At 40.6% G+C, this 144,179-nt stretch overlaps 1 protein-coding gene and 1 long non-coding RNA gene across 5 annotated transcripts; one reads left to right on the plus strand and one right to left on the minus strand.

Annotated features, from left to right (window-relative positions):
• Positions 1-3,299: 3,299 nt before the first annotated feature.
• On the minus strand, positions 3,300-111,481 carry CHRM2 (cholinergic receptor muscarinic 2). Of its 4 annotated transcripts, none has more exons than XM_075755737.1 (3): positions 110,374-111,481; positions 10,593-12,028; positions 3,300-7,305 (listed from the first exon to the last, which is right to left on the minus strand). In XM_075755737.1, exons 2-3 carry the CDS (start codon positions 11,987-11,989, stop codon positions 7,284-7,286), a joined length of 1,419 nt encoding a protein of 472 aa, XP_075611852.1. In that variant the 5' UTR covers positions 11,990-12,028; positions 110,374-111,481; the 3' UTR covers positions 3,300-7,283. The 4 variants fall into 4 exon arrangements, with proteins under 4 accessions (XP_075611852.1, XP_075611855.1, XP_075611861.1 ...); XM_075755740.1 differs by lacking the exon at positions 110,374-111,481 and adding an exon at positions 109,046-109,977; XM_075755746.1 differs by having other exon boundaries at positions 3,300-12,028; positions 110,374-111,480.
• On the plus strand, positions 35,474-47,279 carry LOC142602262 (uncharacterized). Its single transcript, XR_012835933.1, has 2 exons — positions 35,474-35,731; positions 47,208-47,279. It is a non-coding gene; the product is annotated as an uncharacterized LOC142602262 (long non-coding RNA).
• Positions 111,482-144,179: the final 32,698 nt, after the last annotated feature.

A 144,179-nucleotide genomic window follows, 5' to 3' on the forward strand; every position in this document is an offset into this window, starting at 1 on the left:
TGAAATGTCTTATTTATATTTCATATAGAACATCAATTATTTTAATAACCGAGCCTGTATACACTGAATTCTGCTCTCATCTTTATCTGTTGGCTACTGGCAGGAAAGCTGAAGCCTAACTCTCCTGTTGTAACATGTGCAGTCACTGGCAGTAGCTTAGCCCTTGTTACCCAAAATCACAGCCTGGCCAGACGACCCAGGAGTATCTTAAATTGTGCCAAAGAATGTGACTTTTACAGAGGGAAGTTCTTGCTCCTTTGGGCTGCTGGCATTTCGTAGTCTTCCCATCTGTAAGGGGAGCTGAGCTATATCTTCTGTGCTGGAGGGATTTAACTGCTTTGACATTGCTCCCTATTCTTTTTTAGGCTGGAGTTTTAGCAGGAAGAATTTCACGATGCCATAGATTCATTGTACCCATTCTCCCAGAAAATGATTTGGTGCAGCTGCCACCAGTAATGCTTCCATTTGGGAATACTGCTCCTGTGCCATATGGATCCAATCACCCCTGCTCAGCCCTGCTCCTGAGCATTTTCAACTGCAGGCAAAAATCACAGTAACGATTATGGTGGGAGTCAAGGAAAGCCTTTGGTCTCTAAACTTAAATGAATTGACTCAAGGGCTTTTTGAGACATTCCTCCTTCCCTCCTTCCCTCCTACATTTCTTCATATTTTTAAGCCATAGGCTTTGCTTTCATAGTGATTTATTCAGCACCTTTAGCAAGCTGTTAATGAGAGAGTGAAATCTGGAGAGCTAGCTGAGACACTTCAGAGACAGGAGAGGAAGAAAGGGACGGGGGAACGAGAAAGGAGCACAGGAGGGAAGGAGGGAGGGGGGGAAAGATGGAACAGTGATTGAGGGCAGAAGGAAAGGGGTATTTTTGTCTCCATTTCTTTGATATCATTCTCGCTGGTTTTATTATTCTCCCTGGTTCTTTGTGTTGGTAGAAATGAAGGTGGCAAGCTCCATTGAGAAGAAGGCAGCAAAGTCAATTTCCTAGCGCTGCCAAGTAGGTTCCCATGTGTGGATGGTGCATACAATGGTTGGCAAAAGGCCAGAAACAGAGTTAATGGATTTACAAAATAGCAGCATTTCTCTGTATTGATTTTCTCAGGGTGTTTCCAGAACTCAGGGAGAAGTAGGTAGTTACACTTAACAATTTTTTCTCCTAATAAAAGCCCTCAGAGGGAAGCACTTAATAAAGACACTTCTGGTCTGTGGAATATTGTCTGAAGATGTCTTTCCAGTGGGAAGAGGGTGAAAATTATTAGATATTACATTAACTGTAAATACTACTAGCTGTACGTGGAGGTTGAGGTGGCAATTTTTTATTGTGCTTGAGTGTGAGTCTACTCTTTTAAAGAAAAAATATAACCTTATTCACAGCCCAGGGGTGAAACTATGAGTTTGAGTGAAGGTCTTAGGCAGGAAGGTGAGTAGTTTGGCACCAACCATGTCCCTTTCCCCCTATGTGATTAACTCTGGCAACAAAATTTTCAAAACATGTATGTCAGTGAAATGTGCCTAAACCTTCTCTGGGAAGACAAACAAAAGTTTAGCATCAGTGCTCTGAATTTACAGGTACCCTTAGTCGTAGGCTTGCTGTAATAGTAAGTGAACTTAAATACACATACAAATAAAAAAATGTGCATGCTGGAAAACCAGGTTTTTTGGAGACTGCTTTCCAAAACACAGAGCAGAGGATTAAGTCTTGGCCTGCCATGCTGTGTTTCAAAGAGGATTGGCAACTCCACCCATTTGGAAGTTAACCCTCATATTTGCAGAAACCTCTTCCATCTGTTAAAACTCTCCCCATTGGCATCTTGAGGCCTCCCTGAAGCCATATGTTGGCAATTATAGGATGGTATAGTGTGTATGAGAGAGAATTATTTGGACTGTAGTGGTATACTGACAATTTGAGTTATGCATATGGTCTGTGATGTGATGGTTAGCGTAGCGAGGTCTGAAAGCGGTAATCTGTTCTTTGAAGGGAAGAGATAAATCAGAAATAAGTAGACTGCGGCTTGGGAAAAAAGAGTTCAGGTACCTATTTGTGTCTTTGCTGTGATCTTGACAAGTGTCTTTTGACCATGAGGATCTGCCTGTAAAAGAGATGTAATAGTCTTTTCTCACCTTACAGCTTATCTGTAGAGTATAGACTTTGCAGAGTGCAAGGGACTTAAATACTGGGCAAGCAAAGGAATATATTCAAAGATGTAAATTTATCTGATTGTTTTGAGAAAAAGGAAGATGAAAAAGTGATTTTTCTGGTTTTCATAGTGGAGAGCTTATGGACAGGAAGGTGATGAAATGGCTGAAGGTGAGCTTGGACTGAAGAAACAACAGAGAAAATGGCAGTGGTGGGAAGCCTTAGACAGAGAGGACAAAGATAAGTGTAAAGTCCTGAAAAGCTGGAAACAGTGAAAATGCTCAAATACTAACAAAGGAAAAATTTAGAAAGAAGAAGTCAATATAGACCACCTTATAGAAATGAATTCTTTCCATTCTGGAGCGGCTGGGCTGAAGTATCCTGATCCTGGCAGAGCTGATGCACCCATGATGCCCAAGAGACCCACTCTTCAATCACCTCATCAAATTGCTAGACTGACTGTGCACCAAAAGCCAGATTTACCTGGGCAGGAATGGTCCTCAGTCACTACCACTGGCTTCCTCGGCTGCATCTGAGCGCTGTCGGCTCCTGAAGTGGGGGTGAGACAGTATCCTGAGACCCTTAGGAGCTGGAGATATGCAGCCTGTGTTCCTTATTCCTACTCCCAGATGCTTTCTAGCCATGCCATCCAGCTAGGTTTGCATTAAGGCAGAGGGAGCTCAAAATACATTTGGTTATTAGTTTTGAGATCTCCCCTCCATAATCAACTATAAATTTCTTTTGCTTTGATACAACAGGATGGCTACAAAAATGTCTTACCTATTCCCTTTTAACGCTAGGATGACAGAAATATATGGAGGAATGTCTTATTGGAGGCCCTCATCAGATTGCTGAATTTGCAGTTAAAGGTGAAATCTTCTGAAGGAAGCAGAGTCACCAGAGGAGGGGAACTGAGGGAGGAACAAAGCCGCGAGTGAGACAAGGACAAGTAAAGTGGTACTCCAAACCTCTCTTGAACTTCATACTTGCCAAGAAGGCCAGGGAAAAAAAAGCTAGAATTTTTCTCTTAATTACTACAGACAGTTTCACAACCCTGTGGCTACTGTAGGGAAACTATTTTTCTCCACTTATTATCCCAGTTTCACATTTCACAGGGTAGTTCACTCAGTAAAAAGAAAAAATAAACAGAGATACCACATACAAAAACATTTTTATTATTATTATAATTTGCTGTTTAATGCAATTCTTTAACTAGGAATACAACTCAGCAGAAGTACATACACATATATGGCATGTAATTTTAGCTATTTCAAACCCTCATCATCTCAGTCCTTCATGAGTTGTTTTGGTGAAGCATGTTCTTCCTCCGTTCTGCATAATGTATTTGAATGTTGCTGAATAACACAGACATTTTTCTTCCAAATGGAGCACAACATTACATCCAAATTCCCAGTTAATATGACTTTATCAAACTTTGCTTTCACTGTATGAATGCTGTGTATAATATGTATATATCTATACAGCATATATAAATATATATCTATAATGTATATGTAATCAAGTGGGTCAGCTTTACACAGCTAACCATAAACTTGTGCTTATCTTATTTATATGAGATCAAATGTACGGCATCAAGAATTTGACCAGTAACCGACTTGTAAGATCCTCAGTTCCCAGTCTTACCGTAAGATTTTGGATATCACATACACATAAAGCATTCCCTTCTTCCTTGAAGTAGTATTTTGTTTTGAAGAAAAGATTGCAGTTGTTTTTTTTATATAAATGAATAACAGGTTTTCCATACCCTTAAGTTAAAAAAAGTCTCAAGAAGAGATGAGGTTCTTCCTCGTACATAGAGCTTGAAGAGTAATTGGACATTCATTGTAGATATATTTACATTATAACCTTATCTGGATAGTATTACACCTAATGTATTAGTTTTTTTTTATACAGTCAAGATATGGTGTTGGTCATGTTAAAACACACTATCTAAAGGTATTTACAAACTGCGAGTCTCTAACTTACCAACCACCTATGCAAAGTGTCACCAGAATTAAGAGATAAGATATAAGAAGGTCTGTTTATTGGCAACCATGGCTCTCTCACAAGAGTTTATTATTATTGTTACTACCACTACTACCATAATGTGCTTCAGAGAAGGGCCATCTTTAGGGTAGAGGTGTAGAGACAGAGCCTCCAGTGGGGGCAGAAATTTCCCCCCCTCCCCATAGCCTACATGAGCTGAGTGGAGCAGAAAAGCAATCCGACCATGATCTGCCTGTCCCTTTGCAAGTCAGGGCATGCCAAGCGTGTCCCTCTGTGCTTTCTTCAGTGCTGTCAGGTGAGACAGTCCAAATGTTAAGGGCCCAGTGAAATCCTTCCTTCCAAAGGCCACCGTGACATGGACTGTGATCATACTGCCTCACGTACCACCCACAGCCGCTTCGCCCAGAGAGTCAGAGCACTTTGGGGCATTGCAAAGAAAACGGTTTCCGTGTGCTTCTTGGCAAGTATGATCAAAAAAACACGCAAACAAAACAAAACCCAACAGAAAAAAGAAACTCACCATAAAAAGATGAAAAAGAGTAGCTACATAATTGCACTTTTCAGGTTATGCAGAGCTTTGGAAGGTGAAAAGACACCAGAATTTATTTCCCTTGATTTGGTTAATACCGGAAGAAAATGCGTATCACAAATCTACCCGGTATCCTGAAATATGAGGCCTGGGAGGACTGATACACTCGTGTAACCCTCAAGTTCCACAACGTAGCCAAAGAGGCCATAGCAAAGGGACGGAAGTGAAAATATAGGAGAAATAATTGCATTGGTTGTGGTAAATGATTCATGTCCAACTCAGCCTTGCTATAATTACATTCTTAGGCTTGGTATCTCAGTGAATACTCTGATAGTAAGCATGGGAATAAAAGGGGATTCAAGGGAAGGGATGGCTGCCTTACTATTGCACAGGGCATAAAATTAATCCGTGCATGTTTCTGTGTGATATTCCGCTATAAGAACATTCACTCTTTGCCATTATCCACCCTTGTTTATAATATGGAAATGAAAAAACTGGAGAAGAATAGAATTGATTTGGCTTTGTTTCACGTGAGGGTTTTTTTTACTTCCAATTTAAAACCCATGCAGAAAGAATTTATGGAACTTCTCATTCCACATGGTAGTTTGGACTTCAGTGGAGGAGATTTGCATGGTAGGAAAGGCAGTATTTTTGGTGGGATTAAAGAGTTCAAATACCAGCATTCACAGTGCCTGAAAGGCAAGAGAAACTGCACACCTGTAGCTGAAACACAAGCGACAGCTTCTTAAAGTGAGGAAGGAGGAAAGTTTTTTTGTCAAGACTGTGACAAAAGAGGGAAGACAAGCAGAGAAACGAGAAAAGAAGCCACAGCAAATTAAGGACCATCTATCAGCTTCTTTCAGGGAAAGATTTTCTATAAATTAAAAAAAAAAAAAAAAAAAGAAAAAGATTTCTTAGAAGTCTAGAGCTTTTCCTGATATACAGGAACAATAAAAGCATACTGTATAGAAATCACGGCCCTAGCAAGTGTCTCTAGACATGTTATATAAAACATGTGTAGAACCAGGGATGAAAAAAAGCTTGTCAAAAAAGCTTGCCTCTTTTTAGCTTCTCAATCTCTATCACTTGCACTGCTGTCAGCTGAGAGTACAGAGCCATCTAGGATCCTGGAGATCTTAAAAAATATTAAAGAATATTAGATGCCAAACACACTACCTCTCAGCGAACACCCCTCACCCACAGGACCAGAGTTTGGTTTTTGGCTATCTCTTTCCTAAGCGTTTGGCTTCTCACGAGAAACAACCTAGTTTGTCAAAAAATAAAGATCTGTAGGAACTACTGTAAGGGGAGAGAGGGAAAACAAATACCAGCAGCACTCTTTCTGTCCCCCAGCTGCATCACGCCAGTTTCGTGGTGTGAAGTGGCTGTGAGGATGCTTTACCTATTTGGTACTGCAAGGCTGGTACCAGCAACGGTTTTAGGTAACAGAAGCAGCAAGGAGAGCTGCTGGTAGTTGAGGTGAAAAATGCAAAGTGTGCTGCCGTCTCAGAACCGCAGAAGAAACCAGGAGCCATATCCACCAGCAGCACTGGGGCAGCCATCGCATCCGTAGGGATGAAGAACAGGGATCAAAATTAATCAAAAATGGGGAAGGGGCCAGTGAGCTTACTAGCAAGCCTCACTGCAAAGCAGACACATGGACATGTTCAAATCCATCAGGAGACGAAAAAAAACCATGAAATGACCATCGCCTCCTGCCCCTGCCCCTGCTGGGATGACCAGAAGCAGCTGGGACACCCCGTGGGTTTCCTCACTGGTGTGTGGGCTGTTCTCACATTTGCTAAAGACACCTCCTCTTGTCAATATGTTTTCCTCCACCAGAAAAATATAACAGAGGACTGATAGATTTAGCACTTTCTTTTGTCCCCTTTATGCTTTGTGGATGCCAGACAACTAATCCCTGGGGTTTAATTGAACACTCCCATCCCCATGAGCATTTGTGAGGCAAAAAAGAAAGCAAGCACTAGAAAATAGATTTTTCAACATTACCTCAGCATGTTTCTTTCTTTCTCTCATTCATTCTTTTTTTTTTTCTTTTTCTTTTTTAACCACAGATGTCTTTAATACTCAGAAAAGGTGCCAGTTGGATTGACGTATCTTCAGGCTGTTGTCCTCTCCCTGAAGAGTGAAGGAAGGTCTGGCCTTTGACAGTACAAGTTGCTCCCCACAGGCTGCCGTCGTGACAGATCCTGCTGCAGCAGGGCTACTGTCAAGGTTGGGCCTTTTCAGTTTTAGCCTGTTTCTTGAAATAATTAAGAGGAAGAAAAAGAGAGGGCAAGAAGTGCTAGCTGCAGCTTTTTGTTGTTTTTTGTTGTTTGCTTTTTTTTTTCCCCCCTCTCATGAGTCACCTGCACAGTTTGCTCACTTTCTGTGTGAAACAGAAGTGGCCAGTGCAGCACATGGTGTGGACGTGCCGCTGGGATCCTCTGGCCAAGCCCAAGGTGAAGACGTGGCGGCACCAGCAGCAGGGCCACCTGGGGCCTTGGGGGCGACGGGGCACAGGTGACAGCCAGAGAAGCCGGAGGAGGTACCCAGGGAGTGCTGCTCTTCAAGACCGGCATCTACATCTCGCAGAACTATCACTCAGAAGGGAAGTGAAACCTGGTGAACGTGGTTTGGGACACAAAGGAAAGACATGAGAACTCAAAAGATGTTCAAAAGAATAAATTATCATGCGGGTCTGAAAGATTATCCCACTTTTTGCCTTACTGAGGCACAACCAGTTGAAGGTTCCCAGTATCTCAGGGCAAGGCTCTGCCTCCTCTCTGCCTCCGGGAGGGGGTAGACAGTGTCGTGAGGAAGTGTTGGGTCTGCACCTCCCACCAGCTGCCAGTGAGTGCAACATGGACACAATCCCATGCAATATCTTGAATGTTAGATGATTATTTTCCATGTATATAAACCATCTTGGTGTGTGTGTTTGCATGCCTGTGTGTACATGAGTAGGTGCATTATGTCACATATTTGTACCTTGTTTAATTGGCTGCAAATATGGAAGTACAATGGAGATATATTTTCATTGAACTGGTACAAGGTGGAAATACGTAGGATTGTATGTCCTGCAAGCCTTTTAAATATAGTAAAACACAAACCAAAGCATTTTGTCCTTTAGGATCAAAAGCAGCGGTGGTGCTAGGGAAAAGTGCTAGAAAGTTTCAAACTGAAGGTCTTTCTTTCTTTCTTTCTTTCTTTCTTTCTTTCTTTCTTTCTTTCTTTCTATTTGTTTGTTTCATGAATGCTGTCCCCCAAATATTTTTTTCTACATGGTATTTTGAGTGTCATCACATCACATAAAAATACAATATGAAAAAATATAATTTTAATCTATATCTTCCACTTCTTAACCTGTAGAATTGTCCTTAGCTGTTAGAGGAATTAATAATTAACGAACAAGTGACAACTTCAAAGGTCAGAATAAAGGATTTGCACACCTGCTGGAAAACTGGAGTTAAAAGATTAAATAAGAATATACAAACCATTATTTCCCAATTTGAGTATCTGTATTATTGATGCCCACAGCACTTGCTGAAAGAAAGAAGCAAATGTGTTTCTTTTATGAAACTTTTCTAAAGAAGTAAGATTTAGAAAATTAACAGATTTCATATTTACTTTGATTTTTATCTGGATTATTTAACATTGTAAGAGAATAAATGGCCTAGAAATGATCATGTAAGTCTTTCCTTTGACCTGTCAAGATAAGCCTAGTGAATGTAGTTTTGAAAGACAAGCAGCACTCAGTTTTGCAAGCCTTATCATTGAGTTATTCTTCCTTACAATCAGGAAGATGAAAATAGTGATAGTAAATATGACTCAAGGCAAGTGAGGATTGCAAAATTAGCTCCTTGGTGGCATGGAGACACTTAGATATATTAGGATGAAATCACTAGGGATATAAAATCAATGAATGCATATTAAGACACATTAATCCTGAGTTTAATGTGGCCTTAATTTACTGCAGTTTAATCCTCCTCATTTTCACTTTCTGCTAGGAACTTGTACTTTGAAACATGAAAATTGTCATATTACCAAAGTGTTTGACACTGTGTTCCAATAAGCTTGTCAAATGTAAAACTTAAGTCTGCAAGATTAATTTCCCTGTAATCTTAAAGGTTGCTATTTTGAAGTGCGTTTTGGAAGACTAATACAGAATGACTTAGTGCCCTATTTGGTAGGTGGCTTTCACTCCAGAAGACAGTCTCCCAGGACACTGTTTAAGCAGCAAACTACTTTTTTGGGTAACAAAATCTGTAGGTGTACCTTCACTAGTGCCTGGAAGTTAGAGTTACTAAGAAAGAGGTAACTAGTATATGCATAACTCGCAGACAATTGCTGTTTTCAGTAATCTGATACACTTTGTCCTATCCACACAGTGCTCAGTTGTGCTACAATAAATATCAGCTATTGAAAGAGTAAATTCTTTGCCAGGCAGAAAGAATCTGAATTTGAGCTGGTGTGGAGTAGCAGATAATATTTGGACTTTACCCCTGCCAGCTCCCCACCCAGACTATTTCAGTATCTGTTTTTGTGTAATCATTATTTTCCTCTCTGCTTTTTTATAGTGTTCCCTTGGCTCACAGTGCAAATATTGCTCCCAGCTGGTGCAAAAGGCAATGTAGCCAATATCTTTTCCACAAAGTAAACATCTTGTCCAGGATACACCTAGGAAGGCCCTTGGTTTCACACTAAGGGGTTAGGCAGAGCTTGATCCATGTGGGCATGTCAGTCCATCTTATTCTTTTCTTCAATAAATGAATGTGAATCATCTTTTGACTGGTCAAGAGCGCAGTCATCTAATACTATCCATTCTGTGGAGCTTAGCATACCTCTTCATCTATACACCCAGCTTAAAAGGATGTAACCTCCGTTTTCCTAGTAATAATCTTGTTTCTATTCTTCAGCTGAGGCCCTTTGTTTGGCCACCATGGTGGCTGAGTGGCTGAGATCTTTGAATTTACAATTTCTTCAGATATTCAATCTTCGTGCCCTGGACAAGTAAGGTACAAAAGGAAGAAAAGGCTGATGGAGGTAAAAGACAAATCCACGGGTGGATGTTATATGACCAACAAAGTGAACAAAATTGTCTTAAAAGCTTTGGTTTACATAGATGCTGAAACAGTCTTGGGATGTAGCAATCTGGAAAAGACCAACTTTTTTCACTTTTATCTTGACATGATGAAGGAATCACAGAACAAGAGCCCCTAGAAGGGGACAAGTAGCAGACTTTGAATGATACACAGGTTAGGCAATGGTTACGTGTTGAGCATAAGCACACTTTCAGAACTGATGCAGTTTTGGAAATGGTAGTGTCATAAACAACATAAAATAACTTTCATCATGATTTACCTAACATTAAGGTTCTTACATGACAGTGACAAAAAAACTGTAGACAACTTTGAGCTTTAGAAACCTTCTACCATGATTCATTTGGATTATGTAAGGATCTTCCCAATGCTTATGCCTCTTCCACAGTTATTGTTAAAATTAACTTTTTTCCCCCTAGATGAAGACATATTAAACAGATACAGGGAAAAAAAAAAAGGAACAAGTATTTTACACAGAGTGACAAAAAAATCGTAGACTCTAAAGCCCTTCTGCAAAATACTCTCAAAAAGCAAGGAACTGTGCCTCCAGTCCACATACTTGAATAACTCCTCAAACATCTCCATGTCCTCAGGATTTATTTTCAACAATTAAAAAAATGTTTTTAAGTGTAGTTCTCAGGGGTGGAGCTGATGCCCCATGTCAGTATTTCCACTAACATCCTGGATTGCACATTCCATAGAAGAGCATAAAGTGCTATGGCATTGTTGTTTGGTTTTTTTTAATTTAATTTGGAACATCTTCACCCTTTCCATTATTATTTTTATTATTAGTAGTAGTATTTTTACCTTGTAGCTCCTATATTCTTGTAATGACACATAAGAAGGTGCTTAAAGGTCTTCTTGAAAGTAGCATTGCAGAGCGCATAACAAGCAGGGTTGATGGTGCTGTTGATATAACAGAGCCAATAACCTATGGTCCATACAGTGCCGGGGATGCAGGATGTGCAGAAGCTATTGATGAGCACCATCACATTGTAGGGGGTCCAGGTGATGATGAAGGCCAGAAGAATGGCCAAAATAGTCCTTGTCACTTTTTTCTCTCTAGAAGGAGGTGGTTTCTTTTTGGCTGGCTGCTTTGTCATCTTGACAATTTTCCGGGCTACGCTATTCTGCTTCTCCTCCCCATTGGTGCCTACTATCTCCACAGTAGTGTTGGTGGGGGCACAGCAGTCACCCTTTTGGGACTTGGTGACTATCCTGATGCATGTCAGCTTGGAGTTCTCCACTTTGAGATGGTCTTGGGAGGCAGAAGCCTGTCTAGCATCTTTGGCAGCTTCATCCTCTTTTATGTTGGAAGCAACCACGCTGACAGAGGTGGAGTCATTTGAGCTCTCCTTCTCCTCCCCTTGAACACAGTTCTCTGTCACAGTCTCTCCAGTGGTTTTTCCATTCTGAATTTTGCTGTGCTCCAACCCATCCCCACTGGTTGGGATGTTGTTATTGTTTGGTTTCACTATTTTACCTTGGACAAGGCTGGGGGAAGCTGTATCTTGGTTTTGGGCAGCTTCCTTTTTCCCTTTCTTTATTCGACTCTTACTGGCTCGAGAGATTTGCCAGTAAAGGACAGTCATGATGATAACAGGCAAATAGAAGGCTGCAATGGCAGTGCCAAAAGTGACAGCAGCGTTGGAAAAAAACTGGATGTAGCAATCCCCGTCTGGGACAGTCCTTCCTCCCACAATGAACTGCCAGAAGAGAATTGCAGGGGCCCACAGGATGAAGGACAGCACCCACGCAGCTGCGATCATCATGCCTGCCATCTTAGTGGTCCGCTTTACAGGATATGTCAGAGGCTTGGTGACACAAAAGTATCTGTCAAAGCTGATAATGAGGAGGTTCATTACAGAGGCATTGCTGACCACATAGTCAAGAGCCAGCCAGAGGTCGCACACCACAGGCCCTAAGGGCCAGTAGCCTATCACAGTGTAGAGGGTATACAGGTTCATAGAAAAGATGCCGATGATCAAGTCAGCGCAGGCCAAGCTGAACAGGAAATAGTTGTTGACAGTCTGTAGGTGCCTGTTGACTTTGATTGATACCATAACCAGGATGTTCCCAATTATGGTGACTAGACTGAGAGACCCTGCTACCAGGACGATGAAGACCACTTCAACAGTTTTATAGGGGCTGTCCAGAGCCATCACATTTTCAGTGGAAGAGTTTATGTACGTTGAGTTATTCATTTCTGTTCTGCTAACAAGATACCCAATTATTACTTAAGCCTGCAGAGGAAAGAAAACAAAACAGATAGTGTCATGACATTAGTCTCTTTGCCTTTAGGAAATGGATCCCAGAAAAAATACTTGGAAAAAGTTTAAAGGTAGAAAATATGTGCAGAAGGACTAGTCAGCTTTGGCTAATGAAAACACCTTGCAACATATAATATCCTCTTAGGAATAATATACCAATAGGATACCTCTAAATATGTGACAAAGACACAACATTTGAATCCAGATCTAGATTTTTAAGTTCTCAGATGCATTTTTCTCTTTGTCCTGTCATAAAACCAATAATGACTTGAAAATTTTGGAACTGGATCTGCGTATTAATTTCTTTCCTACTAACAAAACAGTCCACTTTTCTTATTTCAAGCCCTATCAAAAAAAAAAAAAAAAAAAAAAAAAAGAAAAAAAGAAAAATCCAATCCTAAGGGTATGCCATTCTTATAACCTGAGGTGAAGATGTGATTTACCAGGAGCCAGATCACATGAAGGTGACTTGTTTCCATCTTTCTTTTGTGTCCCACCTGGGTATGCTTCTGTGAAGTTTATGGAATATGTTTGTGTCATGTTTCCCTCTAATTTTCTTACACTGCAGTTACTCTTTTTGTCAACACTTCAAAGATTTTGGCACTGCATCAAACTAAAGTTAGTCTGCCAATAAACAAAAAATAGTAGGTCTGTTGAGGTCAATAGAATTAGTAAACTCACCTCAGTTGAGCATCTGACTATCTAGTTAGATGTGTACAATAATTATTTTTTTTCCATTTTGGTGAGATTAAAGTGATATTTTACATCCTCTTGACTATTTGTACCTGGAAAAAGGGGGGTTTTGTCTGGATTTTTTTTAACATGATGAGGTTATCCCTTGACATTTGCTTGCTTGTACTTTCCTCAGTTTCTTTCAAATCAAAATGTTTTTAATCTGTATCACATAAAGCTATGACAAAAAGGTATGAAATGGATATCAGGGTAATGATAAAGAAAGAAATAGATAAAAATAATTTCTGTTACACACAGCAATTCTATTGTGCCATGTATAGCCTACCGGCAGTACTCAATAAATAGTAATTAAACTACTAGCAATATACATTTGATAGAAGACCAAGAAAACAGCACATACTTTTGCCTTAAGGATATATGCTATCCTTTTGTGCATCCCCTGGAAGTCAATAGAATGCACTGGAATTGTACAGCCAGTCTCCGAGAGCTCATTATTTATGAGCTGTGCTCAAGGGATTATTGAGGCATGAAGGCCAGATGTGACAGAGAAGTTAGGTTTTTTTCTAATTGGAATATTCTCCTTTTTTCCCCACCTGTAAGGCATCACTTCTTTAAGCCAGAGCTTCTAAAATCTGGGGTGCAATCAAAGGAAGACAAAAAATTCAGTTATGCTTGGTTCCTCCATACATCAGAGATTAAGGAATCCTTCTCCGGCCCTTGTGACTAACCTGCTGATGCACAGAAACACACAATCCATGTCACTTAAACAGAGCAGTGCATTTTCACTGTCACTTCATCACTGCATATTTTCTTTCAGATGCAAAAGGAAGAAGATGATGCAAAAAGTCAGCACAACAGCAAAAACCCTTCTGACCTCTAAGGAAAAATAAGCAAGCCTGTCTCTATGGAAAAGTCAGAATGCTATACCAGGGTAAAGGTTTTCTGTCTGAGGCAACTTTGTAATTTATATTTAAAGAAATATAACTGGCAGAAGGTGGGGCTCATGCATTTGCCTTTGCTTTTAGAAACAGCTAAGATTTGTTTGCCAATTCCATGTTGAAGTGAACACATGGATAAATAGAGGAACATAAGGCTAGACAGACTTTTTTGCCTACTGTCTATTCACGGGTACATCCCTAAAATCCTTGGGATCGGGTTCAAGAGAACAAAACTGTGAGGAGGAATGCTTTAATTAAATATGTGTTTTGTATAGTAAGAGTAGGCTGAGGGGAATATAACAGAATTTATACTCTGCAAAAAATAGACAGGAGAATAGCCCAGACATTTTTAATATATAGGACTGTCATTTCAGCAGTTCACTGTGTGCTTTTCACCCAAAGCCTCACAGCTGAGCAGCTGGCTATCCAGTTAGATGTGTAAGATATCAATTTTTTGGGACAAGCTAAGAACCTCTCCCAGGCGGAGTTATTTATGAACATTCTTGACAGAATGCATTTTTGATGAAAAGACAAAATAACTCACAGAGATGTATTGATTTAAAAAAAAAAAAAAAAATCAGCTGAAAGAGTTTGTGATCCAGGGCTCTGCAGCTACCTCTGGTGACAGAGAGTGAGAGGCGGAGCAAGAAGGGAAGAAAGTGAGAGAGGATCGGAGCTAAAAAAATTATGCTTTATGATAAGAAAACAGATGTTTATCTACAATTTAATTTTGACAAAATTTTTAGAGGTTATGTTTTCATTCCACTGAAGGACTAAAATTGATTTTAAAACCTTAAAACTTGTTGTGAAACCAAATTACCACCTACCAGCTAACTTGATTCCTAAGTCTTTTCAGCTGATTTTTTTTACCCACTTCCAGTGGAAATATTGGTAATTCAGTATAAATTCCCTTGATTTTATTATCTCTGGTACAAGGAGCCAGATGAGATCTAAAAGCTAATTTTACTTGTTAGGAATAGGATTTCTCTGTGTTCTTTTGAATGGAAACAAAGCAGAGGAGTCCCTTTCCCTGTGATCTCTCTTTGCACAAAACTTTCCTGCCAGGGGAAGCCTGGTAATTTTGGAATGAAAATTACATTGACCGTTACGACTTGCTTAGGTATGGAGAACCATACCTGCTATCACTTACTCCAGTGAAGTCTTCCTTTGCTTGCATCAGTATGATTGTAAAGTGAACCAGATGTTGCTGTGTTGTTGATGAGAAGGTGTAGGGCTGGAGAAACATTTGATGTCAACGGACATATATCATTGCTGCTGATACTGCTACCATTACGTGAGCAGAGACAGGGGTATGCATGCTTCCTAATCCAAGACCCCCTGAAATCTGCTGGACTCTTTCCTGCTGGCTCCAGTGGGATTTGAATCAGGCCCATAGTGAGGTTGCTGTTTCTTATTGTGGCCATTCGCTCCCTTGGTACAGGACTGCCTGTGGACTACTTTTGTTTTTGTCATGCCACGGAGCCCATCTCTCCTGTTGGAGAGGCAGTTGTTATGGGAACAGATGTTATTCATCAGCCAGACCTACAGGGCAGAGGCATTTTAAGGTAATATGAACTCCCGTTATGAGAAGTACCAGATCTTATTCTTGAACAAACAGAGCTCTCCTCTGCAAGCCCATGGGTGTTTGTGTGAGTTGCACAATATGGCACTGACTCCCGTGGGCTACCATAATTTATCTTTGTATACTAAGTGCATTCTTGCTCAACAGACAATATCCAGAAAAGGCAAGAAATTTCTCTTGTGACCTGAAAACCAACCAAGTTAATTTTCTGAAATATATTTTAAAATATATATATGACTTTGTGGAATGCAAACACCATAATCACTGTATGGAAAATGTCCAAAGCCAAGAAATCCGCATATAAAATAATTCATTGTTTGATATTTGATATGTAGTTGGGAAACATTTCCAGTGCAGTAGTTTCTTCCCTCTACAGAATTCATAGTGCTGAAAATGATTCCCTTCCCTTCTCTTGACTAGACAAGAGTTTGGGGCAGAACTAGGGGATTTAGTGGGCTATATGTTACGTACACTTTTGGCCTGGTGTGATGCCAGGTCTTTCTGCAGTAAGTAGTAGACAGGCAGAAGCAGGGCATGAGTGGGTTGACCTGGCCCCCATAATGACTCCCAAGGAGAAATGTAGTCCAGGCTGGCACAGGCTGGAGTAAACCTTCACAGAGCATGCTGACAGCCATGGTCTGCTTTGCTTTCCTTCGTTTACCTCCCTAGCAGTTGCTTGTAACAGCGAAAGAGAGGTGTGATGGGTGAAGTCTGTAAGCTGGGTCATTGTGAAAGGGAACTGTGGTGAGTGTGAGGAAGCAAAATGATGCCACTGAGAGTGTTCATCCTATTCCATTGCAGACCATGATGAGGAGGCCTGCAGAAACAGGAGGGCAAAGAGAAGGGACAAAGACTGCATGTCACCCTTAGGATCATGATCCTCAAACAGGAGGTACTTAGGTATTACATGCTGCTGACTGTGCTTTCCACTTGCCCTGACAGGATCCCGTCCCTTTGGTGCAGATGAATCTTGTAGCAATCATTGTAATTTTAAATTTAGGATATATCTCCAACATCTGTCACAAGGCAGACTGTGGAAATGTTGTGTATATTGAAAGAAAAAAAAAAAGGCTGATAAGCCATGCCTGTCAAAGTTTGTTAGACAAATTCTTCCTCTGTATTGTGCATATTCCCAAGTTAAATATGGTAAGGATTTAATGGCTTCTTTGAATCTTCTGAAACCATATAAAGGTCAAGACATGAAAGAGAAACAAACGATTTGTACCTGAAAGTTATATTTGTGATTTAAATGGGATTACCCAGGAACCTATGTGCATTGCTACTCTGAGCACTTTTCAGCATTCAACTCTCAAACAAAAGTAAAACATGCTTTTTTAACTTCTCCTCTTTGATCCAGTTCCTCTCCAGTCCAAATCTATGTAAAATGGATTTGATTTTTGCTGTAGCAATAATAGTTTTTTTTTTTTTTTTCCCCTGAACTGATTTAGATCCTGAACTGCACTGGTTTTGTTTCAAAATTCCTTCCTGGCACCATTTAAAGCGTGTGTGTGTGTGTGTGTGTGTAGGGGGGGGGCGGGGGAGAGGGAAACAAAACCCCTAAGCCCATGACAAATATACTAGGCATGTTAGAATTTATTACAGACTTTAAGAGAGATTAGAGATTTAGTCTGGGCTTTTGGTAAAAAATACATTTCAGAAAATTCCTAAATATCAGAAGCCTAAAGTCTTCACCACATGGGTTACCTTTTGCAATCCATTTGAAACTAGAAACATCTTTGCAAAGTGTTACTGCCTTGGTGTGGTCCATTCTTCTCATTTTCATGCACTTTTGTTTTTCTTAATCAACACATGTCCTACAAAAAAAAAGATATTCTGTGGGCCTATCTGGATCTACTTTCCCCCATTTCATCATGAAGGGTACCTACGGGCAAAATAAATCATTTCTGCACATATCTTGAAATAACAAGTAGATCAGAGTTGTACAGCATTAATAAAAGCACACTAACTGTGCCACTAACAACAATTGAAATAAAGCAAAAATGAAAATACTCCCCCTAAAACAGCTGGGAACTGTACATGAGTAGGTGGTAGTGCTGGCATCAGCACTGCTGTTTTAGTGCTATTGTTAGGGTCTGAGGATTTGTACAGCTATTAACTACATCTTGCTCACTGCTGTTCTAGTACTCTAAAATTGGTAAATATAGTGCCATGAGCCCAATTGGTTTGTATTCAAAATCACAGAATCATAGAATCATTTAGGTTGGAAAAGACCTTTAAGATCGTCGATCCAGCTGTCCATCTAACATTTCCAAGTCCACCACTAAACCATGTCCCTAAGTGCCACGTCTACGCATGTTTTAAATACCTCCATGGATGGTGACTCAACCACTTCCCTGGGCAGCCTGTTCCAATGCTTGACAACCCTTTCAGTGAAGAAATTTTTCCTAATATCCAATCTAAACCTCCCCTGGTGCAACTTGAGACCATTTCCTCTTGTCCTATCGCTTGTTACTTGGGAGAAGAGACCAACACCCACCTGGCTACAACCTCCTTTGAGGCAGTTGTAGAGAACAATAAGGTCTCCCCTCAGCCTCCTCTTCTCCAGGCTAAACAACCCCAGTTCCCTCAGCCGCTCCTCATAAGACTTGTGCTGCAGTCCCTTGACCAGGTTTGTTGCCCTTCTTTGGACACGCTCCAGCACCTCAATGTCCTTCTTGTAGTGAGGGGCCCAGAGCTGAACACAGTACCCGAGGTGCAGCCTCACCAGTGCCGAGTACAGGGGGATGATCACTTCCCTAGTCCTGCTGGCCACACTATTCCTGATACAAAAACACACAAGGAAAAGTATAGGTAGTATAGACAAAAAAAAAAAAAAAAAAAAGCCATAATCTCTCTAGTTTCAGGAAATAACAAAAAGGAAGAAGTTTTTCCCCAAAATCTGGATAATTATGTATTTCTACTTTACTGGTACTATTCTTGTTACTGTTACTATTGTTATGCTGATAGTCACTCACTGGTAGTAGGGCACTTAAACTGTTATCTTTCTGTAAGGATAGTTTTGGCTGCAGAGATGTCTTTGTTTTTCAGGAGCAGTGTAATCAAGAGAGAATTTGCATTTGGTCTTTGGGAAGCTGACATCATTCCAAGTTAAATTCTGCATCGTAATTCATTGAGAAACCTGAAAAATATGCTTAATATGCATGGGTTTATCTAACTGGTTTTGATCCACAAAAAGGGATTTTTACCTCCTGGACTAGAAGAGATAACTTCACTCATGTGCCTCTTTATTCTTGCTAGGGTTGTATATAAAGAAACCTTGGTCCCAGACCAGTGAGCAAATAGCCAAGTCCCTCGGTGATTATATGACAAGGCTTTTCTCTGCACGCTGGTGGAACTGTATGATATGGCTGCCTGTATGTAAAAGTAACTGAATACAATGGTCCATATCATTCCTCGAGTCCTACCTGCAATCTTGCACACCTCAGCTTATCAGAGGTGCTTACATGCTGGAGGGAATTTGCAGAAAGGCAATTGAAAAAGCAGAGTGTTTCACTACTACATTTCAAGCAAAGTAAATAGTTCAGGGCAGTTCCACTGTGGAAAGTTAGAATAGAATAGCAATTTTTTTCCTTTTTCAAGTAAGCTGTGAAGTGTGCGTTGTGTGTCTGAAAATCTAGTTACAAAGATCAAAATAATTTTTTAACACAGAAATCAGAAAACAGAGTAATTTTTGGTCTATGGAGTATGAAAGGCAAAATGGAGCTCTTATTGAAGCATCCCAGTTTTCTCTAGAGGGTTGAGTTAAATGGATAGGATCTCCATCTAGAGGCACAAAAGGGCAGCTACCACAGAAAGCAGTCATTTCCAGCAGTAGGGTGCCTCTAGTATGTGCTGAAAATTTAGGTATTTATGTATCTCTCAGATGGTGGAGCCCCACATTTTATTACCATTTACATTTTATTATAATTACAGACCAGATAGATATATAATCTGATGAAATTCTGAAACCATTAGAGTTAGATATTCCTCTAGAAAACAGCCTGAATATTGAGGTATAATTAGACTGGGGCAGCCACTGCACAGACACACGTGCTCCGGCCTGAGCTTACCCATTGCAACCAGTATTATTTAGTTGTCACTTTGGGCATGATCCAACTCAAAGTGTTGTTTCAGAGCAGGTTGTGAATGGGTTAGAAGAGTGGCTGCTGTCATCAAAAGGTGACAAAACTAGGGACAAGCCATGCCACACACAGATTTCATCAGCAGACCTATGCTGATTTCCATTGCATAGATTATAGGCTAGCTAGAAAAGGGAGATCAGTGACAGATCTCAATTTTCCCCCAGCTGTTACTGGAAGTTGACTGGAGCTCCTCACACTAGTCAACTCCAACAAGACAAGTTTTATCTGACTGTAAGTACCTTCTTCAAGCACTTTAGATAAAATATTTATACCAGATCTCAGATTAAAATTATACCTATCCTCAGTCGTGAGAAAAGTTCCCTCAGCAGAAGAGTTATTTAAGCTTCTGTTAAGACTGAATTAAAGATCATTAGATTCCAGGATATGTCCTCTGAAGCAACAGTGCCGTGATAGGTATGAACTCCCTCTGGAGCCCAGCACGAATTGGAGGCACAGTACTTCATTATTCTCATATCAGCTATCGTGCCTGTGCTATTAAATAGAAAAATCTTATGAGCTGTAGTCAAAGTTCCTGGGTGACAAGTGGCAAAGCTAGGGAAAGAGGAGAGAGTTCAGAAGGCTGACTGAAACCAGCTCACAGTTTCTTCTGAATACCTGGAACTAATGAATAACAGAAACATATCTCTTATTTAAAACATTTACATGCAGATTTTAAAAAAACCCACCAAAACAAACAAACAAAAGTCAAACAAACAAAAACCCCCAAACTATACTCCTTCTGGTTTTTCCTGGTTTAAATGATATTTTTCTGCTATAGCCTGAAGAAATATTGGTGATGAAATAATAACAGAGAACTATAATACAGTACAGGGGGTCTCTCAAAGAAACACTGATCAAGTCCCTCAACCTGCCAATGAGTCCAGCAGAGACATTGTGATATTTCAGTGAATCTCTGCAAATCCCTCCAAGTCATGGAGGCCCTTTTGGGGCCCTGAATAAACCCATGGAGACTTTCACTGTTCCTCAGAGATTTTGCAGCCTTCAGTAATGTCTCTGACAGGAATATTAACGTACTGAGGGCCCAAAGGGACTCTCACTGAAGTTAAAGAAAATCTTTCATTTTCCCTTGGTTGGAAATGGTGTTAGTACATTGCTGTTATGAGTGATTTCCTTACTCACTCACGATTTAGCAAACTCACTTGTGATACCTCTACATGATCCCTGAACCTGCTTTGGAAAGTACCCAGTTTCTTTACTCAGTAAATGCTTTTGAAATTCTTTTAAGTCCATCATGGTCACTCTTACACAAAGTTCTCAAGAGCTTGAAAATCTAGTCTGTTCTGCTCTTGTGTCCATTAATCCTGGAGATTTTTACACATCTTCCATCTTACTTAACAGTTTACCTAAGATGTAGATTAGAAGCACCAAAAAGGAAGCTGACTCAGATGTAAAAGGAGTTGGCTCAAATTCTTTGCAAGAATTTAAGCATATATTGAACTCAAGTTCAAACTTGTTTCTGAGAGGACAGCTAAGTCTTTTTTTAGGCTTGTATTTCTGCAGACCATATTTAAGGCAGTGATAGTGAAGTAGTAGTCAGAAGTAACCTAGCTAGCTGTTTACTTTACCAGAAAGGAGTGGTACCTCAATTTCCAAATCAGAATCCATACTTCCAAGCTCATTCTGTAGCCTGAGAGAAATCTGTTTGTGAAAGATGGAAAAGTGCTAACAGTACTTAACAAAATATTTGTAAAATGTTTGAAAATATCAAATTAAGTGTTTGCTACAGCTAATTATAAACATGTTGATCACAGCTATGAATGTTTATTGTGAGCCTGCATGATCATCTCCGCTTTTGTGGACAGAGAACCTCAAAGTTTACATATTCCTTGCCAAAGGAAGGAGATATTTATTTAGCAGTTTTTCTGCAACATTTATGTTCACAGTTACTACATTATTATAGGCTCTCTAAGTCTCTGATGGTGCTATGTTTCACTGACTGCTACCTACTTTAATTACATAGACTGTAGTTGCAGACTAATTGCGTTTTTACTCCACTACAGGTTTAAGAAATCCATGTCTAATTCTAGCTCTGATGCATAGCTCCAGATATTGGTCTCAACACGCTGCAGTTTCACTTAACAAGGTAAAATACTTTAGCTTTGCATATGAATAATTCACCATGGCATTAAGAGAACCCCCTATCCTATGTTAAACAATAATGTAATGTTTAACAAGGTTAACTTAGTAACAGGAAACCGGGGGACTTGTCTCTGACCGTGTACCTTCTGTTAAAAATACATTCAGCATCACTGGGCCAGAAAGACTAAAATGCATAAGCAAATATTCTCAAGCTCTCTGCTTATTTTTATTTTTAAAGGGATATTGCAAGAGTTGTTCACAAACTTTGACCTCTCTTGCATGTTTGCAAAAATAAAATGATGGGAACACTTAAAATGCAAGATTTCAAAAGTTCTAAATGGGATTATTTGAAACCAAAACTATTAAAAGCCTGAGGGACATTAACTAACACAGGACAGAAAAGAGCAGGCAATTATCGTATGCCTCGATCTGTGCTGTGAGGCATGAAAAGGCTACACAGCACGCTGTTCCTAGGTACAATGCTTCAGCTCAGCTTCTCCCTCGTGGGACGCAGTTTACTATGATTACTAAACACAAATCCTTATGCCCCTGTCACAGGAACTGCTTGGACACAAATGTGTAGAGAAAATGCTGTTATCCTACATGGGATTTTGCAAACTGCTCTTGTCACTTTAGCAACGAAGTCTATGGGATACAGAGCTTCCACAGCGTGATGGTGATGACTATACCTGACATCCCTTGCACATTTCATTCTAATTCACAGATGAATTTAAAAAAGAGAAAAAGAAAAAAGAAAAAAGAAAAAAAAGACTTTTGAGAAAAAAGATTGATTTTGAAATTCAGACTTCTAGAGACTGTGCCATTATGGTTTACTGCATTGGAATCTCTTTCATGGCAGAAGCACCACATCAGCTTCACCTAGGCTGTTGCTAGAATGACTTGAATTGCATTGTCAGTTGATCTCCCATTTCTGGTAGTGAAAATGCTTTCATTAATATCCTGAAATTCCATAATTATGTTGTAGATTACTCACTCCCTTGCTTTGACAGGCTTAGCTGTTAATGTCTGCAAGTTTGGCGTTTCTTCTTCCTCATCTCAGACCACCTTCCCACAGCAAACATGTCTGAGGAGGAAAACACTACTAACTTACATATTTTTTCCCCTGAGGTTTTACTACACCCTCATCTTCTGCAGTGTCACCTACATGGTCCAGTTCTCTCAATCTAATTCCATCTTTACTTAAAAACTCTTTAAATTGGGACTTGATGGTAAAATAAACTTATGGGAAGTGAAATACTATCTAGATAGGAATACTAGCTAGTAATCTACTTAGGGAACAATCTCCTCCATCAAACTGCTGAGTCCCTGGATTGTCAAGTCTGAGATTAAATCCCTCCCACTGTGCCATGCAACAGCAGCAGCATCACTCAGCAGTGATTGCTGCATTGCAACGTGCCTCTGCGGAGCACAAACCTATATGATGGGGACCGGTACATGCCTGAAGAAAGACATCAGGAGGTGTGGGCAAGAGAAAAGAGAAGATAAATGGGTTGAAAGCAAGAGGAAGGAAATGAGGACAAGACTGAGGTGTGAATGAAAAAGAAAGGAAGTTAATGAGGAGAAAGCAAGCAAGAGTGACTGCAAGAGAAACGAAGAGTTCTGCAAGAGCCCTCACCTGGGCTCTTTGAAAAGTATGATTGAATTTCTACAACCTCTGAATGAAACAACAATTTATATGGTTTGTAGTTCTCCTGATACTTCCTATTTTGCAATTAAATAATTTTTGGCTTTTCTGTTAGAACTGAATAACAACAAAATGTATATTTTTTAAAAGTTGTTTGAACACTGGTGCCCTTTTTTTTACTCTTTACCTCCCTTCTCCCCAGCAGAAAAGAAGCAAAATAAACGAACACATGAGTAAAACCTCCTAAACAAAACCCCTTCAAGACTATTGAATCATGCCAATTTTCATTTTGTTTTGAACTGCTTCTTTGAAACAGTGGAACATTTAAAACAATAGGGAAATTATTTACAAACATTTTCATCCAGCTTAAAAATCCTTATGTTTAATTGCCATGCCTTATTGCCTGTTTTCAGGAGAAATTCCTCACTGAGACAGTTTCAGTACCTGTCTGTATTACCCCATGCCAGCCCACAGAGAGATCGGCTAGCATTCCTTCACGCCTTGCACATTGAGCAGTACTGTTGAAGCACTGAAGTGACTTGAAGATCTGAAATCTCACCTCCAATAGTCATTCAGAACTTTAATTTCCTAAATCCTGCTGCCATTCACTGAGACTTGGCCTCCATAACCTCTTTGGAGAAGAGAATAGAAATTATTTTTTTTAAAAAAGTTACCCTTCTTTCCCTAAGTAAGAATTGCAGTGTATTCAATTTTCCTATAGATACATTTTTTCCCCCTGTAGATTGCTTTTGGTTTTTTTTTTTTCTGTGCTATTATTTATGTTGTGGAACTTATTTCCCTTTTGCCCTATCTTTCTTTTCTTGCTCAGTTCTGCAGCAAAGCCACGACCTTGGGACTGGGACCATTAACAATCAATTCTGTGATGGATCTGCCTCTAAAAGGGATGAGATTCAGATAATCAAGCAGGATTCAGATGTTTATCTCCAGGTAAAGCTAGCATTTCTCATAGGGTTTCTGTATTTCTGCCTGTGATCCCTGGGGAATGCGAGTTGTGCAAAAGTACAATGGAGAGAAATTACATAAAATAAGCAATGAAGGGAAACTGTGACCAAACTCCAGGGACCCCTGGAGCCTGGTGCCCAGCACACCACGTCCGTGCTGTCTCAGCCGAACTGGCAGAGGCTCAGCGCTGTGGAACAGCCAAGGCTCTCCGTGAAGTCATGTCCTGGGAATTTGAGCTGTCTTGGTATCTTTTTTTCCCCCACTCCTGGTTGTATTACTAAGTGCTGCCTCCGCATCTCCTCTCCTTAATGGCAACGGTCCTCCCTCACATCTTTGCAGCAACTCTGCTTTAGGGAGAAGCAGATTCTGATCGGTAACCTGTGGGTCTGGGACAGACCCACATCACCCTTCTTGTTCATTCCCTTTTCATTTTTCCTTGCTGTCTAGTGCAGCATCTGGTTACCCTTCAGCCTCCCTGGTCTTTCTCATCTTGTTCTGTTCATCTCTCTGCTGTGCAGATCGGTCTTCTGGCTATCATTTTCCTTCAGTTACACTGTGTTGTTTTTCTCACCTTCTGGTCTAACCATTACTCCCTTTGCCAGCAGCGTTAAGCTCCCATTTTTCTGAGCACTTTGAACTGCAGAAAGGCAAAAAAAAGATTCATGCAGTCTCATATAAGCCTCCTAGCAGGTCTAGCAGGAAGCAATGCTGTAATGACGCACTACGGTGCTGCCCTCCCACTCGAGATGAATATTGGGTGAAGCTGCTCAGTGGCTCTACCAGACAACTCACAGAAATAGTCCTAACCTTCATCAGCTTTCCACTGAAGTTTGTAAGAAACTGGTAAGTTTTTTGACTGTTCCAAAATCACGAGAGCCACTTTTGCTCCCTTTTTAAGAATTATCAGTGGGGCAGGGTATCGTTTATATAATATCCTTTATGTAAGAGAAGTAATGAAAAATGTTTTGGTTGAGAAACACAGAAGACTGGTGAGTGGAGAATCAGGAGATGTAACCAGTCAGGACTGAGGTGTTCTGCAGATCTATGTGTTTGATTATGAAGTGAATCAGATCCATCCAAGCAGGAATTGTTTTTGGTAAGTATGAAGAATGGTGTATAGTGAGGGTATTTTGAAGGGACGACCTTACAACAGCAGAGAAGTGTCAGTACATTTTTAACAAAGTGAAAGTATCCAGTACTAGCAGAGCAATAAAAGGGCTGAGTGGAACTGAAAATGGTAACTATACTTAATTTATGGGCATATAATAAATAATTATATTATATAGAATGTATGTGTATGTTCAATTATTTTTTCATAAGCAAATTACACCAACACAGGCACTGCACACAGTAGCAGTGAGACCCCTCAAGTGGAAAGGTAGAATCAGGATGGGAGAAGTGATTTTCCATTGCTGAAGCTTTTGGTTCTCTGCAGCTCCCAGAGTTGAGGCTGAACAAATCCTCAATAACGCCATGCTGATTTGCAGATGTCATGTACCCCAGTCATATATGCCTTGTGATATTCTTTGGGAAGTCTATGGCTCAAAGGCACATTTCACAGCTCCTTGCTCTCAGTCACTCACACTATAAGCCTGTGACTTCAAAGGGACATCTGAAAGGAAATGTTTGGAGGAAAAAAAAAAAAAAGGAGGGAAAGATTGTCTGCTTGTCCCTTTTTTTTTTTCTGGTCATGATGTAACAGGCTTAAGATTCTTTGGTATAACTGCTTCTCAGTGGGTTATTTTTTTTACTTCTTACTTTACAAAGACCACAAAAAGAAATTGGCGGAGAGGAAGAAAACAGCTGTGCGATCCCAATCCAGATGCTGTCACCTTGGAGCAGCCTTGTCAAAGTGCACAAAGTGCACAAAGAGACTTTCCGTCTCTAAGCAGGCTCCTTGGGTCGAGCTGGAATGATGTCCAAGATAGTGACTCTCAGACTTTTTCATACCCGGACTTTCAGTAGTAGCATACCAAAAAGCATGTACTGCTCCCTGCTGCATATGCAGTCATAAGGTAAGAAAAGTCTCTGAGGGTTGGTGATGCCCTTCCAGGTTATAGGCAACATCACTACAATGATGTTTTCTCTTGTTTCTGAGCACAAATGAGGTTCAGTTCTAAATTCAGTCCATTTCAAGACTTTAAACATGTTATCCATAACATCAATCTCCTCCACACAAATGAAGTCCTGAATGCCTGAATGGTTTTCATAAAGTCTCTGAAGTGGGTTTTTTGGGTTTTTTTGGTGTGGGTTTTTTTTGGGTGGTGGTGGTATAAAACTGTATCTAAAGTAGGATTAAATTCTTTTTTACAATTTTAATGAGTTAATTTGGGATCTTTTTCTTTTAGTCTGTGATATGCGATGCAATCACATTGAATGGCCGAAGCACTTGACACTGAATGGTTAAAATGCAGACACTCTTGTTTGTAGAAAGACATAATGGAGGGATTTACAGTCAGGTTAATATTTAACCTCTTAATCTCTTTAATGTTATGGTTCAAAAATGTCCTTTAAATTTAATTATCTGCTTCTTTACATTTAGTACTTTGCAAATGAGTATTTAAAAATGTCAGTCATCTCTCTTTACAGAGATCTATAATAATTTTGTTTCCACTCTTAATGACACTAGTCAACCTAAGCAATACCACTCAACCCACCATGCCACTGGCAGCATCATTTATTCTTTTCTTAATTGCCTGAAGTTTGCATATCTAGGACCATTTTTTTCAAGGGATAGTGTGCTTTCCCCTTTACCCCACCATATATTAGAAGCATTTCAAATCTTAATAGAGTACGGTTTTGCATCTAAATGAAAAGCTTTTTAGTAACCCAAGTAGTAAAAATCTCAATAACTGATTAGGGATGGGTGGCATTGTCATGAGAAAAGAATTGTTCCAGAAAAAGATCTAAATTATTAATGTTTAGACAAATAGAAAGTAGCTCTCAGGAAGTAACTTTGTGTGGAATCTACATAAGATATAACCTATGTCGATACATTATTTATACTTTCATATCAATTTCTCAAATGTTTGGAAGAGCAGGCAACAATATTTGATTTTTTTTTTTTTTTTCCATGGAGGATATTTTGGGGGTCTGCCATTTTTGGAAACATTTGTCATTCTGACTGGTGCAACAGAAAGATGAAACCAGCATTGGTGTAACTATGTGATAAGGATGGGCGCTGCAGGAATAGATGGCAAGGAAATAATTATCAACACAGCGTCCAATGGTATCCAGCACCCTGCCTCATAATATCAGCTAACACAATCCAGGCTGACCTCTATCGTCAGCTAGGTGGTCTATGGAGAATGACAGCGCTGGATATCTTCCCACTTCTCATACTCCTGCACACACAATAAGATGCCCCATGGGGACCTGGGAACTCTCTGCTGAGACAGAAAGGAACATGGAGAGTGGTAACATCGTTGCTTCATTTCCATCAACCTTCTCGCTTATGCTTTAAGATCTGACACAAGGGATGTCTCAGTTATCCACACAGCCTAGAAACAGGCAAGGGTCAAAAAAATGTAAGGGATGTGGAAAAATACAGGACAATCTCTTACTTACATCTTATCAGAACTGTATTAATTCTTTCTTTCATTATCACCAAGGTAGGTATTGCAAATGCATAATCCACTTAGATCAAACATAGCACATTTGAATTGCATCACCTGTGCAAAGAAGATCAAGCATCCAAAAGATGGCATTCCCAAACAACACAATCATATCTGGTAATAAGACAAATGTCTTTTCTAGCTGCTCCTGCTGGGTCTTGTGATTTACTTAATTCATACCCCATACTTCTGCATAATCTGTTTATAACCAAACATAGTCACACTGTTCGTAGTTATTTTCAACTTAGAGAGATTAAAAGAACTGAACTCTTACACTTTTTCGGGGCAAACCTCTTCTTCCTGCCTTGTAGTCTTCACAGGTGAAGGGGGTTTGTTGCTTTGGACTGGTTTAGTGCTCCAGACAGTGAGAAACTGATGCAATTTACCTTGAACTAAGCAGAGCCAATATGCCTTAAGCTCCTGTGTAAATACACATGGACTTCAAACACAAATAGAAATTTGAGTTTGAGGCATTCTAGCAAATTTGTCGTGAACCTGCTGCACATAGCTTGCGATACCTTCTGTTCTTTCAATACTGGGAAACAGGGTGATGTTTGAGAATGAGTAAACGATCCAATGTATTCTGATGCAAAGACTGTACTGGTATTTGGCTGAGAATAAAGACAACATAGTAAAAAGAGGAAAAGTTCCTAGGTTCCGTAGTTTCTCTTTTGCAATCTTGTGACACACATTGTGCTTCTGTGGTCAGAGAGTGGTTCAATCTACCTGTGTTTGTTACAGTCAGTATAAAAATAAAGCTTATGTAGTAAATTTGGATGGGTGAGCCAAAAGTTTTGATTTTGCAAGGCTCTATACAGGAAGTGACAAAAAGTGTTTGAGATTTTTCTTTTTCTGAACAGGAAGGTCATAAAGTTGTTTTTGAGATTTATAGGCAAACTGACCAAGGTATTAGTATTAGCGATGGGGAATGCCAAGAAATTTAGTGCTTCATTTTAGATAAACAGTTAATAGTTTGGATGCTCATATATTACTTTCTTAAGCCTATGAATTCAAGACTGCTCACAAGAATGTGGCATTTCTTGTTCCTGGACAGCCAAGACACACAGTTTAGGGCTGCTTCTCTTTCATCGCCTTGGAGCCCAGGAAAGGGACTGTGGAAAGTCTCCTGGGAGAAGAGCTAAATGAAAGCTCTCTCTAGCCTCAAAAGAACATCTTGAATAAGAGCTTGCCATGAATAAGCTGTGTTTGTTTCTCCCTACCCAGACAGGTTAAAACCAGTGTTGAGGTTTAAGAAATGTTTCGAATTCTTGTGAGTTGTTTTTTTTTTTTTTTTTTTTTTTTCTAAATGCTTTTGTCAGCTATAAGAGAACCAGCCCACATGATTTTGCCTTGCCAGCCTGAGTGGTTAACACTGTTCTGACTCTGATGGGACTGTTTCTTTCAGAGTGAGAAACTGGTGACACAAGGCAACTAATTACTAGTGAAATTTCCATATTTACAGGAATCCTTTCTGTTTCCCTTGGCAGGGCTGACAGGAGCACTAACAAAGTCCCTGGCAGGCACTCTGCAGTGGCCTCTGTGGCCCAGAAGCCCTCTCCATGATCTCCACCAAAATCGTGTTGAAGTGACATCCATCTCCCCCACCTCCAGCCCAGGCACAACCTCTCATCACCAGCTCAGCCCTTGAGACTGCAACTAGGAAAGTGCCTCACATTGTGTATTTTCCCCCTGTACACTCTGCAACTGGGAGCCTTGGGGAAGGACCTCACTAACCAAATAGGCTTCTGTATCCCATCCATTGAGCTTAAAAGATTGTGTCTCATCCTTCTTGGCATTAACATGGTTTGTTCTTATCTTTGGGGACAGCAGTGGGCTTCTGTTGGCCAATGGATTTCTTTAATACCTGTTAGCTCCTGATACCTTAATTGGAACCAAGCATGGTATGGTGAGCCACTGTACAGTTTCACTGAATTTATGAGTGAGTTTCTGGTGCAGCTGGGCAGTGGTCAGCACAGCAGGGTCCTTACTCTGCCTGAAGTCTCTTGCCTCTACTCTGGTAGAGTATTGATTAGGGAATAATTGTGTTCATAACTGGCAAATCATATCAAAGGTATATGGAGAGATCAGATCTTCTGGTCTCCAAAAGAGCTGTAGATATACTTCTCTCGAAGTAAAAGCTTAATTAACATTCTTTAAAGTATCCATGACTTACCTATTGAGTACTTTTGGCAGATTAGACTTTGTTATTTGTACCATTTCACTTAGATTATTACTAATATGGGGCAACAGTTACTCTCCAAGATTTCCCTATTCACTTGCTATTTTCACTGTGACAAACATATCAGCTAGACAGAAGAGGCAATTTTAATCAGGTACCTGTGAGGAGCTTTCAGTATAACCCCAAACAGCACAGCTAGCTAAGCACCACAGTCCATTGCCTGCTACTTTCAGAATATTCAGAAGATACCTGTGTGCCTTTTTCTCTCGCAGGACACATGTAGGAAGTCTGTGAACAATGAAAATGCATCCCAGTGTCGGATATGTCTGGCATCTGCTCTTTCACACATCAGCAAGGTTCTGTTGTGCATTGTATGTCTGATCCTACTCAGCTCAGCTGACACCATCCTAATTCAGAATTGAGTGTTTCCTTCCTTTTAAGGAAGGGAGTTGAGTGTATTCCTTCCTTCCTTCTTTCCTTCCTCTTGCAACCTGGACCCTGATGCTTTATTCTTAGTGTGTCGTCTTGGCTATATCTCCTCTCTTCATCAGATTTTTAATCAAGGACCTGTTATATCACCAGCAGTGACAGCAACTACTCCAGAAAATACAAAAGGTAGTTGGGGCTAAACGCTATTCAAGCAATTATTTTTCCTGCTTCCTTAAAAGGAACCTGTTCTGCAACAGATAGAAAATCAAGATCCCACAATGCCTGCAAAGCATGATCTCTCTTTCTCTGTGTGTCTATGTATGGAATGCATATTTGTATCTATTATAGTTTTGTTACTTCCTATACTTTTTGTCCTTTACTGATATATTTCTTGATATATTTGTTTTGTATTGCATTTTTTTCCCGTTTACCTGTCTTCTTGCCATGGTGTACACAAGGGTTTTGGGCAGAACTGTGAGTATTAGACAAAGGACAGTAAATCCAATATAATCCAAATTATATGGGCTAATCAACAATAACTGGTGTTTCTGTCAGAAAGTGCACACCTGTTGAATGTGCAGTGTGTCCAATGTCGCTTCCTCTATATTTGTTTTTGAGATTCACAGAATTAATCTGAGCTCACTCTGCAACTAACAGAGCTATCTATTCATGACAAAAAGTCACAGATAATATTTGCTTGTGTTAGATTCACTTCATCTGCTCTGCAAACATGCTACTTTTGTGCAGGTTTATATTCTTAAGAACGAATTAAATATCAGGGTTCTCATGAAAAGAGTAGCCACTGGGAGGATATTACAGAATTTTCATGAAGTGAGCTGTGAATTTCCACGCATCAGCATTGGCAGTGGAAGCCTGACTTGGAGAGCACTGAGAGTAGGGTTCTACTGTATAGGCTACATTACTCATCCAAACTCCAATTTCAGAGTCTGAAATCCCACAGTAAATTGCTCTGAAAAAAAATCAATAGGTCAAAAGCCCTGCATAAGCCAATGGCAAAGCTTCTGTCGCTTTTGGTAGGTTCAGGACTTTTCTGCAAAAAAAGGAAAAAAACAGGATAGGTGTCTGGGGACAAGTCCCAGTTCATTGTTTTGTTGGATCCAGAGTAATATTCATCAGTTCCCTGCTGTAAACTCTCCTGGGATCATGCTTGCTATGCATCACTTAGGAGAAAATTCTCTCTCCAGCACGCCTTTGTAATATTCAGTGTCCAACCAAGAGCTTTCCCCTTCAAAAAGGACACCACTTCCCTTTTCTCCCCTCAGCACAGGGTCTTGCAAAACTACCTGGGGCTGTAACTGTTGGCAGGCAGTTGGCACACATAATTTATTGCAAAATAAATCTACAGAGTGTAACATTGGGTTCAGGATTGGAGCCTAATGGGCTTCTGAGTTTCCCAGAGCTGTAGATGCAGTCTGCTTTGCAGACTTTTTTTCTAGGTGTGTTTACTGGACAGTGCTTCCTGGCTTTTAAGCACCTGCTGCAGTTCACCCAGGACATTCTGTTTATGGCCAAATGGATCTCTATCTATATAACCATTTTAAGTTCATAAAGTAACATGGAATCCTTAACTGATAAAAGCACTTTGTAAATGACAGAGGCTAGCTAAAGCACCGTAACAAAGAGCATAGTAATAGTATTATGAACAGACACGATAAGCAGCAGAACAACTAAGGAATAAAATCCCATCTTTGTCATTCAGGAAATGTGGATAACAGACATTCCTTTACAAAATGGAAATTAAAACTGTGGAAATAGCTGCAGTTAGAAGAGGTGATGGGATGGGGTGGGATGGGATGGAGGAGGTCCTGGCAAAGACGAGGTCATCATACTGCAAACAGCAGGAGGGGAAAGAAATTATATGACTGCCATGGGCAAGAATTTCTCTGAATAAAACAAAATAAATCTAAATTATCACCATTTTTACTCAGGTCTTGTCATTGAGTGAATAAGACAGAAAAAAAAATATATAAACATCAGCAAAACAAATTGAACGCCCACACGTTCACCTTCCCATCTCCTAAAAAAGAAAAACAATGATGTTCCCTGTAGTAGAAACATTAGTACTAGATTCAGGCTTTTCTTTAGCTCCTTTATGCCACTCCTGTGGTGTAAGGTAATGGAAAAGCTTCCAGGCAACTGAATATTTTACCCCTGCTGGAAAATCTCTGGGTGGCTTAGACCCAACATTTAAAAACACTTAGAAATGTGAATAACTTCAAGATACCACAGGTGGCCACATCTAATGGTTTAACACAAAGGGCACTAATTAAAGTCATCTCTGTGTAAAAGGAAAGGCAAAAGGCAATGCTGTGTATATATTTCCCTCTCCAAAAAAATCAATGGAGACTACAGGAAATTTCTAAGAGAGCTGCTGGACGGAAGATTAGTTCTTTCAGTTCAGTCACTGAACCCATACAGAGTGGCAGAAGTAGTGCAGCATTCCCAGGGACAACTGCACTCTGCCTGCAAGACTGGGGGGTAAGAATCACCACTGGTGGAAATGTGGTGTTTCCTCCTTCAACTCAAGTTGCTTTCTGCCCTGATTCTCCTAAGTGTTACCACTGTGGTGGTGGCTGTCATCCAATGGGCAGCGGCTTTGAATACCTCCTCGTTTCACATCAGCCACGAGACAGGAGGTATGTCCAGGGAGAGCTGTGTCCAACAGACAAGAAATATCTGTAATCTAGCAAAGATTTCTATTAAAAAATGCTTTTGTCTGGTGACTGACGAATCTTGGAAAGTAGTCTGAGAGCAAACCATCGGTCTGAGATCAGCAATAGAGGACATACTGTTTAATAACCTCAAGTACGTGGCCTGTGTGGGGAGGTTGAGGGAAATGGACTTGTTTAGCCTGAAGGAGAGATGGCTTTGGGGTTACCTGATAGCAGCCTGCCAATACCTACAGGGAAGCTACTGAGAAGATGGAACCACTCTTTTTATAGCGGTGTGCGGTGGGTGGATGAGAGAAAACATGCATAAGGTTTTGATAGGATTTAAGGAAAAATTCTTTCATCATGAGGACAGCAAAGCGGTGGACCAGGTTGCCCAGAGATCTTGTGCAGGCTCCATCCTTGGAGCTTTTAAAGACACAAGAGGTAAAACCTTCAGCAAACAGGTCTGAGCTCCACACTGACCCTGCTTTGAGCAGGACATTGGAGTAGAGACCTCCTGAGGCTCCTTCCACCTGAACTATTCTGGTGCTTCTGTGGTTATGTGATTCTAGCACATGCCATGAAATTCGTAGGTGCTATGGACCAGAGAAGCAGGAGCACATATCACTTTATTATGGAGCCAGATATTATAAAAGCAACTCATATGATTGTGCAGAAAGCAGTCTGGGAGTCTGGCAAAAGCACACTGGAGAGAAACAGGAATCAGCATAATGCAGATCCTTGGCTTCTTACTCAGAGGTGACACAAATCAAGGCTCCCACAGCATCTGGTCTGCACTAGAATTACTTGCCCCAGGGTTTGCCCATGGGGAGTCACCAGTCTGTAGCCTGCAATGCAGGTTGTCTCCTTCAGAAGCTGAAGATAAGATATTGCCCCAGAGAATCAGAAATAGATCCCCCTGCCCTGACTTCCACAGCTCTGCCCTGTTGTTGATCACCAGTTACCCTTTTCAACCAGTCTGAAGGAAAGGGACCCCAAGGATGGATGGAAGGGCCTGTAGAGAGCAGCTTAAGGAGCATGGATCAGACTCTTCCAGTTCTGCCCCACTTCCAGAGTTTTCCTGGTGCAAGGCAAAATGTGAGCAAGGCATCTATGATGGGAGCAAAGCTGTATGCTGGTGAAACTCAACCACAAGTGACTGCTCAGGTACATACCTCAGCTCATATCAAAGGCCTTTAAGCACAGGTGAATCAGGTCCCATGTTTGCCCTTAGCCCTTATTTCTTTCTTTACCCTACCACAAGTTACATATCTGTTGTATTGAAGGACATGAGAAGATCCCAAGCTCTGTATTGTCTTCCAAACCAGTGCTAGCTTATGCATAAGTAGTAAAAATAACTGTTTTAGCAGACCCTAGCAGACACACAGAATACTAGTGAACAGGATCACACAGAGGTAAGCCTTTCCATCTCTATTACACAATGTGTATCTTTTCCCTCCCCTCCAAATTTTTTTTACCAGCAACAATGATAGCTGTCCATCTCTGGTCCCAAGCATGCATGCCTTGAAGGACCAGCTGTTTCCTCTCTGAGTATAATAGCCTTGACATGAATGCAGTCTGCAATGATGATTCGGCTTCGATTCATTTTCCAGTGCAAAGGCTCAACACAGAAGCATCAAGTAGATTAACCACATACAGTTCCACCACAAAGGCTTGCAGGAAAGTAGCCAGGCTCATTGTATTATCATTTCAGCTGTTAACATGGTGGTCCTGATTTTCATCCATCATTGAAGAGGATTAGGGTATACAGATTCACTCCATTTGAAGAATAGTCCAAAAATGATACTGATCTTCAGTGAATAGTTACCTCCATAATTAGTCCAGCTCTGATTACAACCCAGCAAAATCAGCATTCTCATTTTTGTCCTAATAGCATCAGAAAAATACTTTGCAAAACACTTGAGTATGAAAGAACTGGGAGGATGTGTCAGGGCAGAACCATTACACTAGACGTGATGATGATACTGCACACAGTAACACATAGCTTTGAAGGAACAAAGGTTTTGCAGTAAAAGCAATGACTTAGATTGAACTTGTCTGGAATCAGTGTCTGTCCCTGAAAGATGTGGGCACAGCCATCACCCCTGACACCAAAAGCACCTCAGGCACCCAAATCCTATTGGTTATGGAAATCTGTTTCTCCATTTGAGTCTCCTGTGTGCATTTTATTTTTCTCCTGCTCCAAGTTTATCTTGCAATTCAGACCTGAAAGATCTATAGGACATGCATGATATCTCACTCACATTTGAGCAATGCCAGGCACAACAGGTCTTCAAGACCCTAGAGCTAGTATATAACTACACAGCTTGCCACCGTTCAAGGTACAGGAGGAAGTTGGAGGTTTGTTCACCTTTTCTCATTTGTTTGTTTTCAGGCAGGACATCCAGTTTGAATAGGCAGAGACTGAGTTTATTTTTAGCTCTATGCTTCCCTGTTGTTACACAGAGCCTGTGCTTGCTGGGAACTGGTGGGATTTTGGGGCGCATTGCTGACAGCAGGTATTTCCGTGTACACACAAAGAGCTTTTGCTGAGAGAGGGCTAGAACAATGCTCAAAGATAAAGGAGAAAGCCGGGTCTGAGAAAGGAGTAAAGGAAGATAACAGGATTCATTTTATGCAGTGGAGCTGAGCTAAAACCTGGATCAAAGCCTTGAAATGATACCATGAAGTTGGCGTGAGCCTGGCAGAACTGGCCCAAGTAAGTGCTAAATAATAAGTGATTCATGCTTATCATTCCCCTTCTCTTTCATCTTTATGTGCTGAAGGTAAGCAAGCCCTTATTCCATATTGCTATGTTCAGTGAAACAGTAAATAAGCAAGTGTTGAGCTCCAGCTGTAATAACAAGAACAGGCAAGAGCCTGACAGGTTTGCAGTATTTTCCCTAAAAACAGCAAGAAAAAACAAGAACCCCACCACTCCAAATGCTATCACTTTCTTTATATATTAAACTACTCTGGAAGCAGATAATCTCTTCAATCCTTATATATTATTGCCTTACCTACCTTGAAATGGGAGCCATTGGCACTTTGATAAATGGACTGTAAAGCTGCTGATATTCACCGTAGCTTCTTTAACACCCCTGTACCCTCAGCCAATATGCAGCTTTGCAACGTCTGCAGCAATTTAATTCCCAGTGAATCACTGCAAGGGGAATTCAGCCTCCTGTAGAGAGGGACATGGTGGGGTGGCGTCTCTTTCCTCCCTCGTTAGGAAGAAATTTGGGCAGTGCTACAAAGTGTTTGATCAATTCACTGGAAGATGGACCCCTGGCAAGTCCTAGTTTTAAAGATAAATTTCCATCATGTCCCAGAGCCATATTCTAGCATCTCTTAGCTTTTCTATGGTGTCTAGCCTGCTTAGGCATTTTTGTAAGCCACATTAAATGACTATATACATCTTTAGATACATAAATAACTCAATAATACCTGGTCCTAAACCTGATAATAATCCTAGTCCATCAACAGGATAGTTTGTGAGCAGCATCTCATTTCAGACTACCCCATAGCATCTGTATAGTATCTGTAAAAGCACAACATGGAAGCATTCTCCAGTCAAAAAGTACAGGGGAATATCAGAAGGAAGATTCTAGGAGAAAAAAACCACAAGCATCTGACCGGAAAATATCCTCCTTTCTCTAATTGGGTTGTAAGTAAGGACTTATACGACATAACAGTGTTGTTAAAGTGTGTAAAGTTTCTTTTGAGTGTTTTAATTCATCTTTAAACCACGGGTCTAGTGCCAAATATTAGCATTCAGATTTTTCTGAATACTGCAAAGAGATTACTTCTGTGTATTTGCAGAAGTGGGCTATCAAGGTTTCATTTTGAGGAGCCATTTGAATATTATTGTAATGACAAAGGCTTGCAAGCCCAGAGAAGATTTTTCTCCCTGATGACAGCACATCTCAGGCACTGTTTTAGGAGGTCAGCTCATGACGCATCCAGAAGACACTTTACCTCATTACTTTATGCAGGCCTTTACAATACAGTTTTCATGAGTGCTCCATAAAATAGCTTTAATGAAAACAAGGATTTTAATTTTTTTTCCTGTTATTGCATATTCGCTGGTAATTGTGCATGGTGTACAGGTGTTTAAAACACAGTTTCTTCTTAAAGACTTTCCATTGCACTTTCAGCCCTTGTCAAAATTGCTAACATGCTTTTAGCTTAATCATATATTTCACTAAAGAGTTTTGAAATTGTCTGAGATGTTCATATGAAGAGGAAAAAGGAAAAGTACTGAGGCAATGGGTGGATATTGTACAAATGTTACCAATTTGAATGTTATAGTTAACATTATAATATTACATTACAGTTAAGACATTATAATGTGTCACTATTCCAGTCCTAAAGAAAGGTAAAGATTGCTGCTTCCAGAAGAGCTGCATCCTTCCCAAGGCAGAAAGCAACCCTGAAAGATGGTCTCTCATCAGCCACATTGTGAGTCATGTCGTACACTCCCCTGCATCAGAGTGGACTTACAGGCTTAACACCTATAAAAATCACTGTTACTATTTGCTACAGGGTCTTGGATTTACCAGATCTCATTTATTTTGAGAAAATTATCTCTCTCATAGGGTAGCTACTGTGGAAAAATGGACTCTCTACAATTTGCATTGGTGACTTTCCTACAGCATCATGTGCTCATCTTTCCTGTTTTGCCTCTGTACTTTTTATTGTCTATTTTATCACTGAATTATTTGCTCATAAGTCATATTTGTTTGTGGTCTGGTATATACTGGAATCTATTTCTTACCTGTATTTTGGCAAAGTATCCCTGCATTGCCTTTCTGACAAAATTAAGTCTTTTGCTGTTATGGACAGTGCATGTGTCAAACAGCAGTTGGTGATCAAAGAGTGTTGTGAAAGATGGAGCCAGTAACATGACGGAAGGATTGTGAGGAATGATTGTGCCTCCATAGGGCAGAGAGAATTTGGGATGATTAATTGCCAGATTTGAAACTGCAGCAAGGAGCTTGAATTGTTCAGATAGGGGGAGCACAGGTATGGTACAGAGGTAAACAGCAGCAATCTTAGGATGACAATGATCATAGGGATATGCTAGACAGTAGAACAAAAGTGGGAACATAGTAGAAGACAGAGAAATAAAAGAAGAAAAAACAGGAGGCCAAAGAAAGGTACAGTAAACCAGAGCTGAAAGCTAGAACAGGACTTTGTGATACACAGAGAGAAGGAAGTAGGAAAGAAAATTCAGAGTGAGACACAGATATAGCCTACATTTTTAAAGTGTGTTACTGGTTTATAACTAGTGTGTACATCAGACAGGGGTTGCTTTTATTTCTGATTATAGGAAGGCTGGTAGATGATAGTTGCACAGATGAACAAATTCTTAATTCCCTCCCTTCAAAAAATTTAAAAAAAAAATAAAAATCCCAAACCCTTACCTTGTGTTATTATTATCAAGATTACATTGTCTACATATGGCCTGACATCTTTTAGTCTTAAGTAAGTAGGAATTGGTGTTGGGAGAGCACCTGGTATTCATGCAACAAAACCTTAGCTCTATACCTAGTATGATGCATGCAAGACCTAAATTTTCATCATTACTTATTCATGTTTGCTGTCCTTTAGAAAAGAGATTGGAAAGCATAATACACAACATAGAAGGAGAAGATCAGAAATATCTCGAGGAATTTCTAATTTTCTTGATCAATTATAATATGTTTTGACAGCACTGGCTTGGTTGGTTTTAGCATGGATACCAGCTAGACTGTGTCATCTTGACCACCTCTCTTTTGCTTTAAAAGATCTGTCAGTGAATTGAGTTACAGAAGAACTCCCCTGAATGACTATATATTCTGACTCATTAATTCATCCATTTCCATAACTGGTCCTCTGATGCCATTTGAAATAAAACTGCTGAAAATATTCCAAACACATGTTTCCCTAAAGATTGGTTGATGCACACCGCAGTGTGTTCCATCGTTTGTATCCACTAAGTTGTGCACGGTGTGTCTCTGTTCTGTGGTTTGCCATCCTCCCTGTAGATTAGCAAAGATAAGTTATTGAGGTTTTGATGACTCCACAGGGCTGCTTTCGAAGTGTTTTTTTTTTTTTCATGGTCATTCTTTCTACTCAGAGAAAATATCCTTCCTTCTGGAAGAAACTTCTGAAACACATTCTGCCTGATATTTGATTTTCCTGTAAATCTTTACCTCGAATTTTGTAGACATTCAGGAAATGAAAGTGCCAGTTCTGAGACCTGAAGAGGTGTGGTGCTTAGAAGCTGTTTAAGAAATGTCTTGTGAAATCATTAGCGTTCTTTGGTTTCAGAGCAAGCCCCCTACATTTGGCTGCTCCTTCTGCAAACACTTGTGCAAACTTTTTGAAGAGCTCTCTGAGTCCGGAAAAAGACTCAAGCAGCAAGTGCTCCAGTCTGTCACTTCTAAGTGCTCAATGCTGTGTCTCTAGTTCCAGTCCTCCACCATTAGTGGTGCCTCAGTGAGCTAAGGCAGCTTTTTTGCAAAATGATACTTGTGTCCCCAATTTGTTGAGCTCTCAGATCATACCAGCCCTATTCAAATGCTCTTTCCACCTGTTACTGAAACAAGTAAACTGAGGCACCAGATATCTGAAGGAATCTATCACCTGTAACCCCTCAGTTATCTGCAAGCACATGGCAGCAGCATTCAGCGGGGCAAGTGGTGTTCTCTGATCACTGACCCACTCCCTTAGATCTTTGGCATGTCAACTGACAGATGCCTAGTAGAAAACTACTTGGTTATTTCCTCCTTCCTCCTCTTCTGGCCTTTCTGGTATTGTGTGAGCAGGGTCTCTACCATGCCTTGCTCTTCTGCTGGTTCTCAGCAGTCTGCCAGACTCTGCTGGGAGTCTACCAGCTGAGATTCCTCAACAATTTCTTTGTCTAGCATTCACATTCTCTGCTACTTGATATGTCAGAAGGACTGGAAACAGGTTGCCTCGTTGAAGTGCTCTTTACCCTGAACAGTCTATGACTACCACAGATCCTATTCTTCCTATGCTTATTCACTTATTTGGTATATTTTCAGGGTCTCAAGAGTTGCTCCATATGATCATCACTTAGTTTTACATATTCTAAAAATATTTGATTGTTGTCCAGAAAACTTGTTAAACTCATGGTCTAAAACCTCCTTTATGACACTTAGACTATTTCATTCCTTAACAACATCATAACTACTTGAAATATCACTTTAAAGTATACCTTAAATGGGGAAGCTCACAGCTTTAAAGAAAGTTACAGTTATCAGATTCCTTGCAAGAAATTATACATTATGGCAACTCATTTGAAACCTGTAAAAGAAGTCAAAGCATAGGGGCTCAAAGTAGTAGTTTTTTATTTTATTTTGTTTCATGGCATATCTGATAATATTCAAAAGGAACCTGAGCAGCTCTCTGCTAAGAATGTTCTAGTTAATAGTAACACTGGTTCTTCAATCTCACAAATAAACACACTTCTCTGGTTTTCTGAACTCCCTTTTGTTTGAGTGGCCAAAATTGTGTACTGAATAGCTGTTATTTAGTATTCATATTCCTTCTTGACAATAGAACACCCAAGATTGTGAACAAAGATTTGCCTGAAAAGAAGCAGCTGAACTGCCTTCATTCAGGTACTTTTTTAGCAGCTTCATGTGACTGTTACACAGATTGCCCTGTTTTGATTATCGGGACCCAGTGTAACAGCAATTTTAGAAGGAACAGAAGCTGCATCGGAAACCCAGTGAGGAAAAGGGAAAAGATGCAAGGCTGGGTCCCCGGTGACAACGGTTTCTGTTTTCATGGCAATACTGAAGATAATACGCTGTGCACCAGAATGGGCAAGGTACAAGACACCACAACAGAGATTTTCAGTCATTCTAGTCCAAATTTTTTCAGTGTGGTGGACTTCAGGGTCAACAGGAAAGAATCCTTTCTGGATTGTCCAAGGAAATTGTGATGTGTTATTACTGTTAATGGCATGCATTGGTTTGTGAGACATTTCCAGGATAAAACTGGAAACAGATTGAAATGGAATAATGTCCAGTAGGAGTTCTGATCTTTGAAGAGCAGCTGACAAGCATCTAAGACTTCTGAACTCTGGCCTGATCTGGTTAGGTCACCTAGTTCTGTTGACTTGCTTTTCTTTTTTGTCAGAACTGTATACAAAAATTACTTTCAAATCTATCTGAAAATAGAGAGGAACATACAGGGAAGGATATTGCAAGTGAGATGTGTGATGTATGTCAGCTTAGAGGAGATTTCATCTGTGCTGGCAAGCAGGGCTGAGCCTGCTACCTTCGTGCTTCAAAGTCACTTCTGCATTGATTGTAATGATGATGATAACAACCTTTACTGACATTTTCAGCCTCATGAAGGGTGAGAACTAAGCAGTTCCCTTTTCTGAAATTTCATGAGCCTACTCAGGATTATCCACTCCAGGATTATGCAACTAAGTTGTAGGAAGTAAAGAAATAGAGAGTGAGAAAATATGAAAGTCAAAGAGGAGCTAAATTAGGAGAAAGTCCTTGCCCATGGATAAGAATAAAAGACACGCAGGTGGAATGGTATCATGGCAGAGGTATAATGGCCTTGCTGTGCCACCATGCAGTTCAACCTGGCTGCTAGTGATGGTTATTGGTTTATTGGTTAATTACTGTAGAACAAAAGAAGGATAGAGAAGAGAGTTTTCATACCTATAACAGTTGATGTTTAATTGCGGTAGCTAAGTTAGCAGCCTCATCTTCAGCTCTGCAATGAATGCAGAGAGGTTCTTTCACACTCTTCAGAGCTCTGAATTAGCCTCCTGAAGTCTTTCTCTCTGCTCTCTCTTAGGCTCCTAACCCAAGCACCTCAGCTGGGTGCCTGGGGATGTGGAGCATGAATCTCCACCATGCCAAAGAGTGAACTATACCATTTAGTCTCTGTTCCCCAGTGTAATCCTAGGGAGCGCTTCAATCTTTCATCTTTGTCTCATCTCCCCTCCATGACTTATTCTGCAATCTCATCTAGAGAAAAATGACAGTCAATCAAGTATATTATAAATACCTTGAAATGAGTGGAGTAAACAGCATGGCAATAAAGTTGACCAGCCAGCCTCTCTCGTGCGATGCTTTTTATTATGTTCAGCTGCAAGTGTCATTTCCCTAATGCTGCCCATTCATCTTCTGCTGGGTTACAAGTCAAATCTGCATGCACTCAAGCTCTCTTGGGGTGAAGAGACACAGCAGTGGCCAGCTCATGGCAAATAAACTGTGTCATAAAACTGCAAGGGTTCCCCATAATTTATTCTCCTGACTTTTTGTTTTGTTGCTATAGAGTAGATGACTGCAACTGGACGTTCCTCAAACGCATTGCTTTGGCATGTAAGGCGGGTATGCATCATTTATTTGAGATGCTGGAGAAATAGAAGAGGAAATCACGGTGGGGAATAAAAGCTATGGTATAGTCTAAGCTGTGTGCAGTGGTAACATAGTTGAGGGTAGGTACAGGAAAACAGAGTTTACCTACTACTAAAGTGAGGAGGGTAAATTTGCTGGGACTCCGCTAGAGTGGCAACATTCACCTGGGATGAAAAAGGGTGTATTTATTTGTTTTGTAAGGGGAGGGAGAACAAAGAAATGAGAAAAATTCAAGTACTTTGCTGTAGGAGACAATAGTGGAAATTTCTATGAAAGCAGTTACTCAGTTTCCCACCCTGAGTCAAACTGAGGCAAAAGGTCAGTGAATGCAGTGATGGCAGCCCTGATAGTGGTTCAGTATCTATTCCAGTCAGCAACAAAGTGACTTTGCCCTCTTTAATCTTTTGACATGAAGAAAGAGTGTCTTGATTTTTAGTACTTAATGAAACTAAAGTGTGCCCAGCTCTAGAAAGGTCAATAAACCTTTCTGGTTAATATATGTCAGAAACCCAAATCAAACCATCTAGCTAATCTCAAATCCTAAAGCAGATAGTTCTACAACTCCACAATATTTACATCTTCTAATCCTGACAATACAGCAGGCAGAGACATTTTGCTCTTTACTATATATGAAGCTTTCCTGCTCCTTTCTTTTCTTTCATTGAGTCATGAAAAATTCCTGCTAGAAAAGATCCAAGCACAACTTACATTCCTCTTTTCATACCCTGGTTCAGTTATGGTTTCATTACCTCAAAAGTTAGCTTAAATGCTCCTTGTTGACAAACAGCTAAGTGAGTAACTGAATAAATAAGCAATTTAACTACAAGAGGAAGAAAAACTTTGTTTCAGCATTTACCACAAAATATTCTAAGCATTTCTTTCCAAGCTGCATAATGGCTACACTGAGTTAAGCTTCTTCTCTCTGAACATTTCACATCAAAATGTCTTTCACCTCTTCTGCCTCTACCAAGGTTTATTTAGTTGACCTACTGAGAGATCAGAGACTGTCACTGTCTACCTTGGAGAAAAAAAGGAGGGGATGCAGTGATCACATGAAAGGCACTCTGTGTCAGACAAAGGTTAAACTGGACTCTCATTTTGCCCCATCCCTCCCGAACAGGGGAACTTTAGAGAAATTGGAAACTCCACAGATACAAATCTGGTACAAGGACATGGATTTTCATGTACTGTACGTGTAGCTGCAGAGCTCACTGCCACAAGAGAGGTTTGTGATCAAGGACTCATCAGCAGTTAAAAAGGACTGAACATATGTGCTTATAACAAGTGTATGTAAAATGTTGATAATACAAGGTTGCACGGTGCAGGGAGAGGTGGCATGCCGGTCTTTTAATGCACCTGTGACTGGATTTCAGGTTAGGTCAATTTCTGAGCAGTCTGACTTACACAGATTTTTTTTATTTTTTTTTCCCTAGTAACAGGTATTTATCCTGGTATTTGTTTAGGAGCTTCTGATATCTCTGATAATATTATATGAAGTGCTATCAGACACTAGCAGAGGGAGGATTAAAAACTCACTGGGCAAGTCCTGTGTTCCTATGGTCCAACACTGGCTACCACAGGGCGTGCTGAGATCACCCCTGGCCGTGCACATCTTTCAGCCTTCATTAGGCCATTAGATCCCCAAAGATATCATTCTCTTGAAAAAATGTACTGCCCCTCTGCACCGTTGTGTGCTCTAGGGCTCTCAGTTTAGTCCTACTCTGAGCATGAGACAGGAAGGCTCGGAGGGGATAACATATTGGGTTTTGTATCTGAAAGTACTTACACTGACATAATTTCAATTATTAATAGTGGTGAAAGGATGTGTCCAATCTATAATTTGAGGTAATGTTTGGCAACTTGAGCAATATGAATCATGAATAATTCATTAACTGAATAATGTTTTTAATTAGTTAGAATTAATTTTAAGATGTCCTCTGTTGTTTTGTTGTGTAATTTAAGGTCACTAGCATTATTTTTAAGTAGTTATAATTACATTGAGACTTATATGCAATTCCCACCAAATACAAACATATTGCTTGCTTTAGTTCAAACTAGGTTTATACTTAGGGAAAAGTCTTTGGGAATGCTGGAGAGTCTTAAAGGTGAAGCTTGTGGTATCTCCCCAGTTGTATATGAAATACTATTCCCATGCTACTAGTAGGTCTGAGAGCCATGATACTGAGATAACAGAGCCTGTAAAGGGCGTTTAGTGATACATCTGTCTGCTTGATGTTTCAGATCCTCTTTGGCTGTAAATAGGTAGAGTTGCATTGAAGCTAGTAGAGTCTGATGATATGGATTTGAGCAGGGCTCCATTCCCTAGTCAGCAGGTTTCCAGGCTGCCTACCACTCCGCAAGGCGCCGCTATATTCAAATTAATTGCAATTCTTTTTGGTTACTCCATCAAAAAAATCTCAAAGATTACGTGGCCCCAGGACACGGTCCCATTATGTTTTGTCGGCCCAAAATGGAGGGGCTCAGGCAGAGTAGTGCATCTTGTCAGACATCTGAGCAGGGCACCTTTTTCTGCACTGACTTAGGTTCCATTTTTTCTTCCAGTATAACTGAATAAGTAGCTGAGAAAATCCCGTCTCTTCTGCACAGTCCTATAGCTTGCATTTTAATTGTACATGCACTCTCTGTCTCTGGAGACAGTCATCCTCACATTCCATCACCAGAGGAATGAAGACAAAACTCCAGCTTCCTCAGAGAGCACTAAGACATCTTTAACTGCATAATAATTGATGTTTTTATGGAGTTCCAGATCATTTACTGATATTGAACACTTCAGTGGCTTAATCCTTCCTCACAAAATGTGGAGACAAATAATAGCTTGATAGACTTCATCAATCATGAAAGGCAGACAGAGCAGGCAAGCCAGCATGAAAATATTTTAATTATACTTTGTCAGAAGTATATCACAGGAGATAAAAGCACTCTTCCTTCACCACTTTTATTTGGGGAATTTATCCAAGTCTAAATTTATTTATTATTAAAAATTGCACCTGGGTCCAAAGACTGGACTTCCAGAAACTAAGAAGAAAGAGAAACAAGATAGAAAGAAGTATAAGAATGAAGAGTGGCAGAACACCACAGACCTTGAGGAGAACAATTCCTTGCTTGAGGTCAGGAAAAGAAAAATTTCATAGAAAACAGTAACTATTACGGAAAAGAGGATAGGACAAATCTCATGCTTCATTAATTCTTTGCTTCATGCAAATTTAATATGAGACAGTACCGCACAGTACCTCTGGACACATATCAGCGGGGTTAATTCACTGCAGCAAAACTTTCCATTGGTTGATGTTCTCCAGACTAGTAGGTGCTTTCCAGGCATTTCTCCCTAGCTTCCCCAAACTATATTTATAAAGGATAAGTATCTAGAAATGCAAATGAATGGCACCTGGGATTGATAACGAACATAGAAAACTGGCTTTCTGATCAAAGAAAAAAGTTATGTCATAAATTAAATACATTTCTGGAGCTGAATCCAAGCTTACTAAAGTCAGAGGCATTTTCTCTGCTGTGTTTCAATAGTTTTGGGATTGAGGCCTTGTAAACTTGTGTAAGATAAAATAGACCGTATTGTAAAATAGGATTGTTGATCATTAAACTGCTCAACTACTGCTTCTGTGGATCTATTTTTTAATATATTTATTTTTACATTTTTTATTATATTATTTTTATGTTGTATGAACCAGCACTTGATAACAGTTATTAAAATTATTTTGTCTCCATTGCAAATCTAGCATTGCTTCTATGTGTGAGTGCTGATTTGTTACTGGTGGCTTATCTTCTAACAGCATGGTAGGAGATGTGCCAGAGAATCACCAATAACACACTGGGGTAAACCACATAAACAATTCCATTTTATTTGTCAGTTAGTGTTATAGACTGCAGAGTTCTCTCACTGCTGAGGAGGATTGTATTGAAGGAATAAAGATGAGAAGTATTTAGCTGGCCTTTGGTGAATACTGGAAAAGGTCAATAGCTTGTCTACCACCTTGGTTGCCACTGAATGTCTCAGAACAAAAATTAAAGAAAGGATTTCCAAAAAGTGCCTAGAATTTGCTTTATTCTGTTTACCACTTAAAGTCAATAACAAAGTACTCTTGACATTTATAGTCGTGGGGTCATAGCAGGACAGGGGCTTGAAATTTTTCCCATCCTAAAAGCTCTACACATAGTTTACTGGCAATGGGATCAAGGCCCAGGTATCCAGCCATGTACCTCGTTCAGCAGCAATAATGTGCCTTCTGTAATCAACCAATTTCCAAAACATAGGAATGGATACCCCATGTAATTCATACAAACACAATCTTTTTTTTAAATCTTGCCAAGCTTTTATTGTCAGTAAAATTTCCCTGCAGTGAGCAGCTCCAATTTAATTAAATGTTGCATGAAACTGTATTTCTTTTCCCTTGTTGTGCATTTGCTGCTTATTAATGCATCCTGTATTATTGAACCCAAGGTAAACAGACATCTCTATTTGGCCTTCTCTATGCAATTCATTTGTTTTATAACTCTATCATGATTAATATAACTCTTTTCTTTTCAGAGTAAACTCTCGTAGCCTCTTCAATTCCTTCTTATACTGATGTGTTCCCTTAGTGCCTTTAGACTTTCCCATTTCTGTCTTTTCTGTCTTAAACACAAGACAACCAAAACCAAAGACAGAAGGGCTGAATCCACTGTGGATGAAACACTTCACATTCCATTTTATTCTCTTCCTTCTTCATCAGTGTTTTGTTTCTGATTAATTAGAGGTCCTTAATTGTTATTTTCTTTCCCTAGGAAGGTTACTTTGATTTCAAAGCCTGTCGGTGTACATGGGCAGTCTCAGGTGTGTCCGTATTTACCACCTTGGCATGTAATGTAATTCTTTAGGAGTGCCTTGCAACCTACCTATTCTATTTTGGCTAACCTACCCACTGCCATCAGCTGATTTTGCCAACTCAACTTCTTTAGGTTGTTAATAACTGTAACTTAACTAATTAAGAGCAACTAATCCAGGTAGCAGTTAATTTATCTGTCTGACCTTATACTGAGGTTTGATGTTATATTGTTTCTGTAGGCTTACTATCTGTTTGTGAAAGTTTTTTTCCTTGAGAGTGTGGGCTCTGAGGAGAGCTGAAGGATGGAGGTGAAGAGTCTTTGCTTACACAGTACATAAACCAAGTCTTAATACGACTTGAGGGTATTAAGGTACTTCAAAGCCTGAATGCTATAAACCCACACATTGGTCTGAATAGCTTCTCAGTCACACAAATGTGGAAAATTAAATTGTCTTCCTGTAGGAAATATTAATAATTTGTTTTCAACCCACATTGATGAAATTTTGACATCTCAATTATTTTCACATAAAAGAAAGTGGAAAGCAATCTCAATTTGGAAATATTGGACTGCAAATTGTTTACTCTCTTGATCAAAGAGAAGATTTTTAATCTCTAAAGGTTGATGTGTTTGATATTCAAAAATATCTACAATAATTCTGACAACTGGAAATATCAGTGCTGGGTTTTGGGTTTTTTTTAGATTAAAAAAGAGGTTTGTTTGAAGTATTCTACTTGAAATATCCTATAACTATTATTACAGGAAAAAGAGCCTGGGGAGGGGGGGTTGGTGGTTTTTTTTTTTTTTTGGTTGGTTGTTGTTATTATTATTATTACTTGTTTCTTTGATAGTCTAAATTTTTAAGGAAAAGATTAAGTAAATTTTTTTTAGAATTCTCTCTTCTCTCCTACTCTATTTATTTTCTAGCAGAAAAAAAAAAAAAAGAAGGATCATCTTTGAGAGGACTCTCACTTGGCTTGCTGAAGGTATAGAGAACATCCATGCAAGCACATCCATGCAAGCACTCTTCCTGCATTGTGCCAGGGAAGGAGCATTTTGAAGAGGTGTGCATTTTAGAAAGACACCACATCTTTCCGCATGAACTCAGAAATTCACTTGTTTTTATTTAATAATGTTGGGCCAGTGATTATTGCCGACACCCTGGTTAACATATTTTCTTAATTGCGTCTAGTTTTCATTTTCATTAAAATACTTTTGATAAATTATGGTAGTGCTGTCTTTATTTGCTGTTGTTGTTAATTTAATACTGGGGGAAATAAAGGAGGAGAAAATCTTGTTTCGATCTGGAAATGGAGCCTAATACCCTGACAGTAGGAACCAAAGTCCTCGTTTTGATTGCAGGTAAGTATCTGTGGAACTGGAACATCTTTTTAACAACAACAACAACAACAAGAGAAAGGTGATGAAATTAAATGTTCCAATTACCTTGGAATTACTCGAATTATATTGGTTTATTTGGATGAGAGGGTTCTGTAGCAAAATACATGCCACTTTTCAGATTTCAAGGGGGCTCCCTCTCACCTCTGCCACCGCAGGCAGGTAGCTCATGGTGCGCTAACCCTCACTGCAGGCTTGGCTACCTGGGGACGTGTGGCAAAGGCAAACTGAATCAGTTAATGGTGTGAATGAAAGTGCATTAAAAATCCTGCGGGTGTTCCCTTTCAAGTGTTAAGAGTCTGTATGCTACCGTAGCTTAATCTTTCTCTGAGGAGGGCTTGTCCTCAGTGAAGTATTAGCATAAGGTATCACTCCAGCGTTGCTCCTGGCTGAACTCCTGCACACACAGAGCACTCTCTAACTTGAACTAAGCAATGATTTAGACGCCTTTGCTGTGTTTTGCATCTGTGCTGGTGGATGAACCGAAGTGCCTGGTGTCTGGCTTATCTGGCTGGGGAGGCTTGCTAACAGCTGGCCGTGCCGTCTGCCATACCGCAACAGGGCTGAATTAGCTGGTTTGTCACAGGCCCAGGCTAAAGGTTGAATAATGCTTATTTTCAAACCAGCAAGGGGGAATTCAGCCACTCGCTGCTAATCCTTGCACGGAGTGTGTCACTAGCTAGTCTCTCCCCGCAGCTTCAATGTTTGCAGCATGACCATGTTTGCCCAAGGGAGGCCAGCTCCAGAGGAATCAAGCTGCCTCTAAGGGTACGTGCACATGACTGGAAGCAATTGAGTTACTGAGGCTTAACAAGTTACCTCTAATCAGTTGATGAGCTGTAACTCAATAAGACACAGAGATTTTATTGCTTTTAATTGCATGTCTCCATCTTTGGTAACCTGAGTTAACCCTGCACTAGCGATGTTCCCTGAGAAACTACAATAATATACGAGCAGAGAGACATGAAGCAGCAGGAGGGGGATTCATTGCTCCCACTTTCAGTAACGTGAATTACCTGGCTTGTCTCGGTGGTCTTCTCTAGAGCCAAAGGAAAGAGGGCCCTCTCCGAGGTGGCTTTGAGCACATAAATTAGGTTCTTCCTCAGAGTCTCTCTCTGGAGGAGCTTACCTTTCTGCATTGATGACAGAAGTCATTAGGAAGAATAGCCAGTTAATTTAGGCAGAAATGCTTCTTTTGGCTGTTGTGCCGACATGAAATGGTAAGAGGGGCTTTGGAAGACAATGTCATGTGTGTCTTTTCTGCCAATAAACAATAGATGTTTCCCCCATAAGTTGGTGTCTGATGCCAGGAGAGGCTGTATATGTAAGTATTCACAGATTTTGGTTTAATTACACTGACATTTTGCATATGACAGAAATTTAATTTTTTAATTAAACTTTTTTTTACCTCCCCCCAATTTTTTTTTGTTCTCCTTAAATTTGACCTGTACAAAACTCTGAAGTGTTTCATGCTGACAGGCAACCTCCCACTCATCCTGGAAGTGGCAGGTTTATGCTGATCATTAATAGAAGGAATAAATGGCACCTGGTGAGGCACAAGGATGCCCCGCAGTGCTGCCTTCCAGCAGAGCCATCTGAGACAGTGGAAAGGGATTTTTCATTTTTTAGTGATGAAATTTGAGTGCATCAGATCAGGGAAACCAGATCAGATGTGACTAAAGAATTTGGCCACAGAGTAAACTATAATTAGGATTTTGTTTTTTCTTTCTTCCGGTTGCAGGCTACTGCTACTGTACTTTCAGACGTTACCAAACAGCACAGTGAAATAACATCAAGAAGCCATTTCATTTTCTAAATTAGCATTGGCCTTTCATTCACCTTCCATCCTCTTGGGTTACCCAGCTGCATATTAGAAGTGGTGTTCTGCCTTGCCTCTCTCCCCCTTCATTGTTCATGTAATTGGAAAGAGTCAGGACAACCGTGCTTTCGCGGTTTGGTTTGAGTTGCTCTTACTTCCAACTCTGTAGAATATTGCTATATGTTAGTTTACAAAATCACTTGTATACAAAGGCCTTTCACAAATATTAATTCTTAAAGCTCTTCTGTAACGGCATGGGGTAGATGGGTTTAAATTTACACATTTTACAGCCAAGTAAAGTGAACTGGTGAAGGTTATGGTAACCCAAGATGGGTTAGAGGAATTTTAACAACAGTAGTGCAAGCAGTTCTCTGCAAAGCTCTACCCATGCAACATCCGTCTGACTTTATGTTTGACCGCATATTTAAAGCCTAATTCCTACTCATCATCTCTCATATTCTGTTTTTGCAAATATGGAGCCTGTTTCAAACAAACTAGACTTCCCAGTGAAAACTGAGTGAAATAAAAGTTTCCATTTTGATTTTTTGGGACATTTAAGTGTTACATTCAAAATTAAAATAATATAGAATAGAAATGGAGAGGTCTGCCAAGTGAAAAACTCATATTCTGTCACCATTTAAGTCCTGGTGCCTCATTCTTGCTGTCTCTGTATGAAAAACAAACATATCTCTGAACACTTTGCCACTTGAGAAATGACTGTTTTAGCATAGATAAAAGCTCCAGATACTTAAGAGACTGGTAACGCCCCTCTTCCCCCCAAATCAGAGCTGAATTCATAACACTTTTTTATTATGATTCAAACTCAAGCTGAATTCTTCTCTGTGGGAATTTGCTTGAGAAAAAACATTGCAAGTTGACCATCTGTTGGATTAGACAACCGCTTCATTCCCAAACCCCAGCCTCCCCCATCGCCTCCTTCTCGCCAGCCTCTCTGCAGTTCCATGCAGCACATTTCAAAGGCTAAAAAAGCAACTCTGAAACTTCTTACCCCAGAAACTCAACAGTATGCCCTGAGGAGACAGCTTCTCCTTTGGGGGCAAGTCCCTCTAGTTCTAATTCCCATGCATGCTCGTTTTCCTTCTCTTCTCCCATATTGGGACTAGATGCTGGTGTTCATCACTTCTCTCCACGGCTTATCCTTGCTCCATTTTTAAAACCTCGAGTGCTCTTCAGCAGATGTGAGAGCCTCAGGCTCACTTGCCCTCTGAGCCACAGAGAAATCCTGATTATACAGAACCAGATATTATGTGTCAACAGCAGGCATTGTAGGATGGAGGTGTATTTTCAACAATGAGCTGCTAAATCTGTAAAGGTTTCTAATTGAATTGCTAAAATCCCGCAAGGGAGGGCTGGTCAATGCAACATAGTTCCCTCCAAAGCTGTTTTTCTGCTCCTAGTGTTTCTCTTTTTAAAACCTGTTTTCATTTTCCTGGCAGCAATTCTATTGTCTAACTCTATTACTGCAGTTTCTCTTCAGCAGTTATTCGCATTAAGCAGTTTGATTAAAATTCTTTGCTGTTAAGCTCTGGAGTTTTCAGCTGTGTAAACGGTAGGGGATACTGAGAGAAGGCGAAGCCCCCAAAGAAGTGCTTCCTGCCTCAAGCTGCTGATACAGAGAGCAATGCAGATCTCTTTTTCTGACCGACACACTTCAACACCTGAACTGTCTTTTGTCAGAAACCATACTGGAAATAAATGTCTGCTTCTCTCAGGTCTACAGCCTATGACTACAGTATCACAGCATTAGGTACAGTGACTCTCACCTCCTAGCACTAACTGCTGCTCTGCTACATGTTGTGAGAACCTGCCTGTGCCATGAGTGCTCTCCTGGGAATCACGGTGCCGAATTCCTAGAGAAAACCTAGGACTGGTATAAAGTTATTTAGAGTTCAGAAGTGAACACTACTATCACTGTGGCCTTCCCCTATAGCTGCAACGCACAGCAGATAGACACTTTCTATATTAATCTGCTTTTATATTGGTATGCCCACATGAAAATAAATTATATTACAGCAATATAACACTGAAAAAAAGCAGTGGTGAGCCAAACTTCATGCCTCATAACTCAATTCACTCACACCTGTCCTTCAAGTTGTCTGTATGTATATACATATATATGCATCTATAGACGTATATAGTGTGCATGTTTGTGTATTTAGCTCTGCACATAAATATTTATATGCTTTTCTAGTTTGAACACTTTAACAGAAAAAAATATACTGAAGTTAAAGTTAGGTCAGTCACATCACAAAATGCAAATATTTCTGATTCTTCCATGTGTCCACTTGTTTGAGCTGGGTCCATAATCCTCTCCCCTCCTTTTCCTCTGGTTTAGGATGAGAAGAATTTGCTAATATATGACAGTTTCAAGTAACTCTTAAAACAAGAACTTAGTAGGAGCAGTAGAGGCTGTCAGTTATAATAAAATCCACAGCCACAAACTCCAGAAAATGTTTAACGGCACAGTTCAGGTAGGTGTCATCTAAATTATCCTATGGAAGTCACTCTTTCTCTTTAAATGCAATGCAAGATGGGTTCTTGCGCACCTGCTGCTAACGTTTCTTACCCCAGAAATCTTTCTGCTTATTTGTCTGTTTCAATTAGCCAATGTCAACAGCTCTCTAACAGTGGAAAGGTGCACAGTTGCAACTGGTACTATCATACAAGGGAATTCCGATGCTTTAGCATGTAATGACATGAATGAGTACACACATCGATGCTTGCAGGGTCTGTCTTTGTGCTATCACTGGGAGCAGGCATGAGACTGGGGTAGGACACACTATTCTAATTGATACTCGTGGAGAAGAGCACTTAATATCCAAATTATGTGCTCCATTTCCCTGTATCACAACAGTGAAAATTTTTATATTGCACTTATCAGTAACACCCACTGCACCTTGTTTCATGCCTGATTAGGCCCCTCTAAAATATGTTTTGTCTACTGAGCTTTGGCTTTTGAGAGATGTGGCAGAAGAACCAATTGAAGAGGTTAATCTGTGGCTGTATCTCCCCACTCACAATGCAGGCATGGCATATTTAGGACTATACTGAGGGATAACACGAGTTCAAGTCTTCAGGCATTCATCACTGCTGTGCCTTGGACATTTCCTCAACTCCACTGGTGAATACAGCTGGACTCAAACTCGATGAACACAGCTGGACTCAAACTCGATGAACACACAGTGAGCCTAAATGAGTAGTTGGGTTCTGTCAGGATGAGAGGTTTCTGAACACAGAAATCCTAGGGTTGAAGCCTAAAATTATTGAAACATGCTAAAAAAAAGAGGCGAGAGAAGTGTGTTTTGCTATTTGTTAAGACTTATATCCCCCTGCCACCAGGGCTTTGGTCTCTGAAGTCCTTCTGAATTACCAATGACTGCCAAATACTAGGAGGCCTGGGTGCCAGCCCACACACTCCTTGCATAGCTACACCACCTGGAAAGACTGTTGAGAGAAGTGTGGCACTAAAGCTGCTACTGTCCTTCATGGAGTTTCATTCAAAGAGGTGTGACAAGCATCTTCAGCAACTTCAAGGCTGCTCTACAGTTATGCTGTCCTGCTACCTCAACACTGAGTAGCCACCCTGACCCTCTGTAAGTGTTTTGACATTGAAAATCTGAGGCTTTGCACACAAAATTAGAAGCACACAAATGCACATGCCAGCTTAACCTTCAAAATCATGAGACACATTAGTGCATCACCAGTGAAGGTGCCAGATAGCTGGATTACAGTCTCTAAATTTCAGTGCTGATATCTGAATAAAAAAGAGAAAATATTGCACTTTTTTTAATGACTAGGGTGAGATTAGGATACTAGCATTAAAAAAAAATAATCTTAGAATCACAGAATTGTTGATGTTGGAGGGGACCTCTGGAGGTCATCTTGTCTACCCTCCCAGTCAAGTAGGGTCACATAGAGCAGATGACCTGTTTGAACATTTCATCAACTTCTCTCTCTCTCTTTTTTTTTTTTTTTTTTTTAAGGTTTTGGGTTGAATTTGCAGTAGGTGACCCTCTGAGTGCTTAATTGAATATAGATAAGCATCCAAGATTTGGGAGTTCTGCCTGACAAGAAATTGACTTTCTCTGAACCTTGGTAAACAAATCCAACTGAAAATCTCATGTAAATCACTTATTTTGTCAAAATTAACCAAAATGCAATAGAAATTCATTTACTGTATAGCTCTCCACTTTGTTTACCAGAATTTGTAATGTTGCTGGCCTCATTCCTTGAAATTTTGATCACTGCTTTCCTTGATATTTATGAGAGTTCTTATTTCTTCTGTTCTTTGAACTAAATTGTTGAGAACAGTCTTTATTTTACTCTGTTGGTATTTTCATGTATGGATAAATAACAAAAGGACAAATGCAGACATGAACCAAATCTTTCCATAATTGAAAATGGATTTAGTTTGAGCTTTATGTTAATATTAAGGTCACTTCTCATTTTAGATAAACCGTTTATTTCCACTAATCAAACACCAATCTTTGCTTCAGCCAAAACCTAATCTGAATGTGAGCTTTTCCCTCAACAAGAATAACTTTTCTGGGAGCTTATGGACTGAGAAGGAGCTGCAGTTCATTAGCGTTCTCCTGTATTCACAACCACAACTTTCTCCAAGTTTCAATTACTTTCAGGTAACACAGTTCATGGCCAAACAATGATTCTAATAGAGCTATTAATCTAAGTCTCCAATGTGTATAGACAGTACACTTATTCCAGAAGTAAAACAGGGTAGGGGAAAGGACCAGGAACTGACACTGTCTAGTAACTGCATGATTGTCTTGACAGTGTTATTAGCATTTCAGAATCTAATGGAAAGCAGCAAGATGAGGAGGTGCAGGGTGACTCCAGAAGACACATCAAAGGCCGGGAGAGTGGTAGAGTTTTCAACATGCTGCTTGTCTGACCTGATGGCAGCACTTCTTAAATCTGTTTCAGGGCAGAACAGATTTCTTCCTCACTTTGGGATCAGAGTTCTAGCAGGAACAGGATGTGTTGCTTTAAAATTTTCAAGGCAAAATCACCAGCTCAGATAAATCAATATAACTCCATTGTGGCTTTAATTCAATTATACCAGTGCCTGAGCATCCTGCCCTTGAATGTTTGAAGAAGGAAACTCTTCCCTCTCAATGAATTTATCAGCTAGATAGATAGGATGGAAGAAAGGAAATATTACTGTCTGTAATGAAACTTACTTATTACAGACAGGTAATTAAGGGATAAATTCATAGAGAGTGACATTTTCTTCTTCACTAAGAAAAGTCTGCAGCAGCGTTGGGGAAGACATCAGGGACGTGGTTGCAGCACACTAATTTACATGGTCAGTCACAGACAAGTAGTATCTTAGAATAGGTCTTATGCTTGGTGTCCCCTAAAAGGACTTTCCATGGCTGGAAGGCTGATATAAAAGAGATTTGTTGTCTGTGCTTCTTCCTTGAAGTGGAAAAGGAAGGTGACAGATGCAAACTCCCGTTGCAGTTAATTTGCACGGAGGAATTCCCTTTGAGTATAAGCAGCAAGGACACCAATCTTTTTCACAGATAGTGTGAATTAAAATAAAAATAAGAAAACTTTGCTCTGAACTTTTTTCTAAAGGAAAGCTGGGGAAGTCAATGACAGAATATGGTTTGGAACCCACTTTTGGGGATGTTTCTAACTCTCCTGTTCATGAAATTGCCCTTCCTCCTTATTTTACTTTTTTGTATCTTTGTTCCTGGTTATGGGAGTACCTTGTTGTTCTCCAAAATATTTTTGTGCAAAATAAAAAAAATGCATGATGATGTTTTATCAATCAAATACAGATACAAAGGAATCGGATGTTACAAGAATAATTCTATGGCATATTTAGATATTTCTTAGCCACTACTGTATTTGTGGTCTGACATTCTTCAGTGCAACTTCCGTTCAGTTTAGATCACAGGAGTATAGAATTTAATCTGCTCTACATACTCTTCCTATTAATCTTTTGGTTTGTTTATGTCTGCTTATATTTAACAGACTTTTTCTCTTTTCTATGTAAATTCTTTTAAATTTTCTGTTGACTTCTCCTTTCCCACTGCTGGCCTATGTTGAGCTTCTCATCAATCAGTACCCCCAAGTCCTTCTCATTGAGGCTGCTTTCAATCCATTCCTCTCCCAGCCTATAGTCATGCTTGGGATTGCGCTGACCCACGTGCAGGACCTTGCAGTCGGCCTTGTTGAACTTCATGCAGTTCGCACGGGCCCACCTCTCCAGCCTGTCAAGGTCCCTCTGGATGGCATCCCTTCCCTCCAGCGTGTTGACCACACCACACAGCTTGGTGTTGTTGGCAAACTTGCTGAGGGTGCACTCGATCCCACTGTCCGTGTCGCTGACATTATGGGGTTATTTTGTGACTCTGTGGAGTCACAGACAAAACACATAGTGAACCACTAGGTAATACTCCTTTTCAAATGAGGACAGGTATGAGAACCCTAATGCTATTTCACCATCCTACCAGAACCTCTCACTGCAGTTTTCATAGGAAATGATGGCAACAACACCCTGTCAGCATTTCTTCTTGTCCAAGAAGATAGTTTCTCTTCTTGCAGTCAGGAGGAGGTCTTTGCCTATCAGTAGATTTCAAAATATTTTGGATCTGCTTATTACAAAAATGAGACAGCAATTAAGGGGTAACCTAGAGTCAGGTGGCAGTGGTGTGAGAGTGTCACAGCTGCATGAAAACCCATGTTGTATAAGGAACCCACTTTTTAAATGACTACACCATTTAAAAGAACAAAGGAGAGGAAGGAGAAGAGGAGAAGGGGAAGGAAAGCCTCTTTCCCACAGAAAAATAAGAGCAGTTGAGCACAAGGGTAAAAGTTACCATGGCCCTGTCAGTGACCCACAGTTGTTAGGAGCTGGATCTGAGATTAAATGGGGTGAGGTAAACATATTTTTTTGTTCTGCCTCATTGTGACAGTTCCCATTACGGAAGAGGAAAGAATGTACTCATCAAAATGTGCAAGTACATCATGTAAAAATTGAGGTTTGGAATTGTGGCATTCTCTGGAACCTGTTGGCAGGCGTTTGCAAATTGCAAATCCAAAACCCACTGAGGCAGCCATGCACGGCTGAGGGCCTGCATAAGCTGAAGCATCCCTCTGGTGCCTTCTGCCAGCTGTTGAGCAGTGTCGCTGCTGGGCTCTCCAGAGGCTGGAAGGGTACACCAGAGGAAGCACAGAATGGGACACAAACCATGGACATCTCTGTCCAAGCTTCTGCTACATATTTGCAGTGAAGGGACCAGGTCTACCAGTCTTCCCAGGTGGCCTAGGCTGGAAGATGAATCCCTCCTGAAAAGAACGTGACACCAGGCTGTAGTGGTTGCCATGAGAGAGAAACCCTGTGGACAGTGAGATAACTTATGGCCTCATTTAACTACCTGTGTGATTAGAAATATCTGTTAAACTGCCATTCCTTGGGGATAAATGAATAACAAAGAAGGAAAACGGCCAAGCTCAATGGCACAAATGATATAATTGCAGAGCATGTTAAAGAGGTATTATTAAGTGAAGTGGGCTGGATGATTCACCTAAAGTCTGCTCAGTGAAAATTTTACAGAGAGACATGGGACAGTGCCAAGGTTTATCATCTGCATGGCTTGTCCATAGCAAACACTCCCTGCATAGACATCTATCTGCACTTTAAAAATAGAGAAACTGTAGAGTGTAATCAGGGATTAAAAATGAAAGATCAGACTCTCTGCATCATATATTTAATACAAAATTAATATTTTAAATTGCCACATAGTACTAGTGAAACTATGAAGCTAATAGAATGTAAGGAGAACAGCACATCTCCTACATGAAGTTTGAATTTTAAAGCACCCCAGGGCATATCTTTACATGAAGAGACTTTGTAAAACCTAACTAAAAGGTGTTTCATAACTCAAAACTCTTTCTATACAATTACATTGATCATTAAAGATGCAAAAGACAGAGCTGCTCTTCCAGACTATTGGATTTCTTGAAGCCAATTTAATGCCACTATTTATGGCTGGTTTCATATTTGTCAGGGAAAATACGATCGATACTGTCAAAAGTTCCTTGAATTACAATATTCAGAACAATGCCAGACACCGCATCTGGTAAATAAGGGGAAATATATTATTTGGATTCTTGACAGTGTTAGAGAAACAGCAGTTTCACACAACCCATTTCACAGAGGAATCCATGTTAATTCCACTGTTTATAGCAATTGTCAAATTCAGTACTGGTTTACAAAGATTTAAGCATTTGGAATAAAGTGTAACTAGTTAAGATACATTTTGCAGATTATCTTTCTTCAGAAAAATGAATTTTAATATTCGCATTTCTGTATAATTTATAGTCATATTAGAACTGCTATCTTGCAATTAATAATTGCCTTCAAAATATTCATTGAACATGAGGAACGAAGGAACACAAGAATGTAAGAAGGTACAAAGACCTTGGATATTGCTATGACAGAATTATCTTAAACATTCAGAAAGTATTTTGAAGTCATTTTCAGTTAGGAATTTTTGAAGGGTTTATTTAACAGTTTAGGTGTTTATAAGAACTTACAGAATTATATTGTAAATTCCCTGTTTAAAAGGGGAAAAATACATTTTTGTTTTAAAAGACATTTGAAAAAAATTTTGATCAAACAAAGCAAAACTTTGAAGGAAAATCCCCCACTGAATTTGACATAAATTAATAACCCCTCTGTTTCTGTTACTTTTAAAATCTTCACCAACATGCAGAATTTAGGATTTTGATAATGCGAATGACAGTGTTTGTTTATCATGTTAGGCCTGAGTATTTGAAGTCCCTTTCCAGACAATATATGGGTAACAGAGAACTGTGAGATGAGATCACGTTCCCTGTGGAAAACAATGTTCCCTGCAGAGGCTGTTTTTTCTGATAGAAATAATTCTCAACTGTCGTGTCTTAAACGCACATGCAGTGGTCGACCAGGGAGAAGCTCCATGCTAAAAGCAAGGAAGCACTTGGGAATGATTTGTTCTTTCAGTCTTTTCCTACAGAAGGCGATAAAAGATGGATGAATCTGGGGATGTTTAACAGTCAGGGATTCTTGACTATGTAATGTACAAATTGAGCTACATCTGAATTCCACTTAATATACTTTTAGCAGTGGAGGGCTGGTCTCACACACTTTACTTTTGTGCAGTCCTCTCAGTTACCTGTTTGTCCCTAAAATCATGATGGGTGACAGGGTTGACACCTTCAAAGCAGGCTTCTGCTTGCAATTTCTAGCATAATTTTTACTTTTTCATTCCAGCTGAATTATGCAGAGGGGCTTCATCCAGAGTGCAAAACCTTCCCAGTTGCACACGTGAGGCTGAAGGCCACCTCTGTGCAAAGCCCTGTGCTCCAGGCCTCAGGTGAGACAACAGTATTTGTACAACAATGGTCATACTTTATATAAAGCTAAGGAAATGGCCTTGTAAAGATAAGCCTTCATTATAAGCCAGCAGTCAATTCCTTTATCCCTTTATGTGTCCCCAAAAGTTGTCAAAGAAAACGTGGCTGCAACCAACACCAGCTCTAAGGAGGGCAAAGAATTTCCTTTTCAATGAGCAGCAACGCCGAGAAGAGGCAGCTCTTAGCCATGCCCTAAGAGGGTGCGTGGTACTGCATCATAACTGAGCTTAGTGCTTCTGGTCACAGACCCCTTTCTCAGGAAAGCTGTGTGATTAAATATCTAATTACATCATTTTCCCTATGCTTATTCTGTATGTCCTGACCTGACATTAGAAGTCTAACTTGTTTAAGCAAATGAAAGATGTCTATCCCGGCCAATTTATATTTTGCAACACGGCTGCAGAAATTTTTCAAAGAAAACATTGCTTCTCTCTTCTTGCCAGAGGCAGGTAAATGTGATGTGAGTGACAACCTGATTGCTGGTTCTGGGTTAAGAATGAGGTGAGTGAGGCTGAGACTCTGCCATGGAAGCACAGGGGACAAAATATCTTAGCAGTAACGAGCATGTTGCAAACTCTCCATGCCACCAGTGCCAACGTTTCAAGGCTACGTGAAATTAAAGGGAAAAGGTCACTAGAAAGAGCTGATTGTGGAATTTGAGTGGGCCTTTTCTGGGAAATTGAATCTTATAAAAAATTGTTGTTTACGTTTCTACCTGAGACAGCGTGAGTGAAATGAAATCAAATCTTATAGTTGGCCATTTTTCTCGTCTCCTCTTCTCTAACAACAAATACAAGAAATTCTGTTAAATTCCATTATGACTTCTCTCTAGTCATGGCAGCCTGACCCTCTGCCAAATCTCCTGTTGGCAAGATTCCAGTACACAACTGGAGAAATCCATTGGTTATATGAGCAGAAAGCTTAGCTCATAATCCCCAGTCATAAACAGATATAATTGCAATTTCTGAGGTGTGCCCAAGCTGAGGGAGGTTATTAAAGTGCAGCACTAGGACCAGTGCTGCTATTTTAGACAGGAGTTCTAATATCTTTTGTCTATTAAAACCTCGTGGGAGAGGATAAGAAAGTAAATATTTGGAAGTCAGGAGAGAAAAAAAGGGGCAATCCTTTTAATTTCATGAAATTGCACAGGACAAGGAGACCCTTCTGGAGGGAGAAGGAGGGAAATGTTAACTGTTGTTCATAGAAGTTGGAATTACCCCTCTTAAGAACAGAAATGTGGCATGTCTGAGAAAGAAGTCCTTCCAGAAGGTCCACACATGTTGAAGTAAAGAACTCAGTGTTAATTTAAACTGAAATGCCAGCAATTATTTCTGCTCCACCACCAAGCAAATGTCTCATTTAGCTGTATGACTTTTTTCAATATTAAAATTCAATAAAGAATATGTTGGGGATCTCTAAGTAAGAGGAGACAACTGAAAGTAAAATATGTTCCAGGTTCTTCTTCTCCTATCCTTTTATTCTGTAATGTTGTCTGAAAGGAGAGTGATTGGAATAAGCAGTGTAGTTTAGCTATGTTTCAAATATGGAACCAAGTCTTGTAGAGGAATTTGGACTCGTTGCGTGCAAAGGTACTTTGAAAGCTCTGGCAGCAGGACGGCAATGAGCCCCTCCTAGTGCCACTAAATGGCACGGCATATTGCACCAGTCCAGTGACTCCCAGTAAGAGAGTACCTGGAGTCACTATAATCTTTCCACCTCCAGCTGAAGACCAGGTGAATCATATTAGCAGTAGAAAAAGAAAAAAAATTCAAACATGGCTAGCTGTTTCAGGAGGCTGCAAATTTAAAAGAGCAGCAGGATTTCTGCTATTCTCTTTGAGTTCCAAAAGATATTTGGGTTCCTGCATTTCTCCATTACATATGGAATATGGCTTATTTGGAAATGTTGCTCATGATACTGTATTGCTTTTTTCCTGCAGTTATTTTATTTAAACAATTGTGTTAGTCAAAAAAGGTGTCTTGTCTCCTTTTTTCTTTTTACCGTAATTTAGTTTAAAGGTTTGACTGGTGTAAACATCTTTATCACCATTCATCTTACAAATTAACGTGCAGATATGTTTCAAAATGATACAGTATTAGGAAAGAAATAAAAACATCGCAGAAGAAGAATGAAAAGAAAATTATTCTATAGGCCATCAGACTGTGATTTGTACTAGTAACATGGTGCAGTAAAAAGCATGTAGATTTGGAAAGGAACAGTGAGATACTAACACCCAGAGTTTGACCAGTGAGGGTAAATGAGAATTTAGAATTCCAGCACTGAAAAAGTCATTAATTGGAAATGTGAGGAAGATGCAAAAGAAAAGGAAGAAGCAGAAGAAAGATGGGCATCTATGTTTTGTGTAGTCTCTGTGTCACTGTTATCTGAACACTTCACAAGCTCACCATGAGATTAATTAGTTCATCCTACCACACTGCTGGAAACTGAGTGATGAAAACTTAACTGGACAATGGAAACAAAAAAGCTAGAAAAGACAGCATAGTGAGCTGTCTTTGTTGTTTTTATGTAGTTCAATGTTGACATTACAGTGTATGTCCTGAATACACAGTTGAATGAGGAGCAACTATTTGGAGCAAATTTTGGTTTATTTACACCTGATATTTTCTATTGGGCTGTGTTCTACTGAATTCAGTCCTCTGTGAAGAATCGATAAAGAATTTGCCTCCTCTGCTTTCTAGATTTTCTTCCCAACTTTCTGCCACTCAGATTCAACATTTGGTCTCATCATTTCTGAAGGCATGGCTGGAAAACCTTTTGTCTTGTGAAGGCAATGTGGAGGCACCACTGCCTCTAATGAAAGCATGCAAGGACTGGAGGTTCTGCCCTTTCCTCCCCAGACTCATAGTGCTGTGGCTCTCCTCTCATGCAAGGCTCACGCCTGATCCTATGATATCTCGGTTGCATGACACACACAACACCCAGGCAAGAGACAAGACAGTCCACTTCCAGTCAGCTGATATGGGGAGACAGTGCAGCAAAGAGGAGGCTCCCGGAAATAATTTAGCTATCTATCTCATACCTCAATCCACATCCATCTCTGAAATCTCTTAGGACTAAATTGCAGGCTGGGTTATCTGCTCTAAGAGTCATGCCCTGCCTAAGGTAGGATTTCCTCTGTGCAATGTTTGAGCTAATGAGAAACATTTTCTGGAGTAATTTCTCTCAGATGCTTTTGTTTTAGCATCTTTAGAAAAAAAATTGCTATTATGCTTTTGTCTAAAAAACCTCCAAACATACTTACTACCTGTCTAGCCTGAGACCCACTGAGTGTACCAAGTGTATCACTGTGCAACTCTTGCACTGACTTATCAGTGTTACTCTCTCAAACTTGAAAGGATGTTTCTCAAGTCTCTTTTCTTCAAAAATGTTGATATGATTAAAACTTCTAAGGAAGGCCGTCCTTCAGGCTGTGCTCAAAGATAGGTTGTCTGGTCAGTCATGGGTACGTTCAGCATACTTAATGAACATGCTTGTATCCTTTCTGGCAAAGAGATTCAAAAGAGAAAGACAGAAAAAGGGAGAGTGATGATCGGCTGAAAGGCTATATGGAGATGATGGACTGAAAGCATATGCAGCACCATGGCAGTGGTTCCTGGCATTAGCTGGAATAGAAGAACTGAAAGTCGTATTATCCTTGACTTTGAGGATTGTCTCTGGATGAGGGTTTGAACACTGCTGGTCATGCAATGCTGCTAAATATGTAAAATCTTTTTACACCAACAGTACCTATACTACAGTCTAATAACTTTCATCAGCACTGAACAACCTTGAAGGAGAAGTGTCATTTCTTTAGTTTAAAAAAAAAAAAAGAAAAAGATTTTCACCTTAAGAATGTTAGAAGATAATCGGTGTCTGCCTATTGTAATCATATCTTACAGGCGAAATGACATGTCCCAATCCGACATCCTTTGGGGACATGACCTCTTTTATCAAAACACTTATTAGAGTGGACCAGTGGTCCTAGAGTCTACCTAATGAATACAAATTTGCTTGCAACGTGAAAACATTTCTGTTGAAAGCCTTCTGCAGCCCCTGGCAGGTTTGAACACAGGTTTTCTCTCCTGAAATAAGTGGAACTTTATTCTTCAATAACATCTCTGCAAATTTTCTGTGTATTTTGATTAATAAAACCTCACAGCAATCTCCTGAGGTCACCGGTTGTGCCTTGCCAGGTACCCACCAGGGATACAGACACTGAAGTCACTGGGACTCTCTGGGGTCCCAGGAACTGAATTGCAATGAGTAGCTCCCCAACCCTGGCTGAATACTGGCATCTGAGAGATTTTCCCTTATAGTACGCTGGATGTCTCAAAGCTGTTTGGAGTACTTTCTGCTAGAGCATCTGCTCCATCCATATCACAGGATGGAAACCCTCACATAAAAGAGTGAAGGCAATGGGAAGTGTATGATGATAGAGGACTGAAAAGACGAAGAAACGAAGGAAGACCAGGGAAAAAGAGAAAAAAGAGGAGAATGAAAGGCATGAAAATGGGGAGAGAGAAAAAGTGAAAACCAGGAAAAAAGGAAAATGAAGTGTTGTAAAACTCTTACAAACACAATAGAGGTTTTCTCTGGAGAAATTTTCCAGTGGTTGTAGTTGAATTACCTGGTGTTTAAAGCTTCAGAAGTTTCAGCTGGTTTCTGGCTACACAATAGCTGGAAGCAGCCTAAGATTAGTGAATATCCTTGTTCTTTTCATGTGTAGGAAGAAAAGCTTGAGCCGGTTGATGGAGGAAGACTGATGATTTTTTTTTTCCTTTTCCTTTTTTTCAAGCTAACAAAAACTAAAGAAAAAAATTGCTGTTGCAGGCACATCATTTCATAACAGAACTCTGTCACCTCTCTACTTTCATCAAATTGCCATAAATTCTACCTTAGGAAAGGCATACAGTAGATCTTGATAGAGGATAATGATGGAAGAATGAAATACCATTAAAAACTTGCTTTCTCACTGTGCTTCAGGATGCTCCTGCTCATCCTAGTGCTTTTAAGTACAATTGAGTATAGTACCATTTTAATATCAGATAGTAACTCTAAGAGGAGACTGCATCCTGCCCCCAGAGCACTTAGCGGTATTGTGCTTTCTATCTGTAAGTGATATGAGCCAGTATATGACACAAGAACACTGCATTATACCATGCCACTGTGAGACTGTGTTATACCACCACCACACTGAGATGCAGCCCCGTGGTGTTATCATGTTGTTGAGCTTAGTCCTGAAAATAAACTCTCTAAAGGTCACAATTATAAATAGACCCGCTACATTGCCTTATCACCTCCATAGCCTGAACTAAGGGGTAGCATCTGGTGCTTGCAATGAAATGAGATTGACTGCATATTCCCAGCCTGCTAGAGCACTTCACAGCAGTGCCACCAGAGACCTGTGTTTTGCCAGCTGTGTGAGAAGTTGGATGTTTCGTGTGCTGGAATCTGGGCTGAATCCTGTCTGTACTAGAGAGTGGAATTGTTTTAACCAGCTCAGTAAAGATTTAACAAGTATTTGGTCACAGTACTCCCAGGGACAGGTCTCGTGATGGGCAGAGCCACCCACTGTGTGCAGTGTCAGGGAACCAGAGCAGTAACACAGCTCAGGTCTTGCTGCCCGCTTTGCCAATGCCACACCTCTGGAAATTCCCAGTTGCTGCTGCTGGGGGAAAGAGCAGAAGGCACCTAAAAGCAGGTACTGCTGCAGTGATGGCTCCTGACAGAAGTTCTCACCCTTTGGCTCCCTCTTCTACTTGTAGCTTTTTTCTCTGCCTTGTCCTGGCCCTTATGCTAGACGTAGCAAGTGTGGTCTTAATTGAGAAGCTATAACCCAGCTCTGAGTTACGTGATTCAACACCACACAGTTTCATTGAAAGATCACAGCGTGTTTAATGAGTACCAGAACCCTCAGTTCAGTATCTGTAGGTACTAAAAGATAAATGAGTAATAGATTTTTTAATTTGCATTCATATCATATGTCCTATCTGCATATTAATTTTGCACATAATGCTCTAGGAGACAGAATATCAAATAGTTTTCCAAAATGGAGGTTTATTATATTAAAGTATCTAACGTAGATTTCCATGAAATGTTGCTTTCCCCAGAAACCCCATCTGACTTAAACAGGAACACTACTGTCCATGAACTAATGAAAAACAAAAGACTGCAAATAAAGATAACCGTTCTGTGATATATCTGATCTGGGGAGAGATATCCTCTAATGTGGCTACTGGGAGAGCTGTTTGATTTAATTTTATTTAACATGTGCATTAATACAAGAACATAAATGGCTTAGAAATGAAACAATGTAAATATAGGAAATAATAGAGCAGATGGAAAAATAATACAAATTGGCTTGAGCTCTGATTTGGGAAAACATTTAAGCAGTCACTCAGGAAAATGCTTAAAATTACCTGTCAAATTTTAGGAATATATCTCTAGAGCTGGTGGTGGCCAGGATATTGATGGAAGACATTGCACAATGACCCCTCTTTTTGTCATGTGTCCTCGTGAGTGCACTTTACCACAGGAATGAGAGGAAGGGAGGAGTTATTTTCCCCTTAGCTGTGAAATCTGATGCTGTAATTTTGACTTACTTACAACTCAGGATTGCCATTAAATGTCTTTTTAAATACTTTCTTCAAGGGAATATTTTGATGAGTTGGGTTCTCAGGAGTTTTGGAACCAGAGCAGGATAAAAGCTATATCAATTACCAAGTTTGAAGAAAATTAGTCAGAATACAAATATGCAATGAAAATGAGAAAAAGAATATATTGAGAGGCCTGAGCAATAGGGAACATTAATGAGATAGATAGCATTTTGCACTGCAATATAGATACCAAGGACCAGTATGACTTAACACTTTCCTTAGAAAGGTCATTTACTAAGCAAAAAACAGCAGTTGCCCTTCCACACCACTGTGATGAAACCACAACATGGACTAGTGTATTTCTTTCAGTGGGCCACATGGAGACAAGCTACAGAGGGCTCCACAAAGATGGCAATCTCTCCCCCTAAAAACCCTGCGTATGTTAATGAGAATTCATCACACTCAAACTTTGCCAATGTTTGGGTAGGAATGATAAGCACTTATCATAAGGATCAGAATTTCAAATGATAGTACGCTGGAAAAAAATTAATATGAAATCATAAAATAAAATTTTATAAAGGCAAGAATGAAGTGTTACATAAAGAAAGTGAAAATTAGATGGACAAACATGGAATGGAGAATAAAGTGCTTGTGGAGAAGAAGATCTGGTTATTAGTAAGAGCCAATATGCAAAGTTGCTATGAAAAGATGAATTTGATTATGGAACGTGTAAATCTGCAAGTTGAGGAAAATAATTATTCCAGTACCTTAAAATAATGAGTACTCAGCTGGAATACTACATTCTATTTAGCACATCACGTTCAGAAATGCATAGAAGTATTATTAGGGATCAAGGACAGTAGAATTAAACTGATCAGAAGTCAAGAAATCATGCAATGGAGGGAAAGTTGGGAGAATTAGATTTTTTATTTTATAGAAGCTTGAATTTCAGAAGGCTGGTTCAAAGGGTGAGAAACTGTTCTCTACAGTCATAAGCAATAGCATAAGCAATAATTACTTTGACCTGCAGCAAAAAAAGATTTTAGTTCCTAATTAGGAAAATGTTCTAACTAAAAGGAGAGTTAAACACTGGATCAATGTACCAAAAGAGTTTTGTAGCATCTGCATCTACAGAGGTCTTTAATATGAGGTTATACAAACATCTATCAAGGATACTGAAGAGATCCTTGATATTGCTTCACAGGAGGAAAAGTAAAATCATAGAATCATAGAATCTTTAAGGTTGGGAAAAGCCTCTAACATCCTCAAGTCCAACTATCAACCTGACACCACCATGCCTACTAAACCATGTCCTGAAGTGCCACGTCCACAAGGTTTTTTAACATCTCCAGGGATGGTGACTCCACCACTTCTCTGGGCAGCCTGTTCCAATGCCTGACCACTCTTTTGTTGAAGAAATTTTTCCTAATATCTAATCTAAACTTCCTCTGACGCAACTTGAGACCATTTCCTCTTGTCCTTTTACTAGTTACTTGGGAGAAGAGACCAAACTTGTGAGAAGAGACCATCATGAGTCCCCTTCTAGCATCTGCTGGTACAATTTCTAAAAGGTCGAATCATGACACCATGAAAATGCTTGCAGGACAACCCTGAAAGAGAAGAGGCATACACCAGTGGGTGATTTAAGAGCTCTTTTACATTTTTGCTCACTGTGATTTTCAGCTTTACCTTATTGAGCTTGTTTGGCATTCTTAAGGATGACTAGCAAATTCTTGTACACTGAATGTCTATGAGTGCACAGAACAACAATATTATTCTATATCAGAGTGGGCTAAATTATATCAAAAAATAGTAGTTCTTCATATGAAGAAGGTGATTCTCTCATGCAACCCGTGAATATATGGGAAGAAGCAAAGATATCTCTTTCACAATTTCAGTGTAGCTATGTAACATTATCTGCATGCACCTCTCTTCCTAGAAAATCCTGGAATGAGCTCAGGAAGGACAAATTGGAGGAACCACTGGTAGAAGACCTACCGATGTGGTGGTGGTGGCTGTAAAAGTGAGGAGAACAGAACAAAAATATATTTCTGGTGTGGGCATGACCAAGTTTGTTATCCACATTGACATCATTTGAGGAAGTTATTTGCTGCATCACTTTGATCTTCTAAAAGTAACTTAAATGACTTGCAGTCATTGGAAGAATTTTCTGCACAGGGCTCCCAGTAGTTCCTGAGCTGATGGAAATATTATGGGATAGTTTCTTGGCTACAGCAAATTGTCATTCTATTGACTGTAATGGAGCTGTGTCACATAACAGTTGCTGAGGCTCTGACATTAGGATTGGCTAAAGATATAATGCCTTTTGACTTAATGTGATTTCTACTTACAGTCATTTATTTTTGCATACAATCTGAAAATAGAAGCATTTATCTATTTATGTTTTCTGAATCAAGTCACTTTGTACTTTTACTGGGCTTCCTTAATACTTTTGCCAAGATCAAATAAAGAATTAAATGGGTCAAAGAGTAAAAGGAAATAATGTAAAACTTCCTGCATAGATCTTTGGAATCTGAAATCAAATGCCAGTTCCAATACTTGTAAAATGCCACAGGGCATGGTAACAAAGGTGAGTGACCTCAGAGTAAAGCAACCCCCTCCTGTGCTTTTATTTTTTAAGAGTCAGTTCTTTGCTGACAGAACATATGAAAACATATTCAGCTGAGCCTTACATTCAAATAATATGTCCATTTTGGAAAGACTATCAGGAGAATTAAGAGTTCAAAGCAATCCTTCACAGCAGGAAAAAACCTGTAAACTCCAGAAAATGTCAATATGCATACATTAAGATAGTTGTGCTGATTTTGGCTGGGGTAGAGTTAATTTTCTGGGGGCTGTGTTTTGGATTTGTGCTGAAAACAGTATTGCTAACCCAGAGATGTTTTCGTTCCTGCTGAGCAGTGCTCACACAGAGCCAAGGCCTTTTCTGCTCCTCACCCCACCCCACCAGTAAGCAGACTGGGGGTGCATGAGAAGTTGGGAGAGGACACAGCCAGGACAGCTGACCCAGATTTTTTATTATTATTATTATTATTATTATTATTATTACTACTACTACTACTATCATCATCATCATCGTCGTCATCATCATCATCTTTCTGTGTTATCCTATTAAATTGTCTTTATCTCAACCCACGAGGGTTCTTTTTTCCATTCTCTTCCCCATCCCACTGGGGAACTACACAAACTACACAGACTACTAGCCCAATTCAATAGCATTTTTTTTGAAATCTGTACATTTCAAAAGGAAGAAATGACTCACTGGTGTTTTACCTGGCATCAGAAAAAAAATTTAGAAATTAAAACTTCATTGCCAGAAATCTTGCAGGGATGGATTTATTTTAAAATTAATATGTGACCAAAATAAAATCCTCATATGGCATTTAGTAATTTGAAATCTAGTTTCTCTGCTGGGAAAATAAATCCTTTGCCACATCAGAGAGTTTTATACATAGGCAAATATAATTGTAGTTGACAAACAGTGCAAATGCGACTGCAGCATGTCTTAGTTTTATAAAATAACGTGAGTTAGAAAAAGAGGTAAAAACTAAAAATCACAACATTTCTTCCCTCTCCAGAAGGTCAGTTCTCGTATTAAACATCTCAGAGGCATAGGTAACATTAAGTTAGGAAGGGGAATTAAGATCACTGACAGCAGTATCTCTGTTGGACATTGGTTATCTACTTATTTCTGAAAACAATATATTTGTGGAGCTTTCATGTCCAAGGAATTAAGCTATCTGGAGCTAAGCTGTTGGTTCAGCATCTAACATTTTCTTGGGAACTTTGGATCCTCGTCTAGTGGCAACATTAATTAAATAGGAATTAAGTATGGCAAATTTGGGCATACCTTTATTTGTTAGGAAAAAACCAAATACACAGAATTAGCTTGCTTTGTATCTTACAACTAAAACAGAGTATTAGCAAATATTGTGCTGGGGGTTAGGTATGTTCCAGGCTCAAGATCCCAGATCATACACATTTTCTTTTTCAAAAACAGGCTACTAAAATGCTTGCCACAATGCAAATGCATAACAAGTTCTTCACAGATACATCTTGCTTTGTTGATAAAACTCCTGCTGAAAACAATGAAACAGCTCCCAATGACTTCCACAGAACAATCTAAGGTCTCAACAAACAAAGTGGCAATGGAGAACAAGCACAATCTCTTCTTTCAAGTATGAAGGGAAAGATGCACATCCTGCATGCCACCAGAACATCTCTGTCTCCTTGACAACATCCTATGGAAGTACTCAAACCTATCTGAAGATAGAGTAGCTTCAGCTGACCATCCTCATTTTCTGCCTAGAAGCCAGTTCCTGCTCAGCATCTAAGCAGTTAGGCAGGACAGGCCTTCCTTCGGGACCATAGTAATCACCTAAAAGTGTACCCCTTCATGTTAATATCCAAACAAAAGTAACAGCTGCTTGGGAAGAGCACCCTTATAATCCATATTTTAGCCCTAACAAAGCAGTTTGCTCTATCCCTTGAGTAGGCAAGCACAGAGATCTTTGAAGCAGGAGTTTCTTGGAGGTAGACCAGTTATCTTCTCCATTTCTGTCAAATCCATTGCTTTCAAGGAGCAAGGAGACCTTCAGATGCCAGCAGGGTCAGTCCATTAGAAACAGCAGCCTAACCAAATTGCAGGAAAGCATGCCCTGTTATTTCAACACTCAATGTAGCTCCAGGCAGTCATGCTATCATCTGCACCCTGACCCAATCCAAGGTCTTTTGAGGGCGTACAGGACAAATGGGAGCATATGGATCACAGTTCAGAGTTCAAGTCTCTTATCTCATCCCCAAAATTTCTGTGCAAAATACCATGATGGACATTCTGGTCTGTCGGCAGGTGAGCTGCCATTATTACCCACTGTCTGTTGGGTTACAATCATTGGTAGGTCTCTGTCACTAGGGTGTTCTGCCCATCATTCCTTGCTCTTCATACTTCATTAGAAGCCTTATATCAAGGCCTGTGGGATGGTACCCCTTTCCAATGGAAACAAATGTTCATTGGCTGGGGCTGAAAAGAGAAGACAACATGCAAAACAGACTTCAGAAGTGACTCTCCTCCTTCAGTGGGATTCTGCTTGCCTGATTTTAGTGTTCTGAAAGTTATATACCTTATGAAAGCTACTTATCTAGGATCCCTCTACAGTAAAGGACAACAAAGAGATACCACTAGATGCGAATTCATCCCCTCTTCCTTAGCCCCACCACAGGATGAAATTAATTGCCACCAGGGGATGTTTATATATAGAAACCCTAGCCAGACCTTGCAGAGTAGAAGCCCAACGTGTAAGTAGACTTTGAAATCTAACTGGGAGGAATCTTACCTCCAGTACTAAACTGGAGAACCCCACTGAACTGAGTTGATTTCACTTGTGGAGCTCCCCACTACAAACAGGAGACACCATCACAACTGTGTTATGAAAGTCTTGGTGCTTACTAAATAGTAAAGCTATTATTCATTTTCTTTGACATTAGCAAGGGCTCTTAAAGCACATAGATTTCTTCGGCTATTGTGAGGTAAAATGTCAATCCTCTAGCCTGTGTTTAGAAAGCTTTCAAGCTAAAGGCATTGTTTCCTTCTCTCCATTATGTGTGTGAGACAGAACTCACAGTTGGTGGAAATGAGATGGAAGGGAGTTCTGGAAATAGAGTAATAATGAGATTTTTTTTTTTACCCTCAGATCAGTAGTACCCACAAAAGTCACACTGTAAAAGTATCAAGTAGGTTTCTAGTCCATGTTTGCTGGCTTACGTAGATTTCTATGCCATATTTGCTCAGTGCAGAAGTAAAAAACACAATCTGAGTGTCTACAAGCCCTGAAAACCCAGCCTCATGTCTGAAACCTTCTATAATAAAAGTGCAGTGACTAAGACATAGCTGACAATTTTGCTGACAGTGCATACATCAGAACAGAACACAGCACATTCTTTCAGAATGTAATAGCTCTGCAGTGCTAACAATAGAAAATCTTGGTTTGGTCAGTAAATGAAGCAGAAAATTTCAAGGACACACACATAATGTGGATCGAGAAGTGCCTTTTTCACACTTTAGACTGAGGCTACATTAACTATGTAGACTTGTGCTCTGCTGTTCCTTCATGGCATTGGTAATGGTATTACTCCACCACAGCCCATTAAAAGCACCTGCTGCAGAGTGCCTATAATGAAGATCTTTAATACAGAGGAGCAAGAAAGAATCTCCTGTACATATTCAAGAAGGCAGCAAGCAGTATAAGCATGATATTAGCTCAGGCTGGGAATTTGGTGCACTTGTCACCTAGCCCTCAAAGAAGCAATCCACATCACAGATGCTGTAATAAGAAGTGGGAAGGAATATGCATGATGGTCATGGTTTCTACTCTCTGAGTAGAAAACACAGCAATGAGATGGCTATATCTTTCATGCAGCTATGGAAAGAAAGGGAGAGCAATAATCCAGCTTGTGAATAGGTTCTGTTCCTATTTAAATCTGGCTTTCATCTTACTGAAGTCCTTCAAAAGTGTGTTAATTTCCTTATCCAATAACGCAATATTGAACAACAAACAGAATTATAATCTTAGCAGCTACAGCTGGGGGAAGAAATCATTACTGAGAACTCATGTTTATTTATGGTTTTGGGTGTTTGGTGGTTTTTGTTTGTTGTTTTTTTTTCCTCCTGAAATTGAGAATAATAATCCAGTAGGAAAAAAAATTCTCTATAAATCAGATGCAAAATCTAGTACTGCCAGATCCTGTAATTTTAACATGAGTCATATATTTGTTCTTTTTGGTTTTTTCTCCCTTAAAATCCCAGTTGTGTGAATCAGGTAATGATAGCATCTAATATTTTGAAAGTAATTTTTCAGTCCTCATTCTGCTCTATCAAAACATTCCAACATCTGGAAGGAATTGAGAACAACCAAAATGTTTTATTTTAAAAGATGCTTTGTGATGGACAATCTTCAGCAAGACTGATCTGGGGAGATTCCCAGGGCTGAGGTGAGGCTGAGTCCATATCTGATGTTTGTAGAAAGGAATGACAAAGGAGCCATCTAATCCTAGATGAAACCTAAACACCATGTAAAGGTTTTTGTGTTGCTGTCTAGTGTTCTATATATGAAGTGGATTGTGCTTCTAGTGAGGAAAGACAGCAACCCTTACTTTGATGATGGTGACATAACTTAAAACCTATGCTGTATTATTAGCTTACATGCTAGAAGATGAGATTTCCTTCACTTGTCTTTACTCCTTTTTCTTTCCATGTGTGTATAATGAAAGGAGGGAAGGGAAAAAGCAAATTCTAAACTTTATTAAGGTGCACTATGCTGAAAAGTTTTAGAAGCATCACCCCTGTCATATTACACTGGATTAGTTTGATGGATCAGTTTTGCAGTTGGTTGTACCCTGTTTTATACAGACCAGTTTCAAACAGTTGCTACATTGTTTATCCAGCCATACCAGAATGGAAAGGATAGATTTATAACCTTTATAAAATCAGCAGGTTGAAAAGGGCAACTTGATTAGCCAGTTTGCAGTACGCCTTACACTTCACAAACTAAACACACCAGCTGGAACTACTTAGCCTGCTGACAAATATCCATATGCTGTGAAATTTCACAAACAATTAAAATGGTCATTCCCCCCTCCCCCTTTGGTTCAAAATGTAATCTACTTTTTAAGTATGTTTGCATTTTTAAGAGACTGGCAATGAGACAGAGAGCACCTGGAGTTAAAACTACAGCTATAACATGTGAATAAGCAGCTGTCATGGTGTATTGTAATTCAGTACCAATCACAGTCTAAAAATAAAAGCCATAAATAAGGGAAAAAAAGCCCTAAACCCATAAAAGTTAGCTCAGAGTTTCTTAAAGGAACCTGAGGGAGTAGGAATATATTTTCTTCTTCAGAAGGCAAGGGAAAAACAGGGACAATGATTACACTCTACTCTTTCTGGGCATGTCTAGACAGATGGATACAGACAGATCTGAGCTACTCTTCCTCAGCAAGGTCCCACTCTCCTCCAGGAGCTGTTTAAGGACAATGAAAGATACATTACTGGGTGAACATTATTTTCAAAAACATCAGGGATCTGCTTGAGCACAATCCACTCACACAACCAAAATTTAACATACTATACCACAAAGCTCTTCTGAATAAAAGGGAGCATTCATTTGTTCCCAATTAAAAATATTTTGCTTAGTAACAATGACCTGGTGACTCCTGGCCACTTTGGCATCCAAAAAATTTCTTTTATTACATTAGGTCACCAGCAAAAAATTACACCCCAGGTGCTTTCTTGCTCTCTGTCTGCTGCTGGCAAGTGGCACTACTGCAGATTTCTTTGGAGAGGGCTGTTACCCCGGTGTCAGCTCAGCAGTATGCTAATAGGGCACTCTAGAGTGAGTAATACACTGCCTCCACTCTCCCTGGTTATCAACTCCCCCCTCTTCCCAATCATTAGCAACAGCTTTAAGGGCTTGGGTAAAAGAATAAAACAAATGGCCACTCAGCTGTGGGTCCCATATCAATTCGTAACACATAGAACAGCCCTAGTGAAACAGAGAGCAAGGGAGCTTGTAATTCCATGTAACCCACAGCCACATCACAATCAATACTGTATAATGCAGATGCATTGTTCATCTCTGAAAGAAATTTTATTCCTCAAAGAATTCTTTCTCTCTCTCTTTTTTTTTTTTTTTTTTCCTAAAGAAAAGAGAAAAGCCTTATGGAAAGCAAAAGATGCTGTGAAAATTCCATCACTTTTAAATCGCTCATCAGTGGTAGCCCAGATATATTTAAATTACAGTTCAGTGCAGCATGTATAGGGATACATCCTGCTTTATAGAGTTCTTGCTCAGGTTTATTCTCTTCCAACCTCCTACTCAACCTTCAGATAGAAATCTTGTGAATGTAAATAAGCCCAGTAAGCAATGGCTTCAGCTTTGCCACTGACAATTCCCGAGAGCAGTACTGATTTGCAATGGTTCATTGTCAACCTCCTCGAAGAGCCCTAGTGCTCTCAGGTGCAACAAGTGAGTGACCCAACAGCACCAAGGTCTGTGATCTGAGCAGCAGTTTTCTGCTCTGAGGTAATTCCCCTCTTCCAGTATGACAAGGCTTGCCTTTAGCCAAGTGAACAACAGAGGAATCAATACTGCATCATACCAATGCACATAAATACTTATTATTATGCAGAAAACATGATCTTCTATAGGTATATCTACACTTCCAGACAAGAGGGCTGAAAAAAGGGCTTAAAAGTGGATGCAAGGATGCCATTCCCCATGACCTCAGACTGTTCCATCCACACTGGTATTTGTAGCTCAAATGTCCACACTATACATGGAAAAAGCTGTACTTCACTCATCTGCTGATGCTGTGGGAATGTAACATGTTCTGCCTCGCCACAGCCTGATCTGTCTGTATCATTTAAACAAGAGTTTGGGTTCATGCAGATGCTGGGAATTGGCTCAGGATCTCCTCTTTCAGAGAAATAATAGATTAACATAAACCTAGAGCTGCTAGTACCCCTCCAGTTAATCACTGTGGATGGAAGGCAGGTATGGGTTTGAGAATGGGCTCATACTGATAAATTTTTGATAGTGTAGACATACCCTTTCAGAACATGCTTGATTTCTTTCTTTTAGAGAGCTATCTGCTCAGTATTTTAACTGCTTCACAGAGAAGATCATTTACCCATTCAGCCTCTCCCTTTGACAATGAATGGAAATTTACAGTATTCACAGAAAGGTGTAAGAAAGTCCACTGCAGAAGCAGGTACACACACGTGCATGCACTTGTACACACTTGGTAACTGGAAATCTCCTTAGCTGTGTATCAGTATCGATTGTGCTTTAGTCCTCAGCAGTGAGATGGTTTGCTCCTTCTCCTCAGTTGTGGAAGGTTTTTGTTTTTCTCCATGGGTAATTTCCTCCAAAGTAAGCACAAGTAATGTAGTCAGAAGAGCTCCAGAGGCAGACAGGGAAAATAACCTGATAGCTGAGAAGAGTTTATTGGCTTCCGCTGCTTGTGAACAGCTCAACAGCATGGAGTCCTCCAGGTTGGTGTATCTCTATAATCTTGACCCACCTGGAGATCCATGGTGTCGAACCATGAACTTATGAAGACAGCATTGCCTTCAGTGGGTGGGGGAGTTCCTCTTCATCTTCAGTGTGTCAAACAGTCCTGGAATTGCTGAATGATTTACCATTCCTTCTGTCAGAGGCAAGTTCCTTTGTTTCTTTTGCTGCCCCTTTTCCACCATTGTACAGTTTAATACACATGGACAAGAGGTAACGCACGCCTTGCATGTCAGCATTTGATAAGTGGCAGTCACTCTACACCTTCCATATTCAGTAGCTTCTGTATCAATTAGACTATCAAGGTGGAGACCCCCAGCAGGAATTACAAAATCGCTGATTCCTTTCACGTCTAACCATTTCTGAGTAAGTTTGTTGGGTGACTGCTCTTTTTGCAGGGATGGTGAAGAAAGTGAGAAATAATTATGAAAGGTATTCTTGGATGGCCAAGAAAGTTCTATAAAAGAAGGAGGTTTCACAGTATGTCTCAAAGACGGTCAGATTCCAGATTGTCTTTCTATGTGCTAAACAAGAATCTTTCAAAACCCAATTCACATGCTTATGTCCAAGGAAGATTAGTTGTTATGGCAGAGCGATGATGATCTTCTAATATAATTTCCTGACATTGTCAAATATGCAAGTACAATGTCATAAACTGTTCTTTGGTTCCAGTGATACTGTAGTTCACTTTTGTGTCCCTAATGAGACCTCTCTTACAACCTATGGCTATTATTTTCAAGCTTTCTGCCCTGCCCATTTCTCTCCTACAGTTTGGTTTTGATGTATAAGTAATAAATGGCCAGCATGATGGCTATAGGAGCTTTATGGAAAAGTATTAAGAGATCTTCTTCCTGTGAAGTTTTAGAGAAGTTAATTTCACTTAAAGAGCAAATTTCAGCTGACTGCTTGACATTAATTAGCTTAGCTTTACAAAACCCCTGCAAGGTATTATATGAATTTTAGAACATACTATGCATTTTACAGATGTGTATGCTGAGGTCCACAGAAAGACTAAATGCCACATTACTATTTTATGCACACAGCTGACCAATGTGGTGATTAAATTGTGTGGTGATACACTCTTGGCAAGAGTCTTTAGCTTGCTCTACTGGGGAGTAATAGCCGTACATTTTGAACAAATAAGAACCTATTTCGGAAGTCATCTCTCCTACTGATTTGTGGCCCAAGTTTCTTAATTTTTCAGGTGCTGTGCAAATCTAATTAAGCTTTGCTTTTTATATATATATATATTTTTGTTCTAATGAATGAAAGGTAATGGAGGAAAAAAAAAAGCTGGGGTGGGGGGGGGAATCACCAGATATCTTCTGAGGTTATGGGTACATGAGTGGAGAGGCAAACCTTGAGAGGTAAACTTAGGATAAATTGTGCAGCTGTGCACAAGTCAACTACACATAGGAAAGCAGGAACTAGGAACTAGAAAGCCCTGATATCTACAAGTTGGCAGGTAGGTTGGCAGTTCATTTTTTTGTGACCCAAATAATCTTTTTTTCTTTTTTGGGGGCAACAAGGCAGTAATCACTACTGCTATATGACAACACATGACAGCATTTCCTGGCAGGTAGAGAAGTCATAGAGACAAGACTCCTCGTGCATGCCCCACCAACCTGCCACAGGGAAGAAGCACACACAGCCAGCTCACTCTGTAAAAGCATGGATAACTCAGGAAAAGCTTAAGAGGAAACCTTGCACCCATTTAGGCTCCTGTTCAACAGCATAGTAAAAGTTACTCTAATCCTCTCTTTTTCTAGAACTGTAGAAAAGGATGTTACATTGTCATTGCAAAAAAGCAGGATCCAACATTTAATGTTGATAGATAAGATACATATTTCTAAAAATATATATAAAGAGATGCCTGTTTTGAAAACTACACTGTATCAAGAAAGTACTACTTAAAGCAAAGAAACTATTGCTGCATCTTGCAGTGCATCCCTTAAAGATGCCTCACATGGATGTCTTTAAAGTATTTGATTTGAATAAATTTCTGGTTTCTACAATGAACATGTTTGGAGTTTATTTTCTTCTGCAATGCATTGCAATGAATATTTGCTCAGAGACAAACCCTCAGCTAAAACTGAAGGTTTTTAGGGATGTGTATCTGTTCTTGCTGCTTACTCTTAATTTGAAATTGCAGGGCTGTTTGTACCATTAACTTCAGTTGCAGCAGAGAAACTTATGATGTCACAGCAGGGGTAATTAATGACTATAAGCAGAAAGAACAAATGAACTATAATTCCTTGCTTTCATGCACTTGCCAATAGACATTTCAAGTAAACATATGCACAGTGATTCAAGTTATGATGATGACATATACTCAGTTTATATAGCAAATAGTACATTACTTCCTGAGTTGCCGTACAGAAATGTATGGGATTCCTGTTTACTAAGGCATTATTCTTCAAGTAGCCCAATTGGAATATATGGAGTGCTGCTGAATAAACCCATAGAAACATGTGAAGCTGATGATAGATAGGAAGAATAGTTCTTCTCTGAATGCAAAAATGTAGCAGAATCTAACTGCAAGGAAAAAAAGAAATAAAAGACACTGCATCTGACAGATCAACCAAATTACAAGATCGTGTTTCTGAAAGTTTCCTACAAGGCATCATCAGCCCTTTGATCACTTTACTGTGTAATGGTGCTGTAGATTTATTGTTCTCTGTTCCATTTCCAACAAGCACAAATCTGAACATACTTTTACCAAAGCAATTAGCATGAGAAAATCTTTAAAGAATGGGGATAGGGAGCTGCCTTAAAGTACTAGGGAAGGCGAAAGACAGATTAAGATTAAATTTGTAGTCCCACCTTCCAATGTTCTTCTCATTTTCGCATACGTCTCCTGCCTCCTTCACTTATCTGGTAGGACTGTAAACCTATACTTCAAATATGCTGCAGTGATGACTGACAGCAAGATACCATAGTACTGTGGGAAGGTAACTGATGTTGCATTCAGTTACTCTCCCTTATGATATTATCACTATAATAGAAAATTCCAGTGCACCACCAGAGAAAGTTTCCTAAGAACTTTCTGAATGTCAACAACAGAGCGGACTGATAAATGTGCCAATAAAAAGCTTGAAATGTTCTTTCTTTGGAACAGGATACAGAACATATTTAGAGTTTGTTTCTGCTTGTGTCAAACATCCTGACTGGGGATCTGCTCCAAGAATCTTTAACATGCCTAATCATACATAGTAACTGCTGGCTGACTGATCACTGTCCATCTCCAATACTAAGCAGAATTTACTGCTATGGAGAAGAGGACAAAGCTCTTTTGCAGATCTCAAACTAGTCTGTGATTTCCTTTCTCCTCAGAAGGCAAAGAGATGTTTTACAAAAGTCTATTCCTTCCAAACCCATGAATTCTGTTAGTGGTTTTTGGTTTGGAGTAGAAAGTTTAGATTTACTGTTATAATGCCACAAAATATTATTGTCTGTAAAATACTAGGCTTCAGCTGCATGTTATTGCAAAGTCTTTCAGTGATTGATTTGAAGTTATGTGAAAGACATTCCTCAAAGTAGCTTTTCTTTTATTCCTCACTTGTTCCTTTAAACGGTTCTGGTTTTGGGTCTTTCTCTTTTAACATTATGAGGGCTGGATAAAACTGACTCCAGAGACCACTGGTATCACCAGCAGTTAATTACCAGCAATTATGCTTGACTCAGAAGTCTTTTCTCTCAAATGATAATGAGCTGGATTAAAGGAGATAGAGAACCGTTACCCTAATACAACTCGGGTAATTAAATTCCAATATTTAAAATTCTACCCGGCATTACAATGGGATATCAGACTCTATTTCCTATCCTTTGATAACATGTAATTCTGCGAAAGACTCAGAACCAGCTGGCATGTTTCAGCCCAGAAGTCTACTGAATATGATGCAGTGGGGAGTTTTCAGTGTATGGAAGTCCAATCAACTGGTAACATATTTTATTACTCCCTTAAGGTGATAGATAACATGAAAATGTAAACCACTTCCAGTAGCATCCAACTAAACATAATGGAGAATCTAACATGATTTTTGGAGGTGTTGAGCTCTAACAGCTCCAACTGAAGGCTCTGAAACCAAGAGATTCCCAAAATCTCAGAAAATCAGCCTCATAGGCTTCCCTAAAATGCTACTGAGGGCTTTTCTGTAATTATTGCTAGTTACATGAGGAAATGCAGCACAGACAAGATGAAAGCTCTGGTTGGGTAGAAAATTTTATAATCATTGCAGAAGTGAAAGTTACTGGATGGAAGTTAAGCATATAAGATGAAAGTCCTGCCAAGACAATGCTTTTCATGCCTATGTAAAGTTACTAGTCAAAGGGACATGTCAGAGAAATTGATTAGTATTTGTTTAAAATTTTTACCAGGGTGGAATGTTGGCTGAATGAACCCTCCACTAATTTCTGTGGAGAACTTGATCAGGACAGATACTTGTTTTATAAAGATACAGCCTTCTCACAAGATTAAAAAAGTTCCTTGTCTCTTAGGAGCTCTGAGGGTGTGCCTTTGCTTGTTCATTTTAATTTGAAGTAAGATGTTGTCTAATACTACCTGTCCACAAAGGCATAAGATGAAGTTTTGTGACGACTAGAAGTGAAAGCAGATCTACTTTGACCACTGTGGAAACAAGATTTCACCCATGACAGCTGCTTGTGACCTGAGATTTCTTCCTAATGGGCAAAGCCAGGCAGAATTTATTTGATGTGAACTGTATACTGTGTACTATTGAACTAATGAATAGTTGCTGATGGATATTGTATATAGAGGGTATTTCACTCTGCTGAGTCATATAGTTTTTGCAGTATGTCAAAAACGAAGTGATTCTTCTAAGGGCCAGCATTTTTCTGGAGACAAATAAAGACTAACATGCAGCTAAAATCTTTTAAAAAGACAGCACAATCCATCATTTCAGACATGGTTTTGACATTATCCAATGTCTTAGCAACTGACCATGCAAACTGCCTGTCCCCAAATACTGCCACATGCCCTCTTCCTTCAAACAGTCATAACCAATACTGAAATGATGAATGGTTTACTCCAATTGCTTTAATTGTCTTCTAAAATGAAGCAGCTATCTGGCAACACTGTGACAGAAACCAAGAGAAAGGAGAGGTCTGAAATAATTTCATCCATGCTGGGGTTCGTAATTAAAGATATCATCATTGTGAAACAGTTGCTCATCAGCTGTATCCATAAAAAAGAGAGAAGAGAATTTGGGTCCTGGAGAGTTTTATATAGGGCAGTATTCTAAAATATTACCGGCCTGATAGTAATCCACGGGAAAATCAGAGCCACCAGAGGAATTTATTTGCACCTAAGAGACAATCTTACCCCAGTCGATGGGTGGTTATTTCCTTTAGGGACTCAAATCAGACAGCTCTTTGAATAAAACTCCTACCAGCTGTATCATTACATATGGAAAACAAATAGCCTGCTGGGGGTTGGCTACAAAAACTTGCCTCTTTAATGAGTTTAGTTTCTACTGTGAGAAACACAGGATGTTTAATCTTGATCAAGTGGGACAAGAAACACCCTGGTGTCCCTGCATTTTCAAGAGAGATTCTCTTTCACATTAAGATTTTTACCTCCTTGCCAGCTTGCTCCTTATTGTGCTAGTCATTTGCTTAATGCTAGAGAATGAGCCATCCATGTATGGAAATATCTCAAGCACGGCACAAGCCATTTTCTGCACTAAAAGGCTGAACTTCAAATTCTAGCTAGCCACATGGTATTTTAACAAACTGAGCTCTATCCATTACACTATCAAAACCTTTGGCCTGGCAGAAGTAATCCTTTTTCATAATGCTGTTGTAGAAATAGTTTCATAACTGTCTTTTAGGTAGGATGTCAATCCTCACATGTAGAGGATTTTCACAGAACATATTAGTGGTCTCAGAAGAACCAGGGTTTTCACAAAGGTCCTGCCCTATTAAGAATTCAACACTAACATTTATAGAAAGACATGATCTTGCTTGAAAAGCAAGTGACTTTTAACAGTAGGATTTTGATTAGTGACTTTGGAGTTTTGTTTCTTATACTATTTTTGAGATTCATTTGTTTGCTTGTTTGTTTAACTGGGCAAGCAGTCATGATGCCAGAAAGAAATTGTTGAGAGTGAGAGGAAGGTAAGAGAGCACATATCGCTTTCTTACGTCACAGCCTTGTGGTTCTGCTGTAATGCCAAGCTCAGGAAATTAGGTTAATTTTCAGGGAGGCAAGCTGTTTTGCCAGTATCTGAAAGCTCCTAATTTCTATAAGTCTGCTACGCATCATTCTTGACAGGTGGCAAAGAAAAAGAACACTTATTAAAGCAGAAAGAACAATCCAGGGGTCACTAGTCCTATCCAGGAAAAATCATATGCTGTTTACTACCTGTCCTGGTGTTTGGCTGGGATAGAATTAATTTTCACAAAAAGCTGGGAGGGGACACAGCCAGGATAGTTGACCCAAACTAGCCAAAGGGATATTTGATACCATATGATGTCACCTCAGTATATAAGGGGGGAAATGGACAGGAAGGAGGAATCGCTGCTCAGGGACCGGCTGGGCAGTGAGTTCTGGGCAGTGATCAAATTGCATTGTGTATCACCCACTTCGTATATTCTTTTATCAGTATTGTTGTTGTTATTTTTCTCTTCCTTTGCTGTCCCAGTAAACTGTCCTTATCCCAACCCGGAGAATTTCTTCTGATTCTGCCCCCGGTGGAGGGAGGAGTGAGAGAGTGGCCATGTGGTACTTAGTTGCCGGCTGGGGCTAAACCACACTACAGAATGTGTGAAATTAAAAATACATAGGTAGAGTACGATGATGTTTTTTCTCATTATTGATACCAATCAAACTAAATGGAAAATTAGACATTTATCTAAAGAGAAAGTTGGTCTCAAAACAGAATTATCTCTAGCAGGATGTACTCATTTAGAGATGGTCTTGTTTGGGGACTTAATTGGAAATCCAACTTTGGTTTGGTATGTTTTTCTTTTGGTTATGCTAGTTTGTAATAATTTTTTCTAAAAGCTAAAAGGAAAAGACAAGCAGGCAAAGAAATGTCATATAGTTAGAGGATAAACTGATTAAAATGGAGAAAACAAAATTACATTAAAGGTCTGTGATGTATTGCAGGACAAAAAGAGAAAAAAAAAAAAAAAAACAACAGAACAAAACCCTGGAAGACAAGCTGTTTATTACTTTTTGCTTTCAGAAAATGATGATTGTTCTTCCTACCAGTTGAAACATTGTTTTAGAAGAACTGATTTTCCCAGTTAAATGGGTAGAAACTTGATTTCCTCTCTGACCACTGAACCTCCTAAGAAATATGGTATTTTTGGAACATGTTGCTGTGCATATCAGAGGTAATTGGGTAAAACAGCCTGGTAGAATACAGGATATCACCAAGAAATTCAGAATGCCACTCAGCTCACTCTGCACCAACATAAAAACTGGAGCAGATGTTTATTACTTCTGCCACTGTCATGTTAATTCCTGAAACTGCATTGCACAGCGTTAGTTAAGCAGTACAATGAAATATTTTGCATCTTGTTAGCAAGCAGGTGACGGACAGCAAGCAACCTCATAGTAATAACCTAGAACAACAGACTCTTTAAGGGTACTTTGATCATCCTTGCTCTTGTGGGCCTTTTGCTACTCTAGGTCATTTTTCTGGACAGACCCATACTTTTTGCATTAATAAGCAGCAGGATAACATGTCACATAGAAGCACCATTTATCAGCTGTCAGGTAATTTCCCAACATACCACAAAACTATTCTCCTCAGTAGAGGGGGCTCTGTAAATCTCTGTAGGTGTCTGTATCACCCATAGACTCCAGTTATCTTGGGAACTATTTTCCTTCTCCAATCGAAAGACCAAACTGCTTCCTAAATAGTTTAATGGTAAACTGGAAGACTTGTTCCCACTGTTCTTGGATAAGAGGATGCTAGCTGCAAGCAGCCATGGATGACAAAAAGATTTTTATTCAAACATTATCATTAACAAGAAAAAGTCTCCTTCTCAAGAACGCTACAGAGTGAAAAGCAAGCAGGGCTTTAAGATTAATCTTTTTACTTCTTCTAAGCCTTCCAGAAGCTTCTTCAGTAAAACCTGAAGAAAATCCACACAGATATGCAGAATAAAAGTGAGAAAAGGAGACAGAAAGAATAAGGATCTAGGGTTTCTTTGTGCATTGTTTTGTTTTGTTTTTAAAGCCTGCTTATAAATACACACAAAAACTATCTTTTGCTGTAGTAAACATGAAGATTACAATTGATAAAAGCATAAAGAATAGGACTATGTTCCCTTTTATTTCCAGAGCGGTCTGGGCTTTCAGAAGAATTTGTCTCCCATCTCTACAGTTAAAAGATGCTTCTTTTCACCCCATGAAGGGGACCATGAAGGAAGAAGTCACCCTCTGCCAGCTCTGCTGCAGCACAATCTGAGCAGTCAGGTCGCTGACTGAAGCAGGCTAACATAGAGACACTCGCAGAGGCAGCGTCAGGTGGGTACGATACCTATGGGCAGTCCAGAGAGCCTGGAAATACCCTGGACTTTGAGCTGTGGTGAGGTAATATGGCATGGATGGAGCAGACGCACGTATGCTCCCACTTCTGTTCGAGGCACTGGCACTCTTCAGGGCTCATTATGAAGCGCTCAACGTAGAAGACCTTTGAAGTCCCTCTGGACTGCAATTGACAGTCTCTCTAATTTAGTGTTCATTATATTATTGCAATTGTGGCCACTGCTGGTAGGTTGTTCTCTGCAGGTGCAAGGGTGCTGGGGGCAGGCGGGAAAAGGTTGTTCGTCTGGCATTTGATGCCCCTGAAATAATTGCTGTTACTGTTAGCTGACAGTGTGACGGACACACATTGCTTTTACCCACTTCTTGTGTCCAGATATTTCTAAAAGAAATTCAAATGCGAGCGCTCTGACAGAAACTGCCACAGCAGCGTGACTGCTCCCGTACAAATGCCAGGGTGAGCCTGCTCCAAGGCTGGAGGTTCGTAATGTCAATGGGTTTGAGGCTGGGCTCTCTTTGCCAGCATCTAGCTGTGAACATGATGGAAGGGCACAGTAAAACGTACAAAGCCGGTGCAGCTTTGCTGGAAACCAAGATATAAATACTCCTGGGATAGGTCTGTTTCAGTCACCCTGTGTGACAGGAGCTGGAATGCTGAAACCCTCAATGCTGGTAGAAAAAAGGAGAGCCAGAAAATGAAAATTAAGTTTGTATTGCACTTTCAAGAGTATACGTTAAAAGTAAAATAAAAAACAATTCTCAGATTTGTGAACCAAATCCTAGCTACTTCACCTGGGTTTAGAATTCCCTCTGTGACACTCATAGCTTGCAAAGGATCAGAGGACAGAATTGTGCTGTCTCGTTCACTCGGCAAAATCACTACAGATGAACCTACATCTATAGGGAACAAGATATGAGGTAGGAAAGTGGAGAAGAGAAAGGCAGGAAAAAGGTGAAAAAATCCCTGCATGTGAGTGTGAAAAAAGCTCCTGAAAAGTGAAAAAGAAAGATGGAAAAGAAACATATAACAGAAATTTAACAGAAGAAAAAATGAAAAAGAAAGAAAGAAAAAAAGCAAACACTAGTAAATTAGGTAACATACACAACCTCCTTGTGAACCCCAGAAAAAATGTAGGCTAGTGTAAAGAAAAATGGGGTAGGGAGGAAGACAGCTGAAGAAGGAATGACTGAACAGCTAAACAGAGTTTAAGAGGCAAATCAGAGTTTGGCTCAAAGCACTGGGATGTTTCCATCCCTAATCTATTTTTCTAAAACAATGAACATAGTTTGCTAACATCATTCATTTCTCACTCAATTGGTTTGCCTGTGTTTTGTTGGAGGGATACAATGGTTATCTCAAACTGTGTCTTCTTAACTCATTCCTTCATTTTTAAATTACATTCTCTATGGCCGGATAACAGGAAGCATTTAGATGTTTTTATTTATTTTCCCATACTTTTTTACATACAGTAAAAATAAGAAAGGTGTCAGTTACTCATTTTAGGTCAGAATAGAGAGGTATAATTAATTGGTTTGGAATCATGTTTTAAAAGTAGTGTAAGCTAGATAACTTTTGTGGAGGTAGAATTTTTTATTTATATGTACAGGTGACCACTTCCAGATCCTATAATGATTTTCTTTCTCCTGCAAACAGAAAATAGATTTCAAGACTGAGTTATTTCGTGAAGAAGCAGAGTTGATTGTTTCAGGCTCTCTCCCTTCCATCTACCTCCCACCTGCTATTCCAGAGCCAGTGAGATAGCAGAAACCATAAAACAGCAATATCATTAATAGGATTTTATCCCCCCCACCCCATGGGGATGCCTTTGGCTTTATCTAGCCAAAAAAAATGTTGTCTCAGCATTACTCTCTCCAGCTCTATGGTCTGTCCTCTCTGTCTTTTGCAATGGCATGTGGTCCTGGTGTTGGTGTAAGCCCTAAATTCCTTCTATTTTGTCCTATTTCTCCCTGACCATTGGTCACAATCTCACTTTCCAGCACTGTCAGATCTCTCCATACCTGAAGTGCTCCTCGTACCTTCATGCCTGCACCAAGGTGGGCATGTCCCACAGTCCACCAAACACCTGCCCACCCATGCACTCCTACCGGCTTTGGTGCAAGTGGGAGTTTGTCAGACTGCTCTGTCTTCTCCTGTATTCACTAGTCTCTCCGTCCAAAATCCATCACCCACAGAAACCCCATTGCAGAATGTCAGTTGAGCATGTTGTTTAAATTTAGTAGCATATAAGCAGGTGTCTATACATGCTAGTGCTCATGCGGAAAGGGAAAACTTATTGGAAAAAAATAATAACCCCAAAACGCTGTTTCCTGCACCTTCCCCCCCCCCGCCCCTGCCCCAAGTCTCCATCTGTGAAAGAAACTGAACCAGGTGACAATTTAAATTACCTGCAATGCAATTGCCTGGTAGTCAAAGCCCTGACACAGTTAGGCAAACACAAACAACTGTGACAATACTTCATCCTACACAAGCACTAATGTTTTGCGGTGATAATGATAGAAAGGCAACAGGAAAAGATGGAGCAAGGATTACTTACAAACTTGTACATACCCGAACACATGAACAGTGCCACAGAAGGCACAAAAAAAGTGCCTTCTGTTCAGAGCTAGACAAGCTAGACAAAGTGTTTTCAGGTTCAGAAAGTGTATTTGTAGCAAATCAATGCAGTCTCCTCCAAGAAATTCTCATAGTAGCCTGATCCCAAAAAATAGATAAAATTAACTTTTGTATAGGAAATTGCAAGGCATTCCAAATGTAAATGGATCCAGACAAATAAAATACTTATTCTATTTTACACAAGAAAAATACCAAGCTTTTGGGTCACAACCTTATAATTTATAAGATAAATATCTTATAATTTGTAAGATTGTGGCTATATCACAGTAGCAGTATATTTTTTGTAAAATTATCCTTATCTCCTAAGGTACATATGTCCTTATTCTCTTCTTCTTTGCCTCCACTAATTTCATCTGGCATTGTAGTGAGTTTCTCCACAAATACCTTGCACAATGCTGAGCTGGCACTGTCATCTCTCAAAACAATATTAAGAAAAAAAGATCAGCAAAGTTTTTAAAATTTTGTTTAAAAATGAAATAAATTAAAAGCAAACAGTTCAATCAGGTGATCAAAAACTGAGAAAATGCATTGTTTTGAATTCCTACTGAAGAATTTTTTTTTTTAATCCAGGCAGATATTTTCTACTAGAATTTTTAGCTAATAGAACATAAAAAATTTTACTGAGAAGTCTTTAATAAGTATATTAAAGTAATAACTTTCCTGAGTTTCTGGATTTTTTGGCAGTCATTGTTTTTTAATACAAATAAATGGCAGTTATTGGCAGTTTGAGCTTTTTATTTTTATCTTCCTCTCCTGTTAGGTGTTTTCTAGTGCTTATACATAGGAAATTACTATGTCTGAAAAGAAATACCCCCCCTCTGCTGTAAAACACTTTCTTTCGTTAGATGCGGCAGTAATTCTATAATACATATACTAATAAGGAAGTTTAATGCATAAAGAAACACTATAATAACTGAAAATGAAAGAGGCAGACTGTTTAAAAAAGAAATGAGAAGCTCCTTGCAACTGTGGTATCAGCTCAGAGTCTTAAAAATTAATTAGGAGTATAAAGAGAAAGGGTCAAAAAAATGAACTAAAGTGGTAATACTTAGTCCTAAATCTGGACATTCAATAGAGGTAAGCATATCTGAAATCTTACTCTTCAATTCCATGTAGAGAGTGAAAACATATCTCAGGCAAGAAAGAGGTACATGAAACAAACCTGATGAATTTTATTTTATTTTTTATTCCTGTTGTTGCCATGAGCTTTCAACTTAGCCTGGTGCCATTCAGGACAAATACTCAGTCAATGGCATATTAACCTGAAGCAACACTGTGCACTTCATTAAAGTACCAAAATAAGGTAATTTTCCTCTCAGACAATCTATTCTAAAACATGGAGTGAACATTTTGTCTTCCAAGACTAGCTATGCACTAAAACCATTATGATTAATGGGACCAGGGGACAAAACTTCAGCAGCGGTAAAACGTAGTTACGCTGATGCATAACTAACCAGTCTGTTCAGTACCAGCTTTTACAGTGAGCTGATGCTGAGTACTAGCAGATTTTCTCATGCTGGTACGTGTACAGTTACATTATGCACTTTCTAAAAATAATAATTCCTGTGCCGTGTCAGCGGCAGCCTTCCTCCGCAGAGTTACAACACACAGGTGGGAAATCGGAGCTGGATCACTCCCTCACTGTTTGGAGACAGTCGCTGTTCATGCAAAGAGAGCTCCTCATTCCCAGTTAAGGAGTCCAATTCTCCAGTCCTCGCTTAAACAAGCCACCGCTACTCATGCAAATCTCCCACCTACATCCAAGGGACTGCTTGTGAGAGTGACAGTTTCAAAACCCTGTCAACAGGAGCAGAACACCCACTCTTCCTCCGGCTAAGGGCACTGAGGCTGCTTTAAAGACAGCAGCTGTTCAAAAAGTATAACCTGAAGCGCTTTACTATTTACAGAGCTTAGGGAGAATAAACCTTCTCACTAATTCATGAGCTATACTGCAAATGTTGCGATTGTACTGTGCTGGCTGTGTAAGTAGCAGGTCTAACAATTATACCTGTTGCTAATATAAAGATTGATTATTGTTTTACACAGAGGTTTTAAAAGAAAAAAAAAAATCTTTATCCTAAAGAGATTTTTTTTTCCTTGTTTTTTTGGCCCAGAGCAAAAGGCAGTATGGAGATCTGCTCTCAACGAAGGTTCTTAGCAGAGAAAGAACCAGCATTCAGGCAGTGACCATCTTTATTCTACCTCTTTCTGCTCCAGGTATTTTTTCACTGCTCTCTTGAAATCTGAAACTCCCAAACACACGCTGTTGAAACCCTCCTGTAATCAAAAACTTGATATTATGGCATTGCTGGGAAGATGTGGGGTTTTTTTAAACTGTTGACTAAATTCATAAAAGATATCTTTTAAAATTCAGTACTGGAGTATTTTAACTACTCGTACGATTTGTTGTTAATGACTGAACCTGACACAGGTTAAGGAAGCAGTTTACATTGAGAGTGCACTGCTTGGTAGTCCCACCACGGTTTATCTTGCCTTTTGACGCAGCTGAGTTCATTCCCTCTCAGTCCCACCTCAGCATAGACCAGTAAGAGCTCCTATGTAGCCCTCAACCTCTCTCCTGCCGCTTTACAATAGAGATACCACAAGTATAAAATTATACTTTACTTGAAAAATGTGAAGACCCGTAAACATCAAATGTGAGTACAGTGAGGAGATTTATAAGGCAAGTGAATAGATGGCATTTATTTCAGATCAAGCTCTGCATCAGTCAGGAGCTAGAAAATAAAAACAGCTTGTGACAGGCAATAACCTGTTTGGATGGCACAACGGCCCTTGTAATGAAGCTGCAATCACTCTTCTGATCTCCTGCAGTCTTGTTTCTTTCTTTTCCTTCTTGAGGAACTGGCACTTCCAATCTATTCTAATTTTCCTGATTCTAGGCTTTGATTTATACTGCTCTGGCTATTGTACATCCTGTCAGAGGAAGGAGGAGTTAAAGATTCGAGGTGGAGGGAGAAGCCGCACTGACATGAGGGTGAGTAAGAACAGAGAATAATACCAGAGATTAAACAATTCTGATGGGTGACGTTTTAGCCTGTCTAGCTCTGTAATTAGGCATAATATTTTTCCTGCAGTCCTGGCTGATGTGAACAAATACCTCCCCCTCACCACTCCCCGCCCCCCAAAAACAACAAAAAAAAAAGCACTCCATGTAAAATGATGGTCCAATAATAAGAGCACGGTGCTGAATTCAGAGTTGGGACATCTGGGTTCTAGTCCCCTTGGCATAAACATGAGACTAGACAGAAGCCATTTATTCTTCCTTCTGCCTTTGTTTACTCCGATGCAGAGAAATGGATTTTTATAAGCTCTGCTTTGCTAACAAAATGCATCAAATGAAGAACAGACTCTTTAGAAATGACGTCTCAAATAATAGAATTTCTATTAAATTAGCTGAGACACTTCTCTGTCTATTTACAGGTCTCTGGTGTCCTGTGCATATCTCATGCTCTTTTTGGTTGTTCTTTGATGAGTCTGAGACATGTTTGAAACATAAGAATCTCCATGTAGACAGAGATCACTGATGCCCCTACTCAAGAGTACAGTAATTATACATGCTGACATATAGTAATTTTTTATATTTCATGCTTCAAGGGAAAATCATGCACTGTGCTCATCAATCAGCAGTCTTTTCTTAAGTGGAAAGATACCTCTTTGAGCTCTCACTTGGTAATCGACATAAAACCAGGCACATCAGAACTGATATCAGTAGTAATTTTAATCACAGAAAGCATAACAATTAGTGTACCTGGAAGTGACGCTTATTTCCGTGTGACTCACCAAAGCTTTTTAAAAATGCCTTACATATTGCTTAGTTCAGTAACTGCCCACTGTCCGCCACCCAACAGCATAAATCTCACCAAGCAAAATATCCCTTGCAAACATTTTCAAATGTACTGCCCTGTATTTTCAGCGTGTGTGAACAAGTTGTATGTGTGGGAGAAGAGACACTAAGAAGTGTGGGGTGGAGAGATCATGAAAGATTTTGCAGTCTTTGCTCAGACTGGATACCATTTCATTCTGTCCCGGTTTTGTGCCAGACCTGGGGACCTTCACTCACAGTATGTAGCAGTTGATACAGCAAATATTTCTGGGATGTTTTTCAAGAGTGATGTACTACTCAAAGTGAGTAAAAGAGCAGCAGCATCTGGCCTACAGTGAACAGAAGAGACAGCAGGTGGTAAAAAAAAGGCAGTGCTAAAGCAGCAGAAATGTTGTTAAGACTAGAATCCCTTTGCTTGCAATGCAGGTCCAAAGCATTCAAGAAAGGCGATGATGGAGCAGCAAGATGCTGAAGTGAAAGAAACCAGAAGACAGAAATTAACTTCCCAGGGAAGCCAAACCTGTCTTGGGTTCACACACTTTCCCTTGGGACACACACAGGCAACCAGGTTTGTACTTTTGGAGTGGACTGAACCCTGTGCTGCTGCCAGGGTGGAGGAGATGCAGCACTGTTTCTATACCGTGTGGTGGCAGTCCTGGGGTAAGCAATGAAAACATCTCCAAAGGTAGTGACTGCCCGCCATTTCCTCCAAAATACCCACAGTGTGGATCTGCATTTGGCCTTAATGCCTCTTTAATGACATTTACCTTTCCCTTTAAAAAGACAAGTGGACAATGTAAAATAACGTCCTCTCTAGCCTTAAACCGTAACATATCAGCATGATGTTCAGAGTACTGAACCAAAAGATCCTGCTGCAAGCCATCGTCATCGAGAACCAGCTGAGGTAATGGAGTCAGCCACCAGAGATTTGCAGTAATTATCTAATGTGGGAAAGAGGACAATAAATACAGCCCCTGCTGAACAGCCCACCCCTATGATTTTGTCTTTTCTCCAAGATTTTTCTGGTTTGGTATCTGTTCCCTCAGCTGTGCCACCCTTGCTCCTTTAGAGCAAAAGGGAACAGCTGTTGGCCAGCTTATTTGTCTGTCCCACCATCTAGGGCACACTCAGCTTCTGCTTCTAAATATTAGCTCATTGAATTAGAGGTAGGAAGCTATGTCACATGAGTTAAGTGAACAAGCACATGTGGAAAATACCGAAATTCTCAATGCTGAACATGAAAAACTTAGAAGCGTCTCTTGGCCTTGACATGATCATTGAAACTATTAATCAGACTGCTAAGCTTAGCCAGCACACTTGCAGATGGACAATTCAAAATATAGGGGGAAAATATCCAGAGGACAAATTAATGACAATTAACAGATTGTTCAGCATAGGTCATTTTTTTTTTTTTTTCTCAGTGATCTGAAAACAAAAGAGAACATCAGCTGTCTGATGGGACCGGTGTCCAGTCACTCAGGACTGAGGGAATGTCTGTTCTCAGAAAAGCTCATCTTTACACAGCTGTCTTTGAGGCTATTGGAAAGCCAAAACTTTCCTCATGTCTTTCAGGTTAATGGCAATCAATCATTTGAAGCCATTTGCCTGTATAGAAGCCTACCAATTATGTCTCCATAATAACTGTTTGTGTTGGCATTACGCTCCAGCACACCAGCCTGATCAGATGACTTGCTTGCAAACAAATTTCTTCACCATTACCCTGGAGAATGGCACAAGCTTATAATGACCACATGAGCAAGACTGAGCAGAGAGGGCCGCTGGCTGGAATTGTGTGGTTTTGTCCCACATCTATTCTTAAAGCTTGACAACTTTTTGTGTCCTGCCCTCTCTTCCTTAGACTGAGAGGTCAGAGGTAACAGCCAGAGGACCCCCACAAAAGAGACAGATTGCAAACTGTTCACAACAGCGATGCTCTCCTACAATGGGTGTGCAATACCAAGCAAAATGGTACCTCTAAGTGTGAGTGGGGCTTTTTAGGTGATCATTGACTCAAAGACTTAAACAGCAGATGATGTCATTTGATGACTGTTTGGGCTCTCTCTTTTCAAAGATTGATGAGAAGCGCATGGTGGAGGGGAGAGGTGTATGGAAGAGAGAGTAATAAGAAAGAATCTGAATGAGAGAGTCCTCTGTTTCTGTCTCCTGGATGTAGGCTGAATTCAAAGAAAGATTGAAACACAAAAAAGAAATCTGAAGAGAGAAACGTTCTTCTCTCCTCATCCTTTCCTCACTGTTTCTCATTAGCTCTGGTTACCAGAGTGCTGCTTTCCATGAAATAATAAATATTTTACTTGTTTTCAGAAAAATATTGCTCCCTTCAGTTAGATGTTTAATTACAGAATTGACAGATTTTTTTTTTTAAGTAAATGTGGAGCAACATTGGCAAAATCTATTCTTTGAAGAAACATCAAGAAAAGAATTATTTGATTTTCAGATTATTTCTACAATTAAGCCCTTCATTCCTCACTGTGTGGCAGATAGCATAGTCATATATGTATAAATAACACTAAGAGCAATTGTATGACATGATCTGCTGTGTTGTGGAGAATGTGGGGTTTTTTCCAGATTTTTTTTTCTTTTTCCCTTGAGGTAGTAATTGCAGCAAGCAGCAAAAGAAAAAAAAAGTCTTACATATGGATATTGTATTAAATCCAAGCTATTCAAGAGCTGAGGTAGCTACAAAGGGTCTGGTCCTGCACCCTTCAGCATGCAGGACTGAACTCAAAGCTGGGATGGCATGTATATAGTTTCCTATAGGAACATAAACAGCTATGTCATTATTTGGTAAATTTGCTTGAAGAATGCTTATCTAAGCAAAGACCAGCTCTCATTTTCCCAGCTGTGCAATTCACATTGGAGTTTAAGGAACAGTGGGAGAGCAGACAACATGCAGCCCTTCTCCCTTCTCCTCACAGGCACATACCCACAACTTTAAAGTGAAGGCAGTGATGTTTGTCACTTTATAGCTAAGCAATTCTCCCCCCAACAAAGGACCAACAGCCAGGTTACGCTCCTATCAGCAGCAGCACTGAGAGGTAACTGGAAAGACACGCTGGCTCCTACCAGAGCAACTAAGTGCATCTGGGTTCTATGTGAGATGCTGCCTCATTTTAGCACCTCTCCCCCTCCTTTTATGCATCTCTCCTAAACACACATCAATCCCCAGCTTTCCAAGCCCTGGTATCAGAGGAAACATGCTACCAGCTGACAAGGGCTGGATTAGGCTCCTTCTAAGGCTGCACTTTAAGCACCCAGAGAGGTTCACTCTGGAGCAGCAAGAGGTCTGACACTCAGGATATATATTAATCCTTTCAGATCATAGCAGGGAAACTCAGGCTGAGCAAGAGATAACAGTCTTTAAAATCCCTGTGTCTTTACACACGAGGTGAAATGTGCTTTTTTAGTGTCCAGGATGCAGTGAAATCAGAATGGGATGTGCACAGCCGGAATGCTGACACACACACCCATGGCTGATCATTGCAGCAGAGTAGAGAGGGTTAAATCAGGATAGAGGAGAGAGTTGGCATGACGACTGCAGAAGTCTTCTACGTGGCCTGTGCAATAACTAATCATTACTCAGTAAAGGGTAATAATTATTTCTTAATGCTGCAGTGCAGGAACTGGCTTCATGGCAGAGCACAGTAGGCTGAAGAGATTGGGTGCTTGTCAGTGCAACAAAAATAAATACATTGGTGTGATCTCTATCAAAGAGGTCTAAATAGACCTTCAAAATAAGTAAATGATTCCTCTTTCTTTAGTTATTATCTCTTTGCTGTCTATGCACTCAGCTGCAAAAAATTTCTTACTTCCTGACTGTTGTGCTTTTAGTTTTCTTCCTTGGTTTATGAAGCAATAAGGTGCAACAAATGAAATCTTGGTACGCAGCTGTCCTTGTGAAATTAATAAATAAATTAAAAAACCCCACAACCACAAACAAAGAACCCCAAACAAACAAACAAAAAAAACCCCCAAACAAAGCACAAGCTTTCCTGGGTTTTTCTTCTTGTTCTCATTGTTGTGTTGCATTAACAACACTGCCAGAAGATTAGGAAACAAGCTCAGCCACAGCCTCCTCGTGCCTTGAAGGAAAGGGCTGAAGACCTTTTTCTTTGTTCCATCTACCCAAGATGGAATAAAAGTTAAAATGAGAGTTTTTCATCTGCTAAGACATGCAGTCAGGAGCTTCCGCTCCTCCTAGTTGAGTCAAACTGAACATAGCATCTAAAGAGTATCAGAAAATGCAGAGGGTCCATTTCTCCTTTGCTGTTGCACTGTAGCTATTTATTATTCTATCATCCTTAGCACAGAATCAACACATCCTCAGCTGGTCTTGCTGACCTACAGTGGGGAAACTTGATGGTTCAACTGTTACTTAAACAATGAGGAAAAAGAAAGGGTGGGAAGGGAAGGGGTTGGTTCTCATTCAAGTCACCAGCAGGAAGATCCCCTTTGAGAGAGGAAGTGGCCAGCCTGTGCCCCAGATCACACAAGGAGAGGTGGGTCAGTCAGTCTCCAGCGGGAGTGAATCTTCAGAAACTGTACCCTTTAGTCCAGCCAGAGCCAATGCTTCTCCCTGAACAGACACATGTTTGACTTCTAGGGTGCCACTATGTCACCTTGTTACATCTTCCCATACTAGGAAAATACTGCTGTTGCTGGTTTGTGTGGCTAAGGGTCTTCTCTCTGCAACTTTTCAGCCTGCCTTTCCCTCACAGCTCTGCATCCTCCCACGCAGGCTGCTGGGTCAGTGTCTTCAGATCCCCTGGGGCAGTGTTTTCCCCTCACCATTCCCATGCTGTTACTCTCATACTGCCAGCCTTACAGCCTTGCACCCACACACCCCAATAGTCTTGCTGTGGTGGGTTCTCATGGGCAGTGATTGCCAGCAGTGAGAGAGTCAGACAATTTTTTCCCCACTTTTGCTACATTTTGGTTATAGCTTTTTGTTTATGCAAGGGACACAGTAATGTTCATATGCACAAAAGCAACTGGCCATGCAGCCCCTGCCCCCATCAATGCATGCTCCAATCAACGCTAACGGTAAGCAGTGACAACCAGCTCAGGGTCTCAGTATGTCCTGGTGGAAACTGAAGAGTTACCGTGGAGGAGTATTATGGGGGGAACCAGCTGCTGCACAGCAGATGTCCAGGAGACATCTGGAAACCCTGGTTGCTTCTCCTCCCAGCTGAGTGCTACAAGAAGAGCTTTCCCTTCTGTCTGTCCTCTTTGATTTATTTTTCCCTGGCTTATTTTTTCCCCAATTTTTCACAGTTAGAGACAACGTAGACCATCAGCTATGGACTCCACTAATAAATCTTCATGCATGTCAACCTGTCTCAACATCGCTTGTGCAAACCAGCCGTAGTGGGAGGGAATTTCTATTACACTAACATACATAACACATATCATGTATTGGTTTACATTGTTTATTTGGCTTACATGTGTATCAGCAAATACTTTGAGGAAACCGCTAAATGACTGAAATGGGTTGGGAAAAGTGAAAAAATCAGATCTGGTGATAGATCATGGGAACTGATAACTTGCAGGTGAAAGGCAGTGCTAAACTTTTAAACTGCTGGGAACAGTTTCTTCCCTAGCCAACCTTGACAAAGCAAGGATGTGTGCCCCCAAACTTAGCTTCTTTCCCTTGTCCTCTTTTCACAATAACTTGGTGAATACCATTGAAATATTTGTCAGGAGAAAATCTCCAACTCACTGGGGCCTCCCATAATGTTGTATCATCTACCTGCAAAGTTGCTCACCGGTTTCTAAAACCCACAAACGCTGCCTCCAGAACAAAATGCATTGCCAATTTGTGTGCTGTGGGTCTGGGTCTCCTTTGCCTTCAGTATTTTGCAGTCATCTGTATGTATATAAAATAGCTTTGAAGTCTAGCCCAAGCAAAGCTGCAGCTTTTTACAGCCTTGTGGGTAGCAAGGAAAGAAATTAGGTTCCAGATAGAATGGAACCAAGCCCACATTTTCCTGGAGATGTATTTTGCTTTCCTTGTTAAAGATTTTGGCTTAGAGTTAAAAATACTGTACCTAAACTTGGATTTCAAAAGCCATAGTCAAGAACAGAGTAACAACTTGCTTTTTAAACAAGCAAAGCACCCTGAAATCATTTTTACAGTTATTCAGTAGAAAATGTGGGGGCCTCAGCTATTATGGGCTTGGAAATGTAATTTTGACACTGCTGTTTTTTGGGTTTCTTAACAAACAGAAAGCTTGGCTTCTACTCATTTCAAAGCTTTTCAACTCACCTTTAAGTTTGTGCCTTTAAATTGGCATGTAGTTGCAGTACAGCGCAATCCCACATGGGTGAAAGAATGATGTCATGATTCCCATGGGACCATGGTCATAACAGGAAAACTCTGGCCTAGAGAGCTTTCCGGTGAACCCATGTCCCACCACTTACATTTTGATATAAAAGACGTCAGCAAAGCAGAGATCATCTTCAGGAAGTATCTCCTTCATCATAACTTTAGCTTTAGTTTTCTATTCTGTAACATTCAAGGGTTTTTCCTGGGACTCACTAGTCAAAAGGCTATTGTCTAAATCCTGGTACAGCACACAAAATGATACAGACCTTTGAGAAGGCTGTGAATTTGGAGCTTTCAAGTGAAATGCAAGAAGAAGGAATAATCTCTCTTTTGGAATATAGGAGGAGCAGATCTGCTCTGATGAGGTAAGAAATTGTATACATGCAGCTGCTGAGGGAGGCTTTCTCCTTTCACATTTACAGGGACGCAAAGGTCTCTCTCAATGCTTGTCACATCCTTCCTCATTTTTGGCATGTATAGGCTGTTTGTTCCAGTTTACTTGTTGGAAGCAGAAGACTGAATGAGAAGAGGCTAAAGGCAGAGCCGTGACCACATTTTCCCCTTCTCAACCCACTGTTCCCTTGTAAAGGGAACACCTATAAAGGGAATAGAAAGGCAGTAAACTGAAAAGGAAGTGTGTGTGGTTATCTCAGAGTTACAGATGGTGGGGCAGGAAAGCACACTCTGTGACTGGGATCATGTATGTTAAAATTCTCCAACTGTTATGACGAACAAATAAAACAAAGAATCTTTGAGTTTATTTGTAAGAGGCCTTTCTGGGGAGACAGAAGCTAATTAAACAACTTCCCATAGTGTCTTGTGGTTGTTTTGATAGGCACCTAAACAAGAAGGACAACACATTTCTAGCGAGCAGCAAAAGTAAAACAGATTGAGCATTGTGCAAAGACGATGGCTACCCTGATGGCTCCAAGTGAGATTCTGAGTACAAGAACAACTCTCCCTAAGCTGGCTTGCCCACTGCCCTCCCTCAAAATTGGCCAGTAGCAAAGAGCAAGCAAAAGGAATGGGCATACAGTGTTACCACCCCAGCATACATTTCTTAGGTTGAAGCAAGTAGTAGTGCGGAGTTCTTCCTGACCATGTGACTTTATCTGAATCACAGTCTTTGTTGTTTCTTTTTTATTTTTTTCTTTTTTACTTGATCTTGCTTTTCTTGCTTTACTTGTTTGTCTAGTGTGATCGTTTTTTCTCATTTATACCTTTGGAGTCAGCAAAATATCATAGGGCAGTAAGTGGCACAGCTCAACCATGCAGTGATTTTTTTAAATTTGTGCCTGTTAATATACACCTGAAAGCTCTGAGTCTGATGTTGTGAAAAAACACAACATCCTCCCTCTCTTCAAGGTGGCTTAGACTTACATGTATTCCTCACAAGTCATATAATTTCTGGGATGATGGGCCCTAGTCTATTGAACACCTCCTCTCCGGAAGGCAGGTAATTCTCGCCATCTTTGTCACCTTCCTGTGTACCTTTCCCAGTTCTTCTGAACCCTTGCAGCACCAGCATGGGCAGAACAGCTCTCAGGGTCTAAGGAGATCTATCACGGGACCTGCTCCAGGTAGAGGCTGCTGAGAGGTATCCCATGTACAGCTGCCTGTACCAGCAGCCCCCAGGGGTGGATGGAAAGGCTCTTACTCTCTAAAGATGAGAAAGATCAGGTCCATGTTATAAGCTAATTTGCATATGGAATAAAAGGCAAATGAATGTTTGAAAGATACTGTATCATTCTTTTTTTTTATGGATGCCCAAATTTAGGTAAGGTTCTTCTGTGCAGAGTGTTCTACCGAACACTTCAAAATCTAAAGAGGAAGGGCAGACAAAACATGTGAAAATGCAAATGCTATTTTATACAATTTCTATGTTAGAAGCTGAGGTACAGGAGGTTGCTGAGTTTGTTTGAGGTCACATCAGCAATCTGCGGTGAAACCAAAAATTCAGCCCTTGACACTATTGTCCAAAAGAAGTAACAAGAAAATTGCTACTCGTCTTTTTAGTTATGTGTCATTTCCACACCCCTCTTCCATTTTTTAAGAGCCATTAAAAGACAATAATGTGGAAGATTGTCAAATGTGTCATTTGAAAGAATAGCAATGCTTGAGGTATCTGAGGGTTTTGAAGCCAGGCATTTTGCATTGCCCTGTGCTTCAAAGTAGGACATATACAGTCTCACTCTTTGCTGAAGAAAGGAAGAGAGATAGTTACAAGCTTTCTACCAATGAAACAGACCAAATTGTTTTCTTCATCTTCTTTCTTTTTCTTTCCTTGTTTCTTTCCAATTGTATACTTTTGGGGGTTTTTCCCTTTATTGAATCACATTGCAAAATGAATAATAACAGTAAGATACACCTTGCAGGGAACTGCTGCTGATGTCAAAACCTTTCAGTAAAGATCCCTACATTTACTCCCAGTGGATAAGATTGTGAAAATGACTTGCAGACATCAAACAGACATTTTTAATGAGAATTTAACAGTGAGCCCTTCATGTATTCTTTCCGTCCAGTGGCAGCTAAGTGTGTTGGCTATCGCAAATGTCAAAAGCAGAAGGATAACTTGTATTACCTTCCTTCTTCCCTGCTCCTCCTTATATTTAAGAGCCTTCCATGTTTGGCTAAAGGAAGAAACTTTACAACCAAGATGCCCCATTTGTATCCTCACTGCTAGGGCTCAAGGTCAGACCTGAGAAAGCATGGCCTTGCCAGGTTAAATATAGTACTTTGGTGATGGCCTCTCGTGTCACTCATGTTCTGAGAGCTTTCATCAGCTGAGAATACACTGCTAGAAAAGTGAAATTAGTGTGGGTGAAAGATGCCAGTAACGGATCAGGAGATCAGTTTGAAGCTCAGTCTAAGTATGGAAAAGCAACAGTAGAGAAGACATCTCCCTGGCTAGTCCCCTTCCCCTAAAAGCCAGTCTTTCCCCAACATCCATGTTGAGCAACAGTTATAAAGTTTTGCGACCAGCAAATTGTCCATATCAAACCCCTCCCCAAGGTTTCCGCCAGCAGCCCTCATCTGCCTTCATTTTCCGTCCATATATCAATTTACTGTAATGCAATACTATGTATAAAATGGAGTAAACTGAATTTCCCACCATGGCAGAAAGCTGCCGAACCATAAGAAAGTAAGTCTTGAGGGCAACCATTTTTAACACATCATCTGGCCTTGGTATCAAATGAAGTGTGAAGCACTGCACTTAATCTGCCATAGTAATGATAATGCAAATCCCCAAGGACCCAAGGTAATGGTGAAGGAGAAAAGTGTACTCTCTCTGTCCACACACGGACATTGCTTCATCCATGTGCCATGCTCTCAGAGTCCACTAACTCTGTTTTACATCAGAAATGAGTATTGGGGCAGGGGAGAGCAGGATGACAAGCAAGTCCTTATAACTTTTGCAAACAACTCTGATGTGATCTGAGCGAGGTCAAGCCATTGTAAACCCTACTTTGGCACTTTTATCCCTTCCGAACACTGAGTAAGCTGAAAACACACAGAACTGAGTAAACCCCAAACCTAGAACTAGTCCTTAAACATTGCCTTCAATTTATTTCTCTCTTCTTTTTTCTTTTTTTTTCTTTTCTTCTTTTTTTTTCTTTTTTTTTTTTTCCAGATAAGAACACATTATGAGATCTACTTTCCTCCATGTAAAAGTGGCCATGGTAGTCATTTTATCCTTTTACTCCTCACCAAGGTCTGGAGCAGTTATAAGCTTCAATACTTTTTTGTTGGAGAGATGCTGAATATTTTAGCTTATCCTCTGTTCTGAACAAAAAAAAAAAAAAAAAAAAAAAAAAAAAAAATCCTGATAATCAGCTCCAAAAGGCTCAACTTTCCAACACCCCAGTGCAAAAAAAGCCCCTGTAGATGGAGTTTGTCTGTTCCTGTTTTCATGTTCGAGCACCACAGCTGAACAAAAAACTGCGTCGAGTGAATCCTCACAACACTGTCATGAGACCAGGCAGTTTCTCCCCAACTCAGGAAGCCAAGCCAAAGCCTACCCAAAGGTAACAGGAGTTTGTTTCTGACCTCAGCAGGCTTTGTGTCAGGCCATAGAACTTGTCAAAGGTCAGGCGGGAGGCTGGTGGCATGGTCAGGAGCTTATCCATGATCTCCTTGGTCTCGGTCCAGTGTGCTAAGCATAAAAATATCCTTCTTTAATTCAATCCTGATCCTTGCACAAAGCATTGGCACATTTAGTCCAGGAAATATATGGAATATTCAATGACTTATGTGGAAGGAGATCAAAGAGGTATCTAAGTCTAATAAAATGGTAATCATGGGCGATGTCACCCACCTGTACATTGGTAGGTCAACTGGTACAAATGGATTTAAAAACCCCAATTTCTAGGTGATTTCTAGAATAACTAGAGAATATAACAGTACGGGTTCTCAGCTTAGTCTTAAGTAGCTGAAGAAATGATGCAGTCAAGCCACTGAATAGTAATGAGCTTATTATTACATTAGGAGCGTGAGATTAAAACTGATAGTAATTAGTGAACTGCTTAAAAAGTACTGGAGTAGAAAGAAAATAGGGAAAAAAAGCAAAGAATGAAAGAAAAATAAAGGAAAATCCTTAGATTCAAAACAACAGGTGTATTAACAGACAGTTTCTGATTCAGTGAAGTCATGCAGAAAGCAAACTGAAAGGCAAGATCGGAAAAAAAAAAATGTATTGTGAAATGTTAAGGTCCAAGAGGTTGTTCGAGCCAAGCAACCAGCTTTCAGGAAATGACACTTCGGCTCTCATAAAGCCCCTGGCTAGGGGAGGGAAATTATAATAAAACACAAACAAAATGTCAGCCGTAAATGAAGAGGGCCAAGGATGCGTTAACTGACAAGAGCTTTGTGGAGGGGGAGCAGAGGAGGGAACTGCAGGACATTTCTGAAAGGTCTTAAATTCACCCAGTTTAGGAGGGAACCAATGGGATCTGCTGCACATCCAGGGGGTAATGGGAATAATTAATGAGCAAAAAGACTTTGCAGAGGTTCTGAATGATTCATTTGGGCAAATCTTCCCCACAAATGGTGCTGTGCCAATGTCCGCACTAGATCTATTTATTTTTTTCCAAGACAGAAAGGACATGAGCTGTCAGAATGTGAAACGTTGCAAGGGGAAAGACTGGAACAAACTGATAAACTAAATAGCATCATGTCACAAGGACCTCATGGTTATATATGCAAGGGTTTGGAAAGCATTTGAAAATGAAGTGGCTGCGCTGATAGCAAAAAATATGCAAGCTGTCGCTGAAGTCAGATACGCTACAGAAGGACTGGAGCGTAGCAGCTAACATACCTATCTTTAGGACAGGCACTGGATTGATTTTAGGTATTATATACTAATAAGTCTTATTACACTTCCAGGTAAATTAATTGAAACTGACAAAAACTAGAATTACATACAGGAGAGAAATAAATAAATAAATAAATAAATAAATCATGTTTTCATTCAAGGAAATGTTGTCTCTTCTATACATTCTTAGAAGCATCAAGCTAATAGACCAAGAAAAACAACCTGATAAGTGTGTTTATATAGGTATTTATATATCTTAAATTCTTTGACAAATTTCCTTTGAAGAATTTAAGTTATCATAGAATATGTATCTTATTATTACAAGTCGGAAACTGTTTAAGAGAGAGAGAAAGTAGAAACTACACATGAATGATCATTTTTCACTGTAAAAGATTAACAGTTGGGTTGTCCAAGATTTTATACCACATATAACTTCTTTACTGAAATTATTGCTGTTAGAAAAAGGGAATAAGGACTGAAGTATTTCAGAGTATGCTAATTAAGTTGGGTGAACCTAGCATTCGGATTGCAAATGGAAATAAGTGTTAGCCGATGCAGAACGATAACAGGTGGAATGAAATATTTCGAAACCTTCCTGGATTCTAAGCCAGCTGTGACCCCTCAAGGAAGGATATCAGCATCACTGTGGACAACTCAGTTGCAAATTCGGCTCAATTACAGCAGCAGTCAAAAAAACCCCCAAATCCAACAAACAAAACAAAATTCCCATTAGAAATTTCTGCATAGAAGGAGTTACAGGTGTTTGCATGTAAACAGTTTTATTGTATAAGCCAATAGTCCTCACCTGGAAAACAGTGTCCACATTGGTCAATCCATCACCAAAAAAGGAGACAGAAGAATTAGTAGCTTTTAAGACATGCAAAGTGACTGGGAACCCTCGGACTGTCTGAGAGAAGAAAAGAACAAGAGGGTTCATGGTTGAGTAAATGAATGGCACCTATACAATGAAGTGGGTGCTCCTGTTGGCCTTTTCACATCATATAACAGAGAGGTAGCAATAACGTTGAAAGACAACTAATTTAAATAGATCAAAGGTTGCTTGGAGTGTGGTTTTCCCATGACAATATGTAATTAACCTACTGATCTCACTGCTACGTGCTATCACTAATGTAGTGAACTTACTGGGAGGCAAAACTGGATTAGCTGCTTGTCCGGCCACTGAGTATATCTGCAGTTTGTCTGGAATCGCTAGAGGTCTCCATTTGGTGAGGGAAGCGGGTATCTGTTTTCATTTGGAAATCATCTCTGGGCAGCAAGCAAACACAAGCTGGTGGGTCTTAAAACATTTTACTTGAGGGCAGTGCATTTATCCAGGGCAGCATTCCCCGCACCTGCCTCTGAAGCATGTGGTGAGGGACATTGACAGAGACGCTATACCGGACAAGACAAAATACCTGCCTGATCCAATGTTGCAATCACTATGTTCTAATGTTCTTTAACTGGATGACTGATGCCTTTTTGAATAGGAAAACAATGAGTAATGATAACAAATAACACAATTGCCATTAATTATTCATGCTATCATTCATGAAACTTTTGAGATGTATGAATATTTTCATGAATAAATCATTGGTCACTGGCTTGCACTAAATGACCTCAGAAATCATAGCGGAATGGGCTTGTTGCCATTATTCATGAACAAATTTGTGAATTATTTTCTGTATATGACCAGTCTGCTTCCTAATTGACTAAATATGAGATAGATGAGTATAAAAGAGACATCAGTAATTCATTGCAAAGCCTAGAAAAAAATTCTCAGGAATCTGTGTAAATGCTACAGGCTGTAACAGAAACTCATTGTTTCCCATGGACAGTTTTTGCTAACTTTTATTTCTCCCATGCTGGAATGGATTATAAAAATTAAGGGTCTGATCCTCAAAGTTTTCAGATCATCCTTTCTCCACTGAAATCAAGAGAGCTTTGCGTATTCAGACTACCTGAGAATCCTGATCCAGAGAAACTACTAAGCAAGAGAATTTTTTTAACTGACTAGGTTTATTTTATCTCCTTGCTTTCCAGCACTAATTTTCACAATGATTCAGAAGAAAGATCTATGAAGATATTTTTTGTCTCATTCCACCTCTTTCTCAAAAAAAAAAAAAAAAAAAAAAAAAAAAAAAAAGAACCAGAAAGAACAAAACCCGAAAAAAACCCACAGCTGCCCACAGTTTACTCAGAGCTTCTCTAAGAGCTTGAGGAAAACCCTGGGAGATGCTGGTTTACAGAATTTCTCACCTATTTGTGTTGTGTCCTCTCATAGAGATCTTTATTGTCATCACTGCCAGAGGTCCCCCATACTATTCCCAATGCCCATTATCACATTTTATTTCCCTTTCGACAGAGGCTGATGAAACAGAGCTGTTCCATGAACAGTTGTCAAAACACTGGCATATTCTAATTACAACACTTACTATGTTTCAGTGAAAGTCAAATTCTGAGCTCAATCGCACTAGAATAAACCAGAAGTAATTAAAGTCAGTGGTGTCATCCCTGATTTGAAAGAATGTAATTAAAATCAGAATCTAGCCCATGGAGTCAACAGAGATACTGGAAAGACAGGAATCAGAGGATCATCTAGTCAAAAAGAAAACACGCAGAAGGCTCTCAGCAAAGCACCTGGCCCTAAAGGATGGTCTGTTTCATTTTATCCTTATCATATTCTTAACAATTAATACATGAAGCACACAGACTACTGAAATTCCATTGCATATTTTAGTCTCATTGGTGAGCGTTCTTTAGCAAGTGCGTGATGGAAATGAGATGAAAATCACTTCACCCTGTCCTATCCTCTTGGGACTTAAAATCATGTTATATGAGAGATGTCTCTTTGGAACACCTGCTGATATATATCTCTCTCTACAGGGAATAGATGATGTTAGATATAGGTAATGATACAGCTTTAAAGGTAGGACAGACGGTCCAAAATGACAGGTAGCTCCACAGCCTAAAGCATTTTTACACAAAAACAAGCTCAGGGCCCATGGGAAAAGGATTCATCCTTTTAATACAACTCCAGAGATGGCCTCATCTTTTAATTCTGCCCACTTGTATCGGGAAGATGTAGGAAGGCAGCAGGATAAGTCATTAAGCAATCCCCACTCAGCTTGGTGCAGAGGGCTAAGGAATGCAGTCTGCTAGGCGCAAGGCGGTTGGTGTTCAGCTGGTGGGACGAGATCAAGAAGGTAGATAGCTCTGCATCTTTTGGGCAGCTCCAACCCACGAAATGCCATGGAGACTCTGGCAAAACTGAAAGCTATCTTTGCCCAAATATAGGAACTGGAAAAGATGGGTAGGGTGGTGTGTGGAGGGCGTGCTAATTGTCTCATTTAGTTACAGCAGTTCTCAGTGCTTGGTCCTTTGTGCAGCCTGGTTCTTAGAGATGGGAATCCAGGCTCAGATTTAACAGGGCTTGAAATACTACCATACAATTTAAGCTTTTTAAGATTTAAGGCTGCAAGTATTTGTTAAAAAGTTATCCCTGTCATTCATATGAGCTGGATCTAAGCCCCTTCAGATTTCCTTAGCCTGATTACTGTTGTCCATCCATCCACCCACTCAAAGAGCCTATAGAAGGTCAGGGCAGCATTTTCACAAGCGAGTAATCTTCTTCCATGCCTTCAAATCTCTGAGAATTAGCTGCAAGTTGCTGCGAGCTGTGAAGCTCAAAGCCGGAGAGATCCAAAATTTGTGAATAATTGGATAGATACAGACTGGGCTTCCCAGCTTTAATTTCTTCCTACCTATTCCCCTGTAGTTTAACCCACCACACAGGACCTGCAGCATTAGCCTCTGGGTGACCGAACCAGGATCAGCTGAACCCCACTTTCCATTTTTTTTGCAGTTTGGGATTTAGAAGAGAGAAGAGCTGGCTGGAAACAAACACTGGGAGGAATGTCCTTATCTTGTACTACTTGTTTCTCTCCCTTCCCTGTAATTTGGTATCAAGCCTCACATCCCTGTGCCCGGGGATGCTCTCCCTCGCCTGCCTCTGGCACTAGAGGGCGCGGAGATCTGGGCTTTGGGCTGGAAATCCAACTCTCCGCGGATCCCTACTTTTCCTTAAATTGAACTCAACTTTCAAAGAAGTCTTGATTTCACAGAAAGGGAATTTGCTTCATTATTACTGGCTTGTCTGCATTCCCCTTGCTGCATTGCTATGGAAACAGGACCAGAAAATAAGTCTTTTGCATGTAGGTCATGATATTAGTGGAGAAGAGAAAGTCTGGGTGAATGGGTGAGTGGGTTACAGAAGAGAAGTGGGGCAGAGTAACTGTCTGGGACTGTATCAGCAACAGTGGGGGGATTTCATAGTAGATGTCCTCAAAAGACTATTGAATTAGACACGCAATGGGCCGAAAGATCCTAGCACTTACAAGCAACTGAGAGCCACAAAACACACACAGGGAGTCAGTCCAGCGGTGAAAAACAAAACCACAGTGGGGCACAGGACTGAACATGCAGGCAAAAAAGTATGTTTTTATTCACAGAGGCTATTTTTCACTGGTGGCCTCGATTTCCCCCTTTCTGTGTCTTGGTCTGCCTCCCAGGTGATGGCACAGCATGGCACAGCTGCTGCCTTTTCTACCTCCTCAGGACGCTCCCGACTACGTGTGATCCAGATCTCTGCAAGCTCTACCCAGATGCAGAGTTACAACCTTTTGAGTGCAGGATATTACTTTAAATCTTGGTTTTGGAAGGGAGAAGAACACAACCTCTCCCTTTATTATTTCGATCTCCCTCCAAAGCAATAGGGGGACATCCTAAACACCCCTCCCCATGTATTGAGCCTCTTTCCTGGGCAGACTGCAATGCAAAAATAGCAGGGGGCTGCAGGCAGGGGCAGAAAGGGCAACTCGGTGGGGTACATGCTCACGAAGTCAGCGAGCCCACTGCACTTCTCACTCTCCTGATGTAAAAGCAAAATTGGGCTGCTTTTGCAGTCCAGGGGTCCTGCAAAGGGGAAATTAGACCAAAGTTATAATCAAAAATAGACTAAAGGAGAGAGGGAGCATACTCTGTTTGCTTAACGCGGTTTATAGATGAGTCACTGAGAGCGGCTGGTGTCGTAAACCATACACGATCAAGGCTGGTGAGTATTTAGACAGGGGCTGCTATTGCAGGCGATGCAATACCATAAAAGTAGACAGCCTGCATACTTCTGAGATCCTCTATTAACCTTGCTCATTATCAGTCGGAGATCTTTTTGTTTTGTTTTGTTTTCTTTTGAGTTTTTTCCCAAAAAAAATTGCAAGAACAGGCTGTCAAGCAGAAATTGGTCCTTTTTTTGCTCTTGCCTTTTTCCCTTCTGCAAAGGGATAGAGACAAGCCAATGTGTACAAACACACTGATTAACACATAAAAATGGGGAGAGATGTTATTCTGACTAGATTTGCAATAGGAATTACCCCCTCCAAAGTGTATCTCTTCCAGATGAAAAAAAAGCTACCTCTCCTTTCCCTAAAGGAAATTTAGCACATGAAAATAGTAGGCAAAAACAATCTTATGGGGGAGAGAGGAAGAGTGCCTTGTCCTTTCCCTAGCGAAGGGGAAAGGACTCATCCCTAGGCCCGTGGTAAGGAGTTACAGGCCCTGGCAGACTCCCCTCGGAGATGTCAGCGGGCCGTGCTGTGGAGGCAAAGCGGCCCTCCGGGAGCACCTCGCCGGCTGGGGCAGGGCCCTCCGGCCCGGCTGCCTTGCGGGAAGACGAGCGGAGGGGAGAGACCGGCCTTGCCGCTTTCAGCCTACTCCCCCAACGGGGCATCACTCTGGTACTTACTTGGGCAACCGCAGGGAAGGCGGCAAGCACGGAGAGAGAGCAGACCGGTGGGAAGAAGCGAAACGAAGAGTGGCCCGAGATGGGGGGACTCGGCTTTTTCCCGAGAAGCAGCAGCCCGGAAAGCACTTTGTCCCTCCAGAGCCTCCGAAATGGCTGGATTCTGGGTGGGCACCAGGACCTCGGCGCCCCAGGGCTGTTTCTGGGAGGCAGTCTTTCTCCCACAGCCTGATCTGAGCTGCCTCTCAAGGCATCACCTCGCTCTGGCCACAAGCACCCCGCGGCGGCGGCACGGGAGAAAAGGCAGGGAGCCCGGCGGCACGGCCGGGACCGGCTCAGCCCTGCCAGGGCACCCGCCGCACCCGGCTCCCTGGCCGCACCGGGGGCCGGACCCCAGGGGCACCGAGCCGGGGAAGCGTGGTCGGAAATGAGCCGGGGAACCCCCATACCTTCCCCGCCTCCGGGGCTCCCCGCGCCCACGCTACCCCTTCCCGAAGCAGGACCTGAGACCTGAGGCAACGGAGACGGGCACAGACCCTGGGCAAGTGCACGCTACCCAGGAGGGATGCTGGGGGGCAAGGGACCGCACTGACACAGCGGAAGCCTCTTCCCCTTATTCCCGCATCCCTGCACGGTCCCGGACAGGGTAGGGATACCCCCCGCCCCGTCTCTGCCCTCCTGCCCGGCAGCCAGCGAGCTCCGCGGGCAGGCTCCGCTCCCCGGGGGCGGCTCCGCTCCCGGCTCCCGGTGACATTTTGCAGGAGTCGTCAAGAAGCATGTCACAGCGGGATTTGGGAAGGATAGATAGTCCGGGAGATGTCCCTGTGTCGGAATGCAGCATTTATATAGAAACCCTGTGGACAGTGCTTGGAAAATGAGAGGATTTCTCTAAATCAGGCTACTGCGTCTCTTCTTCCCCGCTATAACATGCTAGACTCGATTCTGGGATTAATAGCACAACTGTAACTGAACAGAGGAAGGCTCTGTGTTGGGGGCAATCGCTTTGCCTTCCCTCCTCTCGCTGCCTTTCGCCGGTGACCCGCGCTGCTATGGACCCTTTCAGCAAAAGTTTCCCTATGTTTTGTTCTGCTCCTTCTGCCAGGAAGCAAAACGTAAGCTCGTTTCTTGGACGTTATTTTCTTGGCGGGAGCTTTCCTATGACAGGAGCGGATGAAATCCTAGGTGCGGCGAAGAAGGGGCGGAGGGTAGAGGGAGAGAAAGAAAAGGGGGGAAAAAAGAAGACAAAAAAAATAGAAGAAAAGAAAAAAGAAATTAAAAAGAGAGAGAGAGAGAGAAAGAGGAAACGTCAGTAAAACCCAAAGCTTTCCTACCTGTGATCCAATTACCAGAAGTTGCATCCCATCCCGCTGCAAGCGGCTGGTTGCGAGCGGCGGCTGCGGAGTCGCGCCGGCTCTGGCGGCAGAGGCATGCGGGCTGCGCGGAGTCAGAGCCCAGAGGCAGCCGCTTTATCTTTCTCTTCCATATCTTCCAAGAGGAGGGAGGGGGGTTGGGGTGAGGGAAAGACAGATTACTTGGTACCGTGATAATGGGGGGAAAGAATAACAGTTTGGAAGCTTTAAACAAGAGGTGGCATTGTCCGGGCTGATGGAGTTTTTTGTCTCCCCCTCGCTCGCTTTCTCCCTCCCACACGCACAGGCACACACATGTACACGCACGCTCTCCGTGGCTCTGGCCCTTGGGAGTCTCTGCTTCAGTTCAGACAAGTTGAGCTTGGAAAAAAAAATCATATAATAATGTAGAGCAATAGTGCTATCAAACCTGGCTTAACAATTTAGACAAAAAAAAAAAAAAAAAGAGAAATTAAAAATAGCAGACGCTGGGACTCGTAAGTGAGGCGGTAATAATTCATACTTCCCCCAGCGCTTCTGAGGAAATGAGGGCAAGCTGCCACCCTCGTGGGGGTGGTAGCGAGGGAGGGAAACGGGGCGCCTAGGCGAGCATCTCGGGTGAATGTCCTTGCTGGGATGCTGCGGCTGTGGGTCCGCTTGCTGCCCGCCGGGGGTGTGTGTGGGGGGTGTGTGTGGGGTGTGGGTGTGTGTGAGCGCGAAGTGGGCTCGATTAGCTGCAATGGGCAGGCAATTTCTGCAGAGAACATTTACAATTTTCTTTCAATATGACAGGATTAGTTGCTGTTGAAGGCTCTCCTCCAATAAGATCAGCACTGCTCTCTGATTTGGTGGTTTTACTGAATAGAAATTACTGGTTCTTGTTACCTTTCAACACACTCTCCCCTCTTCCTCATCAGACACTCCTCTCTTCCTCATCAGAAGTCTTTATCTACAATTTGCACATCAGAACTGATTTTTTTCCCTTTTTTTCAATTACCTCTTTCCCATCTTTCCCTGCAACGCTGTCCTCTTTATTTCTGGTTACTTTTTCTTCTCAATTCCATGATAGCTGTAAGTCTCAAGTGACATACGGGAGGAGAGAGAGAAAGAGATCTTGCTTTTAGATTATTGCAGTCATCGGAGTCTCCATGCACTGTGGAAAAAATGTTGTTATACTAAATCCAGTTTAGTTTTTTTAAACTGATTATTGTGCTGAAATATTCATGGAAAGCTGCTTCCCCAGCACAACAAACGAATTAGGGGAAACAGATGCATTTTGAGAACAAGAGTTAATTCTCCTTGGGTGTAAAGTATTCCCCTTTAATTAATAGTCACTAGGCTGAGAAGTATTTACTTTGCTTGAGGAAACTTGCCAGTTAGATGGAAATAATCTAGATATAAACAGCTTTAGGTTTGCTTTGTATCTGTTTGCATCTCTCCTGGACTGAAATTGATTTGTGGTCTGGAGTGATGCTTTTTTGCCTTCAAGTCAGGGCTGTTGGGGTGGGAAGTAGGAGAGTGGAGCCCAGCTCATATATTGTCTGAAGATTAACAGGGGGAAGTGATAAGCGAAGATGAGAGAGAGGTGCACCTTATGAAGGTGACCCCAGCTTCTGGTTGCTGTTTGCCCTGCCTCTCCGGCTCCATGTCTCTTCTTGAAGGTCCGATGTAGCCGTTGCCCAATCGCTTCCCTCCTCTCCGCTTCAAAACCCCCTTTGCTTTGCAGAAAGTATTTCTTGGCCTAGGCTTGCCCCAGGCAGAGGAGCTGCCTACACTACTCACATACATTTAGCTACTTCTCCTGGAAGGATCTCAGGGGTGGATTTACCCCCAAGAGGGTGATGTGCCTTCAGGGTAGCAGGACTCTGGAAATACTCTACTCAGCCCTGGGGTGAGTATTTCCCCTGTCTTGGGTGGCAGGGTTAATTTGGAGGCAGGGAGCTCTGAATTTTGCAAGTACTCATACTTCAGTGTCTCTACTTCTCTACCTGAAAACACTTCCATAGGGTTTAAGGGTTGGCTCACTTCTAGCTCTTCGGGAGCATCAAGGCAGCTGGGACCTGACGTCCGCTCCTCGGTTTCTTAGCTCTCACAGAAAATTTTGCCTGGACTTCACAGCAGAGTTAGGAGACAGCTATCCGGGCAACTCAGATGAGATTTGGCACCGTGAGGTTTGAAGCAAGCCATGAGCAGGCTGTGGCCCTGAAGACCTGCTTCACCTCAGGTGCAGCCACACTGGGGCAGGGGACAGTCACCCCCATAACCTGGTTGCCGTGTCCTTTGCGAGATGGACCCCCAGATTCAGCCCTGGCTACCCCCTGCTTTTCCCAGGGGCCATCTCTGAGACCTTGACACTTAACATATTTTAACATTTATTAATCAAGATCATCAGCAGCCTCAAAAGGGACAATGCCCGCCTCCTCTTCCCCTTATTATTATTATTGTTCTTATTTTTTTTTCCCTCCCAGCAACTTCGCAAGTGTTTAATTGTACACGTCGATTTGAGGAGATTTAATTAGAGTTTATAACCGCGAGCACCGAGGAGCAGGGAGGGGGTGGCGGCCTTGCCCCGGGGCGACCTCGGCAGCACACTTTGGGACTGTCCCTCCCTCCATCGCAGAAGAGGGGCCGCTTCTAGCAGCTCGTTGCTTCCCACGGCTGGAGTGAAGACAGGAGGTACCTCCAGGCTCGGCGCGGCTCTACCCATCTGCAGGGGGCTCCCCAATGCCACGCTGCTCAGCGCCGTGTGGTCTCACGGCTGAAGAGCTCGGACCGCTGGAGGGGCAGCCTCCGCCGAGCAAACCTCACCCAAACCGGGGAGCATCTCTCCCTTCCTCGCACGCATCCCCTCTGTGATCTCCCATGGAAATAAAAGGCCGGTACTGAAAACCCTGCCGTGTGACTCCCCCCACCTCCACCTTGCCTCGTCTGCAGCCTGCCCGGGGGGGGGGAGCGGACATTCCCTCCCACCGAAACGCGTGTGCGCAGCGCTGCCTTCCTGAGCCCGCGGAGCCCTGCTCTTAATCAATCTCAGCAGATACATCTTGATGACACCCGGTGACTCCGCGGTAAGCAGCGCTTTTTAAGTTTGACAGAGCATCTGTTATTACCGGCTCCTGTCTTTAGAGCACTACGTGTTAGACACACCTCCCGAGGGAAAAAAAAATGCTGCTCCTGAGTTTAAAACATTTAAAATGCATTTCCCCTCCCCGTTCCCCGCTCATGCAAGAGGAGGGAGGGCGGGGGAGCCGAGTCTTTTACAGTGTGCTAAACAGCTGTAGAGATAAATCCATCGTAAAACCACAGAACAAAGCGCTGAGCCCTTCGCTCGCAGAAAAAAAAGGAAAGCGCATGAGGAAGTGGTTATTTGCTAATGAAGGTCTTCCCCTCCCGCAGAGGGACCGAGAGACGCTCCCGGGGAGGGGAGGCAAAGATAGCAACCTTCAGCCAAGAAAAGTTGCTGGTTTTAGCTACACATCTCCCAAATGGCTCCTTCCCCCGGGCGTGGAGGGGTGCTCTCAAAGGAAGACGAGCACCCTGTCCAGAGCGTTTTATATCTTGGGCGAGGGGTGGAGAGGGCCGAGGGGTGTCCTCGGGGACCACTTCCGAAGTGATCTTTTCTTTTATACCCGGGAGGGTGCAGTCCCCCTCCGATTCAGCCTGCACCTGCACCGGGGCCAACAGTGATATCTGCAGTGACTCAAGGTCCCCTCAAGGGCAAGGGAAGCTATGGAGGGGCCGGGGACAAAGTGCCCTGGGTGGGTCGTCCCCGCCTTCCCACGGCACCTACTCCCCCCAGCTCAGTGCCCCTCCATGCCTACTTCACCCCCTTGTAAGGGGGTTGGGATTGGGGGGGGCGGGTATGAGAAAAGGACAGACGCCAGGCGAAACTGCCGGCTTCCCTCTCAATTCCCAAAGGCGCTCATGTCCACCCGGAGCCAGGGCAGATGAGAGCTTTCCTCCTGCTAGCCCCTTTCTATCCCTAGATGGATAAGGATGGCCAAGGAAAGCAGCCCAGCTCCCCTCGCTTGTTGCTTTTGACTTGTACATTTCCTCAGAGGAAGGAAGGAAGGAAGGAAGGAAGGAAGGAAGGAAGGAAGGAAGGAAGGAAGGAAGGAAGGAAGGAAGGAAGGAAGGAAGGAAGGAAGGAAGGAAGGAAGGAAGGAAGGAAGGAAGGAAAGAAGGAAGGAAGGAAGGAAGGAAGGAAGGAAGGAAGGAAGGAAGGAAGGAAGGAAGGAAGGAGGTGCACCCTGAGATGGGTGCCCAGTGGAGGGAGTCCCAATGGCTCGACTACCTCCCAACTCGCTTGCCATGGCTTATGTGACTGGGCTTCCTGGCCAGCAGGAGGTTTTCTCAGAGGACTGAGAGAGCAAGCCCAAGAGACAGCCAGCTCTGCAAACCAAAACGCTTGATTTCCCTTCGCAGGTCTGGTGCTCTCTCTGGTCCCTGCTGGAGGAGAACACATCGCCTCCCAGGGGAAAGAAGTAGCTCTGAGAGCCACGTTTATTCAGGGCACCTACTCCCTTGGAGTTTTTACCACCAGTTTTAGGCCAACAGGAGTGGGAAGAGAAGGGAGAAGCCTTCATCTCTCCGTTGAAGAGATGCCTGCAAAGGGGCACTTGACTCAAGCAGTACAGGGCTGTTAAACAAAGTGCAAAGCGAGAGGGGGAGGCAGCTGCACTTGCCCAGCCAAGCTCGACACCTCACTCCCAGCAGGACTCAGGGCAGGCCCCGGGGATGCTGCTCCCCGTCCCTGCCCGCAGCACCCCGGCTGGGGGCTGTGCTCGCGACCACCCATCACACTGCTCTGCTCCTATTTAGCAGTCTCTGGGGCTTCCACGCTCTTTTACCTCCAGCATTGCAACAGGCAGGCGATTTTAATAGTTTTGCGCATGGGGGAGGCAGGCGTTTGACAGATCACGGGAAAATGCTGGCGAGAATGGGACAACAGAACAGCAAATCATCCTGACGGTGCGGACCACAGAGAGCAAGAAGAAAGGAAGGAACAAATCCAAACCTAGGCAACAGCGAGCCAGACTCCATGCAAATAAATCGCTAATAGGCACTTACCAGCGGAAATTAAATGAGTTAAATAAACTGATGCTCAAACCTTTAACAGAAAAGGGCATGTAATCACTTAACTGCATCCAGAGCAGTGGGTCCATAGGAGTGTTGTAAAGTATAGTTAGATCTGCCAGGGGAAGGTACCGAAACATTGACATATCACAGCTTGGATCTCGCTAGTGCTAGGGAACTAAGAGCATCTTGGTTTCTTCTTCCCAGTCAAAACCTTTAGGCCCTCCACCACATCTAATGAAGAGGTGTGCTGTTTTCACCCACCAGCAACATTAAGCACTGCTTTACTAGCAGAAAATCACCAAGCTTTTCTTTCCGTTTCCCCCTGCATGACAGCAGTGTTTTTGTCGCCCCTTTGAGTCTCAAAGCCCGACATACTAGGAATTATTCTAAACAGACTGCACTGATGAAATGGAAATTCCCAGCAGGTTTAGACAGGGCTCAGAGTCTAATTTTCAAAGCCAAACTGATCCCTTCTCATGAGGAACAGCTAGGTGGCGAACTGGAAAATCAAATCTACTGTTTTATTAAGGATAAACACAGTATCTGGAAGAGCATCCTGCTAGGCACAGCAAAGCTGAGAGGGCACTTTTTAATGTAAACATGCAAGTAGTTTGTCTATCAATAAAGCCCTATAAACTGCAGATCTGCACTTTTTTTTTTTTTTTTTTTTTTTAGGAATAATTGCCCTTCACAAATCTTGCAGTGTCCCAGGTGAGTGAATAAGGGTGGGCAGATTTGAAAATAGTTTCAGAACAATCTGCAAAATATATTTGCTGAGATCCGGTGTCATCTTTGTCCAGGCTTGGAAAGACAGCTACTGAAAATGACAGTGTAGCACATGTCCAAGGCTGTCAGACATACTTCTGAGTACAGACAGAAATGTGACTTTCAGGAGATAGAAAACAAGAAGGAAGTATATGGCCTCAATTTGCGTGATATGGGAGTTAAAAGACATTAACAAGGGGGAAAGCAGTCATACGGTTGTGTTTATAGCCGGATATGTTTAACAGCTGTGGCACAATGCTCTTAAAAGGCCAAGAGTTAAATAAAATCCTCTCTAAATTGTGTGCGTGTGTGTGGAGTGGGTTACTTACCGCATACATACGTTCATTATAGACGTACAGACCCTCCTTGACCTGAGACTCAGGGTTTTATAGCCTGAAGTGTCTCTGATCGGGAGTAAATAGGAAGATCCTGCAACCGGCAGAGCCGCGGGAGCCGCCGGAGCAGCGCGGAGCCGCCGCCTGCAGCACCCTGGAGAGCGGCCGGCTGGTCGCCGGGCGTGTGTCTGCGTGTCCGTGTGTCTGCGTGTCCGTGTCTGCGTGTCCGTGTGTGTGCGTGTCCGTGTGTGTGCGTGTCCGTGTGTCTGCGTGTCCGTGTATCTGCGTGTCCGTGTGTCTGCGTGTCCGTGTGTGTGCGTGTCCGTGTGTCTGCATGTCCGTGTGTGTGCGTGTCCGTGTGTGCGTGTCCGTGTGTTCGTGTCCGTGTGTCTGCGTGTCCGTGTGTCTGCGTGTCCGTGTATCTGCGTGTCCGTGTGTCTGCGTGTCCGTGTGTGTGCGTGTCCGTGTGTCTGCGTGTCCGTGTGTGTGCGTGTCCGTGTGTGCGTGTTGTGTGTCTGCGTGTCCGAGTGTCCGCGTGTACGTGTGTCCGCGTCTGCGTGTGTTGTGTGTCCGTGTGTCCGTGTGCCTGTGTGCCTGTGTGCCTGTGTGTCTGTGTGTCTGTGTGTGCGTGCACGCGCACGCGCACACACACACACCCCTTTGCACATACGGCCGTTGCTCGCATGTGTGTTTGCAGCTGTTTAGGCAAATGCAAACCAACAACCAGCTGCACATCTGGTGTGATGTTCTCTGAGGTCACATCTGTTGTTTTTAATGCTGTGTTCCTTAGAAGATGACTCCGAGCAGCAAGCTGGAGTGGGCTGCTTCTGTGCGTTGCATGTACCCATTAGCTGGCGTCAGTGTCTAGTATCTAGAAATGAGGCAGATTTCACTGTGGCCTTTAAAAGTATCACAGAAGCTCTGACATACACTGAAGAACACGGTAACGTGAAGCTCAGGACTCTGAATAGTGCTTTCCCCTACAAGCTACAGGTAAATAGTTGTGCTATTGCAAAAGTGTCATTGGAGCTTTTCTGCAAAGAGCCTCAGTCACTGGAAACCTGTCCACTTCACTCACATTATACATAGGGATAGTGTGTGGACATAGGAAGGCAGGCATCAGGCAAGCCATGCATTTCTTTTTATTTTAATTAGCTGGGGAGAGACCAAGAGATATTTCAAATGCAAATTTTTCTCAGGGCAGCTAGATCCTTGGCAGCTTTATATGCAAAGCTCCAGTGACTCCAGAGGAGCACTGAGGACTGTTGGTTTGGTGAAGAGATTTAAAGAGGGTGACAGTTCTGTGGGAAGTATTTTCCCCAAAATATCAATTTACGAACAGACTCAAGAATTTATCTTCACAGGGCATGAAGTCAAGGGCTCTGGCTGCTCTTTAAGCACTTCAAGCCCAGGAACCAAGCTCTCCTGCAGCATAACTCTGTAGACACTTTTCCTTTGTACTTCTGATTCTGCCACAAGGCTTGTACAAAGTCGTTCTAGTACTGATACTACTCACCCAAACACACATACAGAGTGAATGGTTGTTTGAAGCCCATCCAAATCTGATAAATCCGGAAACAGAGTTGTTAAAATAGGACCTCCTGAACACTTTTTTAGCAAGCTACTTCTGCAGGCAGCTTAGATCCATCCTAATAAAAAATACAAACAGGAAAGCGAATGCAAGAGGGGATTGGAACCCCTACACCTCACTAGGTTGTAGTGAGCATTTTCCTATGGGATGCTTGTTTTCTCTGGCTTTCTCCTCCTGAAAGTGGTGTATTTTTTGCCTATTGTCACTTACTGGAGCAGTGAGGCTTGCAGGAGAAGAACATTGCCTATTTAAATGGCTGATCTTCACGGTGGTCACACATACACACAGCTGGGATGAGAATTCAGACAATAATAGCAACAATCACAACAACAAGTTCGCTTACCCAGACATTAACAATAACCTTCCATTAACTATGCTGAATAGCACCTTCTCCTTAGTGCGTTGCTGATTTGAATCAGAGTGAAAGGAGTTCCATTTGTCATATGTGCTGGGACAGATATCACTCAGCATTGTCAGGAACAATGCCACTGTTTTATCCTTTTCCTTTCACCTGCTGGTAGTGACACAAGTGACACACTCACCATGGCTTTGCACCGCACAGTGCAAGGAGTCCTGGGCCATCAGAGACAAAGATGCTTCTGCAATTAGGCACAATATTGTCTAATTAACTCTTGTATGGAGTAGGGCTTACTGGCTCAGACAAAACTTCATGTTGTTGTGACTGGTCTGTTTTCAGTACCTGAACTGGTAGCTCCCAAGTCGTTGTAGCGTGCTGTGTGGTGTGCCAGCTCTCTAAGGGCCAGCTCGGCAGTTTCTGCATTACACTCCACTCTCCTCTGTAGATATGGCCTTAGAAATACATCTTTTTTTTGTTTCCCTTGCTCTTTAAACTGAGTTCCATGTTCATTGTCTCTATATTTTTCACTTCCTCCTCTTCACAGCTGGAATTTCTTTTGAAGTTTTTTTGTGTGTCTCAGACTTACAGCATGAGGAAAGTAAAGAATTTCCAATCTGTAGACTGACAAATTTAGCAGCCTTTCTCCACCAATGGCCAGAATCAGGTAATTCTATAGAAAGAGCAAAGCAGTTTCTCCCCTAGACATGAGATAATCTGCTTCCTCCAAGAAGTGTCTTTCTAATCACAGAGAATTACAGTTGCATAAATTCTCTTGCATGGTGTTTGTTGTCTCTTCTCCTGTTGGTCTTAGCATTTGCTACTATAACTTAGGATATTGCTGGTACGTCTGGAAATGCCCTGTTCTTTGAACCTTGTGAAGTTTTCAGGCTCAGGGTCATCCTTGACTTTGAGAACTACAGTGTAATTATGTGTTTTACAGTTCAATTAAGTTTGTGAAAAATGTATTTTCTTTCATGAGTTTTGAAGTTGATATCTTTTACCTCATCCGATGGCCTCCATTATATCTTTTTGTCTGGCATGACAAGAACAGCAATTTCCTATCTTGCAACAGAAAATTCCTGTATTGGAATTATTCACCGGATCTTTACTTTTTCCATATCCTTTCCTATGGCCCTACTCTCTTAGTGTAAAGATTCTGTATTTTTTTTTTTCACCGTCTCTTCAGCCAAAGGTCTCTGTTTTTTTCATGCTTCATGACAATTCTTTTTCACTTTCTGATCCTCCTCTACAGTACCTTTCTTGAGACAAGGTCATTTTCTAGCAGGTACTATTCCAGATGAAATCACTTAGATAACCTGTAAAATGTTCTAATTTGATTGCCTAATATTATTTCATAAATCAGTGTAAACCTTGTTGCTTAAGGTCCTTCTGCCTTATTTGCTTAGCTGAACACTGAACACATCTTTGCTAATCTGTCTGGAATCATACTTGTGCATTTATATGTTTAACTGAAAAACTTCAGCAAATTACATCAGGATGCATTTTTCTTTTTTCTTCTCTAGCATCTAGTGCTTTGTATTTATCAACAAACATTTTCATTCAGTGTGCTGTTGTTCAGCCACCAAACTTGTAAATGTATTCACCTTTCTTCACCTTTTCTATTGTTTCCAGTTCATTACAAAACCCCTTCTCAATTCACTGCACTCTTCTGAACTGCTACTGGAGTTCATTTATCAGAACAAATTTGTAAACACTGTTGTTACTAATGGTTGAGTGCTGAACTATAAGTCTTACTTTCTTTAGTATATCATACCTCTCTTATCTGCTTATTCTTTGAAAAAAAAGAGAAAGTCTATCAAATGAAGATGCTCAGACTTCCCCTCCTTCCTATTTCTAGCACGTGCAGTGAAGTTGTACTGCCTTATATCTACAGCTTTTCAAACTTCAGTTTGAGAATCGAGATAAGATTAGCAACAGTTACTGTCACATATTCCATAACTCACTTCTTTACTCTTAAATAATCTTTTTTTTTTATTGATCTTTTTTTTTCCTGTGCAGTTTTGAACTGTAGCCAATAATATCTTTCCATAACAGTTAAAAATCCTGCCATGTGTTGTTGGGTTTTTTTTCCTTTTTTTTTCCTTCTTCATCTTCATTATCATCACAGAAAAAAACCTAAGTATATTCCTAAGCACCCTGGAGAATTTTCTTGTGCCCTTTGTTGAAAACTGTGCATTATTCCCATCTAGAAAAGCTTATGAAACATGACAATAAGAAGCCATTCTTTGATTGTTTCTATTATTTTAGGTAATTTCCTGACAATAAGATGTGTTTAATAATGGTAATATTAATAAAAGCAACAACAAAATTTTCTGATGCAGTTTGACTCAGCAGTCATAAGATGTTTGGACCTTCTGTATGTATTGTACATTCTAAAATTACCTGTTTTCACACTCCTGTGAACTCTCGAGGAGACATGACAATAGTTTTGTAGCTCAGGCTGGTATTAAATCAAGTATAAGCAGCCTTTCTAATAAGCCTTTAAATTAAAAAGAGATAGGTGTCAGATGAAGTTCTACATTGCTGCAATGATTATTAAGAGCAATCAATCACATGTGGTCAAGCTCAGCCTGCAAACTGAATGAGCTCTGGAGCAATTTAGAAATGCATCTTGCAGGCATACTTTTAATATTGTTTGGTGATCCAGCAACACTAAAATCACAACATGTGGTAATCTTCCACAGAAATGAAGACCTGGATCTGTTGCTGTCTGATTCCTGTATGAACCTTTAGAATGAGAAATAGATAAGATTTACTTGTTTTCATATCTTCTTCCACCTTCCAAGTTATCAGTGTGAACTTCTGCTAGGTCAAAACAGTGTCTTTTCATTAAATCATCTTTTCTACCACCAGTACCAAATTACTATAATTTGTACTCTTCCTCACTGTACCACACACATTTCAACAACTGAATAGCCTTTGCTAAGAGCAATTCCTTCTCGCATCACTTGTAGAGCCAACAGATGATGCAGTGGAGCTTTATATAAGCCTTCTAGAAAGAAGAAAGTATGTTTTTTCCTCCAGAGTAGATAGATAGACTCTTTTTGACATTAATGACAAACATGTTGAAGTAAATCTAGCTGCATTTAATTATGAGCCACTTGGAATATTCACATGTCAAAGTTTTTAAAAAGTTTTAGAAAAAAATCACTCCCTGGTGCAAACTTAATAAAATACTGACTCCAGGTTTGTCTCTTCAGAGAACAACCATACCTGACTACCTGGACTGCCTAGCCCGGTGTGTTATTCCAATTGTACTTATTTAATTTTGCATGACTTCTTTTGAAATGTTAGAGCTACCATGGGAGCTGAATTTGTGCACAGAACTGACCCAAGTAAAAAGGCTACTTTCTTAAACCATGAGGGAGAAGATTTTTCATTCCTATTTCCATATGAAAGACAAACCTAGGGTCTGGGTTATTGATAACTTTTGTAACACGTGGGGATGTTCTATGATGATTCCCAAGGGTGTAATCAGAATATCAGCTCATGAGAACTCCTAAGTGAGTGCTCAGCATTCGGCACAAAAGTATTGGTTTAAAGGTTAACAGGTCTGTAGTTGCTTTCCTGAATAGGGATGTTACGTTCTGAACTGGACCTCAGGGACTAAAGAATAAGCTCAGGAGTTAGGATTATCGCTTTAATGAATCACTTAAGTGCCAGTTTTCAAAACAGTTCCTGCAAGCACTTGTGCTCCAAACACAAGGCTGCTCTGGCTGAAGCACTGGATATTTAACGTCCGTGTGGCTGTCGTGCAGAGCAGCTATCACTGAGAATCAGGGCTTTGGAATTTCAAGTTAGTTGTTAAAAAACTAAAACACTTAACAAAAATATAGGCTACAATCTGTCCTGGCTTCCTTTTCCAATCTTAAAATCACTACAGTGATTATCATCTCCCTCAAAGGACTGTTATGAGACATTACTAATTAAAGTGTTTCAAGTAATATGTGGAACGATACATGTGGAAAAGTTGGTGTACCAAAAATTTTTGAGAGAGCAGCAACCAGGAACTTACCTATTTCATTTAATGGATGGGTTATTTGTTCCTCCTACTCATGTCGCTGATTCAACAAAGTTAAACTTTATGTGTCTAAATACTCGTTAAATGGGGATAGATTCAAGCACATGATTAATATTACATCTCTACACTGGTGTTTCATTAAATCAGGGCCGATTCACTGTACCAGTAACCAGAAACTTGGATAATGTGGTTTGGATTGTTATTTAAATTAAAGAAAGATGTGTCAGAGAATTTCCATATTTCCTTATCTGTCAACTATGGTGGGTTTTTTGTGTTGTTTTTCCCATTTTTTTTCCTCCTTTTTAAAATTTTTTCTCCCAGAGTCTTCCCTATATTAATGTATTGGTGAACATCAGCACATTTTACAGACTCATGCTGTTCTCTAATAGTCCTTTCTGACAGAGAATTCCACTTCTGATCTACATTGAGCACGAATTTATGAAAAGAAAATGACAATGCCTAGAAAAGTGTTCCTTATATCAATCCCTGTTTTTTGTACAAGCTGTTATCTGAACAGAGCCTAAACAAAACATGCTGGAGAACAAAGACCACAATCTCTTTACTTCCAGACAATAATAATACACAGGGAAACATATAAAGAAGAGAGAGAACAGAAACTCTCTATTTATCATCTCAAGCCATCCTCTGGGCCTTTGAAGGATAAGGAACTAGGTCTAGTCCTGCAAAATGAACCAGTTTGTACTACATTAACTTGTAAAGTCCACAGCACTGAGCCAGGTGCTTGGGTCTTCCAGTAGAGGTTTAAGAACTAAGATTCATGGAAGATAGCTCAGTCAGCAGGCAACTGTGTGAACTGACTAATAAGAATCCAGATGAAGAATGACCCTCTGTGCTCAATCTTTCTGGCTATTTATATACCACTAGGTTAAGTTCAAGCCTCTGTGTGTGTCTATGGGCAAGGAGATTTGGGGCTTTTTGCTGATAACTTTAGTTTCTGTCCATATTGTTGTTAGCTAGCTGTACCGGGTTTGGCTGGGGTAGAGTTAATTTTCCTCATAGTATCTTATATGGTGCTGTTTCGGATTTGTAATGAAAACAGTATTGATAACACACCAATGTTTTAGCTATTGATGAGCAATGCCTTACACAGCATCAAGGCCTGTTCTGCTTTTCACGCTGCTCCGCCAGTGAGTAACCTGGGGATGGGAGAGGAGTTGGGAGAGGACTCAGCTGGGACAGCTGACCCCAACTGACCAAAGGGATATTCCATACCATATGATGTTGTGTTCAGTATAAAAACTGTGGTGAGAGGGGGAGTTTGCCAGGGCTGCCATTGCTTGGGGTATCAATTTCTTGGTGTTTTTTTTTTTTAAACTTATTAAACTGTCTTTATCTCAACCTACAAATTTTCTCACTTCTATTTTTCTGATTCTCTCCCCTATCCCACTGGCAGGGGTCGGAGCGACTGAGCGGCTGTGTGGTGCTTAGCTGCCTACCAGGGTTAAACCACAACACCAGCCCAGACATAGTGATGAGGAACTTCTGATCTCTAGATGTCTGCTGATGTACTTTAGACCCTGGGGCTCAGGTTGTCCGCATTTTGGGTAGGATGAGTTTTTTCAATAGAACTGATCATTAGCAGGAGAGTGGCTGGATTCACTAATTCCTGGGTTTTTTTTTAATAGAACTTCCTTGTTAATATTTTAAAATCTAGCAAAGATAAAGTTCTTATTCAACTGTGTTGTTTGTCCAGCATTTCTGTCATAGGAAAAATAATCTGGACTACGGGTTATCTTTCTCTTGAACAAAGTTTTTGAAGGTAAATAGCACTGAATCCATTTGAAGACACACTAACAGTGATGGGTCATGGAATAATGGCTACACAGGGAGTCACAGTGAGATAAATTCACAAAGGACTAAGTAACAGTCATGTGTGAGCCTACTGTGGAAATCAGAGCTGGCTGAAGAATGCCAGTTTTATTTAGTGACACCCATCAGTGTTTCACAATTTGTTTTTGTTCTGCATTGTAAAGACGAGAACACTGAAAAAAAGTTTTTTATTCTGAGAGCTGTGTCAAAACATCAATTGCAAATCTAAGAAGTCAGTCTTTCAGGAGGAGGCTGGAGGAAGGGTCTTTCTCTGCAAACAGTAGTGACCAGAAAGATTTATGTCCCCAAAACATTCTGTCTTGAAAACACACACAAATACGTGCTTCAATAAAATAGAGAAAGCATAATCTGCACACAATCCTTCCATTGGATCTAAATGGTAGAGTCTGGCCATTAAAAGTAGGAAGAGTAAAAATAAAGGGTGAAGAACCAAAGAGATGTAATAATTTTTATCATTATCTATCCTCAGAGAGATAATTAAAAAAAAAATAAGAATAGATATGTTCGTTCTCCAGACTTTGACAGGTAAGAAAGTATGGCTCAGAGCAGGCACTCTGATTCCGCATCACGTACAATGATAGATTGAGAAGTAGATCCCAGATGTGATTTGTGTAATGAGCATATGATCTGCTTAGCCACAACACTTCTAAGAAAGATAAATATTTGTCTTCACTAAATCATACAAATACTGCCCATTGCATGGTACCCTGCATGGTGTAATCAGAGTCATTACCACAAAATGAAAATATATTATCTTTGTTCATGACTCCTAGGATATAGGTAATTTATACCCAACAACAACAACCAAAAAAAAACCCCCCAAAAGATCAGGAACATTTGCTATTTTGATATAATTTGTTTCCAGAAGAAAGAAAATACCCATTAGCTTAAGCTAAATGTGAAGTGTGTTTGCTCTCTTTATTTTTACATTATTATTATTACATTTTATTATTACATTTTATTTTATCATCTAACTGGCACCTTTTGAGCTGCCTTGGTTCTGAGGTCACAGAGCAGGTTCAGCTCCTCTTATACTGTATGATGAACATGGGTGTGGAACATTTTGTATCTATCTATCTGAGCTATTTTTGTGGTCTGAACTTATTCCCTTTTTGTCTGTTACAAGATTTATTCCACCTCTTCCCTCAATGCAGTGAATTTGGAAGACCTCTTTGATCAGTAGTATTTTTATTTGTGCATCCTTTATCTGAGCACCTGTCATCCAGGATCCGAGGCCCTCCCTGATTAACCAGGTTAGCTGAAGGAAGTCGCTGATGGCACCATTGGAGTCTAGAGTTCCTCATGCCTCTCTGGATCTATGAAGCTCTGGGCTCCTTTTGCTTCTGGGGTAAAGATTCTCAAGAGTAAGCAGGTTCAAGCGTGGTTGCAAAGAACTGTGCTAATATGAACTAATTTATTCTGCCTGAGTTCAGTAATGGACAGCTGGTATTGACATCTCCACTGTACATGGCGGGGAAAGCAGGTAAGTGATATTTGCTCCCTATTTTAAGCCTTTAGGCCACACAACCTCTCAAAATAGCAAAGCGGAGAATTACATTTGCTCTGGGGAGCATGGTCAACAAGTAAATTGTTGCCAGTACTAACGACTGTATCATTTCCCTGCCCTTGCTAGTGCAGGCGTTCTGCCTTTATTAAAGTTCACCATTGCTAGGCAGGCCATGCAACCTTTAGACGGCTGCTGCAAGGCAATTCAACATCAAAACATTCACCTACTGGTATACCGAGCAAGGATCTACTTTCTACAGACGTTGCTCACAGAAAGTGGTAATTCCAGGATTCACAGCACAGCACAGGGCAGCGACCACTTGCAGCGATAAAGAACTCTGTGCTTCCATCTGGGTATCTGAAGGGCAGAGGCAGAACTCGCCACCGCTTTCTAACAGAGACGACCTATTTGTGAACATGTTCAAACCTACCTAGTCTGTTCTTCCTGTTGTATAATTACTGTTCACCTCACTGAGTTACATCCTCTTTAATAGGCAGTATCGTTACAATGGCTCCCTCTCATCTACAGTGAAAGACAGTGAGAAACAATCACCCGTTGTTTTCATTAGGATCAGCCCAGCTCCGAGAGAGCAGTAGCAGAGCTGTTGTTATGTTTTCCGCCAGATCTATTTATACACTGGCATATGGAACATTTTCCCTGCGTTGATATTTTTCTGCTGAAGTATTATTTGCTTTTTAGGTTATTAATGATGACAACAACAACAACAACAACAACAACAACAATAATAATAATAATAATAATGCCATCACTGTCAACATCTGCAATTTCATTAAAAAGTCACCCTTACAGATGAGGAAAATACCCCCCACCCTGAAACTCTGAGGAATTTATGTGTTTTTTCTTACATCTTAAGGGGCAGGGAAATCTACTAATTAATTGGTACTGATTTAAGCACAGAGTTATTTTTAAAAAAGAGCAAAACCTCACCTAAAATCAACAGTCTACTTTGTCACAGCACTTTCTAACCTTATTAGAAATTCATTGTTTTAAAAAGGACACAGAATGAGCTACCAATATTTTTTCATTAGATAAAACACAACCCCTTTGAAAGGATGCCTGAGATGTCCATTTCTAATGTGACAAATTACCGGATCTTTTTTCCTCCAGTGGCATCCTTTTTTTCCCCAGTTCCCTTGTTACTTGTCCTTCTTCCATATGCCTTCTTCCAAGTGCCTAATATCTAGACTGTAAGATCCTAGAGCAGAAGTTTTCATACTTTTGTGTTTTATATATCCTTAAAAAATTCCTAATGGAGCTGCAAATGTAAGACTAGTGAGAACAAATTTGTTTTTCTTAGCTATACTTCCTGCCTTTTGTAGAAATAGCCAAAGTATCTCCCGGGGCTGTGGACGAGCAACTGGAAAACAGAGGCATAAAAGATGAGTTTTCTGTACCTTGAGGCTACAGTCATACAAAATTTCAGGTATTATCTGAGCAGTAGAGCTTTTGGGTTTGAGAAGGTTCCTCTGGCAGCATGTATGTAAGGCTGTGGTAGCAAGACATATCTTGTGGAAGAGAGTTGATGCAGTGTGACACATAACAAAAAGAGAGAGAAAAAGTATTTTTATACTAAGGAGTATAACAGGACTTTTTTAAGCTGGCAGGAGCAGATCTCAATGTCTCAAGGTAGACAACGTATGATAACATTATATGAAATTATTCTTCTTTATTGGAAGAGTGAGGGGCGCCTTTTGGGGCTCGGCTCTTTAAGCAAAAGTACACTGTCCATTATGACTCTTCCTTCAGAAAAATGCTGTGGAAGTTGCACATATGTGTGTATGGTGTTTTAATTGGTTGCAAGACCAGCATTTGTTGTTTAATGTAGCATATAAAATTTTTTTCATTTAATTATTTCAGATTTGCATTTCTCAATAAGATATCAGTGACAATAGCAGCTGAGAAATAATTCAGTGATTATGCCACCCTCAGAAGATGACTCTTTGCCATGGTCAAATAGATTTATGAAGAAGATGATGCTTAGTGCTCCTATTTCAGCATATGTCTGAATATAAAAAAGCATAACTTGCATTTGTGTTTCGGAAAGAGTTCACACTCCAAGATTAAATATGACTACAACTCAATTGAAATTAAAAATGAGATTTACAGACTGTTATTTTTTATATTTGAAATCAAATTTAGATAAAGAATTCCAGGTTTATTGAATAATGGCTTCAGAGGGGTAAATGTATGCATTGAGGGATCCTTGGATAAAATCATTGTGGGATCTCTCTATACATGTGCACATGCATGTATAACTTCAGTTGCTGCATGAGGAAGGATAGGTTCTTTTTTTCTTCTAATAGTAAATGTATTTTATGGCCTAAGGTCTTCTATATTTTCCTAGTTCTGAATTGCTCCTGACTTTTCAGTAGATGTCTCTGAGTCTGGACCTTGTCTGAAGTTCCCTTGTGAATTTCATAAGAAATGAAAAATGTCCATGGGAAAGCAGTGCAGACAGTATGAACTTTCTCCTTAAGGTGAAAGGAAGAAGTAGTGAAGACGTAGTGACTAGACTGTTGTTGCAGCTGTAGCGAGACACTTGCACTCTGACTCTTACAAACCAGTTGCTCTCCCTGTTTGTAAATGCCACTAGGTGTGCTAGATTTTTCTAGATTTTCTTTGTGCTATATTCACTCCTAAAAACCTATTACTTTACACTTCAGATATTGTAACAGCTTGGGTGAGTGAAGGAGAGAGATTAAAATCTATTCTTAAAAACGCATCTTCATCTGCCAGCAAGGTCTTCCCTACTGATCTTATTAGTCAGCTCAGAAAGCCCTAAGGAAGCCCATGCTAATCTAGTAGAATGATCCCACTCGCTGGAACAGCTATGGATTTGAATTGCTTTAGATTACCTATTGCTCATCTCTCATGGACTGCACAGAAATAAAAAATAAAATAAAATAAAAAATCTCAATACAGCACTTATTCTAGACTGTCCAGACTAAAATAGTGCTTAAATGTATCTAATAAACACTAGCCCTTTTCTTGCTTCTGGCTAACAAACAAAGGGTATAGCCTCCCACAGTGAGTGAAAAATCTGAGCATTGGATTACTGAATAGGAAAGTGGTTTCCATATCTGAGGTATCATCTTTGCTTTCATTTCTCTCCCGACAGTAAAGTTGAAAGTACACCATTAAACAGAGTTTTGCAACTTACTGCCTTCTCTCTCTGTGTTAGCAGGTGTTTTTAAAATGCTGAAGCATCAACAGTGATTTACTAGGTCCAGAGGTCAGCCCTCATAAACGAAAACAATTCAACCAGCTAGAAGTTCTGCTGGAGGAGTGCAGTTTCCAGTAGCATATCCTTGACAGACGAACTGCCACTGGCAGTGGAGAGTGGATACAAACCCTCCTAGGGAAGAATGCTACTGCCCGGACCCCAGCAGAAGCTCTAGGTTGTGCAGCAGGTACCATAACCTCAGTTTGGAAACCAGTGGCTCCAGCTAGGATACACCTCAAATCTGTGCTGCAAAGCCCTTTTTGGCAGTACTTGAGAAAATAGCATTGAGCCATTATTTGAGTGATCGACCCTCACTGTACATCTCCCACCAGTCTGCCTGGTGCCTTTGCATGCACAGACCAGAGACATTCGGGAGGTTTCTAGGACTCAAAAATTGTGGTCATGATCAGATCTGGAAAAACTTTTGTGGTCTCTTCCCTATGAGGAATATGCTCTAATTTCAGGGAGCTAGAGGGGTCTTAACTGATCTCTGCTTTACTTAATTAGATGTGCTACCAGAAACTTGCATGCCACATCCTGAGGAAACAGTGGAAGGGAATTTGAAAAGGGACAGTTGTTTAAAAGGAGTAAAGATGTTATACACACCTCCTGTGCCTGCCTAATTACTCATGACATGAACACACATGGCTGTGATTAGGATGCACCAAAACAAACTGTTCTGTAAATTTACAGCAGTTTCCTGTGAATTCCAGAAAGTGCATCAATGCCTACACAAAATGCAGTCAGTGGCATCTACGCAATTCTCTGTTGATTAAACTTATACAGGGACTGTAATACATAATAAAACCGTTCACTTTAAAAAAAAGTTTTAATTCCTTCTAAGATGTTGGATACTTATCTCCCAAGGGATTAATTTGTTTGAGGCAGATACTGAGTATTCCCAAGGCCTCGCTGAGAATTCTCTGCTGAATGAGGGTAAAGCTTCTGAAGCTTGTACCAAACTGGAGATCAATTTAAGCAGCTTGTAGCTATGTGTCTGAGGAAACACATTGGGTTATTCTCTTCTGGCTTTGAAAAGAGAATCAGAAATTAAAATAAGATCAAGCAAGTTTATTATCAAGAACTGAACATAAATCTATGGAGCTTGATTCTTCTGCCAATTACACTGGTTTTGCACTAGGGCAGCTCCGTGCATTTTAAGGTAATTATTCTCAGTTAGTGCTGATATAAGTGAAAGGAGAATCATGGCCTTTGGTCTAAGCAGACAAGATTGTAATAAGCGCTGGATACTTGCCATACAAAATATTTTATGTAAGTTCAAACAAATTCCTAATTTAGTTCTATTTTAGATTCTTCTTAATTGTATTCACTGTTTCTTCAATTTGCAAGAACATTATTGCCAAACCCAAACACCATATGAAGGCTCATGAAAATAATAATTAACATGCAGGCTTGTACAATGAGACTTTACATTTACTTTTTTGAAAATTATTTTGCTTTGCATCTTCATAAAAGTTCAATTCCTTTAAACACACGGAACAAACATCACTGTATTTTGAAGTGACCACAAACCATAAGTAAAGAATAACAGATGTTCAAAGATTTAATAAAAAAATGAAAATTGATATACTGCTGAAAGATTAGCACATTCTGATAACATCTTCAAATGATATCAAGTAGGTATAGTTGTGCGGGTTGGCACCAGGGAACAGAAGATAAACTCTGTCTTGCTCTTGCTACCATGTCATTACTTTCTATATGGAGGGGGAAACAGGGTCTGCAGTGTAGAAAGTCTTTTGCAAGAGAGGTGATTCCTGCCCACATTCAAAGCATACCCAAAAATGAAAGTGAAGGGAGAGCGTATTCTGTTCAGAGAAAGAGAGAAAAAAAAAAAAAAAAAGATTTGATTTGTTAAAAAGTAATTAAAAATAATAGGAATTTTTTTCCTTCCTGCTTGCCCCCCCCTTATTTTTTTTGCTTTGCAGGTGAGCAGAAAATTTACCATACAGCAATAATATGACAAACTTGTAACAACCTTTCATAACTTTGAAGTCAGAGTGTCAAATCCTGGCTCTGTTAATATGTGAATTCCAAAAGTGTCATTGATTTATATAGGATCAGGTTCTCCTCCACAGTCATTGGAGAACCACTTGATTTTTTTTAGTTTTGCAGCAAAGGATTACTTTCAGTTCTGTTTCCAAACACAGGAAACAAATAGTTTTGGGGATTTTTTTTTCAAACCATGATGAGTTCACTCACATTCTTATTCCTTTGTTTTGCATAGATATAGTTTGGAACTTAACAAAAACAACCTCTTTATTTATAGTCCCACAGTGTTGTTCATACTGGGAGGACTTAAAATTTATACAACCTTTTCAGCAAGTATCACCATGTTTAGTTGTCTTTGTTCAGAATATTGTTGCAAACTTTTTCATGGAATTTGACTCACATTTTCAGAGCAATAAAACCACCAAGAAAACTAGTTGAATACATTATTTTGAAAAAAAAATCGCCACTTGCTGAATTTTTAGGATTTTTTTTTTTTTTTTTTTTTTTACTTTAAGTCCTACTTGAGATTTCTAAAGAAACTTGCCCTAGAAAATATTCTTGTAAATCCAGGCATGCTATAAGAAAAGCTGGTCATAAGTAAAACTGGTCATTCAGAAAACTGCAAATGCCTGTTAGTCACAGCTCTCATCAAGTAGTTTCTAGCAGTAGCTTTCAGCATATGGCAGCTCCACACATTGTTGGCTTTATTTACATATCGCTTGTTGCTCACAGGAGGTGAATAGTTAAGTCACATGACAAGGTTTCTGCTCCCCAACTGAATTAGTGAACATTTTACGATTGGCAAATAATGCACAATAAATAGAAATGGAAGAGTCAACACTTTTGTTTGCACAGAAAGATCCTAGTTTTCATGTTTGGATGGGTATTTAAGGGATGCACAGCTAGGTCTCAAGCATCCATGTGAAGTGCATGAAAGACAAAGAAGCAAACATGACTCAACTGAGAAACCTCTAATAAATAGGTTAAATAATTTGGATGCTGTTTATACAGCCTGCAACCAGTTCCAATACAGAGCTGTGCAGACTAAAAAAACAGAGTTAAGAGCCCTAGATAGTCTTTCCCTTCTTGTACCTGCTGAAACACATCTGAGCTCACCAAAGCACATCTTTTTGACAAGTGTCAGAGCTTTCCCTGGGAAAGCAGGATTGTTGCCACTGTTGGTGGGGAACAGAAACACATGGCTGCTTTAACGAAGTACAGCGTAAAAGGCAAGCCTTTGAGAAAGGCTTTTGAGAGGCCAGGAGAATGCTGGGGAAAAGCATAACATTGAATAATGCCCACACTGCTGGAGCAATGGAAGAGTCCCTGTGGGTGTTGGGTTGGAGAAGTCACATGCGAGAAAGAGTATCTCGGTGTTGTTAGAATCATGTGCCATTGCATAGCTAATGAAGTGCACCAAGACCATGGGATTGCCATCTTTTAATAATTTTAAATCTCGGTTAAGAGATAAGAAGGAATAACATTTCAAGGAGGAGTCGGAGTTAAAACCCCAGATCTACACATCCGTCAGCCTGAGGTAAATTTGGTTCTAGAGCCAAATGTTGTTGCCTGGGCTCAGTGCCAGTGATCTAGTGTAGTGACTCATTAGTATTACATCCAGGGTAAATGAAGGCTCTCTAGGGGTGTGAGTATATTGATTGAAAGCCTGGTAGTGCCAATGGAAAAATTCCCTCCCAAGAGTTTTAAATCAGGCTCTTAAAACTGGATTCCTGGGGATATTATTAAAACTTCATTATACATCTTGAGCCCCTGCAGAAATGTAGCCATCTGTTTACTTGATGAAGCACAGAGATTTCTGATAGAAATATCTAATCTGATACTGACCTTGCCAATTTCTATCTAGCTTAAGTTCCAGTAGCCAATTACAATCCAATATGGTATAAACTGAGCTACGTTCTTGCAGGTATCTCATACACATCAGTGATGCCATAATGCCTTTTGCTCACACTTTGCTTTCCTTCATTTAAAAAGACACATTAAAATCTGTCTCTGTTATTAAAGAGGTTGAAGCAAGTATTCATAGCGTCAGGAAGGCAGGAAGTAGTTGCAGAAAATGCATCAACTTTGTATTGCGATTTGGTATGCAAAAGATGCATCTATATCACCATCATCTTCAAACAAGTAAATAACTCAACAGAAAAAGTGTTTAAGAGAAAAGTGTTAACAATTAATTGCATGCCTCAGAGACCTCAGGTTCCACATGTAGGCACAATGGCATTTCAAAGTTGAATTTATAGAAGCAAATAATTAAATATGCAAATTATTATTTTTAAAACTGAAAAATGAAAGTTTTGACATCAGCAAAACATGGGGAAAACAGTTGTTGCCTCCACTTTGCAGTCTACACAAGTTTACTGGAAGGGTTGCAAATAAATTAACACAGAATACTTTGAAAGACCCATTTATTTCTGAAGTGATGCTAGATCATTTGATGAAGTTTGTAGATCAAAGGAATCAGCTGTAAATGTGCAACAGAATGTTAAATTATGTAAAAAATATAGAAATGTAGGAGATGAAGATGAGAGAAGAAGTGAAGGACACAAGTCTATCAGTTCTTTCTGACTTGTTTGCATATTTAGTCTGATTGAAAGGATCACATTTATGTAAACCTGAAGAATATCCCTGAGCCCATGTTTCCAGGGAAAACAAAGTATGAAGGAATGGAGAGAATTTTTAATCGACTACTGTACTTGCATCATGTAATGGCTACAGCTTTTTGTCCAGATTTCCTTCCTTAAAAAACAGTCACTTTGCACATCTGTTCTTCAGCAAATACTGACTATATTAACAGTAGCTTGTTACTAGACACAGAATTTGTCCATTTTCTAAGTTTGGTATTTCTTGGAAAATGTGGGAAATGTGGAAGTATAGGTTTTGATGCTTTCTTGGTTCTGATAAAGGTCCCAATTTGGAAGGACAAGAAACCCCGTAAGTTTCAAAGGCGTAGAGTATCTCATATCAAATGCTGGGAATGTTGGGAAGAGATTAAAATAATTTCTAACTTCAAAATTTTAAGTTAACTACTATTCAAAAAAAAGGCACCAAAGTGAAAAATATTGCTAAAACCATATCTTACTAGAGGTAATACTTTATATAGATATAGATATATATAGCTCTTGCTCATTTTCAGATTATCACTGTTTTTTCAAGGTTGAGATAGAGGGCAATTTGAAATAAAATCTTTATAAATGTGGGATATATGTTTCCTCTGTGATCAAAACCAAATCTCCATTGTATCTACCAATATACTTAATCTGAAATTTAATCCAAAGTATTAACTAACAAAAGTTAAGTGTGAAATATCATCATCAGTTTAATCAAAGAATCATATTAAGTTTCAGGTCCTGATACTTGCATAAAAATATGTATATTGCTTTCTAAAACTTTTGAAATGCTACTGATACAGACTGACATAGCAATAACTATTTTTAATAAAATACCTTGGAAGCACACTACTGAAATGTGAGGCGTCCATTAGCAACGATAATAAGCAAGTCATTGACTTGTATGACTTCATAACGATTTATTACCCTTTAATAAATTTGTTAACAACACTGCAACAGAATGGGACCTTGATGGAAAAATGCAACCAGTGAAATATTCAGACTGCAAATTAAATGAGAGCACAAAATAAGGGAAATCCTCAGACAGTATGAATTAGTCAGAGTCCAGTTAAGTCAGGAGAGGTGGACCAGTCAATATCAGCTGATTAGGTAGTTCCACAAACTTAAGTCCGTTGTCCTCTCATTAACCATGAAACAGCTAGTGATCTCAACGCATTGAACTGTACAAAGCCTTTGCACAGTGAAAACCACATTATTCTTCTGGTATCACAAACAGAATTTGGAGGTGTGAAGAGGTTAAGTGATTTGCAAAGGTCATAGAACAGATAAGTGGCACAGCCAGGAATAGATCTGGTATGTCATGACTCCCGTGCAGTAACCACAGAACCATCTGGCTTGTCAGAATAAGTTCACATTTAATTATATGATGTTCTAAGGGCAAACAAAAATGTCAGCATAGGTTAAATGTCATCTAATAATTTGTCCTCACAGTAGTTCATCCATAACAAACCATTGTGTAGCCTTATTTCTTATTTGTTGCATCACAACTTCTGTTACATGAATGTTAAAAAAATCCATCATCTTTGTCCTCGAATGCAAATTCAGAAGATGTAGTGCTGATTAGGCTGTGCTTTGTCTGGAGGTATAAACAAGGATTTTTTTTTTCTTGATTTATTCCAAGCAACATTGAATGCAAATACCAGATCATTTGCCCTTACTATTCTTTCATTCATTAAATGTATTACTCAACTGGGAAAGAAAACCCACCTGATTTTATTGAAAGCACCTTTCCTAAACTGAAATTCGGTTTGTCCCCTCCTGTAGCAGCAGTCCAGCACTGAGTGGAGTGAGGAGACCTGCCGCCTGTAGCAAACGGGGCAGCTCAGCCAGATCTGGATCCAATACTGGCCAAGACACTGTCATGTCTCTCACTTATTCTGGCTGAGTTTGTATTTGACCTACAAATCCTAAGCTCCTTAATACCAGACTTCCTTTCCCCTCTGTTTCTCTACCTGCTGCCTCCTCTCATGGTGCTCTCTAGCAGCCACCAGATAGAGCTAGTGGTGATGTTTTCTCCACCCCTTGGCGGAGGACACAGTTTTCATAGCGGGGTAACTCTTAAACTTCTTTACATTGAGACAATCAATCTCAGAGCATGCTTTGCTCAAATATTCTCTTTGGCTGCAATTTGGCCTTTTTACCCTTTACTCTTACACTGTCCTCTCTATAAATGTTACCTTAATAAGAAGAGGTTTGTTGTTTTTTTGTTTTATTTTGTTTTGGGTTTTGGTTGTTGGTTTGTTTTGATGGTTTTTTTGGTTGGGTTTTTTTTTTTTTTAGTTTCCCCCAACACCTCAGAACATCTCATTTACCCACAGAACATAAAAATGTCCATAAAATATTCTACAATATTAACAGTGCAGGAAAGGCAGTACATAAAAATAAGGGAGCAGAGCTTCAAACATTGTAGCTCACTTACAGTAACCCAAGGTTACAATGACTTGCCCCAGCTGAGGATTTGACTTACAAAATACAGTAACAACTGGCCTCTAGACTAAGGTGACCTTACTCTCTTTTCGCTGTGAAGCTCTAAGGAAAGCTGTATATCATTTCTCAAGGAAGGGAGAGAACTGCAAACTCTTTTGCTGAGACTAGCTATCGTTACATATGCCAATCACATCCCGCTCCAGTGATAATTCCCAGAGAGTATGAGAATGTACCTATAATCATAACACAAATTAAACATATATATAAGTTTCATGTAGGTAATTGCAAGTAAAATGGAAAAAAAAAAAAGAGTGCACGAGAAAAACAGAAAGGCAAAATGAAAATGAAGACTTAAAATGAGAATTTGATGAAAGACTTTGAAGATCTTCTAACCTAATTGATGTCTTATATTCATATTTATTAAATTCATGAAGAAAGAATTGGAAGGGAAATGAAAAGAATAAATTTAAGATATATTTTTAAATTATTCTGCCTGACTGCCTTTGCTGTTGCTTTGTAATTATCCAGCTGGGTTGTTCAGTTGACCAGAAGGAGAAGATTCATTCCCAAGTTTCATTCCCACCTGGCACCTTCTCCCTTTCTCTAAGACCCTTTGCCAACTTATTAAAGGCCTGGCACTACTGTGTGCCTGTAGAGTTTTTGGCCAATACTCTGGATGTAAAATCTGCCAGGTGACTATTGTGCTCTGGAGACACTGGCACCTCCACCATGTTCCCCAAACATGACCTTCTGGAAGGAGGAAGAGATTTGAACTCCTGTCCTAGTTTTCAGCTGTGATAGAGTTAATTTTCACAAGAAGCTGGGAGGAGACACAGCCAGGACAGCTGACCCAAACTAGCAAAAGGGATATTCCATACCATGACTCATGCTCAGTTTTTAGGGGGGGGAGCTGGCTGGGGAGGAGGAGTCATTGCTCAGGACAGGCTGGACATTGGTCTGGGCAGTGAGCAAACTGCATTGTGTATCACTCGCTTTGTATATTCTTTTATTAGTATTGTTGTTACTTTCCTCTTCCTTTGCTCTCTAGTAAACTGTCCTTATCCCAACCCACGAGTTTTACCTTTGTCTTCCGATTCTCCTCCCCGTCCCACCAGGGAAGCGGGGGAGTGAGCGAGCAGCTGTGTGGTGCTCAGCTGCTGGCTGGGGCTAAATCACGACAACTCTTCATCTTTCCTTAGTGCTTACTTGTGCAGCCCAACCTGCTAGCTCATTCACATTAGGTCTGTGATGCATGTATATCTGCAAGTTAACAAATCTTACTGTCAGACCCTCCTGCTGCTTTCTTCTTTCTCTGTGCCCAGGACTGTGACTGTGCACTTTGATTCTCCAAGGCCATAAAACCCTGCAAATTACATTAAATTATTTTCCCCATTTTCTTTTGCTCACCTCTGTTTCAAAGTTTCATCCTTTCTTTGAGGTGGCCTGGAGAGGACTACTTTCAGATCCTACCAATCACACATATTTAACTATGCGAACTCATCACTGTTCAGATACGAGGAGGTGCATACTCTGGACTCAGACAAAACACATTTCTGGGGTACGTAATAGGCCCAGCATTCCAAGGGTAGAAGAGCAATAGAGGAGTAAGAACCAACTAAGTTTTCTTGACTAGTCAAATCATAGAATAGTTTGGGTTAGAAGGGACCTTTAAAGTCCACCTAGTTCAACCCCCCTGCAATGAGTAGGGACACCTTGAACCAGATCAGGTTGTTCACAGTGCTATCCAACCTGAGCGTGAATGTTTCCAGGGATGGGGCATCTACCACCTCTTTGGGCAACCTGCTCCAGTGCCTCACCACTCTCATCATAAAAAATATCTTCCTTATGTCCAGCCTAAATCTACCCTCTTTTAGTTTAAAACCACTACCCCTTGGCCTGTCTCAACAGATCCTACTAAAATGTCTATCCTGGTCTTTCTTATAAGCCTCCTTCAAGTATTGAAAGGTCACAATAAGATCTCCTTGAAGCCTTCTTTTCTCCAGGCTGAACTATCTTAGCCTTTTCTCATAGGAGAGATGTTCGATTCCTCTGATCATTTTTGTGGCCCTCCTCTGGACCTCTTTCCTGTACTGAGTACTCCAGAGCTGGATGCAGTACTTCAGGCAGGGTCTCACCAGGGTGGAGCAGAGGGGGATAATCACCTCCCTTGACCTGCTGGTCATGCTTCTTTTTATGCAGCTCAGGGTACGGTTGGCTTTCTGCTCTGCAAATGCACATTGTCGGCTTGTGTCTGGTTTTTCATCCACCAGTACCCTCAAGTCCTTCTTTGCAGGGCTACTCTCAATCCCTTCATCTCCCAGCCTGTACTGATACCAGGGATTGCCCCAATGCACTTGGCTTTGTTGAACCTCATGAGGTTCACATGAGCCCACTTTTCGAGCTTGTCCAGGTTCCTCTGGATGGCATCTCATCCCTCAGGTGTGACAACTGCACCACTCAGTTTCCTGTCATCTGCAAACTTGCTGAGGGCACCCTTGATCCCACTTTCTATGTCATTGTGAAGATATTAAACAGTACTGGTCCCAGTACAGACCCCTGAGGGATACCACTCATCACTGATCTCCATCTGGACATTGAGCCATTGAGTGCTACCCTCTGGATGCAACCATCCAACCAATCCACTGAACAGTCCATCCATCAAATACATACATCTCCAATTTAGTGAGAAGGATGTTGTGGGAGACCATGCCAAAGGCCTTACAGAAGTCTAGATAGATGACATCTGTAGCTTTTCCTTTGTCCACTGATGTAGTCACTCCATTATAGAAGGCCACTAGGTTGGTGAGGCAAGACTTGCCCTTAGTGAAGCCAGACTTGCCCTTGGTGAAGCCATGCTGGCTGTCTCCAATCACCTCCCTGTCCTCCATGTGCCTTAGCATAGCTTCTAGGAGGATCTGTTCCATGATGTTCCGAGGAACAGAGGTGAGGCTGACAGGTTGGTAGTTCTCAAGGTCCTCCTTTCTCCCCTTTTTAAAAATGGATGCAATGTTTCCTTTTTTTTCCAGTCACTGGGGAATTCACCTGACTGCCATGACTTTTCAAATATCATGGACAGTGGCCTGGCAGCTACATCAGCCAATTTCCTCAGGACTCTGGGATGCATCTCGTCAGGTCCCATAGACTTATGTATGTTCAGGTTCCTCAGGTGGTCAGGAACCTGCTCTTCTCTTAGAGTGGGAGGGACTTTGCTCCCCCAGTCCCTCTCTTGTGGTGCATCCACTTGAGAGGAGTGGGAAAAGAGGTTGACAGTGAAGACTGAGGCAAAAAATGTGTTGAGTAACTCAGCCTTCTCCTCATCCGTTGTTACAAGTTTTCCAGTCGTGTTCATCAGAGAGGGTACACTTTCTTTGACCTTCCTTTTCTGGTTGACGTAACTATAGAAGCCCTCATTATTCTTTGAGTCCCTTGCCAAGCTCAGCTCCAGCTGTGCCTTGGCCTTCGTGACCACATCCCTACACAATCGGGCGGCATCCCTATACTCTTCCCAGAATACCTGTCCCTGCTCCCTAGAAATGGAGTTGTTGAAATTTGCATTCTTCACGATTGAGTTGAAATCAGAAAGTGTATGAGTGTGTGGGTGTATGTATACTTGTCTATATTTTGGGAAGTGATTTCTCCTAGGGGGATACTAAAGAGAAGGAAAAAAAAGAAGAGAAAGAAAAGAAAAGAGATGGCTATAGAACAAGCTCAGCTTAACAGTCTATCAATAATGCAATGCAACTTTTACTTTTCATAGCTCCTTTCATGTGAACTATATCCCAAAATGCTTTACAAGTTTAAATAATACAAGACTGTGGATATTATATTGTATAAATTACAGACAAACAGTGGCAGAAAGATGCTGCCTGTAGAATATATTAAAGAGAAATAAAGGCCAGTAACAGAGAGAAGAGAGGGAAAGAAATTAAGAGGTGCAGGCAGGGGAATGAAGAGATGTTTGCAGATGAGATCTGAAAAGAGATGGAGAGCTGATGAGGCAGAGAGATACTGGAAGGCTGTTCCAGATGCAAGAGAGAGATTATGTGGAGGGACAGAGAGGAAGCTGGTGTTAAAAACGTAGAAGGAGGAGGCGAGGGAGACAAATGCAAAGTCTGGAAGTGCGCTAACAAGGCAGACATTTTGCAGTCAGTGCCTGAGACGAATGGGAGGCTCAGGGATTTCTCTGGAAACAGTAGGGATATGAACTGGTGGTTTTGGTATGACAGCTACAAGACAGTGGACAGCATTTTTCTTGCTGCCAAGAAGCAGAGAAGCCCAGGGGAGGGTCTATAGTTAAATCAAAAGAAACTTGGAATTCTACAGGAAAAAAACCCCACCCAATAGTCTACCTTCAGCCATAATTTATTTACTAAGTCCAGGTGCAGTTGGCATAGGGATAGGTCCAAATAACAATAAATTCCGCTCAGATCTTTAAGGCCACTCATCTGGTGTGGCTCTTCAAATTCCCTCGCTATGCCCGCTGTGCCTCTGACCTACCCTTCCCAGTGGTTTCCCTATGATAGCGTGCTGTCTAGCAAACAGTAAACAGATAGTCTGGACATTTTGTGTTTTAGGAATTACTCCCTTTTTAGCATCTACACTTTTAAGAGCAACACATGTTGAACATACAAATATACCTGTGCACATGTGACTTGCACTCACAAATATGACTGATATCCTCAGGATGATTTGTTCAGTGCTTGGTTCTGCCCGTGTAAAACCAGGGAATGTTAGACATTGTGCAGGTTCATTTTGCAACCCGTTAACCCTGACCTTACCGCTCATAACCTCTAAAACTATTTTTTTGGGGTCTTCTAACACTGACTGTTGCACATTTGATTTGACCTTCATTCTGTCCTAATGGGGTTATATCTGAACACTGAAGAATATTTTAGTTCTGTGAACAAAGGGTTATCAGATGGTTTACCAATGAGCCTAAGGTGTCATGGCATTTTATTTTTCCAGAAGTAGTGAAGGGCGCTACCTCCACTCCAGTCTTACTCCTAAATTCATCATAAGGTCATTTCTGTGCAAGACAACACTTGAGAAGAGTTTAAAAGTGAATTTATTTACCTGAGCAAATGCTTACAGAAATGGAATGACTTCTCCAACAGCTGGTCTGGGGGCGACTCTGGTGCTCACTAAGCCTATAAATGTCATTACTATGAAGCCAACAAGCTTAAATTAAGCCTCTGATTTTGATCAAAAGATAAAAATTCTGCTAAGACTTAGGAAATTGTTAATAAAGTACTCCCTTGAACTTCCCAAATTTTCAGACAGCAAAACAAAAGAAGACTAACCAATCAACATATTTGTTTTTCTCCAGAGGTTTCAGTGATCACTCATCTGTTCTTCTTCTCAGACCGATGTAAACGTAAGACAAGAAATCATGCCAAAATGTGCTGCAAGCAGATGCAAGTGAACAAAAGGAGCTGAATTCCAACTTATCTACAGACCCCCTCCATGACATTAGGTACATATATTCTGCTTCTTTCTTTTGTCAGAGAGTTTAGCTTTAATGAGACTTCAGCTATAATGGTAAAACAGTAATTGCTGGGCCATCTATTTGTCAAGTGATTTTCCTAAGAAGTGTAGTCATACTCTGGTAAAATTATTTTCCAAAGCGACTGTCAGAGTGTGATATTCTCTTGAAGATCTGTCTCCCTGTTTTCCTCCTGCCTCTGCTCATGCTGCAATTGTCCATTTTATGGACAATTAGTTTTGTTTCCCAACAACGTGTAACAGTTACATGCAATGTGTTACTGACTGACTCGTAATATAATGAAGACAGTAGTGATATAACAGTTGATTTCTATCTAACAAAGAGAAGAAAGAATATAAGTGTAATAGCTTAGGTCATTTTTCTGATTTTTTTTTAAACCAACTTGTTAGAGTGGGCATTTGATGCAGGATTCATGAACGTATAGGGAAATGTTTTGGGTAATATACAGGTTCAAATGTATCCGCCCGGCAGATATCAGGGAACGTTTGCCTTGCAAAACTACAACTGCTGTTGAATTGCTTTTCTTTTAAATGACCTGAATGTGCATCTCAGGATATACATCTTTTTTAACTACACTAACTCATATGAAATAACTAGACACAAAAATAACAACTAGCTCCAATTTCCATACCTACAGGCAGCAATCTGGCAAGAGCTATGAGTTTTGCAGTGTTTCTTAAATACTGTTTGGCTTGGATTCTGGAAGTCAATGGGAAAAACAAATGGAAGAAAATAAAGTGATTCCTAGAAGATATTTGGCCATCAGCTCTGAGGTCTTGGACCAACAACATCTCTGATCAAGATGTGGCAGTCTTCTGATAACTAGTTCCAACATAAGCGGTAGCGTAGTCTTATATTACATTTGTCTCTGAATGAAGTAAATCACTGTTTTCAGAAAAGACAGACATTATGGTTCTGATGAGTAACTTGATTTGGCACACATAAACTATCTAACCTGTGTGTCTGATATAGCACTGAAAGGTTTTCAAGTATTGTCCTGTCCCTTCGGACAGCGGGTTTCCACTAATTAGTGGAATTAGGGCTAATAATGTGCCAGTCAAGGCCATACTCAGAGGACATACAGAATTGCTTTGCTCTGATTTTTCTAGCCTGATCACAATAAGTTTAAGAAGAATACAAACCTTCCTTCCTTGTGAACGTTAATCTACCATGACAGCCCAGCAGATGCCAATGAATGGCTTAAAGTTTACTTAGACTCTTAAAGTAGGATATAAACAAGACTTAGGTGATGCATATGCTATTTCTTAGGGATTGCTAAGAGCAGAGAGTAAGGCTTACTTGCAGGAAGATGGAAGAAGTACATCTGTGTTATCTATAGTGTTCACGGGAGTGGGTTGACTCAGAAGTGATGCATTTTTGACTCAGGAATAGAATTGTTACATTATCTATGGTGGGGATACTAAAAACATCAAACTACAGTTAATCCAAGCTAGTCCATGTTACCACCCCTACCTGAACAGGATCCAGCTGTGAGGAACCTGGCTGACTGAATCATCTTCAGCAACAGCAGCCCTCACAATGCTTCAGGGCAATGATGAGCCTGTGGAAAGAGTAGCTTGAGGGGGCAGAAGGAATTCCAGCTCTAATTCTGCATTCAAGTCCATTAAAAGCAAATATTCAACCTTAAAAATGCAAATGAAGATAGGAAAGGATACCAAACAAAAGCAGTAACATCAACAGCTTCCCATAACCCTTTATAGCTCTCTGGAGTGATTACATTCTATTTACTTCAAGTTCTTGAAGCTCTGTTATTGTATTCTGCCACAGGAAAAAAAAAAAAAAAAGCACCTCTTTAATTATCCTTCCATGCTTTTTGCCAGCCAGGCCCTGTGTCCTGGATTGAAATCAATGTTAATGGCTTTTGAGACTCCAGTATAGATATATTTTTTAATTGATGTGTCCTCTTCCTCCTGCTGATCCAATTCTCATTTTCATTATATTCAAAAACACATTGATGATCCACTCAGATCTGATCAATTATTTTAGCTCCTTTCTGCAATAACTAAATCTAATTGTGCTTTGCTGGCACAATTTAATTACTGGCACAAACATCTGAAATTTGTGAACAACAGCTGAGCTGCAGTGACAGAAAGCAGGTGGTCTGGTGGCCGTTAGGATCCAAACGGCAAGTGAACTAAGACAACACAGGCTACTGGGTGGACTCATTACTACAGTTTTACTGTTTGAACCTCTTCCTTATCCATCAACTGTAATCTTTATTCCATCTGACAGGGCAATGGCCATTACAGCCCTCCTCTGTGTGACTATTTATAAGTTATGGAGAAGGCACATACTTAAATTGCCAGGATAGGAAAGAGGGAATGGAACAAAAGCAGAAGAGGTGTCTAGAATGAAAAAAAAAATGATTCAGGATACTGGAGGTAAAGTGTAAAGAGGAAAGATATGCAAG

Source organism: Balearica regulorum, chromosome 1, assembly GCF_011004875.1.
Source record: "Balearica regulorum gibbericeps isolate bBalReg1 chromosome 1, bBalReg1.pri, whole genome shotgun sequence".
In the NCBI taxonomy this organism is placed as follows: Eukaryota; Metazoa; Chordata; class Aves; order Gruiformes; family Gruidae; genus Balearica; species Balearica regulorum.

Excerpts from the sequence above, each read along its gene's own strand:
- CHRM2 (XM_075755737.1), bottom strand. The coding sequence starts at position 11,989 with ATGAATAACTCAACGTACATAAACTCTTCCACTGAAAATGTGATGGCT. Across the intron at positions 7,306-10,592 it reads AAGAATATAGGAGCTACAAG|GTTTCACTTCCCTTCTGAGT; the intron begins GTAAAAATACTA and ends CACGTTCACCAG.